At 32.3% G+C, this 144179-nt stretch overlaps 3 protein-coding genes and 1 long non-coding RNA gene across 15 annotated transcripts; 2 read left to right on the top strand and 2 right to left on the bottom strand.

Annotated features, from left to right (window-relative positions):
• The first annotated feature begins 14523 nt into the window (after positions 1-14523).
• LOC143079141 (uncharacterized) lies at positions 14524-17164 on the top strand. Its single transcript, XR_012979342.1, has 2 exons — positions 14524-14779; positions 15877-17164. It is a non-coding gene; the product is annotated as an uncharacterized LOC143079141 (long non-coding RNA).
• Positions 17165-53664: 36500 nt separating this feature from the next.
• On the top strand, positions 53665-82348 carry LOC143079145 (uncharacterized). 5 transcript variants are annotated; one of them, XM_076254362.1, is made up of 10 exons: positions 53667-53826; positions 56658-56872; positions 57592-57653; positions 64320-64446; positions 74309-74443; positions 75022-75140; positions 77574-77622; positions 78091-78127; positions 79584-79612; positions 80902-82348. In XM_076254362.1, exons 1-10 carry the CDS (start codon positions 53805-53807, stop codon positions 81280-81282), a joined length of 1176 nt encoding a protein of 391 aa, XP_076110477.1. In that variant the 5' UTR covers positions 53667-53804; the 3' UTR covers positions 81283-82348. The 5 variants fall into 5 exon arrangements, with proteins under 5 accessions (XP_076110474.1, XP_076110477.1, XP_076110475.1 ...); XM_076254364.1 differs by lacking the exons at positions 53667-53826; positions 56658-56872; positions 57592-57653 and adding an exon at positions 59678-59819; XM_076254359.1 differs by lacking the exons at positions 77574-77622; positions 78091-78127; positions 79584-79612; positions 80902-82348 and adding an exon at positions 75459-76791 and having other exon boundaries at positions 53665-53826.
• A 3615-nt stretch (positions 82349-85963) lies between these two features.
• Positions 85964-94806, bottom strand: LOC143079140 (ubiquitin-conjugating enzyme E2 C-like). Its single transcript, XM_076254354.1, has 5 exons — positions 94632-94806; positions 90180-90207; positions 88804-88890; positions 87899-88103; positions 85964-87546 (listed from the first exon to the last, which is right to left on the bottom strand). Exons 1-5 carry the CDS (start codon positions 94736-94738, stop codon positions 87428-87430), a joined length of 546 nt encoding a protein of 181 aa, XP_076110469.1. The 5' UTR covers positions 94739-94806; the 3' UTR covers positions 85964-87427.
• Positions 94807-97301: 2495 nt separating this feature from the next.
• LOC143079139 (protein fantom-like) lies at positions 97302-134770 on the bottom strand. Of its 8 annotated transcripts, XM_076254345.1 has the most exons (39): positions 134630-134770; positions 132716-132789; positions 132291-132420; positions 131053-131120; positions 130383-130483; positions 129953-130033; positions 128161-128252; positions 127647-127724; positions 126471-126543; positions 125870-125940; positions 125489-125594; positions 123399-123545; positions 122390-122463; positions 121964-122103; positions 121118-121224; positions 120073-120190; positions 119543-119661; positions 118886-118987; positions 118007-118078; positions 117265-117345; positions 116775-116890; positions 115434-115503; positions 115017-115146; positions 113977-114071; positions 111069-111231; positions 110704-110858; positions 109920-110135; positions 109246-109458; positions 108533-108656; positions 107641-107703; positions 107058-107198; positions 106404-106445; positions 105149-105196; positions 102245-102273; positions 101346-101591; positions 100725-100914; positions 100074-100158; positions 99394-99527; positions 97302-98565 (listed from the first exon to the last, which is right to left on the bottom strand). In XM_076254345.1, the coding sequence occupies exons 2-39, from the start codon at positions 132771-132773 to the stop codon at positions 98453-98455; spliced, it is 4191 nt and encodes a 1396-aa protein (XP_076110460.1). In that variant the 5' UTR covers positions 132774-132789; positions 134630-134770; the 3' UTR covers positions 97302-98452. The 8 variants fall into 8 exon arrangements, with proteins under 8 accessions (XP_076110460.1, XP_076110462.1, XP_076110461.1 ...); XM_076254347.1 differs by lacking the exon at positions 105149-105196; XM_076254346.1 differs by lacking the exon at positions 106404-106445.
• Positions 134771-144179: the final 9409 nt, after the last annotated feature.

Here is a 144179-nt window from a genome sequence, read left to right as displayed (position 1 = left end):
AGAAAGGTGGTAAAGCTGTCATATATTTCCCTAAAATTGACCAGAAGAAGACTTGTAATCCCCTGGAGTGAAACCTTTTCTGAAACTGTTTACGTATAACTATCAAGAGATCAAATCAAAATCAGTTGTCTTTCGTCTTATTTTCTGTAAAATTGCGTCATAAAGTTCGTTTGTACGGTAACAGATAGTTGTTCATTTCTGTATTATTTGGTGTCCTGTGGAGAGTTACCTCATTGGCAATCATACCTGATCTTATTTTTATACTACACAACAGTCAAACAGAAAATAGTTCATAAAACAGATAAACCCCACGTTGGAGGCTATATTAATTAGTCATTAGCATTCTAATAATGATTTTTTATTGCACAATTACTTTCATATCTGAAAAAACCCAAGGGACCAAAATGCAGAATCTATTTCCCTTCCGGAACACCTGCACGAGATAGTCCCAGGTTTTGTAAGGTTTCGTGTTGCTAATTAGTTTTAAGCTTTCTATTTTGTGTTATGTGGACTGCTGCATGTTTTTCTTCTCGTCGTTTTTCGTTTTTCTTAATGGCTGTGTAGGTATTTTCGAAATTTCAGTTTGATTGTTCCTTTGGTATCTTTTGACTCTCTGTTAAAATTTTACCCCTCCTTGCAAATGTACAGACCAGTACTGTACATGGAGGATTTTTGGTACAATTAAAAATAAATAGTGACAATATACTTTTGCGAAAGCAAAGTTATGACAGTTATTCAGATTTGCAAACATTTTTACTGAATCGTGTAGCAATCATGTGTACTTGTATATGGCCGAGTAAAGATCGAAGAGATGTCGAATATGGTCGCGTAGAGATCGGGTATTGGTCGATTTGGTCTGGGGTCAAAATAATATAGAGGTCGCGGTGATCTAAGCGATCGGGCATCGGTCGAGTTCATCTGGACCATTGATCAAACAGGTTGGCGTTGATCGGGAAATGATCTGATACTAATCAAGCAAAGGTCGAGATGATCGAGTAAAGATCGGTAAAATATTTGTATTCCACCCAAACTCGATCTTTACACGATCATTTCCCGATCAATTCGACCGTTACTCGACGAATAGTCGATCTCTTCTTGTGTATAATTATCATTTTATTCTGGTATCACCTAAGTTGAACAAAGGTATACAGAAAAACATATTAAATAACATTACATTGCATTGTACATTTGGAAAGGAAGCATTAAATATGAGTGACTGGCTTCTCGATCCTTACTCGAATGTTTTTAACATGTCAAAAATTATCGGGTAGAATTTCAGATTGATGACGACCAAGATAGACAACCTGGAGCATTCTTGTCGATTGAGTCAGACCAGTATCCCGATTATTTAATTTGTCATGATCGGGATTGATCGAGTTGATCTGATCGGTAGTGTGAACCTAGCTTTAGTTACCCGCACAAGATCAGCCAGATTCACACAGCCGATTAGATCAACTCTATGAACCCGATTGCTCAAATTCCCACGATCAAGCGGGACCACATTCTTGACCAGGCTTGTTTACGACTTTTACCCGACCGCAATCCTACTGTACAAGGTTTTAACTCGACAATTCACGACTTCTTAATGACTACATCATGACTCCAACCCAACCACCACTAGAATAAACATTCGACTATAAGACGACTTCACAATCTCTACAAGATCTCTACAAGATCTTTACTCGACTAGCTAGAACAAGTCAACAAAGCTCGAACTCAGCCCGATCTCGACCAGAATTAATAGACTTGATCGTAAAGGGGTCGTAGGGATAGCCGGGAATTGGTCGAGTAAGTGCAATTTCATTAGAAAAAAGTCGGATTGTCTTATGCCCCGCCGAAACAAATGAGACATTTAGTGTTACACTTGTCAATCCATTCGTCCGTACGTCTGTTCATTCCACATATTAGTTTCCGTTCTCTAACTTTGGTTTGCCTCTATTAACCTAATGTTATGAAACTCATACACACTGCTTATTACTAGTATCCTAATCAAATATCACAGATTAAATATCGTTATATGCGAACGGGGGCTAAAGCGTCCGGATAAAGTGCACCAAGGACTCTGGTACACTGTACTGCAACTACAAAGGATTATTCTCAGTCACACTATTAGCCCTCGTTGACGCATATTACAAGTTTATATGGTACAGAGATGGAAGTGCGTCTGACTCTTCAAGCATTCTGAATAGAGGACTTTGATTGAGGAACTAGAAACACCCACTGCCCGGCGATATGGAGAACACTCATACCGGTACCTCATGATTGAATATGATGCATTACCATTGAGATCTGGATGAAGCCGTACTCCAGAGATATCAAAACCGAGACTATCTTATGCACTATTTCAAAATGCCAGCAGGTTCAGTTGAGTGGCAAGAGAGTATGATTTTGTTCATCAGTGCTATTGTAAATTAAGCTACTTGTAGTTTTATCGTTAAACCACTGATGTAGTTATTTTAATATGGCACCTTGTTTTCATGTGTTATAAAATTGTCAAGATTGATTTTAAAATAAAGGTAATTATGCCTTGTTTTGTTTAAAACTGTATTAAAGCTTTGGTAGATGTTTTGCCTTTTTTTACGTTTCAAAAATGATTCGAAACGTTTGTATTTACTTATTTATTAGATTTACTGCTCTTTTCTTGAAAATGACATGCACCACTAAATGAGACTCGTCACCAGATTGGTACTTATGCAATATGACAGGTGCAATGTGTATTTGGTGGGTTTCGTGTTGCTAAGATTTTAGTTATAATGAGTTGTGGACTGCTGTTTGTCTTGTCGTCGTTTTTAGCTTTTTTCCATGGCTGGGTCGGTTTGTTCTTGACCTCTGGGTGTGATTGTTTGTTTGGTATATTTGCCTCTGTTAAAGTACAGCTAAGTACGGTACACGGGGAAATATTTGCGGATTTCATTTTCGTACATTTCAAAATAACAAGGACAATATATTCTTGCGGGAAAAGTTATGAGAGTTGATTAGATCTACACATCGAAAAGTGGTTGCGTTTGGTCGAATAGAGATTGGGTATTGGTCGAGTTGGTCTGGGATAAAAAAAAAATAATAGTAGTCGCAGTGATCGATGACGTTGGTTGAGAAACGATCGCATTTTAGTCGAACAAAGGTCGTGATGATCGAGTACTGATTGTTCAAATATTTGTATTCAGACCAAACTCGATCCCCTTACGATCCTTTTTCGATCAAATCGATCGCTACTCGGCGAAACTCCGATCTTTTCTCGAGTGACTGGCTTCTCGATGCTTACTCGAATGTTTTTGAAACGTCAAAAACTCTCTGAAAGAAAGTCAGATCGATGACGAGTAAGGTAGATCACCCCGAACATTCTTATGGCACGCCGTTTTTATATTTATTCAAATTTGAAGATATCTTATTTATTTAACAAGATATCTTATTAAGTATTAAGATATCTTTAATTTTTATAAGATATCTTATTTAATTTGAAAGTAAATAAGATATCTCTATTAGTTTATTATAAGATATCTCTATAAGTTAATAAGATATCTCTATTAGTTTATAAGATATCTCTATAAGTTAATAAGATATCTCTATTAATTAATAAGATATCTTATAAAGTATAAAAGATATCTTACTTCTTTATAAAGATATCTTTTAAATACATACTTATAAGATATCTTATTAATTAATAGAGATATCTTATAAACTAATAGAGATATCTTATAAACTTTTAGAGATATCTTATTAACTTATAGAGATATCTTATTTAATTGGTTATAAAGATATCTTATTTAATATATAAGATATCTCCATAAGTTAATAAGATATCTCTATTAGTTTATAAGATATCTCTATTAATTAATAAGATATCTTATAAAGTATGTATTTAAAAGATATCTTTATAAAGAAGTAAGATATCTTATATACTTTGTAAAATATCTTATTAATAAATAGAGATATCTTATTAACTTATAGAGATATCTTATAAACTAATAGAGATATCTTATTTACTTTCAAATTAAATAAGATATCTTATAAAAAATAAAGATATCTTAATACTTAATAAGATATCTTGTTAAATAATAGAGATATCTTATAAACTAATAGAGATATCTTATAAACTTTTAGAGATATCTTATTAACTTATAGAGATATCTTATAAATTAATAGAGATATCTTATATATTAATTAAGATATCTGATTTATTAAATAAGATATCTTATATATTAAATAAGATATCTTATTAAATATATAAGATATCTTATTAAATATATAAGATATCTTATTTAAAATATAAGATATCTCTATAAATTTATAAGATATCTTATTAAGTAAATAAGATATCTCTATTATTAACTATATAAAATATATCTTATATAGTTAATAAGATATCTTATAAATTAATAGAGATATCTTATATTTTAAATAAGATATCTTATATATTTAATAAGATATCTTTATAAACATTTTAATAAGATATCTTATTCAATATATAAGATATCTTATCTAATAAATCAGATATCTCAATTAATATATAAGATATCTCATTTTGTTATTAAGATATCTCAATTAGTTTATAAGATATCTTACTTAACTAAATAAGATATCTCGAAATTGAATAAATATAATAACGGCGTGCCATACATTCTTGTCGAACTAGCCAGACCAGTCTCCCGATCACTTAATCTGTCTTGATTTGGAATTGATATAGTTGGTCTGATGGGCAGTGTCAACCTAGCTTTAGCTTAAAAAATACTAGACTTCTTTGTTACTTAATTAAATTCTCATCAATAAAATGACCTTTAGCTGTCATATATCACCATTTCAAAACCAAATTCAACTAAATTGTTGAATTAAACAGCTTTGCATAAAGTTTAACCTATAGAAACCATATATATCCCGAATTTTTCGTGTATAATTTGTTATGCCAATTCATAGACAATGTTTAAATCTTTAAGAGACAGATGCCGAATCACTATAACGACCGAAAAAAAATTCCCTAGGACAGTGTGAAAACCTCAACACATTAGCACATTTACCCTAAAGTTTTAATGCAAATTAATTGACTAAATTTGTGGCTAAATTATATCATCTTATAATTATTTTGCATTAATTTTTTATCCCTCATTTTTTTGCCAAGCAACATCAAAAGAGCTCAACATATATATAAATGTTCGTGAGTGATGTTAAAATTGGCTTTGAGAGTACTTTCATAGATTGAAATGATTTCCGTGTACATATTTTATTATCATGCATAAAACGATGCATCCAATGTCGTCTAATAGGACCCGACACTGTTTTAGTATGTCGTCAGCTATAGCTTGGGTTTGTCCTCTAGCTTAGACTTGATTATAATTAAATATAAAAAAAAATCATTTACCAGTACATGTTAAATCAGTCATAAATCTATAAATGATTCATCAATATCATGACAGATATGCCATCATTAGGGGTACAACTATCAATTGTTTGTTTTAAAAGTCTTGATCTATAGTTCGCATTTCCCCTAGACTTTTGTGATTGCTCTACATAACTAATGGTTTAACATTTAACACTTGTCCTCGTCAGACTGCAATAAATTTATGCGAATATTTCATGATACTTTATATTTTGCTATTAAAAAATAATGAATATATTCTTTCTTGTTTAAGTTTCTGTGCTGCAATATTTCAGTAGAATCAATAAATAATAATAATACATATATATATGTTTTGTAATTATACTAGTTTCGTCGTTTTTGACGTTATCATAACCACTTATACTAATCTAAAATTTGTTAGATTTGTATTAATTTTATGGTCACCTGTTGTTTCTGTATCAGTCGCTTCATCTTTAATAAACCCTTGGAATACATGCTGTGATGGACAGCTATTGTGATTCAGATTGATAACATTTGTTTCTTTTAAATGTATTTCAAGGTCAAGAATGCCATATGTTGTAAATCTTAAACCTTTAGTTACAATAACACCTATGAATAGTTTGACCAGATGATGCTGATCTGATGCTCCATTATATATTATAAATCCATAACCCTGAATTTTCCGTGACGTTTCGTTTTCAGCAGAAACTATCTTATTCATTATTTCAAACATATAAAAATTTGCCACAGATTTCAGGTTAAAAGACTGCCGTCAATTATCGGACCTAGTACATTTATTGTGGTTTTTTATTTTCATTTTTTAATATATATTTTTTCCAATAAATTCAAACAAAAAGTAATCTATAATGAGTTTCAGTCAACAGATGTATTTTATTACATTGACCGTTTGAACATCGACTTTGAATAAGTCAGTTTGGATTTTATAATTTTATATGGAGCCCAGGGCCGTAACTACATGGTCTGATGTTGGAAATAAATTTTAAAAAGTTGAAACAAAAGCTTTTCTTCAGATCATATTGTTTTCACGGCGAGTGTCTTGCTAAAATCAGCTGATTTCTCTTCACTTTTTGATGTTGCCCCTGTATATTTTTCGTGATCCATCTTTATAATCAGTGTTAAAGGTCTATTATTGTAGTTATGTGTCTTATCTGTACCCGGGTTTGATTTTTGTTCATTTATTGTCCTACTTTTTGACTAAATTCTAAGTGTTGATTTTCTTTTGCAAATCTAGTAATTTTTTTTAACTTGGGAGTTTTCTTATACCGAAGGACCTTTTGTCTAATTAAAAAAACTACATGAAATTGTAGAATATTATCGAAATTAGAGCTACGATGAAGGTGAACGGTTGTGTGGTTTGACAATGCTGCATGTCCACCGATGTCCAGATATTGTGCGAGAAAATATTTTAAGAAAATACGATGCTACTGAACACAGAAAAATTTATCCTTTCTTCATGGGAGAATTGACTCAATATTAAAGAATAAAAACTGGCCCTTTTTTTTTTTTTTTTAGATAAAACTAGATAGCTGACATGCGTTAAATTAACACGAGGCCACCAATCTCCCGGTATTAAGTCAATTAAAAAAACAACATCAATGTATTGCCATATGACCTTTAACATTGAAGGACTAAACTTGCATTAACACTGGGGTAAAGCTGATGACCGTAACTGCATTCACGGTCATCCCAAGATGTCGGATGAAAAATTAGGTCAGTATTTGTATTGTCTGTTTAAGTGTTTCTAAAGTATTTTCTTTACAATGGATACATTGGTACGATGTAAATTTGTAAAAGATTCACACGGAATTAACAAATTTCTTCCAAGAAATTTGTATGAAACAGTAAATTGGATTTGAAAAAATCGCTAAGATGACCGTAAATCATAATCGAGATGACCGTAACAGGATCAGCGATTCATAACAAGGCTGACCGTAATTGGCTAAAAGATGACCGTAATTTGTGAAGGATGACCGTAATTTGTGAAGGATGACCGTAAATTTTAAAGGATGACCGTCAATTCTAAGAAATATTAATATTTGTATTCATAACTGTTTGTTGAGTTTGTCTCAATATAGGGGCTCATTTAGCGGTTATAAATATGTTTTATCAATTTCTTTTCAACTATTTGCTGTATTTAGAGTTTATGACAATGATAGTAAATTGCATATTTCTCGTAAATACTTAAATATTTATTGATAACAACGTTAAAATTTGAATACAAATCAAATATTTTATTTTTCCAACCAGGGTCCCAAAGCGGGCATTTACAATTACCAATAATAATAGTATATGCAACAAACATTGTACATTATTAACGTGACAGATATTATTATAGACAAATGAAAACAGCATTAATAACAAAAATACGTAAAAAGTACCGTTTCCCCTTTCTTCCTTATAATCATTATTATTTCTATGTCCAGCAATGCACCAATTAAAAACACATTAAAAGGAAAGTTTGAACAGACTGAAATTATTATTTATAAAGATGGAAATTTGTTCATCTGTAGGAGACACCAAAGGACGGTTCTGTAGGATATACTGTTTATTGCGATAGGCAATAATAGCAATCCTCCCCGTGTCAGAAGCAGATGAACAAAATAAATAGAGAAACTGAATCCTGTCACTTAAAAAATATATTTTTTAATAACAGCAATAGCTCATTTTACGAAACATGGAATATAAATCTGCTATTTGCAGTTTTTAACCAGGAATATACACAACTCTTTCATACAGTTGAGTTCTCACAAGACAGCAGCCATAGCAATTTCTCTTGTGAATTTAAGTAAATGAATATAGAACATGATTCAGATGTGATATAAATGGTGTCTGTCTTCGTTATATTTTGTGCAATAAAAGAGAAAATGAACTCCTTTTTCAATATTACCAGAATTACATTGCTGACATAGTCTAAGGTTTGGAGGAGTTCCCTGGTATTGTCCAATTTTAATCTGCAAATGGTGAGATGACACCCTCAGTTTTGTTAACAATCTCCTAAGCTTAAATTTTGTTATGATATTTATATAGATACTTTTCGAAACCATAATTATCCCTAAATTTTACATAAGTGCGGAGCTTCCCTTTTCAATTCTTGGTCAGTTGATCATTCTAAAATTTTTATGCACGTCTCTTTCAATATTTTCCTGATGGTATTATTTGAAATATTTTTACCACAACAGTGGTTGATCCAGAAGGGGGGTTCCGGGGGTTAGACCCCCCCCCCCCATTTTGGCCGATCTATGCATTTGAATGGGGACATATAGTTGGAACCCTCCTTTTTAAAATGGCAGGATCCACCCCTGCATCATTTAGGTTTGCAAAACTAGGAAGAGTTTTTAAAATGTGTTAGAGAAAGCCATACCATGACGATTCATACTGAGAACATAGAGATTTGAATGCTGGTATATGCATATTGTAATAAAGGAAATTAGTCTAAATTTTCTAGTCTAAGCCAATAATTCAAAGTAGACCTCACTAATTAAAAGTACAGTGGAAACCGACCAAGTTCAGATAAGGCTGCACGATTTGTGTTTTTATTTGTGCACACCCAGAATGAATTTACAAAATTTACTGTGTAGCTTTTCACAAGTTAATTTAAAATTTGGATAAATTTTATCCATGCAAATTAGTTGGTTTCCATATCTAAATTTTGCTATCAAGGAATTGAATGAGCTTCAAATTTCACTTCTATAGGGAGGATTAGCTTAATAGTATGAGCAAAAACATGCATAAAGTACTAGTTTTTAAGGATTTAGAGATAATATGCCTATTCATATTTACATGGTCTAGAGATTTTTCCAAATAGTTGGAAAGGTCATTGATGAAAATCTTACACAGGTTAGGACTTAGGTTATCTCTTTGTATAACTCCAAACTGTATAGGGAAGAATATACGAATTAACAACAATAAAACGAAAAGTTAAAGAAAAAACCCATTGATTAAACATATGATTATTCAGCGGAATCAGATTAAAATCTTAATATCTGCCATTAAATATATAAACAGTCTCTTGACAACACCGGATCCGTAGTGTAGTGGTGTAGTGGTTAGTGCATCGGACTACTAACACAAAGGTACCTGGTTCGATTCCCATCTGGGATGAAAATTTCAGGGACTCAGTTTTCGGCTCTCCCTTGACACCATTTGCGAGTATGGTCTTGAGGAAACAATGATAGTCCGTCGGAAGGGGACGATAAATGGCTGTTAAGAGAGAGCCATATCTCTTGCACGTTAAAGACACCCTTGTAGATTTCGAAAAAGAGTAGGCTATTGCCGCTACAAGGCAGCACTCGCACCCGCAAAGTGGAAAGGGATTAATATAAGTTGCAAAACTTGTTTCCCAATCCACTATAAATAAATATGTTTAAACTAAACCGGATCCGATTGAACTGCAAAATTTATTCTGCATTCAGTTGGCTGACTGAGATTAAACATACCGCGACATTTAGTCACAAATGAAAAGCAACATGTTCAGTAAATATTCCATTAGATAAGGATTTCAATACGGAAATGAAGTCTTCGTATCGCCCTATCTCTTTTAGTTTTGCAATAGTTCATAAATATAAGAAAAAGAGATGTGGTATAATTGCTGATTAGACAACTCTCTAAAAGACAACTCTCCACTGGAGACCAAAATGAAACAGAACTATAGGTCACCGGACGGTCTTCAACAATGAGCAAACGGTACATACCGCATAGTCAGCTACACAAGGCCCCTAAATAACAATATAAAACAATTCGAACGAGAAAACTAACGACCTAATAAAGTTCATTTTTAATTCCGTTGGACACTCTTCTTGGACATAATCGCCACTGACTTTAAAATTTGAGGAACATCTTTTGACTGCTATAGTTTGTTGTTTTAAATTTATGGTTTTCTTGTATAATTTAGATTTTTTTTTACAGTTCTATGTACATTGAACATCGGATAGATTTAGAAATGTAAATTTGTTGAACACTCCAACCCCCTTGTACAATATAAACGGTGCCCTTCAAAAAAAAAATATAACACTATCGCGCAAAGCAGGTCCAACATGTATACACCTGTTTTCTTGGGTTATACTACAGGCAGGTTAAAACGTTTACATAGTAAGCACATTGTCTACAAGATAGCTCATGTTCAAAGCTAGCAAGATCCCTCTTTCATTCGGGTACGATTTAATACAGTTGGTGAACTATGTATTTGAAGCCAGTCTTATTTTCTTCTACCTATAGGATAATGCTGTCTTATAAATACATTTTATACCAACACGATTAATTATTTGATACAAAAAAGGTAATAAAAATACGGATATTTGTTAGAATCGATGGTCATTCTTTATGAATTACGGTCATCCTTTACACATTACGGTCATCTTTTTACCAATCACGGTCATCCTTTATTTATGTTACGGTCATCTTGAAAATATTTTACTGACGATTTACGGTCATCTTAGCGATTTTTTCAATTCCAATTTCCTGTTCAATACACATTTCTCGGTAGTAATATGTGATTTCCCTGTGATTCTTTTATACATTTACATCGTACCAATGTATGCTTTGTAAAGAAAATGATATAGAAACACTTAAACAGACAATACAAATATTGACCTAGTTTTTCATCCGACATCTTGGGATGACCGTGAATGCAGTTACGGTCATCAGCTGTACCCCAGTGATTAAGTCGTGCGAATATCAATCTTTTTATGCCATATGTAGATCTTATTTGAGTTGTTGGGTTACTGCGTGTTGATGTTTAAATCCAAAATCATTATTATTTACTTTAAGAAAAGTCAAACAAACTTTAGTTAATCGCATGAATTCACCGTTACAACGTACGGCCATGGTTACAAGTAGAATATAAAATGAATGAAGTGGTTATCGCGCATTAAATTACATACAATCAATATTTCAAAAATATAGTCTCATCATTTTATGCCATTTATATCAATACAATATGCATTAAAATCTTTTATCTTGAATAATGCAGATAGGTGAAATTAAACAAATATCTGGAATTAAAAATTGATACTAGTACTCTAAATCCGAACAGTATTAGTACAGAAGCGTATTAGCGCCACACATTTTATTTTTTGGTTTTCTTCCTATCTTATCGTTATAACACAAACCTTTGCGAAATAACACAAACATGTGTGTTCTAACACAAAGTGATCTTTGCGATATAACGCAAATCTTTGCGAAATAACGCAAACCTTTGCAATACAACGCCAACCTTTGCGTTATAACGCAAATATCTTGATTGCAATCATTCATTAAGTTTTGTATAAATGTCCGTCTGCCATTCATTTCGGTTGTAATTTACTAGTTACTGTAGATAAAAAAAAAAGATACATACAAGGCCAAATCATTATAAAAAATATGCATAGGAATAATGGAATACTTGAAGTACAATTATACATAAATTAAGACTGATTTGTGCATCAGAAAAATATATAATTTAACAAGAAAATAGATATAGTATAGTATATAGGAAAGATCAAGAATAATGTCATACAATTGTGAAACTTCATAGTCAAATACACAAAATGATATTTTTGCTTTAATTGCCTCAATTTTCTTGGTATACTAGTAGTAACGTGGATATCGTTTTGGGGGACCTTTATATAGTTTGCTGTTCGGTGTGAGCCATTGCTCCGTGTTGAAGACCGTACTTTGTCCTATAATGGTTTACTGTAACGAATAGTGACTTAGATGGAGAGTTTTCTTATTGGCACTCATACCACATCTTCTTATATTTTCTGCTCATTATTATTCAATGATATGTTCTAATTATTCAAGCATTTTACCTTGCAATGACTACAAAGGTGATAAATTTTAATATATTCAGGCTCCTGCATTAATAACTGCTGTTTCTTTTAAATCTTTAATAAGATTATATTAAAAACAAATGTTTGCGTTATTTCGCAAAGGTTTGCGTTAAACGCAAAGATATGAAAAATAATTAAAAAAAAATGTGTGGCGCTAACACGCTTCCGTATATTAGTTTAAGTATAAGTTAAAATAATTGATAGGTAATGGATTTCCTTTTTGAGATATTTTTTTTCGCGGGAATTGGCTGACTTGGACTTTTACCTTATTTAGCATAGGCAATATTTGGCTCTAAATCGTGAGAGAAGAAATCTAGAATCAGCTTGAATTTGGTTAATGACCTTTTATGAGATATTGATTGATTGATTGTTGGTTGCTAGGCGTTCAATGGCAAATATTTCATGCATATTCAGGACGAGAAAAAATTAAAAATAAATGCATAGGTAGGTTCTGTAATAGAGCATCCGGGATTAAGGTCAGATAAATTAAGACAACCAAGGAAATGAGGGTATATTGGATAGGGACAGACATTTAGCCATGCGGACTCAGCATGGAGTTGTTGCAAGGAATCTTAATTTTCAAAGAGCGTGGCACTCTCTATACACATGACATCGGATTGGATGTCTCCATTCTGACCAGATGTTGCTGCACATTTGTACATCCCGCACAGCCAAACGGATGACCCTATTTGACGAGGGTTTTAATACCGGCCCCCAGTTACCCTTGTGGATATGATAAATTGAAGTCTTATATGCAATGAAAAGAGGGTAATACATGTATGGGGGAAACATGTTACCCTGTATTGTTAAAAAAACAAACCACAAGGAGTCCGAAAAGTTGACACAAATTCCTAAACCTGAGATGAATACATGCTTACATGTATTCCTCTGTTTCTAATTTCCGTCCCATATTCCTTTTTTGTTTTAAAAAAACACCCATTTTTAAGTTGGTTACTTACTAGTAATCATCCTCATTCCTTATTCGTTACATTACACGCTTATATTGTAATTTCACCTCTAAGAATCCATAGCTAACACCTGGAGTTTAAGTCATAAAACTTTGCTCAGTGTTCGGAGCACACAAATTATGCTCGAAACATGAAATCTAGCATTTTGATTGGTTGATTTTGGAGTATGAGTACAACAAATTTATTTGAAAGTTTTATGACTTCAAGGCCAGAGAGAGAGTATACCACACTCATTACAAGCGAATAAGGAATGAAAGGTAACAGTGTATCAGTCGAGCGCCGAAACCAGTGTGTACACACTAATAGGGTTACTTCACATAAAAGAACCCATAGCTAACACCAGAGACAAGAATAAAATCGGAATTAAATGGAACGTAAAACACACGTATTACAAACGAATAAGGAACGAATAAGTAACTGAGTATCAGTCGAGCGCTCAAATCATAGCTACATGTAACACCAGAGACAAGAAAACAATTGTAAAGATTTGTTTAAAAGGTACAACGTATTACACACGCATTACAAGCGAATAAGAAACTAATAGGTAAAAGGGTATCAGTTGAGCGCTGACACGGGTACATACGCGCTAATAATGTTATTTTACTTCTAAGTACCCATAAGTTACACTAAAGACAAGAAATTTGTTTACAACAATTTATTTGAAGAGTGCAAAGTATAACACACGTAGTACAAGTGAATAGTAGACGACGAAAAAGTAACCGGGTATCAGTCGAGCGCTGAAACGTGTATATATACACGCTAATAGGGTTATTTCACCTTTTAGAACTCATAGCTCACACCAGAGACATGAACAAAAATGAAAAGATAAAATTGAGAATGGATGAGAATGCATATGTCAGGCAAAAAGACAACAACCCGACCAAAGGGCAGATAACATCCGAAGGCCACCAATGGGTTTTCAACGCAGCGAGAAAATCCCGCACCCGGATGTGGTCATCAGCTGGCCCCTAAATAAAATTGTGTACTAGTTCAGTGAAAATGGACGGTCACACATAACTCTAAAAGTAAACATATACAAGTACTAAAATAAAACTAGATACCCTGAGGACCATTTAGTTGAAGTTTGAAGGTATTTGGCCCTTTAGTTTCAGAGGAGAAGATTTTTTAAATAGTTAACCACGACAGACGACGGACGACGACGGACGCAAAGTAAAGGCATAATCTAAGATGGGGGCCCTTCGGGCCCCGTTGAGCTTAAAATACACAGACTGACAAAATCAAGCTCATGACTTGAGACAGGCGCAAAAATACGGAGTTGTCAAACCAAGAATTTATTTAAAAGGTGCAACGTATAACAAGCGAATAAGGAATGAATAAGAAACAGGGCAAAGTCGAGCGCTGAAGCGGGTACATACGCGCTTATACACTGAAAAAAATACCTAGTAAATACTACTAGTTTGGCTAGTACTTCATTTAGAGTCCCTAGTAGATTATCAAACAACTAATTAGACTAGTATGTTTACTATCGTGGATGCATCGTATTACCAGGAACCAGCTGTGCAACTGATAACAGGATTTCCCGCCGGACGATATCATATTCGCGTGGCCAAGTTCTGTTGTACTTGAAGTGATGGCCGCAATCAAACGAATAAAGATCCTGAGTGATTTTTGGCCTAATTCATTGAAAAGCTGTAAGTATTTTAACTAATTTGTGTTTTATTTTATCGTTTTAACTTGTTTACACAAAAAAAGAACCACATCATCTCGCCTTTCACGTAAAATAAAATGTACAACAGAAGATGGTCAAGATAACCTTGTGACACGTGGAACAAACTTTATCTATTTATCTATTTAAGTTAAGATCTACAAGATGCAGATTTCGTTTTTCCAATATTAACACCTTTTCTTCTTTTTTAATACGAAAACTAATTAATAATCCTTCTATTTCACCACAGAAAACCGTAACTTAAATCCGAAACGTTTTATGATTATATAATTAAAGTGCGCCTCGTTATGAAATTAATATGGCTGCGCCCATGTAGTGAAAAAATATGAACCTGCCAAAACTAACAAAGTCAATACATGGTATATCTTTAATATTTTCACATCAAATTTGAAATTGAGAAACATTTGAAAGCACCATAGAATGTACTTGATGACATGCATGCACCATGTAGGTGTACACTTGTATCTTGACTGTGAGTGCACAAATGCATTCTAATTTCAAATAAGTAATAGCTTTTCTAAAAAGCTAGCCGTCTCTTAGCTTCAGGATGAAAGTAGAAAGTGTTAAAATTCATAAAGGCTAATACAATTTTTCCTAATTTACTAATGTTTTTTGGGGATAATTTACCAACACTGGATTAGAAAGGGTGGTGCCTTAACTGTTTTTTTTAATTAAATATGAAAATATTTATAAAAGTATATTTTAAACATGGCTCTGGGATAATTATTGTTTTTGTCAGTATTTTAACTCTCTGTATAGCAGTATAATTGTAGATATAATATTAATGCATACATATTACACTCTTTAATGTCTTACTTGAAATAATTGTATGCAATTGCATTAAAAAGCTATAAAAAAAAGCACATAAATGTTCAGTGTGTATCTATATATGTCTGACATGATGACTCACCTACATTGTATCACACATAGAAACAAAGTGAAATATAGTTTTTTAAATACTATGTATTAGTAGAAATTGACAGTAGAGTTCTAGTTAATCTATATTAATTAATATTGACAACACTACATGTAGTTTTATTATGGATTTTTGTATAATTTCAGGTTCTGAAAAAATCACAGGGAATGATAAATTTAGACAAGAAGGATCGACCACCAACATGCTACACTTACTGGAACTTAAAAAACCTGCAATTCACAATAACAAGCCAAAGACTAGTATTACCGTACAAAGTGGTTTAGGGTATGGTCCCAGCTATCCAAACCTGACAAATTATTGGTAACAAGCAATCTTTACCAAAAAGGAACATCAAGCCGACACGCTTTGCAGACTTTGAAAGTGATAGTTTATAAATTTTGTTAAGGCTATTGAACAACAAACTGTGAAAACAAGCAATTTAAAAACACATTCTTCGTCAAAACTGTGTCAGATTCATTGAAAGAAGATGTAGTGCATGCGCCAAGTCAGTTGAGAGCTTCAAAACAGCTCACCAAGGCCGTCAATAGGAGTCCGCTCTCCCGTCAAGTTCAAGCCAGAATTGGGACCTTCAATGTAACAATGCAGATACATTTAGCATGAAAAGTTTTATATAATGAACATTTATATTTATATCTATTGATGTTTCAGTACAAGTATGATTATTTGTTTTTGTTGTGATCTATGACATACATTTATACATGTAGTATAAACAATTTTGAGAAAGTGTTATCTGTATACATGACAGTTCCGTGAAAATGTTAACCAACTTTTGCGTCAATTTATTCATTCATTTAAAAATAGATACAAGCCAATATTAGAATTCAATAGATTAAGACTATAAAATCAGTTTTGACCTAGGCCTGTTCAAGTTTATTAAGGTCAAAATAAGATAAAACAAAGTTTCATAATATAAAATATCAATGTAGGAGCAAACGGTGAAAATGATTTAGATCCTAGTGCAATATGAGATGGGTGACATGTATTTAGATCCTGGTGCTCTAGAGGGGTGACATTGAGTTGGATCTGTTTGTTCAAACTAAAATTTACAGTGCTTTAAAAAATGATAAGTGATCATGCTTTATAAAGTTAAAAACTGTTAGGTACAATCTGTATACTTACTTTCTGACAATTTATTAAACTGACGTTTTAAATGTTTTTCATCGAAATGACTTTAGAATTGTAAACTGAATATTCCAAATACATGTATGAAATATTGTTAATATTGATTAAGGTACAGCTTATTAACGGTTTTGAAACATGAATTTAAATGGTTACTTTGAAGTAAATTGAGAACATGTTACCTATTTGTTTGTTGTTGGTTGGACACCTTTTTCTATACTTGAAATTAACTACTTTGTATTGTTTACAGTTCTGATGTTATGCATCTTATGTAAATAAAATATGTAGGATTTATCTTTAAAATTATTTTGCTGAACCTCACACACTGACAAATTTAGTAAGGTAACTGTAAAGCTTTCAGGCCTAACATGGCGAAATTTAAGTGAGAATGTGTGAAAGAGAAAACAACAAGAACAAGGAGTGAAAAGAAATAGTTTTGTCTTTATTGACATTGAAGGTCAATCATCACTACAGATGCAACAAATTTTTATCTGCATTCATTGGCAACCAAAGTATACATTGTAAGTCAATTCATATTGAGGATGTTTTTGCTAGTCTTTTCAGGTCATTGTTGTATATTTATCTTTCACAATTATTGCTATTGTCATTGTGTTTCCTGAATTGAATTGAAACACATATAACTACCTAGAAGCTTCCTGTTGATTTTACTGACTGAGTGATGGATTTAGGGGCCCTTAGGCCCCTTTCATGGGAAAAATTTAATTGATTATACAGTGAAAAATTTAACTATTACTTGAGCGAGCCCCCTTTTATGGCAGTCCCCTTTATTAAAAAAAAAATGGATTTATCATTTTGAACTTTGTACCAGTACAATAGAGAAATAGCTATAAGAAATTGCACTGCTATGAAACTATGCATACAAACCAAAATAAAAAAGAATCCGTAATCCAGTAACATTGCTACATGTAGGTACGAAAAAGTACCACACGAGGGTGACCTGGTACAAGTACTTATACCTAGTAAAGTTACTAGCTGAAGGAGGTATTCCTACCAGGAAATGTTTGTAGAGTTACTTGAAGCTAGTAGAATCACTAATCTTACCATGTATTTGCCACTAGGAGGACCTAGTTATGTTACTAAAAGGTAGTAAAATTACTTATTCAGACTAGTAAAGTCACCAAGCAGTCTAGCAAAATTACTAGGGGTTCCTAGTGTAATTACTAAGTAGCCTAGTAAATTTACCTTGATGGCCTAGTATAGTTACTAAGTAGGCTAGTAAATATACTTCTGGCCTAGTAATCTCATGGACAGTAAGTTTACTATTTTACCTAGTAGAGATTACTAGGTATTTTTTTCAGTGTAGGGTTATTTCACCTATAAGAACCCATATAGCTAGCACCAGAGACCATAACAATCAGAATGATTCTTTTTAAAGGTGCAACATATAACACACGTATTTTAAGCAAAAAAGGAAATAATAAGTAACAGGGTATCAGTCGAGCGCTGAAACGATTACGGGATCCCGCTTACATGTTTAACCCCGCCACATTCTGTATGTATGTGTCTGTCCGAAAACAGGAGCCTGTAATTCAGTAGTTGTCGTTTTTTGATGTGTTACATATTTGGTTTTCTTTCATTTTTGTACATAAATTAGGCAGTTAAGGTAGCACTCCACAGTTAGAAAATAAAATTAAAAATGAGCCACAAAATGTTTTATCATCTCCTATTCCTGGATTTCTAATACATTAACCTCGGGGGGGCCACTTGCTATATAACTAGTGGTAGGGATGAGCCGCTGGAATAGGTCACTTTTTCATGCTCTATGATATATGAAAAGGGTGAGAAATTCAGATGAAATATATCAATAGGTTGATATTATCACTTGCTTGATTATATCATAAGTATCTGAAACTAATCAGATGTCCGTATTTATTCTTGATGCGGTTAAACCACAGTCGTAAATGCATCAGTTATTTGTCAAACCAATTAAACTCTATTTATTCTGATGTGGTATTTCCACTGATGCCAGTGATAGATGCAATAAATCCAACTATTTTGACATTTGCACCTAATTATCATTCAAGGGTTTGTATACATAAAACATGATAACAATTATTTAAAGAAATTCCATTGTGACAGCGTCCTTTACGAGGGAACGGCAATGAAACTGTTTCTCAGTTTTTAATTAATATTTAAACATGTTAAAATCAGTGGTGTTACGCTCTGGGGTGATATTACATTTATCTGACAATAGATGTAATACCATCTATGATCTAACCAAATGTATTTTATATGTATTGTATTTTGGAATTGAAATATCTTTATAATGAAAGATGTAAAATGGGCAATAAGAAAAAAGTGTTTAAGATTAAGACGAATTTATTGGAAAAGAAGGTGATTTTATTGCGACTATTTTGCTTCTTAACAAGAACGTAATGATGAGCGGTGAAAATATTGAAATATATCTATAGGTCTATTTTTTGTTAATTAATATATGACAAGGTATATATTTTTGATTAACAAAATATATGAAAAGGGTGGGGTACTTGATGTCTCAGCTGCTCACCCCTACCAAGAAAAGTTTGAAGTGGCCCCCCCGAGACATTAACCTTACTGTTTGTGTTGTACATGTGCATATGTATGTAATCAGTATCTTCCATAGAATTAATTTTTCAAAGTTAAAAGGGTGAAAAATAATTCCTTTTATGTGTATCCATGGCAACATTCTGCATTTATTTACAATAAAATATTGCAAAAAGGGGGGGTAAACATGTCACATATCCCCCCAAAATTTGGATCAAACTAGAATTTCAATGCCTTTGAGTGATACCTTTTTAGAAACTGTTTGCATAGATCTTCCTAATGATCAAATAAAAAATGGGTGTCTTTCGCCTCATTTTTTCGTAAAATCTAATCACAAACTTCGTGCCACAAAAAGTTGGAAAAAAACGGTAAGCGGAAGAAGGGATCCCGTAGACCGCCCTACGTCACGATTCATGAATTATGCATATTCTATTTATAGGCTATTTATAAACGATTCTGAAAATACTTATTCTAAAAATAGAATATTCTCAACATGTACAACTATTTAAAAAAAACCGATTCAAAATCATTAACTTTCATGTAACACGGTGAATTTGCTTTATTTATTTTGTTTATCACATGAAAAAAAGGAAAATGTACCGCATTACAGTAGCATATATCATAGTACAAATATATATTCCTTTTTAAAATACACATGATACATTTCATATAGGTATGATAAACAGTAGGACTTTGTGCCTTAATTATGTTGTAAAGACCTGCAAATGTCACATGCACGTGGTCCCATGGCTTTGGATATACTATGGAGTTAATAATATTTTTATTATCCGTTTAAAAGAGTATTTTTATGTAGGCAAATTGAAAAAAGATGTAGCTTAATACACATGTTAAACATGTTACACGTACTAAGCTTTACAGGAGTGTGAGAGGGTGTTTAAACTGGTCTGCGTTTAAAGAAACGAATCTGTAATCTGACCCCCTGTTGTCTGACCATTCTACTATAGCTGGACGTTCTATAGGAACCATTGTTACTTGTTTACAATAAAGCTACTATTAGGGCGTTCTACAGGATCCCCTGGTCGTTCTACATGATCCCCTGTTGTCTGAACCTTATATATCTACTACAAAACGTTCTATAGGATCCCTTATATTGTTTGTTTATCATGTATACACTAAAAGGCGTTCTACAGGATCCCCCTGGGCAGTCTACAGGATCCCTTGTTGTCTGAATATTATATATATATATCTACTATAGTATAGAACGTTCTATAGGAACAAGCTTTTGGTCAGGATTCTTCTGAAAAAGCTCAAACCAAATTTATGAAATATATTCTTGGTGTAAACAGAAAGTCAAGTAATATAGCTGTAATGTCAGAGATTGGTAGATTTCCTATGTATTTTACTATAATTTTATCAATGTTAAAATATTGTCATAGACTGGAACGTTTGAAAGAAGGATTATTATTTGATGCATTTATATGTTGTAAACATACAGTTACATAGTTCTAATGTAAATACATGGTATTCTAGTATAGATTATATTCAGAGAGAGATTGAATTACCAAATTTTGACCAATCAATTGGTTCTTTATGTCAGTATGTTAAAAATAAACTATGTAAAAGTAATTTCACATTTTGGAATAAACTGAAGTATAAAACAATTAACTCCCAAAAAGGGAAAAAATTGTTTTAAAAAAGAAAAATATTTAGAATTACGGGACTCAAATAAAAAGACAGTCAATTTGTAAATTAAGAATAAGCGCTCACTCTTTAAAAATTGAGACAAACAGAAATTCAAAAAAACATGTAGAAAGATCTGAGCGTCTTTGTTCTAATTGCTCACTCGGTAAAGTTGAAGATGAGCTTCATTTTTTATTAGAATGCCCTCTTTATGATATTCAAAGGGACGATTTTTTCCAAGACATTTCTAACAATTGTTATAATTTTATAACTTTAAATAAATCTTCTAAATTTTATGGCTCTTGACCCAAGAAAATGTTACTCTTATGGAAGAACTGGGCTGTTATATTGGTGACTTTTTTTAATTAAGGATATCAGATATGAACACTGACACTAAGTCAAGTAAACAATTTGAGAATAAATACATATATAATGTAATTTTATTATTCTTTTATTCACACTATATTTGTGGTTTTTGGCTTGATTCTGACCAATGATTATATTCCAAAAATATATATGTGTATGCCTTTATTATTGTTGTTGTTACCAATTATGTAAATCAATTGTATCTGATTCTATGCCCTTTATGGGCCCTGTAAATTTTGGAAAAAATATATATAGGATCCCATATTGTTTGTTTATCATGAATATACTAAAGGGCGTGTTCTCCAGATCCCCTGTTGTCTGAAAATAATATATTAACTATAGAACGTTCTATAGGATACCCTATTGTTTGTTTTTGATGTATCTACTAGGCTAAGAGAACGTTCTATAGAATCCCCTGTTGTTTGTTTATCATGTTTATACTAGAGGACTCTCTACTGGATCCCTTGGTTGGTCTGTGGGATCCCCTGTTTTCTCAAAATTATATATAAACTATAGAACGTTCTATAGGATACCATATTGTTTGTTATTGATGTATCTACTAGGCTAAGAGAACGTTCTACAGGATCCCCTGTTGTTTGTTTTTCAAGTGTATACTATAGGGCGTTCTACAGGATCCCCTTGGCGGTCTACAGGATCCCGTTTTCTCAACATTATATATCTACTATAAGACGTTCTACAGGATCCCCTGTTGTTTGTTTTTCAAGTGTATACTATAGGGCGTTCTACATGACCCCCTAGGCGGTCTACAGGATCCCCTGTTTTCTCAACATTATATATCTACTATAAGACGTTCTATAGGTTCCCCTGTTGTTTGTTTATCAAGTATATACTATAAGACTTTCTACGGGATTCCTTGGTCGGTCTGTGGGATCCCCTGCTTTCTCAACATTATTGTTTACTATAAGACGTTCTACAGGATCCCCTGTTGTTTGTTTTTCAAGTGTATACTATAGGGCGGTCTACATGACCCCCTAGGCGGTCTACAGGATCCCCTGTTTTCTCAACATTATAAATCTACTAAAAGACGTTCTATAGGTTCCCCTGTTGTTTGTTTATCAAGTATGTACTAGACTTTCTACGGGATCCCTTGGTCGGTCTGTGGGATCCCTTGGTCGGTCTGTGGGATCCCCTGCTTTCTCAACATTATTGTTTACTATAAGACGTTCTACAGGATCTCCTGTTGTTTGTTTTTCAAGTGTATACTATAGGGCGTTCTACATGACCCCCTAGGCGGTCTACAGGATCCTCTGGGCGGTCTACAGGATCCCCTGTTTTTTCAACATTATAAATCTACTAAAAGACGTTCTATAGGTTCCCCTGTTGTCTGTTTATCAAGTATGTACTATAAGACTTTCTACGGGATCCCTTGGTCGGTCTGTGGGTTCCCCTGCTTTCTCAACATTATTGTTTACTATAAGACGTTCTACAGGATCCCATGTTGTTTGTTTTTCAAGTATATACTATAGGGCGTTCTACAGAATACCTGAGCGATCTACAGGATACCCTGTTTATAAAAATTATGCATTTAAGATAATACTTTCAATAGGTTCCCCTGTTGTTTGTTTGTCATGTATATACTATAAGACTTTCTATAGGATCCCTTGGTTGGTCTACAGGATCTTCTCTTTTTTCAACATTATTTATCTACTATAAGACGTTCTCTAGGGTCCCTTGTTGTTTGTTGTTCATGTTTATACTATAGAGCGTTCTACAGTATCCCATGGGCGGTCAGCAGGATCCCCTGTTTTCTCAACATTATATAGCTACTATATGACGTTCTATAGGATCCCCTGTTTGTTTTTCAAGTGTATACTATAGGGCGTTCTACAGGATCCCCTAGGCGGTCTATAGGATCCCCTGTTTTCTCAACATTATATATCTACTATATGACGTTCTATAGGGCCCCCTGTTGTTTGTTTTTCAAGTGTATACTATATGGCGTTCTACAGGATCCCCTAGGCGGTCTACAGGATCCCCCATTTTTCTCAACATTATTTATCTTCTATAAGACGTTCTATAGGATCCCCTGTTGTTTGTTTTTCAAGTGTATACTATAGGGCGGTCTACATGACCCCCTAGGCGGTCTACAGGATCCCCTGTTTTCTCAACATTATAAATCTACTAAAAGACGTTCTATAGGTTCCCCTGTTGTTTGTTTATCAAGTATGTACTAGACTTTCTACGGGATCCCTTGGTCGGTCTGTGGGATCCCCTGCTTTCTCAACATTATTGTTTACTATAAGACGTTCTACAGGATCTCCTGTTGTTTGTTTTTCAAGTGTATACTATAGGGCGTTCTACATGACCCCCTAGGCGGTCTACAGGATCCTCTGGGCGGTCTACAGGATCCCCTGTTTTTTCAACATTATAAATCTACTAAAAGACGTTCTATAGGTTCCCCTGTTGTCTGTTTATCAAGTATGTACTATAAGACTTTCTACGGGATCCCTTGGTCGGTCTGTGGGTTCCCCTGCTTTCTCAACATTATTGTTTACTATAAGACGTTCTACAGGATCCCATGTTGTTTGTTTTTCAAGTATATACTATAGGGCGTTCTACAGAATACCTGAGCGATCTACAGGATACCCTGTTTATAAAAATTATGCATTTAAGATAATACTTTCAATAGGTTCCCCTGTTGTTTGTTTGTCATGTATATACTATAAGACTTTCTATAGGATCCCTTGGTTGGTCTACAGGATCTTCTCTTTTTTCAACATTATTTATCTACTATAAGACGTTCTCTAGGGTCCCTTGTTGTTTGTTGTTCATGTTTATACTATAGAGCGTTCTACAGTATCCCATGGGCGGTCAGCAGGATCCCCTGTTTTCTCAACATTATATAGCTACTATATGACGTTCTATAGGATCCCCTGTTTGTTTTTCAAGTGTATACTATAGGGCGTTCTACAGGATCCCCTAGGCGGTCTATAGGATCCCCTGTTTTCTCAACATTATATATCTACTATATGACGTTCTATAGGGCCCCCTGTTGTTTGTTTTTCAAGTGTATACTATATGGCGTTCTACAGGATCCCCTAGGCGGTCTACAGGATCCCCCATTTTTCTCAACATTATTTATCTTCTATAAGACGTTCTATAGGATCCCCTGTTGTTTGTTTTTCAAGTGTATACTATATGGCGTTCTACAGGATCCCCTAGGCGGTCTACAGGATCCCCTGTTTTTTCAACATGATATATATACTATAGGACGTTCTATAGGGTCCCCTGTTGTTTGTTGTTCATGTTTATATTATAGGGCGTTCTACAGTATCCCCTGGGCAGTCTGCAGGATCCCCTGTTTTCTAAACATTATTTATCTACTATAAGACGTTCTATAGGATCCCCTGTTGTTTATTTTTCAAGTATATAGTATAGGGCGTTCTACAGGATCCCCTGTTGTCTTAAAATTATATATCTACTATAAGACGTTAATAGGACCCCCCTGTTGATTGTTTTTCAAGTGTATATTATAGGGCGTTCTACAGGATCCCCTACTTTCTCAAAATTATATATCTACTATAAGACGTTCTATAGGATCCCCTGTTGTTTGTTGTTTATTCACTGGGCGGTCTACACGATCCCCTGTTGTCTGAAAATTATATATATATACTATAAGGACGTACTATAAGACCCCAATTGATTGTTTTTTATGTTTATACTATAGGTCGTTCTACAGGATCCCCAGGGCGGTCTACAGGATCCTTTTTTGTTAAACGGGATCCCCAGGGCGGTCTACAGGATCCTTTTTTGTTAAAAATTAGGCATCTGAGAAAGGATGTTTGTTTTTCATGTGTATACTATAAGGCTTTTATGATCCCTTGGGCGGTCTGCGGGATCTCCTGTTTTCTCAACGTTATATATCTAAAATAGGATGTTCTATAGGGTCCCCTGTTGGTGTTGTTAGTGTTTATTTTAAAGGGCGTTCTACAGTATCCTCATTTGTCTAAACATTATATATCTACTATAGAACGTTTTATAGGATTCCATATAGTGTTTGTTTATTATGTATCTACTAAAGGGCGTTCTACAGGATCCACTGTTGTCTGAACATTATATATCTACTATAGAAAATTCTTTATGATCCCCTATTGTTTGTTTATCGTGTATATACTAAGGGGCGTTCTACAGGATCCCCTGGGCGGTCTACAGGATACCCTGTTGTCTGACCATTATATATCTGCTAAAGGACGCTGTACAGTTTCGACTGTTGTTTTTTTTTTTCATGTATATATTAGAGGGCGTTAATATATGCTCCCATGGGCGGTCGATATGATCCCCTGTGATTAAATAGTTGTGTATCTGAACAGGGCGTTCTATAGGATCGCCAGGGCGGTCTATATGATCCTATTGTTTGGTTATCATGTATTCACTAGATTTATCTACTAGAGAGCGTTCTATGGGATCTCCTGTTGGGTCTATATGATCACCTGTTGTGTTGTAATAGTGCATCTGCTATAGGGCGTTCTATAGGTTCCCCGGGGCGGTCTATATGATCCCCTGTTGGTTGTTAATCATGAATCTATAACATGTTGTTTTATAAGATCCCCTGGGCGGTCTATAGGACCCCGTATTGTTTCATAATCGCGCATCTGTTAAATGGAATTCTTTGGGATCCCCGGGTCGGTCCATAGGATCCTCTGCATGTTGTTTGTTCAACATGTTTCTTCTAGAGGGTGTTCCATAAAATCCAAGGGTCGGTCTATAGGAGCTCTTTAGTTTTTTCATCATGTATCTATTAGAGGGCGTTATATATATGCTCCCATGGGCGGTCGATATGATCCCCTGTTGTTTAATATTTGTTTATCTGTATAGGGCGTTCTATAGGATCCCCGGGGCGTTCTATAGGATCCCATTGTTTGGTTATCATGTATTCACTAGATTTATCTACTAAAGAGCGTTCTATGGGATCCCCTGTTGGGTCTATAGGATCACCTGTTGTGTTATAATCGTGTCTGCTATAGGGCGTTCTATAGGTTCTCCGGGGCGGTGAATATGATCCCTGTTGTTTGTTCAACATGTTTCTTCTAGAGGTGTTCCATAAAACCCCAGGGTCGGTCTATAGTAGCACTGTAGTTTCATCATGTATCTATTAGAGGGCGTTATATTTATGCTCCCATATGCGTTCTTTATGATCCCTTGTGGTTTAATAATTGCTATACGGCGTTCTAAATGATCCCCGGGGCGGTCTATAGGATCCCCTGTTGTTTGTTTATAATGTATCTATAACAGGTTGTTCTATACGATCCCCTGGGCTGTCTATAGGATCCCCTGTTGGTTGTTCATCATGTATCTATAACAGGTTGTTCTATACGATCCCCTGGGCGGTCTATAGGAGTCCATTTTGTTTAATAATCGCGCATATTCCAGTGGCGGATCCAGAAATTTTCATAAGTGGGGGCCCACTGACTGACCTAAGAGGGGGCCCGCTCCAGTCACGCTTCAGTGATTCCCTATATAAGCAACCAAAGCCCCCTGCCCCCCCCCTAAATCCGCCTCTGCATTCTAAAGTGCGTTCTATAGGATCCCCGGGTCTGTCTATAGGATACCCTATTGTTTATACCTTGGCGGTCATGATATTCAATATACAAAGTAGGTGTCAACAATTTGTATGATCCTCAGAACTACATATACCTAGTAGTAGGTAGTTGTGTTTTTTTAGTATAAATTTTATTTCAAAATTGCTGACGGTAACCTAGCAATGGCAAGGTCGTCTGGAAACTTGACAACAGTATGACATCCGCCTTTGCTCGCAATGCCAATTCTATTTGTTTTCGTATTCTTATATATTTGTACAGACAGGAGAAAAGAAATTGACCCGTCTTTTAATATCCCTTTCCGATATATTGATGATGTACTGTCTATTAATGATAATAGATTCAATGAGTATAATGGCAAGCCGTTTTACTATTTATTCTAACTTCAAGATAGCTCATATAATATATCAGATATTTCAAATGATATATAAAATCTCTCTCTCATATATAATATATGAGATATCTAATATACTATACAAGATATCTCATATAATATATAATATATAAGATATTTTATATAATTTACTCTTTATAAAATATCTTATCAACTTTAAAAGATAGCTTATATACTTTATAAGATATCTTATTAATTCAATAAGATATATTATACACTTAAGAAGATGTATTATAAACGAAATGAAAAAAAAAAGAAACGAACAATAACAATATGCCCCCTTTGAAAGGGATAACAAAGAACGTCCTATAGCAGATGCACGATTATTAAACAAGAGGGGATCCTAAGACCGACCCGGGGATCCTATAGACCTCCCTGGGAATCATATAGAACGCCCTATAGCAGATACACGAATATTGCACAACAGGCGATCCTATAGACCCAACAGGGGATCCCATAGAACGCTCCCTAGAAGATACGTGATTACCAAACAACGGGATCCTATAGAACACCCTATAGCAGATACACAATTATTAAACCACAGGGAATCCTACAGACCGCACAGGGGACCCTGTAGAATGCCCTCCAATAGATACATTATGAACAAACAACAGGGCTCCTATAGACCGACCTAGAGATTCTATAGACCGACCCGGGGATCTTAAAGAACGCCCTAAAGCAGATGCACGATTATTAAACAATACGGGATCATATAGAACACCCAGGGAATCATATAGAACGCCCTGTTATAGATACATGATGAACAACCAACAGGGGATCCTATAGACCGCCCCGGGGATCCTATAGAACGCCCTATAGCAGATACACGATTATTCAACAATAGGGGATCCTAAATAGGACACCTTCAAGTGGATATATCTAGCAGATACACAAATATTAAACAATAGGATATAAAACGCCCTGTTATGGATACATGATGCACAACGAACAGGGGAACTTATTAACGGTCAAGAGAATCTTATAGAACGCATTATACTGGAAACATAATGAAAAAAATAACCAGGGGATCCTATAGACCGCCCCGGGATCCCATATAACACCGTATAGCAGCTACACGATTATTAAACAAGAAGTGATCATATAGACCCAACATGGGATCATATAGAACGTTCTCTAGTAGATACATGATAAACAAACAACAGGATCCTATAGACAGTCCCGGGGGTCCTATAGAATGCCCTCTAATAGATACATGACGAACAAACAACTTAGATCGACCTTTGTATTATATCGAACACCCTCTAGAAAATACATGGTGAACAAACAACAGGGGGTCCTTTAGAACGACCCAAGGATTCTATAGAACGCCCTATAGCAGATTCACGATTATAAAACAATAGGGGATCTTATAGGCTGACCGGAGATCCTATAGAAAGCCCTATAGCAGATGCACAATTATTAAACAACAAGGGATCCTATAGAACGCCCTGTTATTGATGCATGATGAACAACCAACAGGGGAACATATAGACGGCCCAGAGGATCTTAAAGAACGTCTTATACTAGAAACATAATGAACAAACAGCAGGTTATTCTATAGACCGCCCCGGAGATCCTATAGAACGCCCTATAGCATGCAGATACACCACTATTAAACAACAGGGGATCCTATAAAACGCCCTCTAGTATATACGTAAAGTAGATACATGTTTAGAAAAACAGAGGAACCTATAGAAGGTCCTATCCTAGATGCATATAAATCAAACAGGGGATCCTGAATAATATATAATGCTCAGACAACAGGAGATCCTGTAGAACGCCCTATAGTATAAACATGAAAAACAATCAACAGGGGATCCTATAGAACGTCCTATGATAGATATATAATGTTGAGAAAAAAGGGGATCCTGCAGACCGCCCAAGGGATCATAAACGCCCTATAATATATACATAATAAAAAAAGAACCAGGGAACCTATTGAATTTCCTATCTCAGATGCATATTTTTTTTAACAAAAGGGGATTCTGTAGACCGCCCAGGGGTTCCCGTAGAACGCCCTTATAGCATAAATATGAAAAACAAAGAACAGGGGAACCTATAGAATTTCCTATCTCATATGCATATTTTTTTAACAAAAGGGGATTCCGTAGACCGCCCAAGGTATCCTGTAGAACGCCCGATAGTATAAACATAAAAACAAACAATCAACAGGGCATCCTGTAGACCGCCTAGGAGATCCGGTAGAACGCCCTTTAGTATATAAATAATAAACAAACAATATAGGGAATCCAATAGTAGATATATAATGTTCAGACAAAAGGCGATCCTGTAGACTGCCTAGGGGATCCTATTGAACGCCCTTTAGTATATAAATGATAAACAAACAACATGGGATCCTACAGGATCCCTTGGGCGGTCTACAGAATACCCTGTTGTCTTTACATTATATATGTACTATAGAACGTTCTATAAGACCCCCTGTTGATTGTTTTTCATGTTTATACTATAGGGCGTTCTAAAGGATCACCTGTTTTCTCAACATTATTTATCTACTATAAGACGTTCTGTAGAACGCCCTTTAGTATATACATGATTATCAAACAATAGGGGATACTTTAGAACGTCTTATAGTAGATATTTATTTTTAAACAAATGGGGATCCTGTAGACCGCCCAGTGGATCATGTAGAACGCCCTATAGTATAAACATAAAAAAACAATCAACAGGGCATCCTATAGACCGCCCATAGTATCCTGTAGAAGGCCCTTTAGTATAAACATGAAAAACAATCAACAGAACGTCCTATAGTACATATATTATGTTGAAAAACAAAGATTCCTGCAGACCGCCCAAGGGATCATATAGAAAGCCCTATAGTATAAACATGAAAAACAATCAACAGGGAATCTTAAAGGGAAACTTCGCAAAAAAATCAAAAATTGATATTATGTTCATTCTGTATAAAAATGCTCAAATTCATAGATATTAAAGTTTTATTCCGCTAGATAAGCGATCACCATCGATTTTAAATTTAAAGTATTAATTCTCTGAGTTCCGCCATTTTGTCCTTCTTTCCCGATTAATGAAACGATATGTCTATAAACCACAAAGAAACAAAACTACAGTAACCGATGTAGTCGTAATTGCGTGTCGATATCTTGTCAATCGTACGGTTGTTTTATCCGACTAACTAACCATGGTCTGTTGTTTTTAAACTTGATATTGGAATTAGGTGAAAAGTCAAAGTTGAAATCATAAATAAGTGTTCCGTGAAAATTGTTTTCGAAAATCTAATTTGTTCATAATTCTTTAAAGTAATAAACCGTTTTCAAATAAATTTTTATCTTCCCTCTTCTGATTACCAGCATGGCTAAAGGTATTACTTCCAAAGGTATTGTGAGGGGTGTGAGGTGACACGTCCATGTATTCAAGCGATTTCCTGTCGGGCTTGCAAGTTCACGCATCGTTTCACTTCTGCAGGTATTGATCAGTGTACACGGCTGATAACATTTAACTTTCCATTTTGAACTATCAGATGTATAATATACAACTCTGTCTTACTTGTCATTACCAAACTCATACGCTTGTTTATAAATAACATTTCTGGCGTAAAGAATATTATTCATAAAAATATAAATAATACCCAAAAAATAAGATTTGATGAAATTAAAATCTATTTAAATATTTTTTCCCAGGGTGAATTTGGGAAAATGTAATATATACTCATTGTCAAAAGTGAAGGACAGATTGGAACATACCAGAAATATTGATTTAAAAATATGTACGCACTTGCCGACGATTCGTTTATACGACTGGATAGAAAGTTACGGAACTATAGCGCAATTTAAAATATATACATGTATACATTGAACATAAGAAAAAAACATATATTTTGAATAAATAGGGGTAAAAGTGTTGTAAATAGACTAGTCCACGTATGCCAACAGTATGTAATCATCGAATGTCGATAGACTATTGTATACCAGAAGAACAAGAAGAGAACCAATTTGATTTAAATACAGGTCGATGTATAACTTTTGCTTTGGTACATTGAAGTTGTGGACATAGTAAAATCACAGATTTATATTTCAATAAGATTGTTCTCGAACAAAGGAAGGAATTCGTCATCACAATTGTTATATATGCCACTGGACGAACACTAATTATCCCGAAGGGATGTGAATATTTTGCTGGGAAACTTTTGAGTATCAAAGTTTCAAATTAATTTCGGGATTTATTTTTTTTCTTGGTATTCAATAACAGAAAAAAGAAAAAAATACTTGTCCGCTAAATAGGGGTATTCTTGTCAGATGAAAGACTTTTAGTTATATTTAAAAAAAATAGGGAAATATGACATTAAATTGGTTCTGTCTTTTTTTAAACATCGTTAAAAAGATGTGTGTCTAAGGTGAACGCTACAAGAACCCTGTAATACTAGTACGAGAGTATAGCATGTAAACATTCCTTCTCAATAATATGGTTGTATTGGAAATCTTTTCATACAGATTGACAACTCATTGTCCGATATGCATGTAATATTTGCCACATGACGCCCATAGTTCTTTCTACCATCATCATCTTATTCTTTGATATTGCTGTCAACATCGATGGTTCACACCCAAACAAAATGGGAGTAATGGACCTTCAGAGCTTCTCCGTGTTATACACTTGTGAAATATATCGACGAAATTTCTGTATTGAAATGAATATACATCTCACAAACAGGATTTTCAAATAACGATTTTGAGTAATCACCTTACAAACCAATATAAACGTATGGCAAGATATAACCATGAAGGAATTTAGTTTTTGTCAGACACAAGAACTCATCACTATCATAAACGTATACGTATATATGCATACAATTTCAACTATCAAGAACAAGCGGTCGGTGTCGATAGTCCGTTTTCTAACTGTTCGAGTTAGACATGTCACTTGTTCATTCTTGAAAGCCTTCATATTCCCCGTCTAACGATGGGAACTGTTTCTGATTGTGTTGACTATAAATGCTTGTATGGTAATTCTGTTGTTTATCTGTACAAGCGGTTGCATTTCCTCTCCTTTCCCAACAAACAAACGAACGAAACGCTACTAGTCTGCTTTCTCTGGAGCTCATCCTCAATGGCTCTTATACGTCAGGAAACTTACATGTATACTAATAATGATTGTTTTAAGAACAACGATGTCTGGATGAACTATTCTAAATTCGTCAATATCAGTTATGCATGACTAAAATATAACTTTTATTACAACTACTGTATTACTTATTTGGATTAATGACGGCTATCATGTTCAACATTGCACAACTATTATCATAGAATTAAAAAAAAAATCCTCAAAAATCCTTAAAAAAAAATAATGCCTTAGCTTAGATAATTGGTATTTTTTCACAAAAAGTTCGTGTAAATGATTGTCAAATGAATTTAATTATGTAAGAATAAAATGTTAAAAAGAAACTAAAAAAAAACCCATGTATGTTGTATTTTTTTGTCAATTAAAAACTTTAAAATTGATAGTTTCATTAGCATTTAAACACAGCCAGATTTGAATACAAGTTAAGAAATTCCGGTAAAGTCAATGATATCAAACAGATGTACAATGGTATATCAAATTGGGTAATATTGCATTTAGTTTTTATTAAAGATTAAAACTACTATTTTTTACTTCATATTTGAATCTTTACGCCAATTGCCGCTAAGAAAGTAATCAAAAATTGTTTCCTTTTATTTTTATACATTTTCGGATTTACGAATCTGAATTTTATTTTCAATTAATTTACACAATTTAATTATTGAATCTTTATTCTCATCGTGTATTAAATCTTAGTGTATTAACATCGTGACATCATACTCTTTCTAATCCTTTCTGTATATCCTTTCCAAATAACAACATTTATACCTGTGTACGCTTGAACTCACACCTGCGGCTAAATAGCTACAAGGTAAACGAATTGACCTCAAGCCGAGAAATATACAGTGACCTTTACAAAATAATATACACACTCTGCTCACACATTAGTTGCATTGAAATGATTATCAAAACAATAACGGTAAATAGACAAGTAAATAGTAAAAATGTTCAATAAATATTTTATGAATAAAATCTCAACAATAATTAATTAAATTTATTCAAAAACATTTACTAGAGACAGAGACATATAATTTTATAGGAGTTTAATTCAATGAATACAAAACGGTATATGCATATTCATTTTCGTTCATTATTATATTGTGGTTAATAACTACGACCATTCGTCAGCTGTGCGCTTTTAATTACGTATATTGTCGATAAGCTATAAGAGTTAAACAGATTTTATTTTTTCCCAGAATTCAATAAATCGGGCTAATACGTCACGACCCACTCGAGAATTCAACCAAAAAAGTTACAAATACTTGATTTTCTCCGTTATTAGAAGGAATATAAATTTAAAACTTTGCAGATGTGTTTTTTATGTTAAGATGAACATAATTAGATGATAAGTAAAAAATCGCGGAATTTCCCTTTAAAGAACGCCATTTAGTACATATATATAACGTAAAGACAACTGGTGATCCTTTAAAACGCCCTATAGTATAAACATGAAAAACAATCAACAGGGGGTCTTATAGAACGTCCTATAGTACATATATTATGTTGAAAAACAGAGATCCCTGCAGACAACCCAAAGTTTCCCGCAGACCGCCCAAGGGATCATATAGAAAGCCCTACAGTATAAACATGAAAGACAATCAACAGGGGATCTTATAGAACGCCATTTAGTACATATATAATGTAAAGACAACAGGGTATCATGTAGACCGCCCAAGGGATCCTGTAGAACGCCCTTCAGTATATACATGATTAACAAACAATAGGGGATCCTATAGAACGTCTTATAGTAGATATATTATGTTGAGAAAACAGGGGATCCTGTAGAACGCCCAGGGTATCCTATAGAACGCCCTATAGTATATAAATGAAAAACAAACAACAGGGGATACTTTAGAACGTCTTATAGTAGATATATATTTTTAAACAAATGGGGATCCTGTAGACCGCCTAGTGGATCCTGTAGAACGCCCTATAGTATATACATGATTAACAAACTATCGGGGATCCTAAAGAACGTCTTATTATAGATATATTATGTTGAGAAAACAGGGGATCCTGTAGAACGCCCTATAGTATATAAATGAAAAACAAACAACAGGAGATACTTTAGAACGTCTTACAGTAGATATATATTTTTAAACAAATGGGGATCCTGTAGACCGCCTAGTGGATCCTGTAGAACGCCCTATAGTATAAACATAAAAAACAATCAACAGTATAGACCGCCCAGGGGATCCGGTAGAACGCCCTTTAGTATATAAGTAATAAACAAACAATATAGGGATCCTATAGAACGTCCTATAGTAGATATATAATGTAAATACAACAGGGGATCCTGTAAACCGCCCATGGTATCCTGTAGAACGCCCTTTAGTATAAACATGAAAAACAATCAACAGAACGTCCTATAGTACATATATTATGTTGAAAAACAAAGATTCCTGCAGACCACCCAAGGGATCATATTGAAATCCCTATTGTATAAACATGAAAAACAATCAACAAGGGGTCTTATATATAAAACGCCTTTTAGTAAATATATAATGTAAAGACAACACGGGATCCTGAAGACCGCCCAGGGATCCTGTAGAACGCCCTTTAGTATATACTTGATTAACAAACAATAGGGGATCCTATAGAACGTCTTATAGTAGATATGTTATGTTGCGAAAACAGGGGATCCTGTAGACCGCCCAGGGGATCCTGTAGAACGCCCTATAGTATATAAATTAAAAACAAACAACAGGGGATACTTTAGAACGTCTTATAGTAGATATATATTTTTAAACAAATGGGGATCCTGTAGACCGCCTAGTGGATCCTTAGAACGCCCTATAGTATAAACATAAAAAAAAACAACCAATAGGGCATTCTGTAGACCGCCCAGAGGATCCGGTAGAACGCCTTTCAGTATATAAATAATAAACAAACAATATAGGGATCCTATAGAACGTCCTATAGTAGATATATAATTTAAAAACAACAGGGGATTCTGTAGACCGCCCATGGTATCCTGTAGAACGCCCTTTAGTATAAACATGAAAAACAATCAACAGAACGTCCTATAGTACATATATTATGTTGAAAAACAAAGATTCCTGCAGACCGCCCAATGTTTCCTACAGACCGCCCAAGGGATCATATAGAAAGCCCTATTGTATAAACATGAAAAACAATCAACAGGGGGTCTTATACATACAACGCCATTTAGTACATATATAATGTAAAGACAACAGGGGATCATAAAGACCGTCCAGGGGATCCTGTATAACGCCCTTTAATATATACTTGATTAACAAACAATAGGGGATCCTATAGAACGTCTTATAGTAGATATATTATGTTGAGAAAACAGGGGATTCCGTAGACCGACCAGGGGATCCTGTAGAACGCCCTATAGTATATACTTGAAAAACAAACAACAGGGGATCCTGTAGAACGTCTTGTAGTAGATACATAATGTTTAGAAAGCAGGGGATTACACAGACCGACCAAGGGATCCGCTAAAAAGTCCTCTAGTAGATACATCAAAAACAAACAATAGGGTAACCTATAGAACGTTCTGTAGTTTATATATAATGTTCAGACAAAAGGGGTTTCTGTAGACTGCCTAGGGATCCTATTGAACGTCCTTTAGAATATACACGATAAACAAACAACATGGAATCATATAGAACGTCTTATAGTAGATAAATAATGTAAAGACAACAGGGGATCCTGTAGACCGCCCAGGGGATCCTATAGAACGTCCTATAGTAGATAAATAATGTAAAGACAACAGGGGATCCTGTAGACCGCCCATGGTATCCTGTAGAACGCCCTTTAGTATAAACATGAAAACAATCAACAGAACGTCCTATAGTACATATATTATGTTGAAAAACAAAGATTCCTGCAGACCGCCCAATGTTTCCTACAGACCGCCCAAGGGATCATATAGAAAGCCCTATTGTATAAACATGAAAAACAATCAACAGGGGGTCTTATACATACAACGCCATTTAGTACATTTATAATGTAAAGACAACAGGAGATCATAAAGACCGTCCAGGGGATCCTGTATAACGCCCTTTAATATATACTTGATTAACAAACAATAGGGGATCCTATAGAACGTCTTATAGTAGATATATTATGTTGAGAAAACAGGGGATTCCGTAGACCGACCAGGGGATCCTGTAGAACGCCCTATAGTATATACTTGAAAAACAAACAACAGGGGATCCTGTAGAACGTCTTGTAGTAGATACATAATGTTTAGAAAGCAGGGGATTACACAGACCGACCAAGGGATCCGCTAAAAGTCCTCTAGTAGATACATCAAAAACAAACAATAGGGTAACCTATAGAACGTTCTGTAGTTTATATATAATGTTCAGACAAAAGGGGATTCTGTAGACTGCCTAGGGATCCTATTGAACGTCCTTTAGAATATACATGATAAACAAACAACATGGAATCATATAGAACGTCTTATAGTAGATAAATAATGTAAAGACAACAGGGGATCCTGTAGACCGCCCAGGGGATCCTGTAGAACGTCATATAGTAGATATATAATGTAAAGACAACAGGGGATTCTGTAGACCGCCCAGGGGATCCTGTAGAACGTCCTATAGTAGATATATAATGTAAAGACAACAGGGGATCCTGTAGACCGCCCAGGGGATCCTGTAGAACGCCCTATAGTATAAACATGAAAAACAATCAACAGGGGGTCTTATACAACGCCATTTAGTACATATATAATGTAAAGACTACAGGTATCCCGTAGACCGCCCAAGGGATCCTGTAGATCGCCCTTTAGTATATACATGATTAACAAACAATAGGGGATCCTATAATAGAACGTCTTATAGTATATAAATGAAAAACAAACAACAGGGGATACTTTAGAACGTCTTATAGTAGATATATATTTTTAAACAAACGGGGATCCTGTAGACCGCCCTTTAGTATATAAATAATAAACAAACAATATAGGGGATCCTATAGAACGTCCTATAGTAGATCCGGTATAACACCCTTTATTATATAAATAATAAACAAACAATATAGGGGATCCTATAGAACGTCCTATAGTAGATAAATAATGTAAAGACAACAGGGGATCCTGTAGACCGCCCAAGGGATCCTGTAGAACGCCCTATAGTATAAACATGAAAAACAATCAACAGGGGGTCTTGTACAACGCCATTTAGTACATATATAATGTAAAGACAACAGGTATCCCGTAGACCGCCCAAGGGATCCTGTAGATCGCCCTTTAGTATATACATGATTAACAAACAATAGGGGATCCTATAGAACGTCTTATAGTATATAAATGAAAAACAAACAACAAGGGATACTTTAGAACGTCTTATAGTAGATATATATTTTTAAACAAACGGGGATCCTGTAGACCGCCCTGGGGATCCGGTAGAACGCCCTTTCGTATAAAAAAATAATAAATAAACAATATAGGGGATCCTATAGAACGTCCTATAGTAGATCCGGTATAACACCCTTTAGTATGTAAATAATAAACAAACAATATAGGGGATCCTATAGAACGTCCTATAGTAGACATATAATGTAAAGACATCAGGGGATCCTGTAGACCGCCCAGGGGATCCTGTAGAACGTCATATAGTAGATATATAATGTAAAGACAACAGGGGATCCTGTAGACCGCCCAGGGGATCCTGTAGAACGTCCTATAGTAGATATATAATGTAAAGACAACAGGGGATCCTGTAGACCGCCCAGGGGATCCTGTAGAACGCCCTATAGTATAAACATGAAAAACAATCAACAGGTGGTCTTATACAACGCCATTTCGTACATATATAATGTAAAGACAACAGGTATCCCGTAGACCGCCCAAGGGATCCTGTAGATCGCCCTTTAGTATATACATGATTAACAAACAATAGGGGATCCTATAGAACGTCTTATAGTATATAAATGAAAAACAAACAACAGGGGATACTTTAGAACGTCTTATAGTAGATATATATTTTTAAACAAACGGGGATCCTGTAGACCGCCCAGGGGATCCGGTAGAACGCCCTTTAGTATATAAATAATAAACAAACAATAAAGGGGATCCTATAGAACGTCCTATAGTAGATCCGGTATAACACCCTTTATTATATAAATAATAAACAAACAATATAGGGGATCCTATAGAACGTCCTATAGTAGATCCGGTATAACACCCTTTATTATATAAATAATAAACAAACAATATAGGGGATCCTATAGAACGTCCTATAGTAGATAAATAATGTAAAGACAACAGGGGATCCTGTAGAACGTCCTATAGCAGATATATAATGTAAAGACAACAGGGGATCCTGTAGACCGCCCAGGGGATCCTGTAGAACGTCCTATAGTAGATATATAATGTAAAGACAACAGGGGATTCTGTAGACCGCCCAGGGGATCCTGTAGAACGCCCTATAGTATAAACATGAAAAACAATCAACAGGGGGTCTTATACAACGCCATTTAGTACATATATAATGTAAAGACTACAGGTATCCCGTAGACCGCCCAAGGGATCCTGTAGATCGCCCTTTAGTATATACATGATTAACAAACAATAGGGGATCCTATAGAACGTCTTATAGTATATAAATGAAAAACAAACAACAGGGGATACTTTAGAACGTCTTATAGTAGATATATATTTTTAAACAAACGGGGATCCTGTAGACCGCCCAGAGGATCCGGTAGAACGCCCTTTAGTATATAAATAATAAACAAACAATATAGGGGATCCTATAGAACGTCCTATAGTAGATCCGGTATAACACCCTTTAGTATATAAATAATAAATAAACAATATAGGGGATCCTATAGAACGTCCTATAGTAGATAAATAATGTAAAGACAACAGGGGATCCTGTAGACCGCCCAGGGGATCCTGTAGAACGCCCTATAGTATAAACATGAAAAACAATCAACAGGTGGTCTTATACAACGCCATTTAGTACATATATAATGTAAAGACAACAGGTATCCCGTAGACCGCCCAAGGGATCCTGTAAATCGCCCTTTAGTATATACATGATTAACAAACAATAGGGGATCCTATAGAACGTCTTATAGTATATAAATGAAAAACAAACAACAGGGGATACTTTAGAACGTCTTATAGTAGATATATATTTTTAAACAAACGGGGATCCTGTAGACCGCCCAGGGGATCCGGTAGAACGCCCTTTAGTATATAAATAATAAACAAACAATATAGGGGATCCTATAGAACGTCCTATAGTAGATCCGGTATAACACCCTTTATTATATAAATAATAAACAAACAATATAGGGGATCCTATAGAACGTACTATAGTAGATAAATAATGTAAAGACAACAGGGGATCCTGTAGAACGTCCTATAGCAGATATATAATGTAAAGACAACAGGGGATCCTGTAGACCGCCCAGGGGATCCTGTATAACGTCCTATAGTAGATATATAATGTAAAGACAACAGGGGATCCTGTAGACCGCTCAGGGGATCCTGTAGAACGCCCTATAGTGTAAACATGAAAAACAATCAATAGGGGATCCTATAGAACGTCTTATAGTATATAAATGAAAAACAAACAACAGGGGATCTTATACAACGCCATTTAGTACATATATAATGTAAAGACAACAGGTATCCCGTAGACCGCCCAAGGGATCCTGTAGATCGCCCTTTAGTATATACATGATTAACAAACAATAGGGGATCCTATAGAACGTCTTATAGTATATAAATGAAAAACAAACAACAGGGGATACTTTAGAACGTCTTATAGTAGATATATATTTTTAAACAAACGGGGATCCTGTAGACCGCCCAGGGGATCCGGTAGAACGCCCTTTAGTATATAAATAATAAATAAACAATATAGGGGATCCTATAGAACGTCCTATAGTAGATCCGTTATAACACCCTTTAGTATATAAATAATAAACAAACAATATAGGGGACCGGGGATCCTATAGAACGTCCTATAGTAGACATATAATGTAAAGACATCAGGGGATCCTGTAGACCGCCCAGGGGATCCTGTAGAACGTCCTATAGTAGACATATAATGTAAAGACAACAGGGGATCCTGTAGAACGCCCTATAGTATAAACATGAAAAACAATCAACAGGGGGTCTTATAGAACGTCCTTTAGTAGATATATAATGTTCAGACAACAAGGGATCCTGAAGACCGCCCAGGGGATCCCGTAGAACGCCCTTTAGTATATACTTGATTTACAAACAATAGGGGATCCTATAGAACTTCTTATAGTAGATATATTATATTAAGAAAACAGGACGTAGACCGACCAGAGGATCCTGTAGAACGCCCTATAGTATATACTTGAAAAACAAACAACAGGGGATCCTGTAGAACGTCTTGTAGTAGATATATAATGTTGAGAAAGCAGGGGATCACACAGACCGACCAAGGGATCACGTAAAAAGTCCTCTAGTAGATACATCAAAAACAAACAATAGGGTGTCGTATAGAACGTTCTATAGTTTATAAATAATGTTCAGACAAAAGGGGATCCTATAGACTGCCCAGGTGATCCTGTAGAACGTCCTTTAGTATATACATGATAAACAAACAATATAGGAGATCCTAAAGAACGTTCTATAGTAGAAATATAAGGTTCAGACAACAGGGGATCATGTAGACCGCCCAGAAGATCCTGTAGAACGCCCTAATAGAACATGTAGCTTCATTATAAACAATAACAGGGGAAACGAAGACTAGCACCCCCACCCCACTACCCCCTCACACCCAGTAAAGGAAATGTCTCGTGCCTCAGAACGTGTAAGTTACATGTTTTTTTCAATTTGCCTACATCAAAGTACTCTATTAAGCAGATAATAAAAATATCAACTCCATAGTATATTCAAAGCCATGGGATCACGTGCATGGGACATTTGCAAGTCTTTACAACATAATTAAGGCACCACTACTGTGTGTCATATATATGTGAAATATCATATATATCTTAAAAAGGAATATGTATTTGCTTAATGAGGGCACAATGATATATGCTACTGTAATGCGGAACATTTTCCTATTTAAGACACCATTTCACGTTGAGCGTGAAATAATTTCGGTCATGAACGTTGCACGAAAAATAAAGACTTTAAGGTGAACCTTTTGTGACTGTGTCACTGTCCTCTTGTATATATGAACTCTCTGTTTTACTTAATATTCCCTATTTAGTGTGTACACATTTATGATATAAATAATTTACAGCTTTTAAAAAAGTATATAAAGATATTCTGAACTTTATGCAAATAAAGGAACAACATCATTGGCCTTACCGCCTTATCATTTCTTATCACGGAATCAAAATTAAATCAATTTGTAGAGAGCCGTGGTGTTTTGGTTAGTGCATCGGACTACTAACACTAAGGTTCCTGGTTCGATTCCCGTTTGAGATGAAAATTTCAGGAACTCATGCAATTTTCGGCTCTCCCTCGACACCATTTGCGAGTATGGTCTTGAGGAAACGATGATAGTCCGTCGGAAGGGGACGATAAATGGCTGACCCGTGTTAAGAGAGAGCCATATCTCTTGCACGTTAAAGACACCCTTGTAGATTTCGAAAAAGAGTAGGCTTATGCCGCTACAAGGCAGAACTCGCACCCGCAACGTGGAAAGGGATTAATATAAGTTGCAAAACTTTTTTCCCAATCCACTATAAATAAATATGTTTAAACATAAATCAATTTCGTTCTTGACCATGTTGACGATCCCTGTCTGGTGTTTGATTTTTTTTTTGAAAAACACTGAGCACGCAAAATAAGCATTTGAATCACGAAGCACGTACAAAAATTACATAAGCAGAACATTTTGAACACCTAGCTGTTTTGCACGACTGAACGTGTAATAAAAAAGTAAAAACACGTTGAACGTGAAATAAAAAAACGCGATCACGTTCCACGAAAATAACGCTTTACCACTCTCCATGAAAGTTAATGATTTTGCATCGTTTTTTTAAAGATAGTTTTACAGTTTTACATGTTAAGAAAATTCTATTTTTAGCATTAGTATTTTCCGAATCGTTTAAAAATAGCCTATAAATAGAATATGCATAATTCATGAATCGTGACGTAGGGCGGTCTACGGGATCCCTTCTTCCGCTTACCGAAAAAAACATTACAATAGTTGCCGGACCAATGTATGGTATGGGCATGCAAATACGGACTGTCATACAGAAAACAGCCTATATTACATGCATTACATAATCTTGATGTTCATATAAACCCAATACGAAGGCTATTTTAGTACTCAGCTATCCAAAAATGAATTTTATTTCACACTAGCTCTCATATTTTAAAAATCCACAGGGGCCAAAATGCGAAACTACACACCTAACTGTGGAGTGCTACCTAAGCCTCGGTTACACCTTACCGGATGGCACTAACGGACGACTAACGGATGAAAATAAAAGTTGTCCGTTGACAAAATTGTTATCCGTTGGGAGTCCGTTGATGTACTGACCGAATAAAACGGACGCTTAACGAATGCATAACGGACATGCAACGAATATGCAACGTACGAGAAACGGAAACGTACCGGACAGAACGGATGTCGAACGTACACCCAACGGACGAGTGCCGCATAAAATGGACACCTAACGGAAGCGTACCGGATAAAGCAGATGAACAAGATATACGGAAAAATCAAAGACGACAATAATAATACATGTAAATCGCATAAATATTCAAAATGTTTCTTTGTAACTGGTTTTGGTTTGTTCTTCAAAATGCCACCAGAGGGCAGTGTCTGGCCTGAATAAGAGCTGCTTGATTGTGAAGACGTGCCTTTACTCTAAGATCGATTATGAATAATAAGAATTCACGAACCTTAAGAAATCTGACATACCAATAATTGGCATTTCTGACGCGAAATTTTCAATTGGCATTTATCCGTTTCAGATCCGTTCACCATCCGTTTTATCCGTTATATACGTCCGGTAGGAGTCCGTTTCTCATTCGTTTTACATCCGTTTTATCCGTTTAACGCCCGGTAGAAGTCCGTTGGTGAATTTATCTTCCAGACCTCCAACGGACGTATAACGGACACGTAACGGATACAAAAATGAAACGAAACGGACAAGTACCGTACAAAACGGACGGCTAACGGACGTTCAACGGACATTTTATCCGTTGGACGTCCGTTCAAAGTTTTGAACATGCTCAAAATTTTCCACCGGACAGAACGGACGTCGACGGATAAAACGTACGCTTAACGGACATGCAACGGATATGGACGGACGTCTAACGGATAAGAACGGACGTCTAACGGACATGAACGGATTGAAAAAAAGTTATCCGTTAGGCGTCCGTTCGAGCTATCCGGTAAGATGTGACCGAGGCTTTAGTTTTTCTCGTTTAAACTTTTTTACATATGTCATTTCGGGGGCTTTTATAGCTGACTATGCGGTATGGCTTTGCTCATTGTTCAAGACCGTACAGTGACCTATAGTTGTTAATTTCTGTGTCATTTGGGCTCTTGTGGAGAGTTGTCTCATTGGCAATTATACCACATCTTCTTTTTTATACATATGCGCTAATAGGGTTATTTCACCTCCAAGAACCTATTGCTACATGTAACACAAGTGACAAGAAAAAAAGTAACCGTTTTTTAAAAGGTGCAACGTTTAAAACATGTTACAAGCGAATAAGTAACAGGGAATCAGTCAAGCGCTGAAACGGGTACCTTCGCGCTTAAAGTAATTTCACCTATTATATACAAACCAAGAAATTTTACCAGTGATATTAAGAAAGTAAAGCACGTAAATTGTAGACATATAAGGAGTAACAAATAAGGACTAATGAATAGGTAATGAATAAGGAATAAGTAACGAATAGGTAACAAATAAGGAATAAAGAATAAGTGACGAATAGGTATCGAATAAAGAATAAGTTACGAATAAGGAATAAGGAATAGTAACCAACTTGACGACCCTCATTTTGAGTACTATTTTACTTCAAATTCAGCATTTAACATTACATATGTAATTTTTGGAGAGCAATATTAAAAACGTCTAGTGTTTCTTTGTTTAGATTGTAATGGAGCTGATTTGAATCAATATTTTTTTTAGTTTTTTGTCGAGCCTGCTACTTTTGTCGCAGAAAGCTCGACATAGGGATAGTGATCCGGCGGCGGCGGCGGCGGCGGTGTTAGCTCACTTCTTAAAAGCTTTATATTTTAGAAGGTGGGAGACCTGGATGCTTCATACTTTGTATATGGATGCCTCATGTTACGAAGTTTCCGTCAGTCACATGTCCAATGTCCTTGACCTCATTTTCATGGTTCAGTGACTACTTGAAAAAAAAGTTAAGATTTTTTGTAATGTTAAATTCTCTCTTATTATAAGTAATAGGATAACTATATTTGGTATGTGCGTACCTTGCAAGGTTTTCTTGTCCGTCAGACAGTTTTCACTTGACCTCGACCTCATTTCATGGATCAGTGAACAAGGTTAAGTTTTGGTGGTCAAGTCCATATCTGAGATACTATAAGCAATAGGTCTAGTATATTCGGTGTATGGAAGCACTGTAAGGTGTACATGTCCAACTGGCAGGTGTCACCTGACCTTGACCTCATTTTCATGGTTCGGTGGTTATAGTTAAGTTTTTGTGTTTTGGTCTGTTTTTCTTATACTGTATGCAATAGGTCTTCTATATTTTGTGTATGGAATGGTTGTAAGGTGTACAGGTCTACCTGGCAGGTGTCATATGACCTTGACCTCATTTTCATGGTTCAGTGGTCAAAGTTAAGTTTTTGAGTTTTGGCCTTTTTTTCTAATACTATATGCAATAGGTCAACTATATTTGGTGTATGGAAATATTTCATGATCTACATGTCAGCCGCGCAGGTTTTATTTGACCTTGACCTCATTTTTACGGTTCATTGCTCAGTGTTAAGCTTTTGTGTTTTGGTCTGTTTTTCTTAAACTATAAGCAATAAGTCAATTTTATTTGTTGTATGGAAGAATTGTTAGCTGTACATGCCTACCTGGCATAGTTCATCTGACCTTGACCTCATTTTCATGGTTCAAAGGTCAATGTTTAGTTTTCTTGGTTTATGTTAAGTTTATGTGACAGTTGTAATAAAGCTTTATTATTAGGACTATCAACATAATATCAATGATTAGTAAAGAAGGCGAGACATTTCAGTGTGTGCACTCTTGTTTTTTATATCAATTATACATAAATTACGTTACTTGAAATCTAATATCCTATTGCATACGCCGGCATATAGAGAGAAAATACACACAATAATCTGGGTCCAAAGCAACTTTGCCGTCAAAAAAAGGAAAATTAACAACAAAGAACAAAAAATCGTCTCTTTTTTTAATAGTAAGAGTTTTTCGTGTGAAACTGGAATATAATAATTCAAATCTAGCAAAATACAATCATTTCTGTATATTAAAGATTTATTTTCAGAAAGTTCCTATGCGTAACTTTCCGCAGAAAATGCGATTTTTTTTTAGTTAAAGCAAAAATATCATCAAGATAACGGTAAGTGTTTTTTAAATTTACTCCAGACGGATCTTTTCTGAGATTGGCAATTAACACTCTTATCACAGTTTCAGAAAAAGGCTTTTGTATGAGTTACAGAAAAATAAATCTACAATCGTGAATTTAACATAACATCAAAATAAAACCTTATAACATGACCGATTAATTACCGAACCACACTGTGATATGATTGGTCTTCCAGGTGAAATAACATTCAAGTTCATTTGATCCAGCCTGTGGTCACTGTTGTATTTGTTTTAACTTCTGCGTTTTGAGAGGGAGCTTTTTGGAGGAATATAAACTCTACCTTTATTTTTATAGCTGGAAATGATCAATTTGACAAAGATAATTGATTGTGTCATTAGTAAGTAATATTCCAAGATAGGATTGCCTTGAAGTTACACCATGACCTTCCCTTTCTGTATTTTGATTCTAATGCAGATGATTTAAGTCCAAAGTGTTCAGTTTCAATAAGAAAACCCTGCAATGAGTATATTAGATATTGTTTTTATTTCATGATTTTTTTTTCGAATATAAAAATTGACAAATTCATGTTGACATTGCACAAAATAAAATGATAAATTATAAAAATATCTTGCAATTTAACTTAATCCTTTAAATAATGTACAAATAGTCCCCGAACATCCTATTTCCATTACTGATTTCCCCGGTTGTAAGTACTGATGCTCCCAAATTTTGAAGCAGTATGCAGTATATCCTTAAAAAATAAAGATATAACCAGGAATATTTGCAGTACATATAATATATATATATAATAGTACGAATGAGGGTTTGGTGAAGAGGGGAAGAGAAAGAAGATGTTGGGTCAATTAAGAATTCAATATATACGAGTGTCCCATTTCAGTGTCAAATGTTACAACCGAATGTTTATATGTCTTAGCAATTGGAATGTCCTGGCTTTATAAAATAAAGTTTAGATCTGGAAAGTAAAATTAGTAACTATACTTTGTTTTCCGTCTTATCTAAATTGTAAAATAAATTGCCATTCCCTTAACCATTCGTCCAACTTATTATTTCGTGGTCAATACCTGGTTCGATTGGCAGTGTATTAAGACCGAGATGCTGGTCCAAACATCATCAGAAAAAATATCTACTAATAAAACGAGTTAATCAAATATATCATTAGTTTATATGAAATATTCTAGTCTTAGTTTTTACTGATTCTTGAAGGACTTCAGCGGGAAAATGACCAAATACAGATTGTTTATTATCCAACGTTATCAAATAACTTAGAAAAGTCAGACAAAAAACAAAAAATAGAAGTAGCTAATTTTTTTTAGACTGAGTAGTTATAATTAAACTGCTTAAAAAAACACCAGGTATATACATTTCTATGAGTTGATGAACAGTTTGCCATTTTAGGCGGAATTTTGACAATATTTATAACACGTTTGTTTCTCGTTATTAAATACAGTTAAACTTTCTTATTAAAACACTCTCTCCATTGCTCTATACCATCACGACTTGTTACATATATCGGACATAAATCGGAACGTGGATGCTATATCCACCTTTTTTTTAAGATTTCAATAACAATTGCAATAAAACAATTATAGAGAAGATACATTCTTCAAGTGATTTATTAAAAACTATTGAATTAAAGCATTGATAGAGTTTTTGAATATCATCAACAACGTAATTCAATAATATAGAAAACGTATGATAGATACTGTTTCATGTCTGTGGGCGAAATATGGTAGAGGACACTTTTTCCTTTTCTTTTTTAAAAATAAGACAAAATTAATATATGTGCATGTTAGAAGATTACGTTTCCCGTCTTCATTACACATGGTATCATCAATCGAATTATCATTTATACAGATTTGTACATTTATATTGTAGGAGTGGAGTATATACAAGTACCTCTATTTAAATTTAAAACATCGTCATAATTACTTAATATTGGTCCATGAAATCCAATACATTTTGTCGTATTAAAAGTGTAAAATAAAATAAATAAAACAAAAATTGTTGCATACAATAAAGTGTAATGTGCTACATAGAATTGCTACGTGTTCAACACTAAAATTTTGTGTGTTCGTTTGCCGATTAACAATTCTATAACTTGGGTGGGAGTGATTGGCCAACAATAGATATATGGGAGGCGTAAACAATCCACACTACTGTTTTAACAGGTTGAGCGATACAATTTGTCCATCAATCACTTACTCATTTAAAATAATAAGTTATTATGTGTATACACTATAAATTAGTATTGATTATGCTATAAAAATAGCGGTTAACCGATAAAAATAGCGATTAACCGATAAAATTAGCGGTTAATCGATATAAAAGTAGCGGTTAACCGATAAAATTAGCGGTTAACCGACATAATAGTAGCGGTTAACCGATAAAAATAGCGATTAACCGATAATAGTACCGGTTAATCGATAAAAATACCTTTTGAACCAAATGGTACACCATAAGGAAATATAACAAACGAACAAATCTCAACATTGTCCGAGACATACGAAACTGACCTGGCATGTAATTTTGACGAATTCAATTGGGAGGTCGCTCAATGCCGAACATGTACGCTGGTTTATAACATCTTGCGAGTGCTACCATGGAGATCTATCAGTGTACTACGTATGTTGAAAACAAATGTACGATTAACAATGAACAACAACAGGTACTAGCATTACTGCCTATTCATTGTGATTCCAGTTTGAATATTGACAAAGTAATAGAGAAGTTTGTTTCTGCCTAGACCCGAAGAGTAGATTTTGGACGATTTTGAGTAAATTTTGTATCACAAATATGTGTTGTTTATGTATATTTCTATTCAGAAGATTTATTAATTGTTTTACATTCATAAATTTTTTTAAAGTCCTATCTACATATAGCTCCTCTTTTAACCGTCCTATGACCGAAAACCGAAAAAAAAACAATTTTTCTGCATAAAAGGGTCCCAAAAAATTTTCGCCTCGCTATGCTCGACAGTAGTTGCTTGCACATTGTTTCATTCTAGCTACGCCCCTGTCTTTTCTAAATAAATATGAATCAGTTAGAAACTGGTACAGATTTCTTCTAACTAGATAGAATCATAATTAACCAGCAATCTATTTTAACTAGGCTGAGTTAAGACGAATGGATTATCCACATGTAACGTGTGTTCATTATTCTTTCTAGACATAATCAAAATGAATCAGCATGTAACTTGTATTTGGTTAATATTCCTTTGCCAGACTTATTTCAAAACGAATCTAACTGACATATATAGGTTTTCAACTAGACATTTGATTGAACTGGAATAATTTCCAACTTATAGAGATCAGTGGCGGATCCAGAAATTTTCATAAGTGGGGGCCCACTGACTGACCTAAGAGGGGGCCCGCTCCAGTCACACTTCAATGATTTCCTATATAAGCAACCATTTTTTTCCAAAAAGGGGGGGCCCGGGCCCCCTGCCCCCCCCCCTAAATCCGCCTCTGGAGATTCATTACATACTTGGATTAAAAAGTAATGATCAAAACAAATGACTCAGAAGTATTTTTCTGCTCTTTGGTAGGTTTGTTGTTTCCTTGACACATTTCCCATTTCAATTTGATTACTAGATCGAAGATAAATAGCACCTGCACTCTCAGTGCTATTTTCGTTGCAGGGTTTACACTAAAACATCTTATTTTTGATAACTTATTTTAACAAAATAATAACATTCTTGTTCATTTTAGTTTTGAAATTTCTGTTCAGATGGTTATCTCACTGCAATTTATATATCATAATTATTTGATTATATTATGTTTATTACAGGTTCCAAAATATACTGAAAAAAAATGAAAATTATTTAATGTTTTCCTGTTTTTAATCAAATAATATCGAACAGACAGCTACGGTCCGTGTAACACTTATCAATTCAAAGTTTTAAAAAGTTTTGAAATTTTAGATTTTTGGAATTTTGATCAAAGTTTTAAAATATCAAAATTTCAAAATGTGTAAAAGTTTTGAAAAGTTGAAATTTTAATCAAATTTTAAAATATTAAAATTCTAAATATCGTTTATAAATTTGATAGTTTAGGAATTTGATCAAAATTCTAAAATATTAAACCTTACGTGCAATTTTGATTATTTCACTTTTTGAAAGTTTGATTTTTTAAATTTTTGATTAAAATATCAAAAATTGAAAAGGGGCGAAAAGAGGGGTAAACACTGATGTAAACACGGCTCTGATAACAATCATTCTTAGTTATAAATAAATAGCACGAAACATATCAAATCATTTTTAATTACAAAATAAATAATGAAAAAAGAAGTCGTTTTTTTCTTCTTAAAACATATTAGACATCACATGGGATAACAGTATCCTGAAATTTTTAGGTTGTGCATCTATCAAAAAAAATAGTTAACCACCTATTCAAACCGGAATCAAATAAGTCGATTTAAATCTCTTATATAAGGTTAGCGTTTGAGATAAATAATTCAAAGCTATTTGGTGTTCCCAGTGCCCAACATTTAGAAGTAACAGTGAAAACTGACCAACTCGCAGTAAACCAAATAGTATTATTTGCCTTTTTTTTTTTGGGCGTTCCTGATGAAGGTAGATCCAGAAAAAGCGCTTCGGTCGCATGCAACTTTAAACATTTTGTTTTCTTTTTTATCAACTGCATGACGATAATATATTGCCTTTTATGACTTATTTCAGTTCCAAGAAATGATACGGAAGGAATACTTAATGTATAGCGTCGCAATGAACGTTCTGCTAGGCGTCTTTCAGCTGGTTCCTAGACAAAAAAGTGTACTGGTTCAGTAATTATAGACGTCATACTAAACTCCGAAATATAACAATAAACTAAAATTAAAATCATACAAGACTTAAAAGGACAGAGGCTCCTGAATTGGGACAGGTGCACAATTGCGGCGGGGTTCAACATGTTTTGTGATATCACAACTCTCCCCTATACCTCTAGCCAATAAGAATGAAAAACACACAGTAATACGAACAGTAAAACGCACTTGAAAAGGAAATACAAGTCATATGTCAGAACAGGAAACAAAAGAAACTAATCAAAATGACAATGATAATGAATTAACAAAGGACTACTATGTATAAAGCTAGCAGTTACTGTCATACGCCAGCTCCAGACCTCAATTAAACTAATTGAAAGGTTATGTCTTCATTATGCACAATCTCTCCCTGTTGTATTTATTGCTAATTTGTTCCGGAGCATTTATGAAATATTTGTCACTGGCAACAAAATTCGATAATTAAAAATACGTACAAATTACGGAGAAGCTTAAGATTCAACTCCCTCTGACAAAGTAGCCCTTGTAGATGGATTTTGATATGTTTTAACTTCACTTTGGTCGAACACCTCTTCAATTGTTTCGGTTCTTATTTTTCTTGACTTTCAAATTTCAGTTTTGATCGTTCCGTAGGTGAATTCTTTACTTGAAATTCTGCATTTACATTGTACTGGTTTTTCGAGAGCAACATTGGTGTATGGCCAAAAATGGAAAAATCCATCATTCGGCTGACAGTGTGGCTTCTTTCTGACTGGATGTACCTGTGTTCTTTTAGTTTGCCGAATGTCGATTGTCGTACGATAACTTAAAAATGCTAAAAAAAATAAACTGCAAATACGGAACAATAAAACCCCTTAATACAAAAAAAACAATCCTCCTTTCCTTTTATCTATTATTTAAAAACAGTGGTTGATTTAGGACCCATGATGGAACTACGTATATGAAAACCAGTCCAAACGTTGTATGTCTATACAGGAGCAACCATATAACTTTAAAAGTGGGTTGTGGTTGTTTTGTCGAAGCGCTAACAATTTTATTAAGTTTTTCTTCGCTACAATCAAATTATCTGGTTCAAAATTTAACACTATATGGCATGGAGAAAATTTAGATTCAGAATGTTTCTTTTGTCCTCTGCTTGCACAGAATATTATTTTTTTCATCAAATTGGGGATCAAAATATTTTAATGTACCATTATCGAAGCCCCTCGTTGAAGTATCAAAGTAAAAAAGGTGACTATCTATATATTGGATTCCCCAAAAGATGACCATTTATCGCTGAAATAAACTTCTGAAAAGAATTTTCAATTTTCAAAATGCCGACACCTACAAATGGATAGATGGGCGCTCAATGTAGTACAGCAGCAACTATTACATGAATATGAATGCTGAAACTAATTTTTATGTTATACGTTTATACTAGTATATGATATGAATGGTTTCAACTTTTACAAAACCAGAGCTATAAGTTGGATATACATGTAAACGTTTAATTTATTTGGCATATTTATTTTTATTTGACTTTGTTTGCCTTTTTACATTAATTTGATTCGAGCGTCACTGATAAGTCTTTTGTAGACGAAACGCGCGTCTGGCGCAAAAACCGACAAAATGTATATCCTGGTATCCATGTATGATGAGTTTATGTAGCTACCTTGTAACAGTATCTTGGCTCCAATCTACTAATATTTGATCTTAGTACTCTAAATTTCAGCGTAAATAAGATATATATTAAAAACCTCCCACATTGTTGACTAGTACAACCTTAATTGGGACAACCTTAATTGGGACACCATGCATTCAGTTTTCCTACTGTACCAAAAAAATATTAACTAAAATTAGTGATACAAGGCAATATAATTATGATCGTCATACAACCGATAAAAAGGAAAACATAACGTTAAAAGTTACGACCAAAGCGCTTTTCTGGATCGACCTTCTTAGAGAACGCTCAAAGCTGAATATTTGATCATATTTAGGGCCAACAACTTACAAAGAACAGATTTAAACGTTAAAAATGATCGTTCATAATGTCATGGAATGATATATTCTTTAGCCCACATGATTGCAGAAACTCAGAAGTCGCAGAGCAAAACAGAAAAATTTAAATCAAAAGAGAAAATACACCGTATATTGAGCCTTCTTATTGCTTAGAGTTGAAAATATATATATACATGCTCAACCTAACCATACTATTTGACCTACTGCGAGTTGTTCAATTTTTACTGTTACTCATGTTTCTCCTAAAATATGGGTGCTAAAAAAAACCAGCAAGTAAAATGGCCAATATCAGAGCCGTACGTCTTGTTTTGAAATGAATTCTCTTCTTTTGAGGAATATTTATTTTATCATCCAATTTTTCACCGCTTACAACAGTTCTGTCTGTCTGTGTTTTATTTCGTACATTAACTTTTAAAAATCAATATGTTTTCAATTCATATTGTTTCGTTTTGTTTCGCTTTTATTTCGTTTCGCTTTTTACAGTTACCCCTCTTTTTGTCCCTGTTCTCTCTGTTTTTGATATTTTAATCAAAAATTTAAAAAATCAAACTTTCAAAAAGTGAAATAATCAAAATTGCACGTAAGGTTTAGTATTTTAAAATTTTGATTAAATTCCTAAACTATCAAATTTAAAAACGATAGTTAGAATTTTAATATTTTAATAATTTGGTTAAAATTTGAAAATTTCAAAACTTTTACACAATTTGAAATTTTGATATTTTAAAATTTTGATCAAAATTCCAAAAATCCAAACTTTCAAAACTTTTTAAAACTTTGAATTGATAAGTGTTACACGGACCAGCTACCGGCATGTTAAATTATACAATTATTATTATTAGTTGCTCTGATAACTGTTTATTTATCTTTACGAAACATACACGTGTTAGGTCAAAGTGAAAGTGAAAGTTACCGGATATTCACTTTCAACTTAGTTACAGTGACGTCACTTATAAACACATGGCTTTCCGCGGCATTGTTCAGATTTGTTAGCCTTTCATTTAATCCATTATAGTAAAAATGTGAATGCTTTTGTAACAAGGCTGTTTTATTTTGTACCTTTTTCAGATAAATTCACGAGATGTTATGGAAACACAACGGAACAGTGGTAAGACCATAATTTGGCATAAATTCATAAAAGTGGGATTTTTTTTTTTGATCATTGATAGGTAACTTGCAGACGAATTTTAGACTTTAATCATTGAATTAGAGGATTTAAAAAGGTTTTTGACTTGTGATCACTTGTACAAGTTACAGTACACCAAATCGATTTAAAATTATTTGAAATTTAAATATATGTGTAAATTGGATGTATTATTCAATAATTTTGACAAATCAAGTATCTGAAAATTCAAATAAAGGTTTATTAGATTTTTATCTCGAACAAAATGAAATGTCACAAATCTTGGTTTTTAAATTAAATATTTAACGCACTTGGAGCGATAAATAAATATATTTATTTCAACATGGATACATATGAACAATTCCTTTCAAGCAAAATAATAGAAGGTGGTATTCTATGTGATAGTTTTCATTTTGTTTTTATATCTGCTTCATTTCACTAGAGTGATTTATACAATACTATCGCTTAAAACTTGTTTATTTATATTGAGTTAGGTAGATGTAAATGTCAAAAAACTTATCTTAAAGTTAATTTTAAAATAAACTGTTTAAATGTTGTCTGACATTACATGACTCACATAAATTTGAAAAGCGTAAACTTGTATTTCAATGCATTTTTTATTTTTGTTTCTACATGTACATGTATGCTAGTCTTTAATGCTTTTTTGATTCAGCATAAATAGTCATAAAGCATAATCTTTTGTTTGGTGTCACCAGAAATCTGACATCCTTTTATACCTAATTCATAGTTCATTTGTAATTTAAATTATGAAATCAGTTTTAAAATACTAAGGTTCTGTTTGTTTTTTATGCCTCACCTAAGAGCATTATGTTTTTTCGCTGCTCTGTTAGTCAGTTTCTTCATCCGTCCTTCTTTAGGATAAAGTTTTTTGGTGAAGTAGTTTTTGCTGAAGTTGAATTTTTAGTCCATCAACTTGAAACTTAGTACGCATGTTCTCTATGATATGATCTTTATAACTTTAATACCAAATTAGTGTTTTTTGTCCCCAATTTGAAGGTTCACTGAACATGGAAAATGATGGTGCAAGTGGGGCATTGATATGCTGTAGACACATTCTTGTTTCAAAAAACCAAATGGCAGGATATCTTATTACTATTTCTTCAAAACCAGAAGTTAGTACATGCATGCACATATAATAATAATGTGGTTTTCTACAGTAAGTGGTTTAAAATTTCTGACCAGATGAACAATTTGATTTAATAAAACAATTAAATTGATATTTGGTCAGAATTTTGAATGAACTACGGTATAAGGTGAAGAGCAACACTCAGTCATTTGAATTCACAGTAAAGTCGAACAAATTGAGTTAAAAAAATTGTTTTGACTGCCATATACCCTTATAAAAACCTATCTCCCTTCTCAACAACATGTATAAAAAAAAAGATTCTCAGGTCAATGTCTTCAAAAGTAGACAAGAGTCTGTAAAATACTAGATACAATATGCCAAATTAAAAATCTCCAGAAAAATGTTCAAAAAATTAAAAAAAATCTTTTAAAGATCTGCTCTAATAGGAATTTTTCCTGATTGTCATTAGACTTTACCTTACCTACACACATGTACTGTAAATTCAGAAATTAATGCGAGGTTTTTGTTATTGCGAAAAATGCAACAGTGTTGTAAACGCAATAATTAAACTCGCATTTTGAAATATTTTGTATGAATTAACCAGGATTTTTCTCAAAATAGTAAAAATTAAAATCGTTTTTAAGTCAAAAATGACATAATCACAATTATTAATAAATGCACACAATAATTTCTGAATTTACAGTACATATATACAATATATTTCACTACTTTGGGATTTCATGTTGTTAACTTGTACTTTTTTAAAAATAAGTAGTTATAATTTGTCAAAGATTATTTACTAACTAAAATCATGACAATGTATGTGCAGCAATTCTTGCTACTTTCCTCTAAACTTTAAGGCTCTTCAACAAATATTTTGGAGTTTAACTGTTTTGGTGTACAGTAGTGTACATTAAAAACAAACTGTAAAAGTTAAAATTAAAATTGAAATCTTCATTCCTTTATATGTATATTATCTTATGATTTTTTATCAGTCCATTCCAACATTAGGATGAACAAAAACTGATAAGACACGTACACAATCTTAGTCTTAACAATATCTTTCTGCATAACATTAGTATCATACATATATATATTAAAAATTTAACAAGTTTTGAAACATTTTTACTTTTTTATGAATTTTCAAATTTTCTTTGAATTCAGCCTTAACCAATTTCAAATGGTAAGCTCTAGCTTATTCCTTGCATGATATAAAAAGAAGATGTGGTATGATTGCCAATGAGACAACTATCCTCAAGAGACCAAAATGACACAGAAATTAACAACTATAGATCATGATGTGTGTATTTCTTTTCGATTTATTTCATGTCATCTTAGAAAGACTCCGCTTTGTCTTCTCTACCTGAAATACTTATCTATTTCTGTAAACATAGCCTTCAACCTTCATAAACTAAATGAGAATTGAAAATTCCTAAACATTTATTTGTCCATGCATAAATGCATGAATATTTTATTCATCATTTTTGTGTTCATGTTATTAGATTGATTTTAAATCCACATTGAAAAGATTTTGATACAATATGTAGAATTGAAAAAAGATTGTGTATGGAGGAAGGAATGCTCATAAAAATGAAATTCAACATTTTATAAGAAATTTGCTTCAAGAATTGGATTATTCCTAATCTTTGAGAATTCAACTTTTTATGTAAGATACAGTATATAAACAGTTAGATAATTTTGTGGATTCATAGCAAATTTTTAATGGTAGATGTTCGGGCTACAGAGAGAGTTTTCAAGAAAGTAGTGTATCCAGGTCTAGAAACCCTGCGAGTAGTAGACAGAAATGGAATCCCTCTTACTTACCCCGCATACAATTCTGTCCATTCTAAATCATTTGTACTGAGTCCAAGAGGAGTGCCAATGAGAAAATCCAATCATGTCTACAGTGGAAGTCATTCACATCCAGCAAAACTTACAGACTTGGTAAGTATGAAATAAGGGGATGACCATTTAACTTCTAAAAGGGGTCTTGGTTTCCAATTTGATGTTAGAAATAATGGGTCAAGCAGATTACCAAAAAAATTTCTGACACCTGATTTTTCCCCATACCTTATAGTGTTAGATTTAAAAAATGATTGATAGCATTCACAAACTAAAAAAGAAATGAAGTTAAATGTTGGGCCATAAACTTTTCTTTCTTTCCCCCCTTCTACATCATTGATTGATTGATTGATTGTTGGTTGCTTAATGTCCAGTGGCAAATATTTCATGCATGTTCAGGATGATCTTCTGTATCATTCTTTGCTGTTGAGAAAAACTGCACCATATCAAATTTGATTCTCTTGATAATGTTTTAAGTGGAACTTTTAAATTGAATGAAGTTAAAACTGGCATTTCTCAAGGTACACAATCTTAAAATCAAATACTAAAATTAAAATCAATCACAGATAATGTCAGAAGAGAATACCTTATTTGTGTCAACTCTTTTGTATTATTTAAAGAATTTAATAAAAAAAATAAAGAAAAAAACATGATTCTGACACTCAGCAGTAATAGTGTTTACATTTGAATGTGATCTTTAATGTCCTTGTATATTTTCTTTGAAAGGTTGATAATACATCATCACCTGACAACTATTATGGACCAGAGAAGACCTTCTTAACACAAGGGTAAGTCCAACTGTTTATATCTGGCTTTGATAGGTTGATAATACATCATCACCTGACAACTATTATGGACCAGAGAAGACCTTCTTAACACAAGGGTAAGTCCAACTGTTTATATCTGGCTTTGAAGTATGTCCTTGATTCAAAGACCATGTTTAAATGTCAAGTTCGGGTTTGTTTGGTAAGATTGTAAGTTAAGTGTTAAAAATTTACCAAGATTTTATAGGTCGTTACATTTGCCGTCTGATTGGAGGAAAGACAGGATATTTTGAAAATTTAAAGTAATTGTAATAATGTTACATGGCAAAAGCTAATCTGCTGAAAGTTTTAACATCCTTGTTATATAATTAAACCATTTTGAGATGTTTCAGCCACTGGCCTTTTTCACTTTCCTTGTTATCCTTCTAAACTGGGGTGAACATGTCACTTTCACAATCATTAAGAATTTTTAGTTCAATGCATAAGCTTTTTATACAGGCATATGAAAGCTTGAAGAAAGGCACTGATAATTTATTCTTTGCGTAATTGTCTCCCCTTTAATTTTGACCTAAAACTGAAAGTTCATTGTAGTCTCAATGCCCTGATAGTGGAGTAAACAAATTTGGTGACCTGTGTATGTGAATGTTTTCCAATAACAAATCATCTCAACATTTAGAAGGGTTTTTCATGGAACTTTACCAACTTAAAGTTTGTGAGACTTACAGTAATTTAATTTATTCATCTTCTCTCTCAGTGAATGCTTATTGTGTTTTAGCTTCACAATAATTGTTCATTATTATGTATTAACTGATTTTAATTGGGCATATTTCAGTTCTATAATTGATTTTACCTAGTTTGTTTTAAAAAAAAATCATTACCGCTATTCATTATCATTATATTGTTCTTAAATATGTATGGAATATTTGCCACTTGACCTCCAGCAAAGGACAATCAATTAACATAGTAATTGAACCTCCAATTAAACCCCAGTGGTGGATCCAGGGGGGAGGGTTCCGGGGTTGGAACCCCCCTTTTTTTGTACCATCAATGCATTTGAATGGGGACATATAGTTGGAACCCCCCCCCCCCTTTTTGTCCTGGGTTAAGAACCCCCCCTTTTTTAAAATGGCTGGATCTGCCCCTGAACCCTATGTTATGATGCTATTGTACAAATATTGGTTCAACTAGACCCTTTTACAGTTAGTGCAGCCATATTGAATAAGGGGCAGATTTTCATAATGGAGGTGAAAATGATTTGAAAAATATGGAAAAACTTTGAAACAGAACAGTTATCTAAAAACATGCATAGGATTTATGGTACTTTAATTCTTTTCTTACCTCTATCCCTAAATTCTGCCCCTATTCAATATGGCTGCAATAACTGAGAAGTGACCTGTTGACATGAGAATAATATGATGAACAAGTTTGCAAATTGAGCAATTGATATTCTATGTCAGATAGATATCATTCACCATTTTTTTTAGGAAATAACCCTTTGTTGTGCATTTTTCTGGTGCTCTGAAACATATAAAACCCTACCAGCCATTTATACTTTTCAACAGGTTAATAAGGACTTTAATACAAAAGTGTATTAACTCCACAGCATTTGAATCTCAGTGGATTATAAGTTGGCTCATTGGGAAATATACCACATCTTTTTTTCTTATTCATACAGTATGGAAATTTATAGATTATTATGGAAGCAAATTTTGTAGTGTCATTTTTTGCATTTAAACCATTACCTGCAATTATTTTACAAATTATTTGTAATTCAAGTTTGTAATTTAGTTATTTTAAGTTAATTTATTTATTTATTCAACATTTTTATATAAAAAAAATTTGGGGGGGGAAATGAATTATCATTTCTTTATGTCTTTCTCATGTTGGTGTTCAAATATTCAGCAATGGTGCAAGATATCTTGTTACCTTTATTGTGCAAGACACTTTTTCATGAGTGCTTTTTCGTGTATCAACGATCAATGTCAATAAGTTTGAAAAAAAATTAAATGGAGTTATTTTATCTGTGACTTTTTTTCCCTTCACGATTAATGACTTAAGTCATTGCAATATATATTGAAAAATTGATCAACATTTATATCTGCTTTACATCTGTTAAAAAGCCATTTAAATTTCTTATTGGTATTTTAAATTCAAACATTTACCATTGTCTGGCCGAGGCTTATTGGCAGCAGTCGTATTAAACCGACTTCTAATATCCCCCATGCTTGTGACTATGAGGCTTGTTTACATACGCTGTAAATAGATAGGATTAACATTTACATAATGTAAGTTATAATTTTTATCATTTAAAACATGAGAATATTTTACAGATATTTATGAAAAAAGAAATCTAACACCATTCTTAATTGTTAAATAGTTCTTTTTAATGTATGAAGCATGTAAGGGAAGAATAATTATAAATGGTTTAACTGATTATAACATGGGGTATTGAAAAACAGAATTAATATAATTGTTAAAGTCATGCTATTTGGAGAATAGGTTGTAATCTTATTTTCTTTTGGTGTTTTTTTGGCAATGTTAACTTAACATAGAAATAAAAGGTTAAAAAGAAATTTAATGCTCTTGTTGAAAGAGGCAGTCTGTACTTTAAAATAAGAATTTTAAAATATTAGTCAAGTACAATTCCTTTTGTATATTATTTTAATCACTTTATATTGCAAGGATTTGTAATGTCCCTATAGTATAGGCTTCATATACAAATCCTGGTATATTGTAACATTTTATGAATCAAATATCAATAGCATGGTGAAAAGAGGGCCACAAGTATACATTGAAAGAAAATTTACCAGTAGCCACTGAACAATATATGGAGCGAAGTATTTGAAAATCATGGATTTTTGATGTAAAAAGACAATTTTGTGACATTCAGATTTACTTTCATATAGTTTTCTTGCAATAAAAAGATTCATAATAAAACTACAAACTGAAAGTTGTCTTTGTTGTATTACAAAGAACTATAATTTCCATGTAATTGAATGAAATATAATCTCTAAAGCAAAATAATTTTTTTAAAGTTTGATATGAAACCAAAGCAAACCATGTGACTTAATATATACCAATTGACATATATGTATAACCCATTCAGTTTTTTTTTTGTTTTTTTTTTAATCATCAAGACCTTTTATATAAATAATCGGAGTCAGATAACAGTGATTTTATCGATAGTAATCTGTAAACATTGGGAATAAACCAATTAGTTTGAATACACTAAAAAATTATTTAATTAACTTCCTTTGTCCATGATAAACACTGAATACTTTTTTTAAATTTAGATTGTCTGGGAATTACCTTTAAACTCCTGTCAAACTTTGATGTTTTGTACTTTGTCTATTTACCAGCCATATGGCTTTACAATTTTTATATTACTGGTATTTTCTATGTCAATGTCATGGCTTATAAGATCTTATAATACCAAGACTGAAGTGATTGCTAGATTGTCAACTTTCAAATTACTGTTATAATTTTAACCTAGCTTGTGGTGAGGTGTGTTTGATTCTGATCTACTTGACAAGGATTGCTTGTTTTCCTGTTGAAGGTTGTTGGTTCTCTCCATGTGAGCTTTCTCCAAAAATAAAACAAGCTGCCATGATATACTGTCAAGAGTGATGAAACTGGCATTAAACACAAACAAATCAAAACAAACAAAACAAAAGACTGAACTTCTTTCTGTAGAATAAAAAGTGATAAATGTGTTGAATTTTAAAGTCCTTGCACCATGAAGGGATTTTGAAGTGTCCTGGAAGCTTTCATTACAAATTGTTTCATAAATATAACATGTTCTGGTGGGATTCTAGAGTATTCCAAACTGTCTGACCAACAAAATGTCAGACAAAAAAAAATCATTTGGTCAGACAGAAATTTAAGAATTTTTTGGTTGAATATATATACATTTAGTAGAAAAATTCAAATTTCTTTTGGTCAGACAAACCCTAAAACAGCTGTGCAGTAGTGCAGGTTGGTACAGACTGGGATTCTTGATCAATTTCTTGAAAGTTTATAATGGTTATGATTGTGACAGAGTGAGTGTCCGTTAACATGAAATACTATTTTTATTATACCCCACGCAACGCAGTTGCAGAGGGTATAATGTTTTTGACCCGTCTGTCACAGTTCGACAGTTCGTCAGTCTTGTTTTTGTCATCACAACTCCTCTAAAACCTAACAACAAAATTTCATGAAACCATTTTAGATAATAAGGACACACTATGTAGATGTGCATATCGACAGGAAATTTTGATACAATTTTTTTTCCTTACAGTTATTTTATTTGTCCAGTGACAATGTGGGGGAGTGGGGTTTGTGAGCGTGCTCACTTAGGTTCTTTAATTATGCCAGCATCAAGGATTAAGTTTGAGTAGGACTGGTATACAATTTTGGCTGCCATTTTTGAATTGTAATATTCAAAAAGCTTGCAATTGGATTGAATGAATAATTAATTAATATCTATGCAGAACATGATATCCATAACTAATTACTGTGTCAAAATTAATTATTTGTCAGCCAATCTTTGACAAACTACATAATCATTCAAAGTTCTCAGATTTCACCAAAATTTGATATCTAGGTAGAAAATATGATATGAATTTTTACTGGTGTCAAAATAAACTGTCTGATCAAATTTTGTAAATACGCTTCACCATGTATGTGTAAATGTTGCTCCCAATTTGAATAACCTTGGCACAGAGCATTATCGTGCCTTTATGTTATTTTGATAGAATAAATGTGCATGTAATAATAAAATTACTATGGTAATACTTTTTAAACATGTAAAGTATGCAAGACATTAAAGTCACTGAATTGTATCTTTTAAAAAAGAACAGGCCAAATATTTGTCATTGAAATAAGAAATGCCTTTGCTTATGCAACTGCATACATAATACATAATGCCATTGACCTATTATAAGTGTTTCCCCTTAAACTGACCTCATCACAAACTTAGACATGTAACGTGAGCAAAATATACCAGGACATGGTGTAGGGCGGCTACTAGGCCTATTCTCCATTGAAATAAGATTTGAGAATGCTGATATACAACAGCATTGGAATTGATTGAAAAATAGAAATTTTATAAGAACAACATTTCATGTTTTGCTAGGAACACAAAATTCACCAAAATGAACAGACCCCTGGGTACGGTACATAGAAATAAGAAGATGAGGTATGAGTGCCATTGAGACAATTCTCCATTATTGCTTGTTTTGTTTTGTTTGCATAAGTATTTATTAATGTTTCTGTGCCTCAGACAAAAATGTGTAAACATGGTCCTTGCTGACATGTCAGTTTTGTTTAGTCCTTATACTGACATGATCTCATAAGACGACTTTTGACCTTTAACTCCTGACATTAAGGGTGGATACCTGAACAGGTTAACTGTTAACACCTGATTATACATAACATACTTAGTTTACCTATATTGGTTTGGTATTTTAAATGACTTATATAAACAACTTAGTTGGTATCTAAATCAGGGCATTATTTACTCTGATCTTATCTATCTTGTCATTAAAATCTTATTTTTGTTTTCTTTGAGTATATATTTAAAAGATTTGTTCTTCAAGGACAAGGTTATCCCCTTTTTAACCGGATTTTTGTGACAAAAATGTCGGTTATTGATTTGGGGATGTACGGCGGGCGGGCGGGCGGGCGGTCGGGCAGTCGGGCGGGCGGGCGGGCGGGCGGGCGGCAATCAAATGTTGTCCGTTCATTAACTCATGAACCGTTCAACCAAAGCTTTTAAAATTTTAATATGTTGTTACTGACAACTAAATGAAGGTCAAGTTCAATAATGGCGATTTTGACTTTTACCGTTCAGGAGTTATGGTTCTTGAAAGATTGAAAAATGGAGTTGTCCGTGCATTTACGCATGAACTGTTCTACCAAAGCTTCCCAAATTTTAATATGTTGTTACTAATGAAAGAATGGAGGTCAAGTTCAATAATGACGAATTTGACTTTTACCGTTCAGGAGTTATGGTTCTTGAAAGATTGAAAAATGGAGTTTCCAGTCGTGTCCGTGCATTTATGCATAAACTGTTCTACCAAAGCTTCTGAAATTTTAATATGCTGTTACTGATGACAAAATGGAGGTCAAGTTCAATAATGACAATTTTGACTTTTACCGTTCAGGAGTTATGGTTCTTGAAAGATTGAAAAATGGTTTTTCCCGTCGTGTCCGTGCATTTTCTCATGAACCATTCAACCAAAGCTTTTGAAATTTTAATATGTTGTTACTGATGACAAAATAGAGGTCAAGTTCAATAATGACGATTTTGATCTTGAAAGATCGTAAAATGGCGTTTCCATTCAGGTTGTTGCATTTACTCATGAACCATTCAATCTAAGCTTTTCAAATTTTAATATGTTGATACTGATGACAAAATGGAGGTCAAATTTGATATTGACGATTTTCACTTTCACCATTCATCAGTAATGGTTCTTGTGATATTGCCAGGACACAAATAAATGTTAATAAATCCGGTTTGCTGTCGTTGTGACAGCCTCTTGTTGCTAATGATTTACACTTTATCTTGATTTGTAATGAAATGTATATATTCAAGGACTGTCATTAACATGTTTATTTTAGTGATTTTTTTTACCTAAACATGTTACTGGGACAGTCAAAGGAGTTTTTATGCTGTTGGGTTTATTATTTTTTTCTATATTATATAACAGAAATGTCGTTATAAAAAAAAAAAGCAGAGTCTTCTGTGATATCACTGGTTGTTTCATGAAATGTAATTAACTCTTGTAAGTTTTTCATTACAGGAGCTATTCTGCAAAATTACCTAGAAATAGAAATGAAAGTCCACTGCAGCAAAAGCAAAGAGCTATCACAAGCCAGTCAATGGCGCCAAAACACACGTCAAAAAGTATTTCATCAGACCATTATTTAGTAAGTAATCCTAGTTGCTGGACACAAAAAGTGCCAACATAATAAGAAAGTTGATACTATCAGAAATTTTTTAGCATCCATTCGTGTTTATCATACTGTGGATTCATTTATTTTCATTGGTACCAATTTTTTGTGGATTGAGAAAAACTTGTTCCTGAATATTTGATTTCGTAGTTTTGCCAGTGTCTGCATACAACCCTTTGAAATTTGTCATTCGTTGAACATTTAATTTCCTGGTTCACCCATAGCCACAAAATCTATGAAAATTGGTATCCAACGAATAATAATGAATCCAAAGTAAATCTCACTGCATGTCATACAGGACAGTTCATAGGTCAGTATTAGTATTGATTATATATATAATATATAGACCTAATGTTTGACTTAATGGAACCTAATACATACATGTACAATAAGTAATAGAAATAACATTAATTTTGTTTTGTTGGTAATACTATGAACAATTTACTCTAGAATCCAATACTTGGCCAGTTTTTAATGCATTGTTATCCGATATTATCATTAAAATAGGTAGTTCCTAAATAAATACCTATCGAGGGCTTTCCAGCCAGTCAAGGTTACACCAGTTAGTTCCAAAAAATAAGCATATATACCTTACACACAGAGTATCCTTACTATGGGCAATTGCAATGACTAAATGTAAAGATAAAAATAAGTATCAATTTTTTCCTGCAGTTACTTGGCTGAATTAATAAAATGTGTTACTGTAAATATTTATTAAACAATGCTTTGGTAGCACAGGCACTTGTAAATGTTTGATCTGATTCCTAGTAATTGGAATGGAAAATACTTTTTTTTTTAAGTGAAAAAGGTCAATTTGATTTTAATAAGAAACGCTTAATCAGAAGCAAATGTATCTTGTGACCATGATCTATTTAATTTGTCTTTTGTGGATTAGTCTTTCATTATGAGGAACTTAGTTGTACTTAAGACCTGAGCTTAAGGAAAAAATTCTCTAAAAACTAAATCAAAAGAAAATGTTTCCCGTTTGAAGGGTTTTACACATGTCAATTTTGGTGGCCTTTATAGCATGTTGTTCAGTGTGAGGCAAGGCTCTGTGTTGAAGGCAGTACTTTGAGCTATAATGATTCATTTTTACAAATTGTGACTTGGATGAGAGAGTTGTCTCATTAGCACTTATACCACACCTTCTTATATCTATGTTATAATGAAATAATGTGTAAGGTGTTCATGGTATTGACTAAGAGGTTGTACCAATAAGCCAATCATTAAATCCAATACTAAGTAGTTCAACTTCAATGCAGAAAGGTCTTGTCTGTAGCAAATATCTACCCCTTTTTCCCCCCAACCAAAAAATTCCAGCATTATTAGAATTAATGAACCATATGCAGTCTTTCAGGTTTTGTAGTACATTTGTACCAAAGCTTTTATACATTGAAAATCAAAATCGAAATAAACAGACCAGATGTGGGATAAATCTGAGTATTGTCATTGTCAACATTTTGAGATGTTTAAAGTTTTTAATTTAAGCAAGTGCTGAGATGGTTTTTTTTTTTAAGTGGGAGGTTTAGACCTAGACAAGTTTTATACCAATTGATCTCTGTATTTATCAGCTCAAGACAAATTCCCATTCTGATTCACTATGTCGATTGTTTATATCTTGGATTTCCCATTTTATTTACATATTTATTTAATTGATAAGTATTTTATATTAACTCTTTCTCAGCAAGTACTTATTGATATTCAAACATGATAAAAAAAAATCAGTACCACAGTTCAATGGTTTATAAAATTAAAATTTTAAATCTTATTTAATAGGCACCATTAACGTTTAATAGAAACGCTTCAAAGAGAATATTGAACTATATATTAAAATTTTTATTTGTTAGGACTGCTGTTAAAGGAATTTGATATTCCATTTTCCAAGGTTGTCTTTATAATGAGATTTAGCCTGGATATTTTAACCATTTATATGAAGTGTGTAGTATTATTTTTGTACTGTTTTTAATGGATACAATTTTGCTCTTAAGTTTATGGAATACCTTTGTCACATTATTGCTTTAATTTTATATTATTTAATATTATTTTAACCATTTATATGAAGTGTGTAGTATTATTTTTGTACTGTTTTTAATGGATACAATTTTGCTCTTAAGTTTATGGAATACCTTTGTCACATTATTGCTTAAATGTGATTTCTGAAATGTAGAATTTGATCTCTAACTTAACAAGAATTCTCAATAGGATCATTATATACTGATACCCCTCACTAGTAGGTATTTATTTCTATATCTATTAACTCTCTATTTTCACAACCCCTCCAGACTGAATTTTGAAGAAACTTGAAGAAATATGAGATATGCAATGGCATTCTTTGTGAACCACCAGTTGTGTTTTTTAAGGAGAAAGTTTTTATGAGTTTCTCATAGCAAAACAACTATCATATACTGTGGATTAAATTATTTTCGTTGGTACCAATTTTTGTTGATTTAGGAAAACTTACAAGTTCATGAATTTATAATTTCATGGTTTTGCTGAAATCTGCACACAAGCCTATAGAAAATTTGTAATTTCTTGAACATTTTTAATTTCACCTGTAACCACAAAATCCATGAAAAATTGTATCCAACAACAATAATAATGATTCAACAGTATATCCATTTCATTATCTAAATATGAATGTACTGAAAAGTTTTTTTCTGATTTTGTTTTGTGTTTAATGTTTGCTGATTTATGACAGAAATACCACAGATCTCATATGAGAATTAGTTAAAAACTTAAAATAAGGAAATAAGATTGCAAGTGAAGTATACTTAGTCACACACAAAAGCTGAACCCCGCCTCTGGATGTGTGATTTTCGCGCTGCATTGAAGGCCCATTGGTGGCCTTCAGCTGTTATCTGCTCGTTGATCAGGTTGTTGTCTCTTTGACACATTCCGCATTACCATTCTCAATTTTACTCTATAGTCTATAGATCTATGGTCCCAAAATTATCAAAAAATATCATAAGAAGCTAATATTCTGCAGCTAACTACCATACATCATAGATACAGCACCCTATCCTTATATGCCTTTTTTTTTTTTATAAATTTAAGAATCGATCCATTTAAATAGCTTCTAAATGTAAGCATAAACTGTTTGACCTATGTTAGTTGACAAATGTTTGTTTGGTTAATTTTCACATTAAATCTCAAGTGTTAGCATTACAATATAATTTTTCTCCACCCATTTACTTTTATATAAAATCTATATTTTCTTTTTATTTGGTATCCACTTGTTAATAGACAGCCCATTTACAGCAATAATGACGTTACGTCTAGATCTCCCAGACGCATTCTCAAAGCTCTCAGATAACTACACCTTCAGTTATTACAGTGCATTTAGAATTATAATTGAATTACATATTTGATATTTAATAGATCTTCAAACTCCAAATACTCTTAGCATACAATAGCTTCATTTATGATTCATTTTCAAGTATTTCATAGCAGTATTGTTAAGTCTCCAAATGTTTTGTTATCGTTTAAAAAATTGAAAGTTGGTAAGATTTGAATTACATAATTCAAAGCTGTTATATAAGGTGATATGATTTAAATCAATTGTAAAGTATTGCCATATTGTTCTGTTATCATTAAAGATCAATTTTAAGAACAGCAATACATCAGAGAGTTACCATAATTGTGATGGGATTTTCCAATAATCTTGTTTCATGATGTATACTTGTATATTTTAGTAGATAATAACAGAGTCGTATCACTTGAAAAAAAAATCCTATTAATTTGAGGCTTTGAAGTAAGCTGATAGATATATAGTCTTTAATATTGGGTATCATGATAAACATGTAGACTCAATGTTAGATTTATATGATACTTATGTGGTCTCATTATTAGGTTTGAACAAAGTATTCCCTAGAATTTACCATTGGAAAGTGTACAATTAATTTTGATTTCCCACAATGGAAAATTTTTTAAGTAAAAATACTTCTAAGTCATACACATTTCAGTATAACTTAAAATCAATTTTAATCATAAGTTTTTTTTGTGAAAAAGAGTGGCTAGTTTGACAAATTCTCATCCTTTTCATTTTGTATTCTAATTACAACAATAATCAGCACTGAGGATTTGAAGAAAAAAAATTACGTCAGAAAATTTTCATCTAGATATCTTATGTTTGATTGTGTTGTTGGGTTACTGATATTGATGTATTACCCACATGGCATGTAATTTATTATTTATGTAGTGTATTTATCAAATCTGAAAACTAGTTATTCATTGAAAAAGAAGGAACTAACACCAGGCATGAAGGAATAATAGGTAATGTGGGGAATACTTCAACTATACAGCTACCATCAATAACATTATCAAAAGACTAGAGAACTAGAAGACCTGATTATTATGGAAGCCTGTCTGGCCTCGGAGTATGAAAGCATCATACAAGATATACAAATATTCATTTTCATATAGCTAAGAGATCCTTTTACTGAACAAAGAACTAACAAAACAATGTTAATAGAAATGCAGACAATAAGTCCTAATAAACAGCAGCTTTTAGTTCATATGATTCAAAGAGTTGTTGGGTAAAGTATCAATGAAACAGCAACCAAATGATACAAAAACCATATAAAGACACCTACAGTCTGACATCTAAGCCCAAGAATTTGCATCAAAATTATTTTCAATAAAAAGTGAACTTATCTCCTGCACACAAAAAAAACACCATATTTTCAAATTAACCCGACGTATGCCTGTGCATTTTCCTAAAACTTTTAAAGTTTAAGAATGTTGTGTTTTAAACATTTGTTTGTTGAGGAATATTATCGGTCACCTTATCAGTATGAAATGACAGATTTATAGCCCTTCTTAACCATTTTATAATTTTATAAATGAGAGAAGATATGAAATTTTCACTTTCTTGGGCATGGATGTAGGACTGTATGTATAGTGGACAACATACATTCTTCAAAAAAATAGACACATATCTTGATCAGCATATATTGAAAGATAATGAGTAGATTTAACTGGCACTTTCAAAGATTTGGCATCAAAACGGAATTAACTAAATTAGTTGTCAGTTTTTCTGTTAAAGTAACACAGCCAGAAATTAGTAGTGCTTTTGCTGATTAATATTCATAATATGTAAATGAGAATTGTACCACGGGATTATAGTTTGAACTAGACTGGCTTGATATCGTTAAAATCTTTAAAACACGGATATTATAAGTTGCCCGTCACAGAGTCCTTGTTTATAATCACTCTGATATTTCCGTAAAGTTGTCAGTCGGTCAAAATAAAAACAATGAACATGAATTAAGTGAATTTTTCGTGTTCTCGTGACTTTATACTTCTTAAAATATTGGCATTTTAACTTTATGTGGGAACCTAGAGTTCAACGACTACACATACAAGGTTTGGACTTGCTTATTCTTTGGACATCAAGTTTCAAGTTTCAAGTTTCACCCCGGCAACTTGTTTTTCTAAAGACCTTGTTAGCTACTTTTTCAACACGAAGTTTGCAAATTTGACGTTTCAGCCATTTTAGCCTGTATTTTATACTGCAATGATAAAAGCCTCTCGCTTCGATTTTCAAAATAGCTCAGGAACCTGTATTTTTGCAACGACAGTCATTATGTTTCTTTAAATGGTGTATATTGTTGTGTATATTTATTTTCTGCCCCGGCAACTTGTCTATCACTTAAAGTAAAGTTAAAATAGACCATTTTTCAAAAATCCCTATCATTTCAATATAATTTCCGTGACCGGTATCCGATTTCATTAGCATAATATTAAAATGAGCAAAGTGGCGTTGATTTCTGGATATGATTAAGTAACATTTAAGAACACATTTAAAAAGAAATTTTATAATGGGAAAGGCAGATTTTATTTGAAATGAGTCACCATAGACCCCTAAAATAAGTGTTTCAACAGTGAGACTTTCTTTAATATGCTAAGTGTGGAGCACTCTCTAAATATTTGAGTATCAGAGCAGCCATCCAATTCAAACCAGATACAGTACATTGAAAAAATAAAATGTCATGTTAGAATCATGGAAGGTTTTTAGCATTTGCAAATATTCTAGTACCCTAAATTTCAAGATACTATTCAAGTTGTAAGGCTTCTACTTAAATACCAACAGGTGGCAATGTAATCTTTACTTTTCTTTCTTATTAACTTCAGTATTTTATATTTGAAAGTCCAACGTGCCAAACTTATTTGTTCATGTTTTTTAATGCCAATCAGAATGTTTTTGTTGTTAAAAAGTCTTGAGAAATTAAACAAACACGGTTTCATACTTCAATAAGATGTGTCACTTTAAAGAAAAATGACTAGTTAAGTTTAATCCTAGTGATTAAAACATTCAATACATAGTAGATTATTTTGAGACTTGTACCTATTTGATTTATAAACATTTTAACACTACATTAGTAAAATCAATTCTAAAAACTCATTTCTTGTAGGTAAGTCTATTTTTTTTTCTTTTTCAAACATATTTTTGAATCTACAGTAGTTGAAATAATTACATATTGATTTTGCTTTTAAATGATATTTTGACAATGTAAAAACTTTTAATAAAGGACTTTCATTTTGATATTAAAAAAGGGTATACTTGTACCTGTCTCGTAGTATGCAAGATACCAAGTTCCTTAACTTGGACTGTTCATGTTCAAAGTTATTTTTCATTTTTTATTTTATGTTAATTTAAAAGTGTGTAATCCTTACAACCTAAAAAAATCATCTGACATTTGCAAGATCCTTACTCAATTAGGCTTTCCGTACAAAAAAGTTCAGTGACACGTGTTATAATGTTCTTACGAAAAAAATATACTGTTCTCGCAAAAAATTAGCCAAGATTTAATTTTAGAAACAGTTCTATAAAGTATATATAAACATTTGGTTTGCTTTTTATCGGTTTTATTGATTGTTTGGTAACATTTTCTCAGCGATTAGGGTGTCAGTGTATTTTGTCAAATATAGGTCTTATGTTAGATTTGTTAGTATCATCGTGTAATGTGTTTTCGTACTAATAACAATTTTCACTGCTTACGGTTTTTACTGTTGAGTTTTTATTTAGGTGTTTACTCAGATTTAAAAAGCATGTCCTGTAGATTGATTTTAGGTATCTAGTTTTTTTGTCAATGATTTCTACGATTTTTTACTGTTTCCGATTACTTTGCGATTTTTGTATGTCAAAAAAACGGCGTCATATGTTTTCGTATGAAATAAAAATTGGATCAGTACACGGACAGGAAATGACTACAAAATCCGGAAATAAAATTTTTCTAAAGTCGTGGTTCTGGTGATCGCTTGAATCATAAAAAAAGTTATTAAATACTTTTCACTACTAAAAATTACTAGTAAATAGTGTAAGGTTGGTGTTTCGTGTGATGAAATTTTTAGATTTTGATTAATTTTCAGATTGGCACCTGGTTTGTACAAAATACATTATTTTTTCTAAAATAAAATGCAGTTTTCAAAATTTATGATTAAATATAAAAAGTTAAGACTGTTTTCATCTTCACGTATCAAGGATGTATAAAAAAAAATTGTCAACGAAATATTGAATAGTTTGATTTTGAACAACCATTTTATATAAGAACCCTGCTAATTTTAACTCGATGGTTTGTAATTAAAACGGCCAAAAAAACACATGACAGTCATATGTCTTGAAGATCCGGTGTCTGACTTGCAAAAAACATATCTGGACTTTATTTTAACCCTTCAGAATTTTTTTCCACAACTATTCTAGTGATGCGTATTTTTGACATTAAATAAAAATGGCTAAATAGGTCAGTTTTATTTAATTTGTTCTAACGTCTTTAAAAAGCGACGTTGAATATGTTTTAAATATATCAAGTTGTAGTGATGTTGTTGTTCTAAATATAGAAACAGAAAAACATGCCACAATGTACGCGTATGCAGTCGAAACCGACGAAATGTGGTTGATACGAAAACATATGACATACGAAAACATATGACACGACGATAATAGATATAAATCTTCCATATACATGATATATAAAGCTCAATTAAGTTATCTTGGAATTTTTCATGCTGTAACATTTGTTGAAAATTCAAACATGCAAACCTAAAGCAAATAAACCATAAATCTTGATTTCCTTGTAGGACAACTTGACACTTTTAATCCAACAACCTTATGTATGGTAAAAATACATAGATTTCCTTCATTATCTAACTAATAGATAATTCTGTTATAAATTACATTTTAATTCAAGCATAAATTATAAGATATCTTTAAGTATTTGGATATCGAATGTGTGATTGGACTCTCAAAGATAAATAAATCATTAGCCGTTACATTGCATTCCTTTCTTGTTCTTGTTCTGTCAGCATTAGATATGGAATTTTGGCATGTTCGGTGTGAGCCAAGGCTGTTTTTTGACTTGTGATGGTTTCCTTTTACAAATTGTGACTTGGAGGGATAGTGTTCCTGTTGTTGTTGTCTAAGGTTAATGTTAACAAAGATTTATGCCTCTGAAACTATTAGCCAAATTAAATAAAACTAATTTAAAAGATGTGTCAATCCCTGTCTGTCTACCAACATGGTTGATATAACTAAAATAGAACATAGGGGTAAAATGCAAATTAACAGGAGTAAGATTTCATCATTTTGAACATTCATGAACATCTGATTTTCTGTATCTATAGTGGATTTTAAGATAATTATAGATTATCGTTGATCATCTCAAGAAGATTGATTTTCTTGCTTGAGACGGTACGGCTACAGCAAGAAAAACAATAGAGTTGAGAGGACCAATGATAGTCTGTTTATCGCTATTTTACCTATGACGAGGTTGTCAATTTCATTAGCAACGCCACGTGCCTCCTTAGTTTCTAGCGATAATTTTCCATCTCAAGCGAGTAACATGATATGAACAATTATCACAAAAAAAGATCAAAGGAAAAATGCACAAAATAGCGATAATAGACAAATCTCCACTCTTAAGTTTCCTCTTACAGTAAATAATTTCATAACTGAAAATTTACCATATATTGAGCAGACTTTTAGTAAAAAAAATTTAATAGAACCTTTTAATAACTTTGTTTATGTATAAATTATATTTGACAAACACTTCTAAAAATCAACAAAAGTTTGGTTTCTAATATTGAAGATTGAAACTTTAAAAAAGTTCAAGTACAAGATAAACAAAATAAGGAAATAAAATAAATATATGCCAGTTTTCTTGTTTGATTTAAGGGTGACATAGCCTGTCAAGTGTCTGTTAAAGTGATAGTTTCGCAGTAAATGTTTTTACATAAGAGACACCTCAGCATAAAACATTAGAGTATATTGTTTAAATTATATTTCACTATCAGTGGTTGCCTAGAATGGTTTTTAGTGTTTCGTTTATAGTTAGAAAACAAAATATTACAACAAAAGATAATTTTTTTGCAGTAATTTTAATATTACCAATTTTATCTGTATCATGACATTGGTGTTTGTAAAAATCTTTTGATGCAGAATGATACAATGAAATATAGCTTGAAGGTATTATGGAATATAAATTATACCAAATCTTCAATAAATCTGTTACATGTACAATGCTTAAGTAATGAATAAGCTATTCTAAATAGTACTACGTAGTATAGAGAATGCTGTAGTTGGCCTCAGTGAATATTATATATCTCTGGGGTTGATAAATCATTGTATATACCTCATCAAAAGTCAATAATTGTATAATATCACTTTTTTTAACATGTAAGTTACAACTGATCTTGACACCTACACAAATGACAATTACTACTATATATATATGTTTATTACGGGGTATTTATGATATATTATGCATTATTCTCTCAATTGTATGCTGCCATATACATACGGTACTAAATATATATTATTATATATCTATGTTATTTTCAGACAGGAGAGCCAAATGAGAGAAGAATTCTACAAGCAGCCAACAACAATTACTTTAACCTGAGTAACCAAGGTCTAAGATTACAAAGAGAATGGACTAGTTTATCAAATACACGGTCCATGAGGAGGGCTTCAGAGGTAAGTTTAAATCTGAGCAAAAAATGGGTAATTATGAGTAAGAGTCAGCATTTCAACTGAAATTAATTCAAATATGGTTTATAATAGCATCAATGGATCAAATACTTGTTGAAAAACGCTATATAGTTTTAACAGATTTTCTTTGTCTTTTGTTAAGCCTGTGACTTTAGTCACAAAATCGAAACACAGCCCTCCTACATTCCATTGGCACCATCCACATATTATCTAAAGGAAAACTTTTAATAATTTGTTCCCCATTTTTGTTGAGCCTGTGACTAACAGCAAAAGTAGGCAATACACTGGGTGCTGTGGAACCCTTACAAATTTATCCTTTACTATCTGGTCATCAATGGTTGTCTCTGATTGTCAAAAGTCATAAACTAGTCTGATAGTTGTCTAACCTTGGTTCATATGTAGGTCTATATCCCGAGAACCAAGTGGAGTAAATTGTCATGGGTTATGATCGTAAAAAATAAATCATAACAGTTTTCCATTTACAAAAGCGCACAGAAATAAAAAATAGTGAATTGTCTCCCTTTTGCACAACAGAAATTATTTTGAGCTGCCTTACTTTACAGATTGTGAACCACAGAGTGGACAGAATGTATTTTATGAATGGTAATTCCATCAAGTTAAAACCAAAGTATGATGTTGACGAGGAAGAACTAAATAGAATGAAAGAAGAGGCACACAAACGGTAAGATTTCTTATTATATTTTTATACTTGAAACTAGATAAATATTTTGCACAATTTTAAAAATCATAATTTTACATCGCACAAAAAATTGCATTATCATTAAAATTAAAGAGCCTCAGAATATTTGTTATACTATGGATTCTGAAGGGGCTGTTAACAGTGATTATTGAACGAGTTCATGTGTACTTTGTATGCACAGACATTCTATATCCTGTGTTTTTTTATCTTTCTATTTAACATACATTGAAATATCTGCTCTCATAATCTTCATTTCTAACATCTTTCATTATTTTTTCTGTTTCTATCTTGTTCATTAAGTATTAACAGCATAGAGGATACCTTCAAAAGTCACACAACAATGCAACCAAAGGGAGATAATCCAGATTCTAATTGTATACTGGAAGAAACTTTCAGCAGTCATAAGTTGGAGGATATTTGTGATAGAAGTCATGTGGATTATGAAAGTTATGTGACAGAAGATGATGAAATTAAACATGAAGAGGAAAGACCCAAATCTCAATGCAGAATAAATGAGAATGAAGAGGAAAGACCAAAATCTCAGTGCAGAATAGATGAAAACAAAGAGGAAAGACCAAAATCTCAAAGTATAGTAGATGAACTTGAAGAGGAAAGACCCCAATCTCAGTGTAGAGTAGAGGAAAATGAAGAGGAAAACCCCATATCTCAGTGCATTATAGAGGAAAATGAAGAGGAAAGACCTGAATCTCAGTGCAGGGTAGATGAAAATGAAGAGGAAATACACATATCTCAGTGCAAAATAGATGAAAATGAAGAGGAAAGACCTAAATCGCAATGCCAAATATGTGACCATGTAGTAGAAGTCCGCCTTACTGTCAGTATAGAGACAGGGATTCCTGACACAGATTTTAAAGCTGGTGAAATAAATTATGGGGTAGATGACATTGAAATCGATCATGACCATTGTGTTGATGGATCACTTGACGTTGTAGATATACTTTCACATGAAGACCAACATGCTATTGGGAAATGCATGATTGAGTTGATGACAAATTACTCTAATGACAAACGGGAGACAAAGTTTCAGAAAAAGAAACCTAAATTTGTGTCTTCTGGTCTCAAGAAAAGCAGGAAACGACCAAAGAAGACGTCACAAAAGTTTCAGATTAATTATGATGCATTTAATGCCAAATATCCTCATGTGAAGAGTTTTCCCTTGACAAAACAAGCAAAAACAAAGCCAATACAAAAACCAGTTGACTGTGTTTGTAGAAAATTTGGGGAACCTCCATGTCCTTGTTTAACCATTACTGGACAACAGGTTCCTGCTTATAATTATAGTGTTTGGATGAAAGATGCATCTGTTACTGAAGATGGGTGATAAAACTCAACAGTCCAGGGAGGTAGCTCTGTATTTAACAACTACAAGATCGAGTTGGAATTAAGAAAGGAACAAGGCCTCATTGACAGAGCTTCAAAACTGCTTGACTTTGTCTCTCCTGTCTTTGAGATGAAAGTTTTATACAATGTTTTGCAGAAACTTTTTTGAAATTAAGGACAGAACAACATTACAAAAAGCTCTTGACAGTGAATCTATTTCAAGTGGCTTGCCCTTTGTTAAAGTCTGCTATAGATCTTTTCTAAATTCATACTATTCTCTGTAGCACAAAACTTTTTAAAAATTTTTGCAATGTTATATTATATCTTAAAATCTTATGGTTAATAAGTGTAGCATATATAAATGCTAGCATTGTAAATTTTGATTGCATTTTGAATCTATTCATGAATAAATGTAATATCAAAATTTATTGTACTTTAATTTCTGGTTAAACTATCATGGCACTTTGTTGGCACCTAATTAAGTATTTATGAAATATGTATATATACTATTGTTGAAGTTATATTTCTTAAACTTAACTATCTATGAAGGGAGATAATTTGTGAATGAAAGTACTTCCTGCATGGAGGTGATCATCACCAAAGATTGTTTATTTCAGCAACAACAAAAAACAAAAAAAGAAGAAAAATGGGGATTGGAAAACCTATTTGATTTATTAACTACAATATTATCAATTGCTCTCTGTTGATACACGTAATAGTGAGAAAAAAGAATTGCTTATTAGCTCATCTAGTAAAGTTTCGATATTAAAAAAAAATGATTGATTGTTGGTTGCAGACTTGCTTAACATCCAGCAAATGTTTCTTGCATGTTCAGGATGATATTAGAACAAAATCATAACAGATATTAGTAATAAGTGCAATTAATTCATTGTGTGTTTACTATTTAATGATGTTTTAAACAAGACAGTCAAATTAAATTTATTTTTTTATTTTCCTTCTCTCTTTTCTTCACATTGTACATTTCATTTTATGTTGCAATTCTGAATTGAAATATAAAATGGAATCTGTTTCCCTTTTGTCTTTCCTACTCTTCTGTCACTCTAAACTACACAGGGGCAGCAGGACTTCCAGTAGAAATTCAATGAAATCTGGACCAAAGAAGGTAAGTTATACATGTATTATTAGTTTAGGAATGAGTACAATTACTTGTTACATGATAATGAACATTTGAAAAAGCAAGTTGTAAAAGCAAATTTGAAGACAACTTATGACAAAGTTAATTTTTTTGAGAAAAAAAAACATGTTTATTCTCCATGCTTGCATTATTGTAGTGATGGCAAATATTCATTGACAATGTACGAACACACTTTATTGGTCATAAATGCACATTGGAGGAAAACTAATGTTTTTGACAAATTGGTTATTCTGATAAGGGATTTTATAGCATATACAATATTTATGGTTGCTTAAAAAAGTTCTTTAATATAGAGTTTGAATAAATTAATTAAGAAAATAAAGCAAATGCTATTTATGAAATCTGTAGTGAATCTTTACACAGTTCTAGGTTTAAGGATCAATTGAAGTGTGCTTTATTGCAGGTTTTGTAATGCACCTTATTTGTAATTTTCAGAAGGACCCAATAGATTTGAAAAAGACCATTGGAACTGGTGAGTTTATGTATCATATTACATTTGCCTTGAATGTGTTGTAGGATTTTCATTGTGGGCTAAATACCAAAGAGATAACATCAATCAGTGATCAATGATGTAAAAAAACCAAGGAGACAACTTAGAGGTCGTTTGAAGTGTGAATACATAAATATGTTCATCCCTTACATTCCTTTTCCCCAAAATGTTGTAAATAGATAAGAAATAGATATAAAAAGAAGATGTGGTATGTCATTGCTAATGAGACAACTCTCTACAAGAGACCAAATGACGTTTAAGTCAACATCTAAAGGTCACTGTATGACCTTCAACAATGAGAAAAACCCATACCATATAATCAGCTATATGAAGAATTTCCAAGATCTGCCATCAATACAAAATAAATATTCATTCATTTTTTGTTTCTACCCATTTACAATAAAATTGAGAATGGAAATGGGGAATGTGTCAAAGAGACAACAACCCGACCAAATAAAAAACAACAGCAGAGGGTCACCAACAGGTCTTCAATGTAGCGAGAAATTCCCGCACCCGGAGGCGTCCTTAAGCTGGCCCCTAAACAAATATATACTAGTCCAGTGATAATGAACGCCATACTAATTTCCAAATTGTACACAAGAAACTAAAATTAAAATAATACAAGACTAACAAATGCCAGAGGCTCCTGACTTGGGACAGGTGCAAAAATGCGGTGGATGTATTTAATTTCACTGTTTATAATTTTTGGTTTAGAAATAATTCTGGTTAACAGCATTACATTATATATTGTTTGGAAAAAAAGGAGTATTATAACTCTTTTTAAAAAAAGTCCATCGCCTCATACTAATCTTTTGAGTTAAGTCGATTGCAACTGATTTTTACAGTTCGTTGTCATGTTGATGTTCTAACACCACTGTCATATGTTAGAGGATGTTCACCATTATTCATAGTGTCCGGGATAATGCTGATATTAACCTACAGTATTAGTTTTATAAAAATGTGGCAAGAATTGTCCCGTGAGAGCACTTACTAGACCATTTTCTATAAATTTAGTATTTCAAAGGGTCATAACTTTAAAAAAAAAAAATTGATAATCCACCTTTATAGAACAGAATATTGCTGATTAAGCTATTAACCCCATAGTATTAGTTTTATAAAAAGAAAGGCAATAATTGTACCAGTGAGAGAGCTTACAAGACCAGACAGACTGACGACCACACAGTATTTCCATGTCCCCTACATCACTTTATGTGCAGGCACAATAAGAAGATGTGGTATGATTGCCAATGAGACAACTCTTCACTAGAAACCAAAAGAAGAAGAAGTTAACATACCGCTTTCAACAATGAGCAAAACCCATACTACTCTTTATTGAATTGATAGAATTAAAAAAAAAGTTGTGGACAATAAATTTTACCGAAAAAATATTGGTCATTTGGACATTTCAGTATATGTCATCTCCAACTTTTTTTTTTAGAATCGGAAGGAGGAACCGGGGATGTGACGGTAAGTTTTATTTATTTCATTTCTTTATTCATGCAAACATCATGATAACTAGTTTTAAAAAACGAATCTTTAAAAACAAAAATAGTCCAGTCAAACTAAGATTTATCCTCAAACTAATTGCAACAGAAAATATGTTAGTTCTAATCTATAACTCTAAGCCCTTAATATACACAGAAAAAAGTCCCATAAAATCTAACTTGAGGAAAACTCAAAATCATTTTTAATTTCCTATAGAAATAACTTTGGAAGGGGAGATAACTCCACAAAAATTAGTCTTTTTTTTGGTACGTTTTTTGTTGATTTTCTCAAAATTTATGTAAAGTATGATACTTTGATGGGGTTATCAGTTTTTATTTGACTAAATTATATAATCTTCCCCTCATGAAATGTACAAAACGGAAGTGTTACGGGTAGTTTTATTTTTTTTATGCATTTTTCATTAGAGAAATTGCAAATTTGTGGCTTTGTGACCATTTTTAATGTGAAAATTTCGTAATGTTTATATCTGTATTCTATATTTTTTCAGCATCTTACTTGTCTAAAGAAACTTTAGACCACAAAAAGAAGAATACATGCTTAATTATTTTTATTAAATTTGAGATTTTTTACCTTGACATGTTGAAAAATTCAATAAATGGTCAACTAATGAATTACGAAATCTAGGTTATAGCTTGATAAAAGATATGAAACACCTTAAGAGTTGTTTGTTATACTCTTAAGACGGCTTAAAAATCAAGAATCAATACATTCTGATGAATAGAAGGCGTAAAGTTATAATTTTGTATCAATTTTTATTGATATTTCTGCCTTTTTTGCAGAGTTATCTCCCTTTTCAATGCAAATCTCCATAGGTATTTTGAATGGTGATTTTTTTTTAGTCTTCCTCAAGTAAGATTTTATGTGACTTTTTTCTGTGTATATTTGGGATGTAATGCTAAAGATTAAAACTTAAAAATCTTCTGTTGCAATCAGTTCAAGGTTAGGATCAAATTTATGCTAGATTGACTGGACTAAAAGCAAGGTTAATAGATTGCAATTGAAAAGAATTGAAGAATTGCAAGGTAAAGTGATAGAGGAAAATTATTATTGGGAAATAAGTAAAACTTTTCCTGAAAGTCATTTGGTGTTTATTCAATGGCTAAATTTGCATAAGTTTAAATGGACAGGTAAACTCTAAATAATTCTTAGGTAAAAGTCTCATTTCTAAAATTGTCAATGTCAAAAAGAGCTGTGAAATGATATCAAATCAAGGTTAGATCCATGATATTTTCAATGTTTTTCTTATGCAGACAAGTAGTGAAGTAAATTTAAAGAAACCAAATGGAAGACTTAGTCCAATAAATGGATGGGAAGGCAAGGAAAAAGTTGTAGAAGAAGAAAATGACTTATTACGACAAAACACATTACATGAGGGCAATGATGCTGAAAAAACGGAAGAAGTCGTAGAAAATGGTGATACATCTGAAAACAAAGAAGAGGAAAGTGATGGGTTACAAGGAATGAGAGCTGATGGAAGAATTGACAGTAGTGCCTTAAATAATGATACTGAAAAAGAGGAGGAAGTAAAGGAAAATGATGTGACTGTTAATGGCAAAGAGGAGATAACTCCAGACACTGATGAACAACAAGGGGAGACAATGGATGAAAATATTGCTCAAGAAAACACATAATGAATTGGAATTTTATGAAATATATAGAACCCTGTGATAAATCTGTAATCATTATTACCTATCTGTGATATACATGGTGCCATAGCATCTGTGATCCATTCTTTTGAACTGTGATAAAATAAATCAATTTAAAAAATTTAATATTTATACATGTATAAGATTTTTCAGTTAGAAACACAATTGGGTTATGAATCCTCATTTTTATCAACACTTTAATTTAAAGAAACAATAACTTTTTTTAATGGCACCTTAGTTTTATGAAGTTGGTCTATGATGATCGTTAAGCTGTTTTGTATGTTAGTAGATAGTGATAATCCCTAAAGTGTATTTTAACATATGCTAATTTATGGCAGTATTTGCCATTAGTTTAGAATTATCCTTAACATCTATATGCTTTCTAAGAATATCCTATACATTGTATTCCTTTTAGACAATATTGCGAAAAGTTGGTTTTAATCTTTACACATTTGAACTAATTGTGTATTTTCTTCTATTGCCATGAATTTTATTTGACAATATGTTTATTTTATCAAATGCATGCACAGTTGTACTGTGAAAAAGTAGACATGAAACTATTTAATTTATTTTGTCTCACATTGGAAATGAATAAAACATTTATATATGATTTGCCAAAGCTTAATCATCCATGACATTGCCTTTTAAGATATCATTAATTTAGACATTCAGACATTATAAGGATAGGATGGTTATTCATAAGTATTCTTAATCAATGTAGAAAGCATAATTAATTTGTTTTCAGATTTTTAAAATCATGAAGTTCAATATTTCAAGACGATTGGTTAATTTTTTCAGTCCAATTAAAGGTTTTATCCAAATATTTCTGAAAATTTCAAATTATTTATTAGTCAAGACTAAAGAATTGAAATTTAAAGACTATACATGTAATATTCATAGATTTGCAATATATTCAAGTTAAACTTTAAGTGATGTCACTTTAACTGTTCATTTAAATACAGAAAAATTGCTGATTTTTTTGGTTTCTAATATCCAAGTTAAACTTGTCTCTGCCAAATGTTATGAAACTTATACACAATGCTTATTACCACAGACCAAGTACATATTTGGGTAGTGACACTTTTACCATTTACTAGTTATGTCCCTTTATATCTCTAATGGCAAGCAGGGCATCATCATCACATTCCGGACACATTCCCCATTTATTTTTAAATAAGGATTAAGTATAGAAAATACACAAGTTTTGTAGTGTCATTATTTTATTAGTTTGTAATACATAAATATTGTCATTGTCTGTATGATATGGTAGTTAAATGTTCACACAGTGATGATTATGGTAAAAATCATCAAATTTTCGTGTTTTTGGTATGGATATTAAATGTGCATGTCTGCTTATATTGGCATTTTAGAAGCTATATCTTTTCCTGAAGCATTTTTGTACTCTACTTAGTCTAACAGAAAGGATACTTATAATTCTGTATACTTTTGCAATTCGAAGAATTAAGTACACAATTACATTTGGGAGTTTGAGTACCTAAAAAGACTACGGGTACACTGCATTGAAATACAAAAATGAGGCATAATCTTAGATCATATACAGACCTACCCAGCAGTCTCATGCGATAGATGCTTTAAAAAAATATTACATGAATACTGTCAAAATCTATTAACGAAATTTTGTAATGCAAGTATTTTTTTTTTGTATGGATAGCTTTAAATTTATTTATTTAAATATTCATTGTGTCTAAAACCATTATGACAGGAGACAAGTTGTTCTGAAGAAAGTTCTGACTTTTGTTGTGTCAACCATGGGTCAGTTGTTTAGTGTGAAGATTATCACAAGAATGGACCTGAATTTTTTTTCAAACATTAGACAGAATCGAGAAGGTTAATCTTATGCTTTGGAAAAGTTTGACCAATTACAAAAAAATAAGCAAAAATAGACACATGGAGAGAAAAACAAATATCTTTACATCATACTTTTATATCAATTAAATGAAGCATAAAAAAGGCAACACATATTTAATAATGTCTTGATCACCAATCAGAATAATTCAAAGTTTTATTTATTTTTTTCATATATATAATATATGTTAGAAAAAGCCAATGCAGTATACTGCAATATTTATGAAAAATATTTTTGGGCACATGTGTCAAGCGTTCAGTTTTCCTATTCCCTAGCACACAAGTTTTGATGGATATGTAGCACATTAGAAAGATAGTTTTGATAGTAGATATGCATTCCATTTATTTATTATATTATCATGTTATTCATTTTAATGTGAATTAAATCATTATAAAAATTTATTTAACAATGTTTTCATTTGAATTTTTATATACAAGTTGCTCTGTTCACAGCAAAGTGTGTTACATATTTTATCAAACAGATTCCTATATGTGTTGATAGTTTACCCAAAGAAATCGCCTTACTATAAAATGGGAGTCTGATCATTAAAGGACAGAGATTTTTTATTTATTTTTTTAATTTTAATGTAGTTATTTTAATGAATATAACAAAAAGGTATAGGTGACCATTTATATAAAGGAGATGTGGTCAGATTTACAATGAGACAACTATTCACCACTGTGTGACCAGAGACCAAATAACATAGATGTTACCAACTATAGGTCACTGTAGCAATGAGCAAAATCCATACCACATATTAGACAAACATGATTTATGTACCAAAAAATAACACACTTTTAAAATAATTACAGGCTTTCAACTTGGAACTGACACATCCAGAATATTACAGATTGAAACATATTTGTGGGGGCAAAAAAAAGAGGTCAAGGGCAGATGAACCATGACAGACAACATGTACACTATACAGTGGAATTATTGCTTATAGTATCTTAAAATTAGACAAATCCAGAGAATTTAAGATTGTCAAGTGAACCATGAAAAAAAGTCAAATAAAACCTACCAGACAAACAGATAAAGCTTACAAACATTCAAAGTGACTGCATTGCTTTTGGTACCTGTAAAACAGACCAATCCACATAAATATAACATAAACCAATGATTTACGAAAAATGAGGCCAGTGACTGTCAAATCATGGGAACCTTGCAGGTGTATAATTCCATACACCGAATATTGTTGACCCTTTGCTTAAGTTATGTAAGTTGACAAAAGCATGAAAACTTGATCAATTAACAATGAAAATGAGGTCCAAGTCATGTAAATGCAGTTTCCAGACACATTTACACATTAGTCATTCCATACACCAAATATAGTGGCCATATTGCGAATAGTATCAGAAAAATAAGACCGAACCACAAAACTTGTTTCATAAACCATGAAAATAAGGTAACGGTAAGATGAAACCTTACCATCATTTCATACACCAAATATAGTTGACCCCATGCAATGATCCTCACGTTTACCAAATACAGTTTTCCTATTACTCATGATAATTGAGTATTCCACAAGAAAAAACAAATCAAGTTGTCACCTCCTTAACCATCAAAATTCAGGTAAAAAACAATGGACATATGGCAGATTGAAGTTTGTAACATAAGGTTTCTCTGCATCAAGCATTCAAGGTCTTCAACTTTATGAAGTATAAATAGTCTTCAACCTTCTGAAATATGCTTTAAACAAACAGTTTGTTCTGTTGCTGCTGGGTGTTATTCTCGTCTTGCATCCTAGGACTAGTCACATTAAACAAGGGAACTGCATCAGTAAACTTGTGGTAGAATACTTGCCTAAAGAGCAGACTCGATCCCAATAATAGTCATTTCAGACTTTTAATGGGTTTTTGCTGCTTCTCCACCAAGCATCTGACATTTATTAGAAGCAAAATCTTGAAGGCTCCAAGTCAGAATATGTGTCTAGGCATGATATTGTCTTGCTGTGTTACCTTGTTATCTAAGTCATTTGAATTAAATGTATGTTTGTCTATATAGAACAAAAGTATTTTAACATTACTTTTTTAAGTAATTTATTAGCCAATAGACACAACTTTAACAGGTCTCTTGTAAGGCTTTCATATCATAACGCAGCACCTTTTTCTTCTAAAACTTTCCTTTAAAGTATTTGCACTAAACAGAACTTTCTAATCTAGTGAATACCACTTGGTTGTAAATGATCAAATTAACACAATATTTTTCTGGTAAGATCATCAAGTCTACTTTACTGTTCTTTACCAGGATTGATTGATTGGTGTTCAATGCTACTTTCAGTACCATGGCTATTTTGTGTCAATCAGTTTTTATAGTTGGACAAAATTGATGTGCCTGGAGAGAACCATCAACTTTAAGCATAAAACTAACAAGCTTGGTCAATTCAGATTAGATTCCAGCACAACTTCTGGGTGGGGTACTTGGAACTCCCAACCTCAGTGTTGACAGGCTAGTTTTACAAAAGTTGGACAACTTGACCAAGAAGATTAACCAGAAACTATACTGTAAACCAATTTTTTTCGCTTTAGACCCTTTCTAATCCTCTTCATGGCTATTTAATTTTGCGATTTTCGAATTTACTTGAATTTAAATAGGGAAAAATTTGAGTTTTACAAATTAGCCATGATTTTCTTTTCGTGTCATTTTTCTACTAGCGAAAAATTAATGGCTCACGAAAATAAGTTGGTTTACAGTGTGTAAGCAGTGTATTCACCACAGATTTTTGTTCAATTTGAATGGTTGTGATTAGCATTTCAAATGACATTGACATAAAATAAAGATATTTTAAGTTCTAACAAAAACACAGAAATAATTTATTTATATACAAAAGAGATACAAATATTATACAGTACAAACAGACACACACATAAAGAATAATGATCAACTCTGACAATTACATTACCATTCAATTGGAAATTTAAATGTTATAAAATAAAACTTGCTAAGAAATGTTTTTTTTAGGACAAAGACATTCTTGTTGGCCTGAAATAGCGTTCTCTCCTTTACCTAAAACATTCAAGAAACCAATTTCCCAATATTAAAGTTTGCTTCTTTTTTAGTTTCTAAGACAATTGTTTCAATAACAGGTGTTTGCTTTGGAAAATCAAGGAATGAAATAAAGTTTTAATAGGCAATGTAATTTTTTTGAAATTGAGCAAGCTTTCAGTCGATTAAACTGACTTAGCTATCCATGTACTACTTTCTATGAACAAGAATGTCCCATCAATATATACATATATTTTTTTGTATTTAAAACTCATAAAAATTGCTGCAGTTTCTGTTCATAGCATTAGAAATAAAAACATAAATTAAGTTAAAACATAAAATATAAATGAACAAAGAATTTCATTGCTCAAATGTTTTAATTTTTTTTTATTAAGTTAATCAATATTTCTCCTGCAGATTGTTTTGTGAAACTATGTAGTTTGAAATTATTTTAAACATCAAGAAGATTCATAAATAAAGTGGCCATTTCTTTTTAATAAAGCAGTCATAAATGTTATGCTTCTCTTAATCGGAATGACAAATGTGTGAAATTCTTATTTTATTCCTGATTTCCTAAAAAAAAAAAAAATCTTGTACACTTTTCCAAAATTTAAAAAAAGAATCGGTTTTAAAAACTACAACCATAAAAAAGAATGTCCATTGAGATTTTGATGACTTATTTTAGAGTTCATCCTATAAATGTGTATTACATTTGATTCCAAGTATAAAATAATGTTACCAAAATAATTCATAATAGAAATACATTTGAAAAGACAAACTACAAAATAACATCTTAAATTTGCATTATTTTCTTTTTTTTTATTCATAAAAAGCTTGTTTATTTAAAAAAAAAAAAAAATCCCACGGACTGACCATGCCAATTACAAGTATTAAATGGTAACACAATATATTTCACCGGTCTAAACAATCAAAATCATAATTGATAGTTTTCAGAGAACAAGTTGAGTAGCATATTTTACATTAAAGTACAGAAGTGGTTCTAGTAAAAAGATAAGATAGCAAAAATTTAATCTCAAAAAGAGACCAGAATTAGGAAAAAGAAAAATATGAAAACAAGAAATTGTGAATTAAAACTTGGTGAAATTAACTTCTTCACAGTATTTTCAATGACCTTTTGGAAATATTCTCAAGAAAAAATAAACTAATTCATTACATCATTAGTTCACCTTAGAAAACAGTGTACAAATTATCTATTAGTAATTCACAATCATCGTCTAACATATTGCACATTAAGACATAATATATCGACATATATGTCTACAACTCTTTTTTCGTCACTTCCTGTTCATATTTCTCCAGTAACACTTTCTTGTAGCCTTCCTGATTTTTCCATAGGTCTGCTGCTTGTACATTCAAGGGACTGTCTATATTTGGTTCTGTAAATACAAACCAGATTATGATTTTAGTGGGATATAAAATCAAAAATCAAAAATCAACAATATCACCATTTTCACATATAAAGGAAAAGTCTTATTTTCTCTTGGGACATAAACAGGCATTATAAAAAATAGCAGATCATATGAGAAAGCCTTAATATTCTACCTGCTTCTTAGCTTTTATGATTTTTAACAGATGAACAGACAATGTCATATACATGATAAAGAATAGTAATTCATAAGTGCACGTTTGAAAGCTGATGGATTGCAAATATATCTGAAAAGTCCCAGACCAATAGTGACCATCCAGATTTTTTGGCCACCAAAATACCTTTAGTATATATATTATTACCTCCTAGTAAACTCTGTAATGACAACAATATTGTCCTGACATCATACAGAGCTGACCATTTCTCCTTTAGGATGTCCAGACAAATATTTCCATGTTTGTCTACATTAGGATGGTAGCATGGTGTATCAAATCTGACTGTAGGAGCTTGGTAAGGATATCCACTTGGGAAGTCAAAGGTCAACTTGTATTGCAGTCCTTCATATACCTGAAAGTACAAAACAACTTCAAGATGAGGCAAGTGTGTAATTTTATGACATATTAAAATTTTCAATTCCATTCCATTCCAAAATTGATAATAGAACCTACCAGTAGTTCCAATCTCTTCTGCGTTTCACATATACTATTTGTCCACAGCAATGACTAAATAAATAAATGGTGAGTACATTCCTAGTTCTATTAACAGCAATAAGTTTAAACTTTGTCAATATCATTGAAACAGACTTGGGGTAATTGTAATTGTAATCATTAATCAGCTGTAATTGATTACAATTTTTCAAGTAATCAGTGTAATCATTAATCAATGATTGAAAAGGAGATAATACCTTTGCACTGAATTAGTTGGGTGTTTATCAGGCTATTTAATTTTTTGCAAGTTGAACCATCAAATATTGAACTGATACAATTAAATTAACAAGTGTTCCTTCTTTTATTAGTTCCAGCTACAAATTTGCATAAGATTGATTTTGAGTTGATACACATTCACTGGAGGGATTAAATTGCATGATAAATCTTTGCTCATCATTTGCTCATCACTTTCAGCCTTCTGAATAAGTATGAGGTCCAACTGTTCAATTGTATAATGTACCAAATTATTTGCAAATTTGTGTAAACCATGACAGACTAAATTTATAGTACAATGTACTAAAATTACTGTAAGATAGAGTACATCAATTTTATAGACTTACTGTTCCTTTGGCACCATTCACTGTCGCTATCCATTTAAACAAATTATCATTATCTGGGAAAGCTGAGATACCGGGATCACCAGATGTCTAAAATTATAAAACAAGTTATAATTTATCATTATCTTGGAAAGCTGAGATACCGGGATCACCAGATGTCCAAAATTATAAAACAAGTTATAATTATCTGGGAAAGCTGAGATACCGGGATCACCAGATGTCTAAAATTATAAAACAAATTATCATTATCTGGGAAAGCTGAGATACCGGGATCACCAGATGTCTAAAATTATAAAACAAATTATCATTATATGGGAAAGCTGAGATACCTGGATCACCAGATGTCTAAAATTATAAAACAAATTATCATTATCTGGGAAAGCTGAGATACCTGGATCACCAGTTGTCTAAAATCATAAAACAAATTATCAACAACTGCTGAACTGTAAAAACTGATATAACTAGATACATCAGATGTCACAGATTAGAAAAGTTATGATAAAAATTCACTCAGTAGATATGATAACATTCAGCATAAATAATATTCATAGATTAATTTATCATTGATCATCTCACTGAGATTGATTTTTTCACTTGAGCCAGTATGGAGAAAGTGAGATAAGCAATCGAGTTGAGATTTCCAATGATAATTTGTTTATGGCTAATTTACCTATGTCTATGACGACTTTGTCAATTTCATTGACACCACATGCCCCCTTAGTTTCTAGCAATAATTTTTCATATCACTTGAAATTATCAGTCAGCAAGATCATTTAGGATTTTTTTTTTTAAATAGCGATAAAAGGTTACTGTATGTGAAACCAGCTACAGAAAAAATTATAGTTATTTCTACCATGTCTACTAATGAACCTAAAATACAGTTTATCAATACACGTATAGTAAAAAATCATATATATTTTTGTACCAGAACACTTAAACATCTTTTGTATAATATTTGTTGCTTTTCAAAAAAAAATTATTTTCTTTTTTTATTAATTAATTAATTTCATATATATACATGTAGTGCTACTGTTAAAGACTTCTTTGATCCATTATCTGAATTCTAAAGGAAATCTAGCAAGACAAATTATTTGAAGAAATCTGAACTAATTCTTAATATTTTTACATATATTCAAAAGGCCTGCAAGGTAAACTGAAAGTTCAACATTCAAAGTTGATTGATTTCAAACTGACCATTATTATGAAGCCTGCTAGTTACCTAAATTCAGTTCTCTCAGAAAATACTTTGCAAATCTGATTCATTTAAACATGGGAAAACAATTATAAACATATGTATACAGAATTATGTATATTGCAGTCAAGTTGCAATCTTTATTTTTACTTTCAAAAAGAAATTTTAACATGGGAAAATTACTTACAAGTAAAGTCATTAATTCTTGCTGCAACCTAGAATAGAAAATAAAATATTTGATAACTTCAACTGATAAATAAATATCTATTATCATGATTATCATATGATTGGATTACATTTTTTGTACAACCAGAAGAAAATTTATTTTCATTTTGGCTGCTCTAAACATACTTTAAAAAAATTATATATTCACTGACAGTGATGGAAAAGCAATTTACTTTCTTATTTATACCAGTGTATCTTGTTTTGAGCAATACCTAATGTTGTAATAAATCATGTATCTGAAAGATCATTTAACACTCTTGCTGCTAGAGGGACACATATGTCCACACAAACTGTGCCTTGGGACACACACATGTATGTCCATCTTTTAATCTATGAAAGCTTCACATCATTGCTTCTCTTTCAAATAAAAGACTAAAGATAATCATTGTTATATTTTTCTTCAATGGCTCCCAAATGTAACAGTAATTATGGCATGACGTCATTGTTGGGCATTTGATGTCACAAACATTGAGCAGTCATATTTTCTGACACAGTGACACTAATTTACAACCTTGAAAACCGATGCAGAGCAAAAATTATTTAAATCTGTTAACATTTGACTTAAAATTATAATAATAAATGAAAACAAACTTCATCTGATGATGTAATTTTTTAATAGTAATTGGCTAAATATCCCTAATGGTTAATCATCCAGTGGCGGATCCAGGGGGGGTTCCGGGGGTGCGCACCCCCCCTTTATTTTTGCCGATCAATGCATTTGTATCGGGACATATGTTTTGCACCCCCCCTTTGCCCTGGGTTAGCACCCCCCCTTTCGAAAATTCCTGCATCCGCCCCTGTCATCGGGTATAAATTTACTCTTGAACTTATTAATTTTAATCTTTTCTGTCACTTTGGAATACTAAAACAATAACATGAACGATTATATTTGTGTATCTTTACCCATTTGAAGAAATCAGGTTATGTGAGATTTCACTGGCTGCAAGACACCAGGGACCCCACTGTAAATACAGCCATATTTTTCAATTCTTTGAGACCTTTTAAAAATTATTTACAATAATTTTCGACAATTGAGGACCATATGGTCAGCATATTGTCAACATATCTCACAAGGACCTTTGAGCTTCTGTTTAACAGCTAGCCTTAAAAAAACATGTATGGTGCAGTCCGGTGTATGCACACCCAAAACTTTTGACTTCATTTTATTAAACTGATAAAATAATTGATTGTATAATATTGTGTGATCAAATTCATTTATATAACATACTTTTATTTCATAAAATCTTCTGTAGTGTATACATAGTAACATATGGTTTCTCCCGATTTTGTGTAATTGGTGCTCAAAATTTATATGAAATTCAGTGCTCTAGCTAGAAATCAAAAGGGGCAGGGTGCCAGTGGAGGGCAGGGCACTTTTTATGATAAGAAAAGGCACTGCTCATTTTTTTGTCTACGTTTCTGTGTGTATCACGAGTTAACGAATCTCTCTTTTTTTTTTTACTGTATATGTTGGTTTTTTTTTAAATAAAGATGCTTTTCAACTATTATAGTCTTTATTTCATTGTTTGTGTAGTTATGATTGATATAGTACATCTTCATCAACATATTATGTTTTTACAGTTCAACTTCACTCTACCCATTATCAAAGAATATGTGTTTTTTTTTTTTTTTTTTTTTTTATCTATATAGGAATTATGGCTTTGAATACATCATTTCATCTGAAACAGAGAGCATTACTAATTTAACAATGTTTAGAACATGGATTGCAGTGTTCCAGCTAGGATTTCAAAAGGGCAGGGTGCCAATCCTGAAAAAGGGCATTTAAGGCGTGATATGATAATATGAAAAGGGCATGTTTTAATAAAAGATATTAATCAAACATTGTGTTTATTCGTTGAATCACAGGTTATACAAGAACAACATCATTAGCCCATATATAGAACTCTATCTTTCTACTTTTTAGGCTGAAAAACTTGTCAAGCAGCTTGTCACACAAGTTTTTAGATCATTGCTTGGCACAGTTGAGCTTTATATGCAGTATGCAGCTTTGAAAGGTGACCTGTTTCATTCTGTTTCTATGGTCTGGCACATTTTACCAGTTTCACCTTTCTACCCCTGCTGTGCTTAATGGCAATACAACACAAAACAGATGTGCTAAGTAAATGCACAATGTTAGGATATATAGCAACAGTGAAAAATTGTATCAAAAATAAAGAATACAGAAAAAGATGACCAAGGCACCCTACCAACACTGCTACTAAGACCCTCTTTAACTTTTCCCATAACTCAAAATACCTAAACATATATTTTCTTAAAAAGAAGTATGTAGACATATTTTAGAATATGTAAATGGGTTACTCAATGCTAGGAAAAAATCAGATTGAGTTATCTTTCTTTATTCGGGTGTGCTCCTTCTTTGAAGAATTATAAACAGTACGTAAATATAATGTAAATAGGATCACAATATGGTGGTCGATTTTGTTATTTTCGTATCAAAAATGAGGGCAGTTAATGACAAATACGTCTGATTATTTTCTGTTTATTTCACGGAAAACAAGTAAAACAATGTCTTCAACGAGTTTATTATGGTTTTCAACTTTCTGTCATTAGTAGATTACTTTTCCTCCATGAAACTGCGGTAAACATTGCAAATTGTGCCCAAGTTGTTGTATGCACATTTCTTCAAAGATACATTGCCGACTGACCGATTCTATTTGAATGAATTAATGTTGATGATCATTAATGACCCATCCGATAAACGGATTACCTATAACAACAGATTATGACACCAGTTGTAACCGTTGATTAGCTTGGGGTCGTAAACAAAGTTATAAACTTTTCCCCAGGTAAAATTTAGTAATTAGCGTATCATATCAATACGAACAAATTAATATACAATCGATCTTCAAAAGAGGCAGGGCGCCCTGGAAACTGTAAAAAGGGCACAGGGCGGCACTCGGGAAAGGGCGGGCGCCGCGCCCTCTGAAAACAGCCTAGCTGGAACACTGGATTGCTAAAAGTATAATTATCGAGTAGAAATTGCAATATATATTTTTTAATATGTTCAAAGACAGTTAATATCTTTAAGGTAACATTATTATGTTATTATATATTCAATTGGTGATTTATTCCTTTTTTTGGTACTAGATAATATTTTTAGAGCACAAATTTGTAATTTAAGCTAAAACAGGGGAAGTAACTTCAAAATCAATTTCCAACACGTTTGGGTTAATTAAAAACTGTGCTTGTCGCTAACAAGTTGAGATGGAAGGCATTTCTGTAAAGGCATAGTTTTATTTTGATGACTTAAATTCAATTCTAAAGTCATGAAAGTCTTCATTTATATACGCTCTTCCATTGTGACTTGGAGATAAAAAATGCCGACCCAAGCTTAACACACTCGCTGACACATTCATCAAAAGTATGACAAAAAGATACATTGTCCTAATTAAATTACCCTTTGAAGTCTTTATCATTGTAATTGATTGTAATGACATGATTAACCTGGGGGCAATCACACAGGTGTCATATATGTAATTAACTTGGAGATCAGAAATCGATGAAACAAAATTTTACCAAAACGGCACAAGATAATTTTGGAAAAAGACGTCAGGGCAGAAGGGCGCGGATGAAGGCACCCAGGGCGCAGCTGAGGGCACCCAGGGCTCGGTGCCTTCTATTTTGGGCTAGCGAGACCACTGAAATTAGTGAACACCTGTTTTGAGTGGCTGGTGATATTGTGCATGCCTTCCAAAATTAGCTTATTTTGAATAAAGGAAAGATTTAATACTAAGAAGTATAGTTGAATTTGAACCAAACACACTGCCAAGATTTCAGAGCTAAAATTATTTCAATCTGATCTAATTTTTTTAATGGAATTAAGCTCAATATGGTAAGTCACAGGATTGTTGTATTAATCAACTCTTGAACGCAATATCACCGGCAGCGCAGACCACTGTTCACCTGAGACTCCACTAGTACTGTACTCTTGAACTTATCAATTCTGATCATTTCTGGCCTTTCGGAAGACTAAAATAATGACAAAATAGTACAATAAGTGTGTGACATGGCAGTTATGACGAAATAAGGTAATGCACATTATCACCTGCAGCATGGACACTGCAGACTTCACTGTATATCCAAACTTGTTGAAGTGAACCAAACAAAGGAAAAAGAAGTTGATGCGGATAGACAGACAGGCTGAACTCTTCATATCTGTATTATCTCCCCCTTTGACGTCAAACGAAGTTAACCAGGGCGTAATGAATATGAAATCATTTGATACAAGTAACATCTACCCAATATAATTAATTTGGTTATGGAACCTAAATAATTCATGTCAATTCTGTATTCTGTACAGATTGTCAATAATGATTTAACGAAATCTGGGTCCGAGTAGGACGGAAGACTCCTCGACAAACAGGAGGACACACTTTTCATCATAACTAAGTACCTTTTGCTGACTGAATGGTTATCTTTAGAGGATGAACCGTGTTTCTTGACATCTTTACTTCTAGGGGAGGCAACGACCGGGTTTGTGTTTTGTGAATGAGATGCCATCCTTGTTATTTCTTCCAGGTTTTGAATATTGTGCGACTTGCTTCTATTGACCAATGGGAAGATAGCTTTCTAACAATCATGTCATTTGAGCGCTTTCTTGTTGCAGTTAAGCGCCTCAAAGAAAAATAATAAAACTGTGCACAAAAACGGTTATAACAATAATATCCGGAATTATATTTTACTGCAACCTAGTAGTCCTAGCTGCAACCAAGAATCTGTATATAACTATTTCACTATTAAAACCTTGATACAACTTTAAAAATTTCAATTTGTATTTCATGTTGTTTTGTTTTAAAGAACTGTTGTAGTACAGAAACATATATATTGTTCAATATACAGGGGCGGACCCAGCCATTTTAAAAAGGGGGGGGTTCCCAACCAAGAGTAAAGGGGGGGGGGGGGGTTCCAGCTATATGCTCCCATTCAAATGCATTGATCGGCCAAAAAAGGGGGGGTTCCAACCCCGGAACCCCCCCCCCCTCTGGATCCGCGCCTGATATATTTCCCCAGTGTAGTATTAATTTAAATGCTTATTTTTACAAATAGCTAAAATGTGTGTCTCTTATTATTGAGAAAATGTGTCTCTGTATATTTGTCTTGGTTTATTTTTGTATTTGTATTTGTAAATGTCAGCTGGTATCTTAATAGACAATAGACAATATTTTATTGGCACAAACGCATTTACAATAAATGGTAATGACCGAATGGATACACAATTTGCTATACATGGTAGTAAAATACAAACAATTAAATTGCTATTATTTTGAATTTACACCAATTAAATTATTTAATATGATTTGAATTGATTTATACCCAATTTTCAGTAATTATTTTTTGTTTTATTTTTTTACTTTTCAGATACTGTCATATGTCTTTTTTCATGATTTCAAATGCAATTGTATTTTTTTTCTGGTTTAAATTTTATATACCAAAGTTGGATAATAGCGCTTCATATATGATAAATTGATGTTTTTACAAGTATTGCTCAAAATATTGGCTTGTATGGGGACCCCATTTTCAAAATCCTTGTTCTGCACCTGTATCATATACCTTGGGGGATATCTGAAAATAGTGAGGCACCTCATGGGAGTGTCCCAGTAATCAAATATTCTTACCAGAATAAAATAAAAGGTAAAGCTCATTCATATTCAGGATGACAACCTTTACAAAAATAATCAGTGGTTATAAAAATAATGTTCTCCCTGTGACTAAGTTAAATTCATCTGGGATGTTCAGACCTTTGAATGAGCTTTACCTTTTATTTTATTCTGGTAAGAATATTTGACACTCCAGTGGACATTTATTCACTTGGTGCTCCTTCTTTTTGTTGTACATCGTGTGTTTTTATAAAATGTTTATCATGACATTTATTTCAACATCATGAAATTAAATCTCACTGTGGTTCAAAGACAAGTAAACCATAAAACAGATCATTCCTAAATTGCTTAAATCCTTTGCTCTACAATTTTTTGGTGTCATTAAAACTCTGACGGAGAATTGTCTCTTTGGCAATTAATCATATCACATCTCTTTATGTTATTGTCTAATGCATGAGGATTTGGTATGACTAGATGGAGATTATTGGGTGATTTGGTTTGTATCATCATGAAGTGACTTGTGCAATTAATGTTTGATCTTGAATATAGAGATCATCTTCTCATGATTATTATTATCTGTATCAATATTGATGAGGTTGCTTATGTTGTTTGAAGTGAATTGTATTGATCGAGACCTTTGACCTCTACCTAAGAAAATTACTTCGGTTAAGTGTACCTTTTATGACAACTAATTGTGATAAGTTTGGTGATGTTTTCTGTATGAATATAGTTTTTTGGTGTAGACAACTTATATCTGCAGATACAGATGAACATGACACTCAGTGGCAGATCTAGGGGCCCTTTTTTTAACAATCAATGCATTTGAATATGACATATGGTTGGAGCCTTCCCTTATCCTGGGTCGAGAACCCTCCCTTTTAAAAATGGCTGGATCTGCCCCTGACACTCATAGATACACAGAACCATACTAAATCCCCTTCTGCAATTAAAATCAGAATAATATTTTGAAACATTTTATTTTTCTGGCATTTTTACTCTATGATTTTTCTTAACAAAACTTCTTTTTTTCCTAATTGTGTGCAAGTCAATGCATTCTAATAGTTTTGTAATTAAGTTTTGGTAGAACATTGCTTAATATATAAAACTATCATATGTACATTATTGTGATTCACTACAGAGTTTTAATCCCTTAACAGAACAAATCTTTCAATTAAGCAAAAAAACCACTTTAACACAATTTGACAGTCATTATAGCTAGCATTACACACAGAATTCTTGTCCTTGACAGTTTTGTAGAGATCCTTTTCCTCATTATGTAAGACCAGTCACCTATTTCTAGAAATCTCTCAATCGAATTCTTAGGATCTCCTTTCACAGTTACTGGTAACAGTTTTCATCCTTTTTGAAATTTGATTTTCTTGTATTTGCAAAATTATATCTACTTTGACTGGGAGCGTTAATATAAAGATAAGTTTTCACAACTGATAAAACAAGTTAAAACAATATTTTCCTTTTATCACTTTATTTATGCCTCACAAATCACATAGATCTTGTAATTAAAATATTCTTTTTCTTAACCAAATGACAATGTTGTACATGTATTTTTTTTTCACAACAGAAACATTTCTGGTTGATAAAATTTAGTTGAGCTGATAAATGATCTAGTTTCTCATAATCAAACACTACAAAAGTTTGATTTTACCTCACTACATATTTTTCACTAATATGTTCAATATTGAATATCACCTAATTTTTCCCTGATACATTCAATATTTAATTTTTAAAGTGGGCATAATGATAAAAACTTTTTTTAAATCATTTAAAAATAACATTTTGTATAAAATATGATTTCCTATCATTCAGTAAAATAAAATTCAAGAAAAAATATAAAACTAAAAATAATACAAAAATATTTTCTAGTCAGTTGTGGACGGAGTTCATGTCTTTAAAACACTGAGTTTAATATTCAAATTATAAATTGATTTTAAATCAAAATCTTTACATTATGAATTATTTAAAAATATGACTTTTTAAACTGAATTCAGTGTACACAAAATGTTTGAATAAATTGAAAATGTGTATGTAAACAGAATAACCTTGAGAAATTAAACTGGACATTTTCTATTTGTTTTCTTTTCAGTAAACTTATTTCTACTAAAGATACAAAAAGCCTTTCACTATAAACAATCTATACTTCTTACATACTGGGAAATTACCTATTACTAATTTGAATAAAAACTATTCATATTCATAATATTTCTAATACAACTAAAACATACAACAGTAAACAATGATATCACAGTTTGGCAAATTGCTGTAAATGCAATATGAATATTTTTTTCTATTTCACATAATAAATAATAGCTAATATATACATATTCATGAGATGTTCTTCAAAAGACAGTTGAAGCACAAGACTAACTTTGATTTGCAAAAATAAACTCTTTTTACTCTATATATAATCCATGCATTTCTCTTCACTAAAATATCATCAAGAGATAATTTAAACAATCAACATCAAAATTTCCTCTTGGAATAGCTGTTCAAAAGTACTAGTAAGGTATGCACACAGCCAAGTTGTCTTTTTGATACTCTGATTTTTCACATATCTTATAATAAATTTGTCTGTTTTCTATTTTTCCCAATTGTTCTATTTTTAGAATGTGCCGTCTATCTGCATCTCTTTCTCTACAGCTTCTAAAGCTGACAGACATTGGACTGTTACATTTAATGATCCTATTTCCTCCTTTTCATTGTTAGCATCAAATACTGAAAATATAAAGTAGGATATATCAAAATATAAAGTAGAATATATCAAAATATAAAGTAGGATATATCAAAATATAAAGTAGGATATATCAAAATATAAAGAAGAATATATCATTGATTGTTGTAAGCATTAATTCAAGTGACTTTTGTTGTACAATGTAGCTTCAATGCAGTACCAAAAAAAGTATAACCACAAATATGTGTTTCCATGACAATTTTATTGAACTTTATCTTGCAGATTGCAGGCAGGTTAAAAAATATGTCCCTCATTGATATTGTTTGGTGGTTTTTTTTTTAGAGTGGAAGGCATTTGGTTTGTCACTACAGCAAGTGTGCCTACTAGAAATATCACATTCTATCCCATTTTTTTAATCAATGACTACATATCAAGCAAATGTTGTCTTGAAAAATATTGTTCTATGAAATGCTTTTTACTTAAATTGTATGTCTCAAACAAATGTCTTGTTCTTAAAATATCCAATACTCAGCCATTCTTTTTCCTCATGACAATTTTATTGTACCTATACTTTGTCATCTTTCACATTACTGAGTACATAATTAGACAATTGTTTTGTTGCCTGAATATCCATATCTACTGTGGATTCATTTATTTTCGTGGGTACAAATTTAAGCGGATTGAGAAAAACTTGCATTTTCGTGGATATTATATTTCGTGGTTTTCCCATAGTCTGCATACATTGTAATTTGTTGAACATTTAAATTCATGGTTCCCCTGTTCCCACGAAATTGGTATCCAACGAATATTAATGAATCCACAGTATGTCAATTTTCATTCTTAGTTACCTCAGGCAAACAAAATGTACTTACTTGGAATATCATGGTCTATGACATCTTTATGGTTGATGAGTATATCTCTGACACTGACAAATGCAATACCAATATCTTCACATTCTCCCTCATCATCGTCATCTGGGGGCTCACTAACAACTGTGAAACGAATCCTGAAAAAAATATACTTTATCTATTATCTGGGGCTCACTAACAACTGTGAAACGAATTCTGAAAAATATACACTTTATCTATTATCTGGGGCTCATTAACAATCAAATATTTAAAATTGAATCTGTAAACTTCACAGATCAGAAAGAAAAACAATTCTACAGTAATTAAAAACATAATTTCTATTTCTATAGAAAATTTCTGTTCTCAGTATAATTAATTTGAGAAACTAGTAATCAGGATGCATCTCTGCATTTTTTTGGGCTTTTAACTAGAGATAGACTGAGCGCCAATTGGTAATTTTGACTCGCTGACAAAAAAAATTGAAAAACTGTTGACATACAGATAAGTTTGATATGATTTTAGTTTTAAGTATATAATGCAATTTATGGTGAATTTTAAATAAGAACATTAAACACGTGAATGCAGAAGAAAATTTTCAAAGTCAAGTGACCATGACTGAGGTGTTATGGACAAAAAATCTCCATGAAAATAAGATTGTTTGAATGCTTATATAACTGCATATCAAGTATATAAAGGGTACAAACCTGCCACCATCAGGGTCATCAGGTAACAACATTCCAGCCAGGTATTGTCTCTTAGGGTAATTCTTAGCCATGTCCACATGGAATGCTACAAAACAAACTCATTAATTAATACTTAGGTCATTAGATAGGAACCCTCTAGTTTGTTCTCGACCATAAGATAATTCTTCATCATTTTCAAGATGGAAAGCTATTCCATGATAATAAAATTCTTAAACACAACCTTATAATTTGAGATAAAATGCAATAGATTTCACAAAGTCATAAATAGATGTGGAGTTTCTATGATTTTATAGCATCTTATGTACAACTTTCATTGAAACTAATAACAACAAAAATTAGATTTCCAGTATAAAAAAAATTAAGCATGTACAGTTCATTATATACAAATTTTGTCAAATGAAAGTAAATTAAAACTTACTACTCGAGCAATGTATTTCGCCAGTCTGTCTATTGATCGTTTTAATAAAGATAAGAAGCAGTTTTATTGGCTCTATTACAAATAAACTAAGTTTTGCACTGTTTGCAAAATTTACAAAACAATCAATTTTTGTTTAGAAGGATCAAATGTGGTCAGCTATGATGGTAGAAAAAATCTTGGACAACTATTTACTTTATTCAATTGCAGACAATATAAAATTAATTTATACTTACTTTTGCTGAAGTTAAAATTGATCTGTTGTTCTGCCTTTGGTTTAGGTAGAGAAAATGGAGTTTCTAGTTCATCAGCCTTGATTCCAAGGAAGTTGTAGGAGACAAACAGCTGACGTATACTCTCATTATCAAGTACAGAGGCACCGGTAGATAGCACTAAGTGGGTTATGGTCACTGTTACAAGATTACTCTGAAATTGACAATTTGTATACATGTATTAAATAAAGTTAACATTTATTTTTTCTTAGGAAATAAAATTTCAATTTAAGGCCAAGAGGAATAATTAAATTAAGTTTGTCAATATTGTGAAAACCTGTTATTTGATGAAGTAGCAGGGTATATATGATAAAATATTTAACAAAAGGTTTGTGTTTAAAGATATGTGGAAGTTAGCACCATATCTTTAACCTTCTGATTCATAAGAGATATGTAATGAATCTTTGTTTATAAGTGTTTTTCATGTGTTTAAAATTGCAGAAAACATGTTCAAACTCATTTTCTGACCTAACTAAAAGTATGAATAACTTTAACGTCTTAAAAACCAGAGTAAAACAACTATAACATCATAAAAACTATAATAAACAGTGATTTTCTGGTTCTTGTGTATGATTTAATACTTACAGGTTTATTACTTTCTTTATATTTTTTCTTTGCAGTGGGAGAAGCTACGACCATAACTCCCTCACTATCAGACTCAACAGGGGGTCTGTCTGATTCAGATTCTTCTTCTATAGGTGGAGGTAGAGATCTAAGGGTTCCTCCATCAGAGGGTGTGGCTATTGGTGTAATATCTTCTGATATTTCCTCTGTGATCTCGTCTTCTTCATCTGGATCAGCAAACATGGTGTCAGACGACTTTGTTCCCTCCTAGCATTAGTGAAATCAGATGACATAGATCAAATCAAGACATTGGCAGTAGTATTCATGTTTAGATAACTTTTTGGTTCAATTATTTAATACTTTTAACTAATTTAGGAATCTACAGTTTTTTCACAATTTTCCTCAGTTTTTATAATTAGATAGATTGAACAGAACATACATTCATTTATTTTCAAGGGTATCAATTTTTTGTGGATTGAGGGAAACTTGCATTTTCATCAATATTTGATTTCGTGGTTTTGTAAACGTCTGCATATAACCTTGTAGAAAATTGTAATTCATTAAACACCTTATTTCGTAGTTCACCTGTACTTGCGAAATCCATGAAAATTAGTATCCACGAATAATAATGGATCCACAGTACAAATTTTCAAGTATAATATCAAGGTCTCGACAATTTCACCTTTTTTTATTCAAAAATTTCTAAATTTTGATTGAGGAATGGATCTTGTGGGTAAATAGTGTTTTTTTGTGTGACATTTTTTGTTATATTACTATTTCATACTTTTTTTTTATTGTACAAGTGTCGAATCCATTCTTGCAAATGGATAAAAAGACAATTATCTTTTGGTTCAATATAATTGTTCAATGCTCTCTAAAATTTATCTTTTAAAAAAAAAAAATATTTATTAAAATCTTACCATTGAAGTGAGTGTGCCCTTTCCCTCATCTAAAAAAAGAAGAAAGTACATAATTAATTTGAGCCAAAAAGTGATGTTTCAAAACTAAAAATAAATATCGTCTTTAATTTATAGCATACAAGACACAGATGTATCAATAATAATAGTAGTATGAAGTACTGTGATATAATGCTATTTGATGTTATCAATGAAAACATTTTGTTATAAAAAAAAGTTTAATCTTTTTCATATTTTCTAGATACCTATAAATGCATGGAAAAGGTTACCTTTGCTGAAAACTTAAAATAAGAAGAAAAAAAAAACCAACAACAATGCAATGAGAATTTAATAAAATGTATAAACAGTTAATGTTTATCTTAAACTGGTACACAAAATACAAATTATGATAATGATAACCATGATAATCAATATAGCTTTAATAAATAACAAAAAAAGCAATTCTTTCAATAAGTTCAATCCCTTTATCAATTTGAAAAAAACTAACACATGATCACTTCTAGCAAATCAATTTCATTAAAAAAAACCACAATGCATCTGTTCTGAATAAGAATAGGGGCAACAGGATTCTAATGACACTTTTCAAATAAAACAGGTCTGATGTTATTTAAAATCTTCTAAATGAAACACTGAAAAATTGAAAAAGGACATGGTCAAATAACTCCTCAGATTGACATTTAATCCTTAATTAACTTGATTTTCATGGAGGGTATAAGCTGAACTGAGCTATTGATCAGTTAGTATATCATTGCTACAAGTTTTTAGAAACAGGAAATTGATGAGTAATGAATGTGAAAACACAGCACACTCTTATAGCTTGCTAGCTTGAATGTTGATACCAAATTTAACAGTCCTCCGATTTGTAGTTCCTGAGAAATGTGTGAAGAAAATTTTAAACATGGCAAATATGTGTAATGATATACAAGTATTTGAAAACAGGAAGTATAAATAAGAAATAAATGAAAAAATATATCAGCTGTATAGCATGTTCACATGAAGCCTGATAACAGGAAAGTCTGAGGTTTAATTCTTATGAAAATGCTATGAAAAATTCATACATGGTCATTATGTGTAAAAATATATAAGTATTTGGAAAACAGAAAGTTGATGAATAATAAATGTCGAAATATATTACATATGTACAGTAGTTTGCCATAAAAAAAATAGTGACATCTTGTGTTTCAAGTATTTAAGAAAGAGGGACAAATCTGTAAATGAATCACAGAGTTAAGGTGGTACCTAACACTACAGGGAGATAACTCTGTAAAGTCAGCTTATGTTTTAATTACGTTGTGTTGTACAAGGAATATGAAGCTTCTCAATGATCAAAATTGGTGTTTGTCAAATTGCTATATAACCAGTGTATTTTTTCTGACAAAACGGTTAGTTCAAATTTTTTTAAATTTTTATATTTTTGTTTAAGTGTCAAAGTAAATACTCTGACCAAATTTTATGAAAATTAAACGAGCCAAATTTATTTTAGTGAAAGTGTTGGGTACCACCTTAAGCATGCATTTTGATTTACAGAGCAAAATGCTTCCATAACTGTATTGGACAATCAGGCATACATCAGTTTACTCTCCCTCCTTGTAATAATATTGTTAAAACTATTATGTACTCAAACTAACCTTATCCCAAAAACTAAAGGATATCTATAAATCAATAGTGAAAGAATTTGAGTTAGATGCCCCATGCCAGACAGACATGAGCACTACATAATTATTCTACAGGCGAAATGATGACTCATTACTTAGTGTGGCTGAGGAACTGACCTCATCACAGAATCATAAAAATTTTCAAAGAACCAGGAAACTACTTATTAAAGTGTTCAAAAGTTGAATTATTAATAATGAAGGAATATTTCACAAAACAGCAATGCCTTTCAGGATATTACTAATACAATAAATAAAATCTCAAATGAATAAACAACAATGCATCTTGAATATGTCTAGTTTATAATGGATTTTTTCACATGCATGATACTGGTGTTAAATAAATATGATGCTGATATGCTTATTATGATGCTGTTATTCCTAATAAAGACATAGCTCATGAGCAAGCAATTTATTAACATTTTCACTTGACATGCAAATTACAAATTCTAATTTCATCCATATAAAATGATTTTAACTTTTATAAATCAGTAAAGTTGATAAAATCATAGAGATTTAACCAATTGGCAGTAATTAAAGACGAACTGACTGATTACTTCACATTTAGTGCCAAAGGTCAATAAAACCATTTCATGGATCACAAAAATTTGATTAGAATTAACAAATTTTGACAATGTTCAAAATAGCATGCAGGAGACTACACAATATTCCATACCAGATAATAACTATACATTTTAAATAACTTATATCTATATACTATAATGCATAACAAAGGGACACAACTTTCCACGAAAAAGTGCAACCCTTACCTCTTGATGAAATTTATATAATTATACCACCAATTGATTTTAATTTTTTTCTCAGTTAATCAATCAATCTGTCAATTATTTTGGCCAAAAGAAAGAAAAATTGTGTTTCCAGTAACCTGTATATTTATTGTTTCAGATCTTCCAGCACAGAATCTGTTACATGAAATTACTATTGTATGGCATTAAAAATCCTAACTGGCTTATGACATTCTATCATCTTCACTAAAATTCAGTTCATGTAACAAACAAATTTACTAACTGACAATTTACATTTAGAGGTTTGAGACTGGAAATACAAAAAATCTTTTCTTGGCCTTATTTGTATTACTTTTTGATAAAAAGATTTACAAATTTCAAAACAAAAGTAATTTATTCAAATATTATGAGACACATAATACATGTATATAAAATAATTTATTCCAAATAATATTGTAAGAGTTGCAGACGACACCTAGCACCATTCTCATTCACACCAAGCCTTTTACCTAATCTCTTCCTGGATTTGGGAACTGGTTTAGTTCCCCTTTTTGTACCTGAATGATTAATGATAGTTAAAATCATCACACTGAATAAGAATTGGGTTAGTTTTCTGCCTTCCATTCCTACAGAATTCATGTTAGGGTTAAAGCTACACAACAAATCATTTGTTTGTTTTTCCCCAAATGCTTTTAATGATTAGGTTAATATTGAGGATGACCACATACTGATTTAGAAAAGTGTTAAAGTATGGGCTTCTTTCTCACTTAAATTCTAAAAAGTCATAATAATTAAAAAATTATGTTATTCTGTGGTAATCATTATCCACAAAAACACTCTTTAAATTCTGCAGTTATCAAAAAATGCATTATATCAGACAAAAATCCTCAGAAAAAATTGTCATTGTGTTTTTGTTTGGTTGTAATTGTTTTTTTAGCTATTTTTTCAGTAACTGCAAATCCATGAAAACAGTTTTTAAACCAAAAAACATGTTTTATAATAGAATATAACCCTGAAACTAAAACTTGATATTTGCAACAGACTAACACAAAACTGACAAAGATTATATTTTAACAGCATATCATAAAATAAAAGTTTGATACCAGTTTTATCTATAACTTATTGTTGGCAACAAAAGAGGACGAACAAATAACCTTTTGAAATTATACACAATGAAACCACACTTGTTAATGAAACCAAATAATGATTATTATGAGTAAATGATAACTAAACAAATATTGAAACCACACATGTTAATGAAATCATGATTTATATGAGTAAATGATGACAAAATGATACCAGATTTATCTCCCTTGTCAGTAACAGACTTATTTCCCTTTAGAGGACCTTTTGGAGGAAGAGATGATGTTTTAGATTTATCTGAAGCTAAAATATAAATATAATGATCAATATATATTGAGATAAAAAAAGTTCTGACAAATGTATATTTTTATGTTAAACATGTACTCAGTTCAGTTATTTTTTTCGATGAATAAATTCCATATTGTATTAAAATGACCAATGAAAAGATTACTTTCCTGAAAAAAATATTCCCACTTCCTTATCGCTGATAAATTGTATAATTGATATATGATCAATTAATAGATAACTGTATTGTATTTGAAGCTTTGCGGACGTCCATCCATAGTTTTACGGTTGCAAATTTAGTTAACCTGGCAACACATATCTCCCTCTTTGTTTCATGATAAAGGAAATGTGAAGGGAGTAAACTCTTTGAACAAGTTATCGTATGCACACTATTACCTTCCAAATTATCTCCCTTTGAAGTTGAAGTTGTTTTTTCACCTGTACATGATGAATGAAAATGATATCAAATGCAAAATGTATAACCAAATAAAAATTATGATAAAATAAAATATGTTCTGTTACCAAGTATTTACTTTTTGGTATTTTATGTAATAAACCACTTATGACTATTATATAATACAATGTATATTCTACTCTTGCTTTAATACTAAAATGATGAACATTTCCTTAAATCCATTAAATGGACTTGTAAATATAGGCACAGATTTGCCATATAATGATAAAACAACTATGTTAAGTCAAGACACAAAAAAAAAAGCTGAAAAGATGGTGAAATGTTGAACATAAAAAAGAACTTGCAAATAAATTAAGTGATAAGCTCTTTTTTACTTTTATCATTATCAGTGAATATTAAACATTAATTTTTTAGTTATAAAAAAGACAGAAATAGAGAAAGGACACTTAGTGAGTAATGTTGTACAGTTGTAATGGGTTTTTTCAAGTGACAAAGAGTGAATAGAATAGAGCATTCAGATATGAGAACTTGTAAGCAAAGAACAGCCAGATGTTGAGTGAACACGAAATAGAATTAGGTTCAGTGTGGGATCTTCTGTGCAGTGACAACAAATAGACATAGTGCAGGAAATCTACCTGGTTCAGGTGTACGCGACTCAGAATCTCGCTCAGGTGTATGTGGCTCAGAGACATGCACAGGTGTGTGTGGTGGACTTGCTGATTTTTTACTTCGTGGAGTTCCTGATTTAGAACTACGAGGGGTGTAAACTTCTTCAACTAATAAATGAAATGATAATGATTTTCATTTTATTTTGGCAATTAAGTTAGTTGTAGATGACTTTTTTTTTATGTGTTTACTGACATGTTTAATACTTTTCAATTTTATTTTTTGGGCGTGTAGGAGTAAATTGTATAGTTCTTTGATATAATTATACAATATTCATTCAGAAGTCCAGAAATGTTTTTTTTTCATGTGGTCTTCATGGGTACCTTCTATACATACACAATTCTTAAATGAGTTAAAACATTAAGCTGACTGTTTATAAGTGAAAAAAATAGCTTGAAGGTTAATATATATAAAGATCTTCTGAAAACTGTCTTGATCTGTTGTCCAATACGACAACCTTTGATCAAATGACTTATTCTCTGATTTTCTACATGACCCTGACATCGAAAGACAAATGCCAAGGTCATTAATTTACATCAATGTTGATCATACCTTGTTCTTCTGATGTTCTTCGTGACCCTGATCTTGTTGAAGGACGTGGACTATCATCTGGTGCTGTGAAATTAAGTGGCAACATTCTTAGTGCAAAGTTATTCATGGTGGGATGAAATTGTGAAATGATTTTATTTTTTGGTGTATCTGTACCTAGATGCTTTTTTTTCAATAGAGTTTTACCCCCCTGGTCAGAATCTTACATACTCATCACCCCATTACAGTACGTTTCCGTTTTTAGGACTTTAAAATTTGTATTTCTTGTATTTTTCTAATTCTGATAATGTAAACACAGTCATAACTTGTTTGTCAGCAAGTAATTTTCCTGTGTAAATTGTGTATTTTTTTTAAACCTCTGGTGATAAAGTGCAATTTAAAGTTATTCTGCAGAATAGTGATTGCTTAGTAAAAAAGACAATGTGTTTCTCACACACCTTCTGCATACTTATATGAATTAGAACATTAAAACAACCCAAACAATACTGCAAAATTCAGTCAGACCAAGTTTAGACATTGTGCATCAATTTACAATATGCAATAAAATGTTAAATCATTGGTCAATTTACTAAAAATATGATGCATTATAGAAATGTTTTTTCATTGGTGAAGAGATATCAGAAACCCAAAAAAAAAACTGATGTTTTTAGATATAATCATTTAATTTTTTTTATATATTTCCTAACTGATGAAACTAAATCTTATTCATGCACAGTCTTTATTGAAAAAACAATTCTAAATTAACTCTTATTAAAATATAAATACTAAACCTATTACCTAGCAATATGTTTTGTGTATAAGTAAAGCACATTCACACTATAACCTTCTTCCATTAAAAACACATTAAATCAGCACTAAACCATAATAAAGACATTAACATCAACACTATACCAACCTGGTAATGTTTCTGATTGGATAGTATCAGACATGCTTGGTAGCATACTTGAGACAGCGTCTGCTACAGCAGCATTAACTGTTGGTTGTTCTGCTGAGTCCTCCAAACGTCTAGAAACCTTTTTCTGTTTAAAATTCCAATTTTAACATCATGCAAGATATAATAAATTCATAATAAAAAGATGAAATTCAAGTTTAAAATATACATTAACAATTCATTTGGTTACAGATTAAATATCAATCTGTAAACATAAGTTTAGAGTGTAATGTTTATAATCAATGTTTCTGAATTTCACCTTCCTTTCGAAAAACACAAAAGTAATAATAAATTTTAACAAATAAACAAAACATCAATGCTGTTACCTTGTAAAAACTCATCCCATTTCATAGCTAATATAGGCCAATCTTTTCCTTTAATCTGAACAAAGTTGTAACAATTATCAAACAATTCTAAGTAAATGGTTTTAAACTAATTTCCTTACACTGGTAATTTTTCAAAGAATATGTCTGTTGTGCATGTAAAATCTTTCAAAAGTATTTGAATTATTTATATCTACACACTTATGTGCTCTCAAACTTTGCCTATCAGAATTTATTGTCATTTAGCAAGCTTTGTTGTATACTTATTACACATTGTCAGGGGATTTATAAACACACTTGAAATTAATGTATTAAAAGGAAAATGCATTTCTAAGCAGTTATGCTACAACTCACCCTGGGTTTAGCTGCTGGTGTAATGGGTGTGGCCATCATGTCAGACAGAGCTGCAACACCTTCATGCTGTTCGTCCTGTCCTGCCATAGGTGTGGAGGTATGAGATGGGGGAGGGAATCTTGCTGCTATCTTACTCCTTTCCTTTGGAGTAGATTGAGGTCTGAGCGTCTCATCTAATGGAGTGTCAACTACCTTTACTGTAGCAATTGGCTCCTGAAAATACAAAGAAATTATTTAAGGTGAAACATAAGCACTACATCAATATCAAAATAGAATTTGCAACTAAAATTCTATCTAAAATTGTTTATGATGATGATGGGGATGAATCAGAATAAAATGCCCAGTGGCAAATATCACATGCATATCAGAACATCTTACAGGATGATAAAATTATGAACTCTGCTTTGTTCATTATTATCAGACTTAGCTGTACCAGTCTTTGCTCTCTTTAATGCTGCTTGCTTGGAGTAGAAGCAGCAACTATGAATTTTTAAGTTTATGGATTGTCTAGGCTGGGGATCATGACCTTTGGCTTCATGCACATGAGGTAGGCATGCAACCAGGAAACTACTGAGGTTTTTTTTTTTTAATTTCTTGTTTAAATGAAAGGTTGTCAGATGCAGCATGTTTGGTGTAGACAACTTTAAAGGGCACTTCTATCATATGATACAAACCTCTTTCTGAGGAAGGCCACCTTTAGGAGGTAGATAAGCTTCTTGGAATCTGACATCAACCTCCATAGTTCCATTGACAGTACCTCTAGGACCTTTAAGTTCAAACACACCCTTTACACCCTTGTTATGACATAAGGGTAACAGAGGTATCTCAGCGAAGCCAAGATAGGATGCCTGTTCTGGGTCTGTATCATCAAACACAAATATCGTCAGTTGCTGAAATGTATAGAGAAGATATCTTAGCAAAGTCAAGGTATGTTACAAGCTGAAAATGGTGATATTAAACCAGTTGCTGGAATAAAGGAAAGGCTGCATGGCATCCTATTGTTGCTTACATGCATGCCATTAGGATTTGGTGGATATTGTCTCATAGGCAATCATACCGGTTCTCATTATTTTCATATGTCAATTTCTTTCAATTAAACTATGAAAGTTTTTAGCTTTTGTGAGCTGGTGTTGATAAAGATGAAGTTCAGTTTATTTTGTTAAGAATAAACTTATGTTTTGAGAAATAACATTTTATAATGTTGGTTGTTATAAAGTTATAAATAAATCAATGGCATATAAAATGAACATTTAAAAAAGGAAACCAAACTTAATTACAAAGCATATATACAAAATTTTACAAAGAAAGGAATAATAGTCAAAATGAATTTTCTCATTCAGCAATTATATTAAATTATATACATGATTATTTTCATTCACATAACAGTTACTAAATATTGCCAATCAAAAAACTAGCAATAACTATTGTGCTCCAAACTACTGTTACATAGACAAATACCTTTGTTTTCATGTACTGATCAAGGTCTGATGTCATGGCCACAGGATATGTCTTATGGTCATTGACTTCTGGGTTGTTACTAGCATGTATTATAGGTGTATCATGGTCATTGTTGTCATAAAACTGGTACACACAATATGGTGATGGCTGAACTCCTGAAAATAAAAAAAGGATTAAGTAATATGCATTTCTCCTCCATCAAATTATTTACATCAATATGGTTAGTTTAAATTTTTGATAGCATTGTTTTAATGCAGCATTTTCTGAAACAACAATAATTAATTTCTAATTGTTAAACAATCCAATTAACAAACACATGCACTCATCTTTTTTAAAAGTTTACAGTATGTTGTAATATTTTTTACCTTTCCTCCTAGACTGTAGTCCATTACAGCGTATGATTTTGATATGCACCTGGTTAATGTTATCTATCTGTTGACGTTTCATGGCCACCTCATCTGTAGCCTCAATAGCAATCTCAGCAGCTCTCTTGTTTGTTGTTATGTAACCAAGAGCTTTCGTTCTCTCCTGCAGATAAAGAACATGATTGTTTAGCCTCATGCATTTATTGTAATACACAGTAAGTTTAACAACAACAAGAACTGATTGAAAAATTTAATAAAAATATGTCTATTTCCAAATTTCCAATGTTGACAATGACTGCAGTATCCAGAGATAATTGTAATATTTTTTGTCATATTTGTTGTACCGGGTGCATAGATACATTTGTAACCAGGTGCTCCGCAGGGCGCAGCTTTATACGACCGCAGAGGTCAAACCCTGAACAGTTGGGGCAAGTATGGACAAAACATTCAAGCGTGATACAGCTCTGAATTTGGATTGTGATCAAATTTTTGACATTACATGGTTTTTTTTACACAAAACAAATGTCAAGATTTTACAAATCAATTAAAAGATTTCTTCTTATTTAAATCTAAAATTAAATAGTTGACACAGCATAGGTTTCTGACACATAATGAATGTGGTCTAATGAACTTAAAAGGTTTTTTTTGCCTTTGAGCAATTCACTATGCTGTTGAATATTAATCCTCTCAAAAAAATGTTTGAAGAAATTTTCTTTTTATTTATGAAATCTGAAATGAGAAAAATTTAAACCCCCCCCCTTTTTTCACATCCCCGTTTCCCTTTTTCCAAAACTGATATCAATTCAAATTTCTAATGGAGTTTGCAACAATAACTACTCTTTTAAATACATCATAAAATATTAAAATGTAAAATAAAGTGCTTGTTATCACTGAATGGTAAAGATTGGTTGGTAGTAAAAGTGAATATACATTGTTTATTGTATAAAACAATAAAAAAAACTTCATCAGCAACATTTTATATTGGCAAATAAAAATAGAAAATGACATCATAGTCATGTCTGGCAAATTTCCAACATACATTATCTAAAACATTTTAGATAAGATAAGGAAAAAAAGCTTCATCAGCAACATTTTATATTGGCAAATTTCCAATGAAGTTATTTACATAAAGTTATTGGCAAATAAAAATAGAAAATGACATCATAGTCATGTCTGGCAAATTTCCAACATACATTATCTAAAACATTTTAGATAAGATAAGGAAAAAAAGCTTCATCAGCAACATTTTATATTGGCAAATTTCCAATGAAGTTATTTACATAAAGTTATTGGCAAATAAAAATAGAAAATGACATCATAGTCATGTCTGGCAAATTTCCAACATATATTATCAACTACTATTCTATACAAAGAAAGATAACTCCAATTGAAAATTAATTGCTATTGCACAATATTGTGCAATTAGATATTTCTTGCTATTGTGCAATACTGTGCAATTGAAAATTTCTTGCTATTGCACAATACTTGATATGGAATCCTGATTTGGATCAACTTGAAAACTGGGCCCATAATCAAAAATCAAAGTACATATTTAGATAAAGCATATCAAATAAGCCCAAGAATTTAATTTTTGTTACAATCAAACTTAGTTTAATTTTGGACCCTTTGGACCTTAATGTAGACCAATTTGAAAACTGGACCAAAAATTAAGAATCTACATACACAGTTAGATTTGGCATATCAAAGAACCCATTTATTCAATTTTTGATGAAATCAAACAAAGTTTAATTTTGGACCCCCATTTGGACCAACTTGAAAACTAGGCCAATAATTAAAAATCTAAGTACATTTTTAAATTCAGCATATCAAAGAACCCCAAGGATTCAATTTTTGTTAAAATCAAACTAAGTTTAATTTTGGACCCTTTGGACCTTAATGTAGACCAATTTGAAAACGGGACCAAAAATTAAGAATCTACATACATAGTTAGATTCGGCATATCAAAGAACCCCAATTATTCAATTTTTGATGAAATCACACAAAGTTCAATTTTGGACCCTTTGGGCCCCTTATTCCTAAACTGTTAGGACCAAAACTCCCAAAATCAAACCCAACCTTTCTTTTATGGTCATAAACCTTGTGTTTAAATTTCATAGATTTCTATTTACTTATACTAAAGTTATGGTGCAAAAACCAAAAATAATGCTTATTTGGGCCCCTTTTTGGCCCCTAATTCATAAACTGTTGTGACCTCAACTCCAAAAATCAATCCCAACCTTCCTTTTGTGGTCATAAACCTTGTGCTAAAATTTCATTGATTTCTATTTACTTATACTAAAGTTATAGTGCGAAAACCAAGAAAATGCTTATTTGGGCCCTTTTTAGCCCCTAATTCCTAAAATGTTGGGACCAAAACTCACAAAATCAATACCAACCTTCCTTTTGTGGTCATAAACCTTGTGTTAAAATTTCATAGATTTCCATTCACTTTTACTAAAGTTAGAGTGCGAAAACTAAAAGTATTCGGACGCCGGACGACGACGACGACGCAGACGCCAACGTGATAGCAATATACGACGAAAAATTTTTCAAATTTTGCGGTCGTATAAAAATTCTAAAAAAAAACTCAACAGAAGCAAGTTTTTCCTGTATACAATGACTGTGGTCTCTAGAATAGTCTTGTCTAAATTTTTATGTGCATTATTTGTGATAAGTCTTTAATAAACGTTTAAAAAATTCATCTCTGCATGTTCTTTGTTGTAACATTGTTTTGGATTTGATGTTAGGTCAAAAGAAAGATTTTACATAAACAAGTTGGTTTGCTAAAATACCATGGTCTTCATCTTAAAACAATTTGTCCACTCAAATATTTCTTTTTTTGTTTGTTGTTATTATAATGGAAGAAATGAAAATTCAAAACAGACAGTAATATAAATTGAGTTTTTACCTTGTAGAGTCTGAGGGCCTGTTCCATTGGTACACGTAACCTGATCCAGTATTCTACCATACCCAAACTAATGCCTGATCCTGTAGAATCTACACCTGTTTATAAAATATTTTATAAAATATATCTGTTTGTAAATAAAGTTTTAAAATAGTTCCTCCATACATTTTATACCCCGAAAGACCTGTCAGAAAAAGTTAATGTTATCAAGTAAAGAATTTATAAAACTGTATATAAGAAGTCTGATATTTACAGATACCTGAAAAATGCCCTTAAAGGTACAGTGTATAAATAACGGATTAACTGGAGAGGGCTTTCTGAAAAATACTGTAATTCATAGCCAGTCATACACAATTTAAGTCATACCATAACAAAAATGTGGTCAAAAGGCACTTACAAGATAATAGACAACTTTCGAGTTTGATGCATTTCCGTCAAAAACTCTGGTTTTAGTGAACGTCATTAGTGGGTTTAGGGGCGTCGTCACTTCTTTTCTAATGTTGAGCGAGTGGTTGGAAAACTATAATTCTATATTGTACGAATTATTCGGCAAATTGAGTTCTCAAAATTGACAATCAGCACTGCTGTCATTAGGGAATTGTCATTAAGTACCTACAGAACAACCATTATTTCTAGTTTATCCTGCACAACGACGATCACTAAGACGCTTGATGAACGTTAATAGTGCAGGCATACAGGCGAGCCCCTCTATCTGGTAAATGACGTCATAAAGCGTGCATAATTGACGAGTTTTTTCTGGTGACGGATCAACTCGAAAGTGGTCTATTGCAAGAACCTTAACAATGGTTAATAAATATCTGTTAGTGTTGTTTTTCCTTAAGCTTTTATATACACAAAAAATTGTAAATGAGAAATTTGTCCGAACTTATAAATAGTCTTCAAAACATATGTGATGCTGCCTTAGACAGTTTAGTTTCATTTTACATCTGAAACAAGTGAAGTCAATTACATGTATCATTTAATATCAATGCATATTTTTTTACCAATTATTTATTTAATACAATTTTTGGAGAAAAACGTACCTATTAATGTAGCAGTACCATGTATTCTACCATGTGGTTTATCAAATATATCTTTAAACACCATCTGACAAGCAGCCACTGTTTTATAATCCTGTCCAAATGATTGATGGAGTTCCATGGTACAAGATTCCTAGAACAGAAAAATCAGGTTTAATTTTTGTGTTGCTTCATTAACCTTCTTCAAATGTCAACCATAATACCAGAATGTTTTTGACTGTTTCACTCCGTACTTGGATACTTTTGTTTGATGCATTATTTATCATATTTATCAATAATTAATTTTTTTTATTGTGCCAAAGGTAAGAACAAAAAATAAAGCATACTTAGGTAAATTAACAACTGAATACATTAGATATTTGAACTCTATAAAATACAAGTATTCTGAGATTTATTAAAATTTATATGAATTTTACCCACCTTTTGCAAGTAATGCAAGAAAAAGTCATCCACTTTAACAATGTACTGTGATGTGAAATCAAATTCTGGTCTAAAAATATAAAACAATAATATTGCTTTTATCAGCATAAAACTTTTGGAACTTGTGCATGTATATATCATTATGACTTTTTATAATATTATCTTCTTTAATAGCCATATTTTAGTTTATTACAATCATCAAATTACATATAAGATGACAAAATCCCCCCCCCCCTTTTTGGAGCAATAACCCCAAAACTCAATACCAGCCTTTCCTTTGTAGTATGGAACCTTGTAGTACATGTACAATTTCAGAGAGCTCCATACACTTAAACACAAATTTTTGTCTGAAAACTAGAAAAATGCTTGTTTATGGACCTTTTTTCAACACCTAATTCCTACAGGTTTTGCGCAATTAATCCCAAACTCAATCACAGCCTTCCCTTTGTGATATGGAACCTTGTGGTACAATATCAGAGAGATCCATACACTTACACACAAGTTATTGTCTGGAAACTAGAAAATGCCTGTTTTTGGCCCTTAATTCAGAAATTGTTGGCCCCATAACCACATAAATAAATCCCAACCTTCTTCTTGTGGAATTAAACATCGTGGTACAATTTCAGAGCAATTGAAATTCTTATACACAAGTTATTATCCTGAAACTAGAAAAATGCTTGTTTTTGGCCCCTTTTGGAACAAGAGGGCAACCTTCCTTTTGTGGTAATGAACCTTCTTGAAATATTTCATAGAGATTCATTGACTTAAACTAAAGTTATTGTCCGGAAACCAATGTGTCTTCAGGCAACGACACAGACGACGACATCATACCATTATACGATCCAAATTTTTTTTGGCGGTCGTATAAAAATCAAATTGCAACCCCTAACTTCTGATTTCTAATGCTTGTATCTGGTTAAATGATGATCAGCAGTCTCTAAAGATTATATTGATGGTAAATTTAATAGCATATAGACTAAAATACATATGAAATGCTGACACATATTATTGAGCCATGCATGCACTGTTAATTGTTTATTTTGGAGTGTTTTGTAATTAGGATATACATTTAAGTATGTTATAAGTCAAATACAATAATTTGAGTCAAACATGTATTTGACAGCTATTGCCCCTTTAAACAGCTCTTAATACATTCTAAATAAAACAGACAACTTGCTTAAGTTAAATGGTTCATGTTTACATATTTAGATGTGTTATAGGTGTGATGATATATTTTTTAGAAACAAGATGCTGTTTTTACCGGGATGCTATATAAAATATCTGGGGAGAACACTGACCTTGCTCCTCTAAATACAGGGGTGGACTGAATCATATATTTACCTCGCTCCTCTAAGTACAGGGGTGGACTGAATCTCATATTCAAAGAATTCCCATGTACAAAACAATAATGGTTCATCATCTCCCAGAATCTTCAATCCATCATCTGACAGGCTTATCTAGAAAACAAAAAGAAATAAAAATATATAGTTGGCAAAAACTGATAAACTGTAGATTCATTTATTTTCGTGGGTACCAATTTTTGTGAATTAAGGAAAAATTGCATTTTAGTGGATATTTGATTTCCTGGTTTTGCAAAAATCTGCATAAAACCTTACAGAAAATTTGTTATTTCTTCAACATTTTATTTTGCGGTTAACTTATACCCACGAATCCATGGAAATTGATATCCAACCAATAATAAAAATTCCACAGTAAATCATATTAAACTTTTATGTAAATGACTCATTTACTCAAGACTGCTTTTGTGTATCAAATTATTTCCAGAAAGTAAATTATTTTTTCTACAGCTCACAAATCTATATAAATATACCATCTGTATATGTATCTCAAAGAGATTCTGTCCTCTTTCAAGGTGAATAGTTTCATCAAAATCTAGAGTTGGTTCTTCCAACTGAAAATAAAAATAAAAATATAAATTATCGTTTTTCAATGAGGAAATCTTGTAGCATAACAGTCTTTTTTTTTTTAAATTCTTATATCATGAGTGTTTTACTTTGAACAGATATTGTTATCGAAGCAGTTTGGTTAATCTATGTTATGTAGCTATGGTAGAATTTGATTTTCACATGACACCTCAATAAATTTGAACATGATACTATTCTATAAAGTGCATCAACTAATCTCATGATTAGAAACAAGACTTCTTATTTTCAATGCTTTATACTCACAATCAACAAAAGAATTATTTCCGTGAATAAATTAATGTAATATCTTTACAGCTGACTTTCACATACAGTCCCTTTGTCACACAGCTTATGCTATTACATTACATGCTATTACATTACAATAATTTCCATTTGTTCAAAGAGCCATGTAACCAAATCATAATCAAGAGTCAGTAACTGGAAAGTTTTCTGTAATTTTTCAACTAAAAAAGTTTCATAACTCCACAATGTCATATGAAAAATTGATTTATGGCCATAAATATGAACAATTTACCAAAGTTTCATGAAAATTGGAAAAAAGTGTTCTTTAGTTATAGTCCGACATGTTGACAACAGACTGTAATGGGTGTATAAAAAAGGAATCACAGTTGGTCTATTGAGCCTTACCTCATCTGTAGGTGCTGTAATCTTAAACTGCTTTGTACCATAAGCCACATCTCTCATCTGACTTTCTAATTTCTACAAAACACAATGAACTGAATTTTTAATATACTGTTGGAGAAAAAAAATGACATTGTCAAATTCAGAATAAGGACAAACATAATTATTTAAGGCTAATCTATATAAAAAACCTCAAACTCTCATCTTGCTCTTTTTTCAAGTAATTAAGCAGATTTTTGTTTATTCATTTTTTATCATATCCTTTTTTAATCGATTCGATTTAAACCAAAAAACTCTTGTCACTACCTACAAGTTTCCATTTCAATTATGATGCTTGATCAAACCTTGAACTATGTTTGCAAGTAAACTTACTATTTATTTACTTATTAACATATTTATGTATAATAACTCTGATAAAAATTTATCCAATATTGCAATTACCACTAACTATAGTTGTATGCAAAGGAAACATTAATTCATGTTTGTCATATATATTTTTGTTTATTACTATCATAAATCAGGCATTTAGTTTTCTTGTTTGAATTATTTTACCACAGAAAACTGACCATATATCAGGGGTTCAAATTAGTATGAGTCCGTGGTTCAGGACCGGTCTTTTCCAGAAGAGGACTTTTAATTTTCAAATTACAATAGTCAAGGTCCTACAATTCTTAGGGAATTTCGCTTTCAATTTCAAATGTTCCAGGCCATTTCATTATTTAAAGAAAATTATGTGAGCCCCTGTTTATAAGAGAGTTTGAATTGTGGTTTAAAATGCATAGATATTACTACCATGGAACAAGAGGGAAACCTGACAAGATAGAAATTTGCATAATAAAGGTGATCTTTAGAGCAGGTTTGACATCATGCTCAAACCATGTTTACCTTAATTCTGGCAGCTCTTATGTCCAGCAGTCTGGCATATTCATCTAACTTAGTCTCATATTCTTTCTTTATTTCATCTATCTTGGTGCTACTTATTTCAACCTAAAACAAAACAAATCAATACTGAATATAAATACTAGCTATAAAATTTAAAACATACAAGTATGGATAAGTTTTATTCAGACTGGACAGGTTTATTCACCATAAAGGTCCTTCATGAAATAGATATAATACAACCACAAAAACAACATTAATTTCTAGTTTCTGAATCTAATGCATTCTGGGTAATATTTTCAAAAGTGTACACCAAAACATTATGATTGGTTGAAATTGTCCCATACAATTGAAATTCAATACATGATGAGACGTTATTATAAATTTAGGGTTCATACAATGAAATACCCATAAAATTGACAATGGAAATGGAAACTGTGTCAAAGAGACAATAACACGACCATAGAACAGACAACAGCAGAAGGTCACCAATAGGTCTTCAATGCAGTGATTAAGGTGGTACCTAACACTACAGGGAGATAACTCCGTAAAATCACCTTAATTAGTCCATTTGATTTAAAAACGGAAAAATTTTACAACATAAAAGAACGGAGATGTAAGATCATTCATGTTCAATGGTTACTATATCTTATACATTCATACCTCATGTTGGTAATCTTTGTTTATCTTATGTTGTATGACCAACAGATTCCTTGTCTTCTCTAACTCATGGACTGTCTCAGCATACTCTGCCTGTATTTCTAACAACTGTTTATGCTCATCTACAATTAATTAGTTTTCAGAGTTAAATGCTACTGTTTTCTTGATGAGAAATGATGTGACAAATAAAAAAAATTCAAACCCCCTGATTATTTTCACAAGATAAAGACTTTTGCTGCTCTAACTTTATACATGTAACAACTGAGAATTTAACAAAGTAAATAAAAATAAATAGATTTGGAATATTTTTTTTATTTTTTATAATGTACATCTTTTAAAAAGTTCTGATAAAACATTTCACAATATTTGTTATTTCTTTTATTTTTTCAGTTAATTTTACTCCCTATATTCCATTAGGAAAATCAGTCTTGAATAAAACATTCTTATTTAGAGGACCAAAAATATCTATTTGATCCGTATATTTACAGATAAGGATAAGGCTACATTTAAGGACAAATGTGTCTGAACCTAACCTTTGGATACTTCTACGTCCACTTTCTGTAGGAAGTCAGGATCTGGAATAGCTTTCTGTTTCTTCTGTTTCACTAGCACCAAAGCTTCTTCAATTTCACTAAAATCTATGGCACTCTCCTGTAATAATTAATATTCATATAAAAAATGATAATGTGGTTTTTTTTTTTTTAAATGTTTGGACTTAAAACGCTCATATTTATACCCTAATTTCATAAATTTATTCTCCAGAAGAAAGTCATAGACTTTACATGAAACTTAATTGTACAATTTGCACATTCTTTGATCAAAATTAAGTGTTATTTTGATTATAGCATTTTTTTTAAAATAAGATTATTGATCAAGCTCTCAGCTCTAATGGGACATTAATCAAATTGTATTTTTAAAAATTCATGTAGTATCTTTTAATTTTTGGAAGACACAAAATATAAATAAAGACTGGAACATAACACTCCTCTCCATTGATTATACCAGTGACAGCAATGCATTAGACTAAATTTTCAAATTTTCAAAATAGGTAAGCCATTTTCAGGATTACTAAAAAATAAATTCGCCCCCTTAAATTCATCTTTATGATTTTTCGTGTTGAAAAATGTTCTTTTATTTTTGCACATTTCTTAAATTTGAGGCCAAAGTTCAGTAGTTGAGTTTTTCATTAGGCCACACTTAAAAATACTTTGGTTTGCACAAACCCTACCCAAAGGTAGAGACAATGGGTAGGTAGGTAGGCAAATTCCTTCTTTTATTTCAACAAAGAGAAATTGAAGTGTCAGATGTTTTTTAGTCTAAGTGAATGACGCTGATGATTAAAAAAAATCAAATCAAGGCAAGATTTTGAGTAGGCAGCTATTTTCTGGGTAGGTAGGGTTAGGGCAAACATACATGTTCTATTTTATGACCTTAGTGTTAAATATTTTCACACACATCATAATCAAGGACAAGAAAACACTGAAAAAAGGCAAACCTATTTTGGCTTTGTATATACTGTCCAAATTTAGAACACTAAACTGTATTCAAACTTTTTCAATCAAATTTTTGAAATCTGACCTTAGTAAAGAATCGCATCTTCTCCTTGAGATCATCATACTCTTCCTTCAACTGGTAATGTTCTACCTGCATGGATCTGTAATCTTGTTGTAACTTCTCAAACTGATCTGTAAGTCAACAAATAATGGTTGTTAATACACCTTATCGCTAATCCCGGCTGACCCGGCTGCTTGAACTTTTGACGTCAACAACAATCACTTTTCCATTGTGGCGTCAGATATTTTGTTTTATGACATCAAAATTTCACGGGAACCTGTGTGATATCCAGTAATGGCGGACAAATAGCGATAAGGTGTATTGTAACAGGTCACATATAAACTCAGATATAATTGAGCCTTTTATAGCTGACTATGCAATATGGCCTTTGCTCATTGTTGAAGTTGAACAGTGACCTATAATTGCTAATTTCTGTGTCATTTTGTCTCCTGTGAAGAGTTGTCTCATTGGTAATCATATAACAACTATTGTTCTCAAGTCTTTGTTTGATAGATAGTTGTCTTATTGACAATACTACATTATTTTCATTTTAAACATTAAAATATGGATACATAAAACCATGCTTGACAGCCACTCCGTTTGTCCTACAGGGCTGTTCATTTAATGTTGAATCAAAGGAACGCTGACTTACTTGACAAATGTTTTTATTACACATGACTGTATGGGAAATACAATTTTTCAAATAATTTTGTCTATCACTACATTTTGTTTTCATTGAATAATACTTTCTCATGTCACCGTATTTAGACTTAAAGTTCTTCATGTTTTAATTTTTTTGGCAAGTATATTTTAAGATATCATTCTTTTACTGGTTTAATATTCACAATGTGGCCTTTATCATAAACTTACCTGATTCTCTGGCAAGTTTATCTAGAATGCCACCCTTTTCTCCCAGATCAGCCTTTAGTGTTGCCTCTAGTTGAGCTATCTGAACTTTCAATGCATTTTCTCTCTGTCTCCATTCTCTTTCTCTCTCCAAATCAAAAGCACTGTAAAATTAATATAATGATAATTTGCACATGACAAATAATATGAACACATTATTTTATAAATATTTTGTCCTAAAATCAACATTAATTTCTGAAGTCCACTAATTTGGATTTTTTTTCTGTGGCTCAGTGTTTCAGAGTAAATAAATAAGAAGTCAATGTAAAGCTTCCCTACTGTTTTCTTATGCATTTAAGTTTGTATGTTTTTATTTGTGCCTCTTAACATAAGTTTTATTTAAATTAACAAAATATCAATGTTTACAATAGTGTACAGTTACTACTTTACCTGTTCACAAATTTCTCATTAGCTTCCTTTAATATCTGGTTCTCCTTTTCTAAGCATGAAGTCTGTTCTTGAAGCTACAAGTGTAAAATTGTTATTATGAAAAGTCTCAGTTTAAGAAATGCTAAATAAATCCTTTGATTTTAAGCAATTGTATCGGGTAAATAGATAAATTTCATGATTTTATTCAGATGTTGAGATTAATCTCAACTTGATTTAAAACATCACCAAAACACTCAGTTCATGTTGTTAGGCTAAAGTGACCCTGGCACATGTACCTGTTTTCCTTTATTCCAAGCAAGTTTATTTTCAAAGACCAATACTTCACTTGATTGTCTCCCTTTATATTACAAAACTATTGCCACTTGGCATTAGGCAAACAACAACCGTCAATACTACCAATCATTGCATTCAAAAGTTTTGTTTTCTGAAGCTGTGTTTTGAGAGGAATTTTCCCTGGAAATTCCAACTGAAACTCATGACAAGCTTCAAAAGCAATGCTAGAAACACATTAAGCTACACTTTTCTATGAAATTTCGATTAGGTATGGTTTGAATGGTAATTTAAGATGATAAAGTAAAAAGAAGGTAGGTGAATATCTGATGGTAATATCTGTTAAAGCCAAACAGATAAAGGATAGAAATTTCAGACTCAAGATAACTCCAGGTCCATATCAATTAATCACCTTGTTAGGCTTTTGGATATAGCATGTATATAATTTAAGTTGCTAACATGCATGCCAGCTCAATACTCATCTCCTTTTAGTTTTTGGTTTTAAGCTGTGTCAAACTTTAGTTCATTCTGTAACATCAGTACTCACTCCTTTTAGTTTTTGGTTTTGAGCTGTACCAAACTTTCTTTCATTCTGTAACATCAGTACTCACCTCTATTAGTTTTCGGTTATTAGCTGTACCAAACTTCAGTTCATTCTGTAAGGTCAATACTGACCTCTATTAGTTTTCGGTTATCAGCTGTACCAAACTTTAGTTCAATCTATAACATCAGTACTCACCTCTATTAGTTTTCGGTTATTAGCTGTACCAAACTTCAGTTCATTCTGTAAGGTCAATACTCTATTTTGTTCTTCCTTTAGCTGCATGTTTAATCTTTCCATCTCCATTAACATGCTGTCATGGCCATGTTTTACTGTCGACAAGTTCTGTTGAAAAAATATTAAATTCATCAAATTGTGAACAAATATTATTTAAAGATTATCAAACTTAAGAGAGTATGAATTTTGAAATCGCCAGCTTTAAACATTTACAAAAGTACAAAATTATAAATGAGATATATGTACATGGGACACATATAATGCCTCCAATTGCATATCTATACTATTAAACGAGAAGACCTCATTTTGTGTGTCGCTTCTCTTCCTTCCACAATAAATTAATCACCATGCCTCTGTGTTCTTTAGGTAACATGCATAGTCGCATTTGTCATCCATTCTTATGATTATTCAGATTGAGTTATTTTGGGAGAAAAACGACAAAATATGTGTCCGGATATTGTTTCCATTATCAGACTGACTTTTAGTCATAGATAAGACTTCCGGTTTTAAACATGCACAAGAACAACCAATCGTATGATAAATTACAAAAATGAAAAATAAATTAGCCAATCAGAGCGTTCTCCATATCATGGTTTTTAGATCGCAACAACCACAACTATTATACCTCCTTAGAGACAATTATGTTTTCCCGTTTATCCACCTGTAAACTACGATTATACTACTATAATATACAGAGACTCTCTGTATTCTGTCTACTTTTTTCTGAAATGACTATGTAAGGGGTCATACCAGTTGCATATATATTGAAATAATCAAAAACATGTGGAAACAAGAATGTGTCCATAGTATACGGATGCCACATCGGCACTATCATTTACTATGTTTAGTGGACAGTGAAATGGGGTAAAATCTCTAATTTGGCATTAAAATTAGAAAGATCATATCATAGGGAACATATTTACTAAGTTTCGAGTTGGTTGGACTTCAACTTCACCAAAAACTACCTCGACAAAAACTTTAACCTGAAGCCGGACAGACAGACGGATGAACGAACGGACGAACAGACTAGAAAACATTATTCCCATAAATGGGGCATAAACATTTATTGTTGAAAGTGAAAACTTAAACCTGAAGCCAGACAGAAGGACAGACGAACGTACGAACAGACTAGAAAACATAATTCCCATAAATGGGGCATACAAATTTATTGTTGAAAGTGAAATTAGTGATATGGCCAAAATGAAAGTAGGGTAGAGATTAGAGGGAGGCAGGACTTATTCGGGACGTTGGGATCGGGTGTTATCAAGCTCGGGATTTTGGGATTGATCTTTACGGGATGCAGGAATATTTTTTTTTATTTATTTCAGGATGTCGGGATATGAATTTCGTTAAAATACGCACCTCGGGATTTCATGTTTTTAAGCCCGGGATTTCGGGATCAGGGCCCCTCAAACCACCCCTCAAATTAGCCGTAGTCATTTTTACGAGATTTAAATCCTACCTTTGGCATGTTAAAAGGGCTCTCAAAAGGAAAAGCACTGATAGATTGTCCTAGAAGCACATTTCATTAGAATAATAATGGTCTATAAGCAGTTTCATTTATTTCATGTTTAAAGCGGTGCAAATTTTTTAATTTAATTTGACTTTTACCTAAAAATGCATTGTAGCAAAGGGGAAGAATAATTGTGGTATAATGCCAGAAACACGAAAAATAATTGAATTTAACAGAAAGGAAACACATAACGGACTTTGGAAAAAAGGGAGGGGGCTTTTGATACCTTACATGAAATTCTCCAGTCATAATATCTTTTACAAAAATTCATCCTACAACAGTTTACAACCTGTATATGCCTGCGATTTCGCGGGTGTGTTCTAGTACTTAATAAAGGTTGGAAACTAAAGAAAATTGAAAGTGACACCACCAAAATTTGATCTGTGTTTTGTGGTAATATGCATAATGTATAAGTGTAGTAACATTTGGTTGAGGTAAGCTTAAGTTAGAGAATGGAAACCATTTTTTTGGGACATACACAGACAAGGGTAAAACTTAATGCACCCTACGCTACAGCAGGGCATACAAATATACTTACAGATTCCAGGAGAGCATATTTTTCATTCAGTTCCATCAACCTAGTAGACTTTTCTTTGACTTCTCTTTGCACCTTTATCATATCTATATTCTCCTGAACTGTGGACCTGGAATTCAATTATTCTAAATTTTTGAAATACTGTTGCAATAATTGATGCAGCTACTAAAATCACATTAATAATATATCAGACTTGAAAAAATATTGGCACCTTGATCAAACAAATCATGGACTGCATTAATAAACTTTATACAATTTTTTGCATGTACATACCAAAGAATATTTTTATATGCTGTGATACAAGTCTTAATTATCTCCCCTTTCTATCCATAGTCAGTGTATTCATAATAAAATTAATGTTGAAACTTTTTATATAATTAATACCTATGCTCTGCTGTTATTTGATGTTTTATCTTGACAAGATCCTCTTCATAGCCTGCCTCTTGTAACTTCATCTTAAAAGAAAGACATAACATGATTATAAAAGAATTCTGGGTTTTTAATATATGTATATAAACCCTCTCAAGGCATGCAAATGTCTATACATTTTCATTTATAGGAATTGAATTGATTTCTGTAATAATAAAGAAGAGACTTAAAATTGAATATCCACACCTTATCGACTCATTTAGCCTTTCTAAAACATTTTTTTCAGTGAATATTTACAAAATATCTTAATCACTGTTTCCAACAGACATTGTAGCTCAGTGATTGGCGTTTGTTCATGTCTGCCATATTTGTCTTTCGTAAATTGTTTTGTTATAAATATACCAGTGGTTTTCTCAATTGAAATGTTTTAAATTATGTCCGGGCCTTTTATAGCCAACAATACCGTATGAATTTTTCTCATTGTTGGAGGCCATACAGTCGCCTTTAACTGCTTTCCTCCACATCATTTGAACTTTGGTGAATAGTTGTCTTATTGGCAATCCTTCCAGATCTTTTTATTTTTATATAATCAATGATGTAATTTAATTAAACCAACCCGCTGTTTGAATTCTTCAAGTTCTTGTTCACATATTTCATTCTGTTCTTGTAATTGAGCAATAATATCATCCCTGTAATAGAAGAATGGATAATTAGTTTCTTTATGAATTCTGAAATGATACCCTCTTCTCCAGTTTGCATACTCTAACAAATGTTGGTATAACAATCAGTCATATTCCTTGTATGAAGCAATTTACCAGTTTTTGTTATCTATAAGAAAACTTCAAAGTCTAACTTTTTGTGCCAGATTGTAAATTACACAAAGCAACCACCAAAATATTAATTGATAACCACAAAACTTGGATATGAACACTGCATATGGTATGAAGCTTTCTGCCCTGTTTTCATTCACATCTTTAATTCTAATACAATAAATAACATGTATTTTTTTTATATATACTTTTTTGTGTGATTAAGAATAAAGATATTTTGTGCTAAATTCAAATTCTCTAAAACCAGATGATATTGAAATTAATAATATTGATGGACATGGTTCTATAATAAATTACTATAATAGAATGTGGTGGAAGTGAGGACCACTCTTGATTAGCTTATTTATGTCCATTTGAATCTTGTTCAAATAAATTGATTTTTGATTTTTGGTGTTTTAACACCACTTTTAAGCACAGCATTTAGACTTCGTGGTGGCGACCGTTTTTTTTGGAGGAGAAAGCCTGAGATTTGTTCATTTATGTTCATTTGAATCTTGCTCAAATAAATTGATTTTTGATTTTTGGTGTTTTAACACCACTTTTAAGCACCGCATTTAGACTACTTGGTGGCGACTGGTTTTTTTTTGGAGGAGAAAGCCTGAGATTTGTTCATTTATGTTCATTTGAATCTTGCTCAAATAAATTGATTTTTGATTTTTTGTGTTTCAACACCACTTTTAAGCACCCCATTTAGACTACTTGGTGGCGACCGTTTTTTTTGGAGGAGAAAGCCTGAGATTTGTTCATTTATGTCCATTTAAATCTTGCTGAAACAGATAATTGGAAAACTACTGAATAATGTTGAGAGGTCATAAATGTAATGTGAAGTGAGATTTTAATTTTGAATCAAAATTTTGTATTTGGTATTACAATTACAATCAAGTTACTCAATAGCAAGTACATTTGAATATGATAGCAATTATATGATAGCAATTATAATTGCCATTTTGATAAGTTCTTACTTCTGACGGTTATCTAGTCTGAGGTTATCCAACTGATTATGTCCATATTTCTGGAATGTAGGACTAGAAACAGTCTTCCTGCAAAACAATATAATCAATGGTGATTATTTGATATTATCATTGTAATTATTTATCAATTGAAATGTTATCTTTTTAAACAAGTGAGCTGCAACTAATAGAAATCGAAATATTGCAAATGAGTATCAATACATCTGTTAACTTATTTGAGGTTGATAAATCTTTATTCAAAGTCTAAAGTTACTGCTTATCAAATGATTTTATATATGACCCTACAAACCAAATTCATCTTATACTTTCTAGTTGAATGTTCCAAAATATTGTACATGGACATAAGCTTGATTTCCATCTTATGCAGCTGAAAAACCAAATATTGAAAAGTTTTGAGGCAGAAATGAGTCAGCATGGTCTTCACTTAAAAAATTCTCAAGATACCTGTGATCTTATTTAAATTACAGGTATGTTATGGTTCCAACCAACTTTAAAGAATACATACCTGTGAGGGGCAGTTTCATAAGGACCGATAACTCTTCTGTTCTTAGCAATTCTTGTGTCTTCTGGTGGTGCATGCTGTGTCTTAGCTATTCCCTTAAATAAGATAAAATACAATTTCTTGGTTGAATTATAAACCTTTTTTTAGATCTATAAGAAATGTGTAAAAGTGTGCTTTAAGTTTGAAAATATGCTCAATTAATAATATTGAATAGTTATGCTTGTAAATATTTAAACAACAGGCAATTACAATCACATTTCAATATGGCTATGAGTCATCACCGGCCCTATTAAGTTATTAACTATGTGTTTTTGCATTTGTTTTAAAACAAAAAATCTGTTGATATGCATAAATAATATGGCTTCAACTGGTTGAAGCTGCTACGTTAAAGCTATTTTATTCAGAAATTGAGATTTTTTTTAACTGTTTCAGTTCTATTTTCTATGTTTAATATTAACTGTATGAATTCTGGGTTGTTATTTGCTAAGTTAATCTTGACTGAACATTTCAAAATTATGTGCCACTGGTGATAGAGTAACAAAAGTATGAGTTTACAGGGCTTTCCATTGAAGCCGGTAGCCGGCGGAAATCCGCCGTTTGCAGTGGCTTCAAGTGCCGGCTACTTCACTGACAAAAATTTAATTTCAAAAAGAAAATAATATCTTTTTCAAATGTTTACAGGCAGCCGAGAGACGTATTTTCGCAAGGTCGCGGTCACGATAAACAAGGATGAAAAGTCAGTGTTTACCTTGGGCTAAATATAGTTCACATGAATTCAGGTCACTGATTGGTTGTCTGTTTAAAGTCAGAATGCATCGTTTCTTTTCAAAGATAACAAGAGAGACGTTCCGGTGGTCATTGAATGATAACAATAGAGACGTTCCGAGGGTCATTAACTCGTTGGCTTTTTTACTTTTAAAACGTGAAGACAATCAGATAGGATGACAATCTTATGTTATGGAATAATATCAGTCAAATTAAAGAAAGTGTAGTAGATCATAATGTTCAGAATCTGGAAAACAGTATCTTTTGAAGTTCATTTTTCAAGGCCCACGTGGTGTTCAGAGAATCAAGGTCAAAAACGAAAGTAGAATATTGTCGACTCGACCTCAAATAAATAACATTTCCAAATAATTTATGTATCCGACTTATTGAACAGTTTAAAAGAGAAAATCAGAGGATATATCAATTTTCTGTCAATGCTTGAAAAATAATTGTATGATTTTAGTTACGCGTACCAGTCTTTAGAGAGAAAAGGGGGGTCATTTGTTTACAAATGCACGTAGTTCTGCAAAATAAATCGATCAAGATTTTTAACAAACCGGATTATTATATAAATAAATCTCTTTTAAAAGTAAATGAATTTTAAGCATAAATAAATGAAAATAAAAAACTATAACATAAAAAAAAAAAGTCTTTGAGATTTTTTTTTTCTTTAATTTCATACATAAAAAATGGTCATTTGAAAGATGAAATTAGGTGCCAGGAGATTGCGAGAATGCAGGATTTTGCTCTATTTATGGCAGAGCGTCTGGGGGCCTTGAGCGGCCCCCAGACCCCCTGCCGTAAGGCACCAAGCTTACAGCTTGGTGGACGTCCGGCTTCGCCGAACGCATGTTACAGCCGCCTATAATTTTGATTCAGCCTTCTACTTCAATTTCAATGGAAAGCCCTGAGTTTACAATATGAACACAAGATGTAGACCTTTTCAAAAGAGTGCACACTGTGGTCTTTATGATAACTAGGTTTAGGTCACAAGTAAAGAATATAGAAGAATTATAAGTTTAAGACTTACTGTATTGATTCTAGATCCAACATGTGTATAATGTGAAGGTCTCTTACTGGCTGCTGATAACTGTTGTTTTGCCAACATTAACTGTAAAGGAAAAAATGTCATAATCAGTTGCATTTAACTTTTCAGAGATAAAAATGACGATGAAAAATCTCATCAGTGCCGGAAATATGATTTGCACAGTTAACAAAAAATAACAGTTTCAACAAACTTAAACATCTACATAACTTAGAAGATAGCTATAAAGAAATTAATTAAGTTTTTTTATCGTTTAATGTCCAATTATGTTTCTACAAAACACATCATTTAAATCATTACAGATTCAATTGTTAAATTTTGCGAGATCAATAATTCGAATTGGAGTAAAAATTACTGCTACCATAGTCTCCATAGAGTATATACTATTTTTTTTATTATATTACTAAATTCTTACTTTTTCATTCAGCTGATGATTCTGTTTTTCTAATTTCATGATTCTTTCTTTAAATTCTTCCATCTTTTCTGCTACTTCTATGTTCATTCCTGATGTTTTTCCTAAGGTGAAAACAATGAGATAACATAATATATTTCAAACATACATGACAAAAGATAATTATATCAATATCATCTGGATTAATATGCTACAAAACCTGATATTAAAGGTATGTTTCTTTCAATATATTGAGTGTGAGGCTTTGATGGGGTCTTTATTTTTCCTATTAAAAATATTTGCCAATTAAAAAAGTTTTATTCTTTTCTTTTATTTCTTTTGCCTCTTTTCTCTATTCTTTTATTTCTTTTGTCTCCTTTTGTCTAATCTTTTATTTGGCTCATTTTTCTCTATTCTGTAAACTCCATCCAGACCCTCATGTATACAGAAGGAATTTTGGTATCAGTAGAAAAGCAACTGTTCCTAATTTATTTCTTAAAAAAAATACTTAAATACTATCAGAAATATTGCATTCTTATTTTCCCATTTCCCAAGGAAAATAACAACCACTTTTGAAAGTGTAAATCAGCAATTTGAATCTCATATCTGTAAATTGCAAATGATAATATATGTCAAGGACAAGGAAAGACAAGCAACAAGAAACTTCAAGACTTAAATAAACATGAATGTGTACCTCCAACATGCTCTTTGTCTATGTCCTTCTTCTTGTCATTTACCAATCGTAGCAATTTTGTGGCCATTCTGAAAGAGACAAATGGATGAATTATATTTTCATAATTGTATTGAGAGCAGCCCCAGAGCAAGGTGGCATGTGAAACCAAACATAACAAGTGAAACTGCGAGCTACTGCTCACTGATGATACCCCCGCCGCAAGTGGATAATATTAATAGTGTAAAAATATGCAAGTGTTCGGTAAACAGGAAGTTGTCGAGTGATGAATCTGAAAACGCATCACACGGCATAGCTGACTTATATAAATCCTGAAACCAAATTTCAGAAATCCTTGTATTGTAGTTCCTGAGAAAAATGTGACGAAAATTTTCAACTTGGCTATCATGTGTAAAATCATACAAGTGTTCGGTAAACAGGAAGTTGTCGAGTGATGAATCTGAAAACGCATCACACGGTATAGCTGACTTATATAAATCCTGAAACCAAATTTCAGAAATCCTTGTATTGTAGTTCCTGAGAAAAATGTGACGAAAATTTTCAACTTGGCTATAATGTGTAAAATCAGACAAGTGTTCGGTAAACAGGAAGTTGTCAAGTGATGAATCTGAAAACGCATCACACGGTATGGCTGACATATATAAATGTTGATACCAAATTACAGAAAGGGTGGATGTGTAGTTCCTGAGAAAAATGTGACGAAAGTTTCATGGGACGGACTGACTGACGGACGGACGGACTGATGGACGGACTGACGGACGGACTGACGGACAGACAGAGGTAAAACAGTATACCCCCCCTTTTTTAAAGCGGGGGTATAATTAAGATGAAGACAAAAAGGTGCACAATGGTAATGATCCTGTAATTTTTTTCTTCTTAAATTTGATGTGTGAATTAGAAGATGTAGTGTCTTGACTGTAGTTAGTGTGCAGATGTCAAAATCCATATCATGCCTATGTTAACCCCCAAAAAATCATTCCAATAAAGAAATGTTATACATATTTAGGAGGTGCAAAAGTACATCATGTCAGTCAGATAGTTTTCTCCCTAGATGTTTCCTTCACAACAAAGAATTCTACATATAGCATCTAACTTCTTGAAATTATAGCATCACATTTAAAAAGGATGATAAAAGGACCTTGGGATAACACTTAGATCCTGTTTAAAATTATGTTCAGCCATTCTGAAACAGTTGAACTAATTATTTCTTGCTTAAAACTAAATTGAACAGTGTATCTTACTTTTTAATTTTGTCTTCTTGTTTACGTGCATGTTTCTTCAATATCAAGTTTTCTTCATAAATACGTAGATATTTGTCTTCCAGGGTATCCCGGTCCCATTTGGCAACCATTCTTCTTTGCTGTTCTGCTCCTTTAATTAATTAAGTGTAACTTGTAATTCTGACAATAACAATATATTTTACATGACCTTATTATTTTGAAACTATGAAATATATGGAATCTAAACTTGAGTCGATAAACATAATTGTTGTCAAATTTCTCAAAAACCAAACTTTTCCAAATTGGGTTTATATACTTACAAATATATATATTTTCTCTCCAAAGTAGACATCGTATCATCTATATGCATGTGAGGTATGTCCTAATACACAAAAAGATGAGAAAAAGAAAAATTGCTGTTTTTAACAAATTACATTGAATATTACCTGCATCATGCCTTCCTCCACCTGGATCTCTCACGGGAATCATATCTACATCTCCCATGATGCTCTACCAGGGACTGAAAATGACATAGAACATATTAAATAATGTAAGACACTCAAAGAAATGATAAAATTAGAAAATAAATCATTTTAGGTTTGCAAAGTTTTACTTATATTTCAAAAATTCCCTCTCACAGTCAAGACGAAAAAATAGCTTAAAGTAAGTCAATGAGTTCAGTGTTATGATACATGTATATATATGTTGTGGAAAGGCGTCACAGAAAAAAAATAAAATAGCCTGCCAAAACGTGTAAATATTTGGACTTGGTATATTCTGAATTGCCTGTACAAAGATGTATTGAAGAAATTAAACAAAAGCTCTGTTATTCGACTTTTGACAATGCGAATTTAAGAATAGATGCAATTTGGGTACTCCTCATTACAGAATCATTGATGGTTTGGAGGTCAGTTCAGACCAATTTCTCTATGATTCCATATGGATTCAAAATTAAATTGTTAAAACCATAACGTGACGGTACCCAAATTGCACCTATTTTGACAGTTTTTTCACCTACATTTTTTTATGATAAAGACAATAATGTCCATTCTGTGTTTATTTTGTAGCCGTATCCTTCTTTATTATTAAGGTATACCAATTTGATTTTTAATCCATATGGAATCATAGAAAAATTGGTCTAAACTGACCTCCAAACCATAAATGATTCTGAAATGAGGAGTACCCAAATTGCATCTATGCTTAAATTTGCATCGTCAAAAGTCGAATAACAGAGCTTTTGTTTAATTTCTTCAAATATTTTGAACAATTGAATATAAGTCCATGCTTACTCTTCATTTTTTTTAAAATGGGTACTTGTAACATATTGTATTTGATCATTTTAAAAAGATGACGTTTTGATGACGTCGCATGGCGAAGTTTCAGTACATTTTGCTTTTTCAGTAAACACTTCATCTACATGTATTGATAAATACTGTGAACGTTTTGTGCATATCTAAATATTTTCACCTATGTTGAAAGATGTGCATAGTATCAAATCATAAAAATACGAATTGTGTAGTCTCTAGGAAATCTTGTAAGATGTCCGCTGCTATTTTTGCTAAATAGGTGCAATTTGGGTACCGTTACGTTATAGTAAATTTTAAAGAATGATACATCTACAAAATAAATTTTAACACATAATGAAAACTTTTGATTGAAGCATAAAAAAACGTGGGTTAAAAAACTGTCAAAATAGGTGCAATTTGGGTACCCTCACCTTACCAGTATAGTAATCAAAATATAGGAAATTCACTTTTTATAGTTCTTCCATATGAAAAAAATGCTACCTGATGATAGTGTTTCTTTGTTTAAAAATTGAAAAAACTAAAATGATCATAACTAAAACCATTTTCCACAGGATCAAAATCGAAAACTATGGTATTTTTCGTTTCTTTTTTAACAGATTTTGAAGTTGAAATATATTTGAATTAAAAAATATAATTCAAACAGACTGTGTACCTTTTCACAGGTAATGCCTGCCTCATGTTATGATAAAATTTCATAACTTGGCAGATGATAAAGAAAAAAAAAGGAATAAAAGTGTATACTCTATGGTACCAGCCTAACTTGCCATCAGTTCATTGTCAGTTACATGTTGTAACATGTTATCTGCATAGCAATATTATTTAAATGAATATTAAATATATTAAACACAATTCACTTTATTCAACATTAGAATTTCTTTTCATCTAAATCCTCATTTAAAGCAGAGAACTGCTCATGTCATCTATATCTTTATTTTCAATCTGTATAAAACGTGATAAAAAAGAGAGAGAAAGATGGTGTCCAATGTAAACAACTGGTTTCTAATGTGATTGTGGAATATTCAAGAAAGGTTTCAATGCTAAAGTTTGACCTACTTTTAGGTTAAATATTCAAAGATAAATCCTCGGCATTTAAGCCTCAAGAATTATTTGCAGAATAAGAAAATCAACTTCTAGTGCTTTGCTTTTTTTCTCAAAACCCAAACATTCCACGGACATGCGCACCAGACCGGAAGAGTTATGTACCTAAAGTAAAGTGTTCATTCAATACTTTTTTCGTATCATATAGTGTTCATTCACTTCATATGGACAACCTTTTCAAAGAAAAACAAAAAAAAGGATATTGAAAAAGGTTATATGGTTGAAATAAAACCCCACTTACTTCGTACCTATCTGACATGATTTTTTATATGTTTTGTGTACAATCAAATTGAGAATTGAAATGGGGAATGCGTCAAAGAGACAACAACCCGACGAAGAGCAGACAACACCAGAAGGCCACCAATGATCACCAATGGGTCTTTAATCTCAACCTACCCTTATACCTCTAGCCAATGTAGAAAAAACACACAACAATACACACAGTAAAACTCATGGTTCAAAAGAAGTCCGAGTCCGATGTCAGAATAGGTAACAAAAGAAACTAAACAAATTGACAATGATACATCATTAACAAAGGACTAATAGTAGTTAATGACATGCCAGCTCCAGACCTCAATCAAACTGATTAAAAAATTATGTCTTCATTATATGAATATCAAGTACAATCCCTCCGGTTAGGGGTTTAGTATTATACAATATTCAAATATACGAGAAGAACATAACCCGTATCATGCCAACAACCGGTTGTAGAATAAATGTGTTTATTTCCGATGCAAATGCCCTATAAGTGAAACAATATTAAAGCCAAAATATGCAATCTGTAATGACAACAGTATCGTTACTATATTCTTTCTAAATAAGTCTGTTTAAAGGTTTTGTTAGCTTTTCAGGTGAATGTCGACATTTTTGTGCTTTGTAAAGAATATTACCATACAAAATTGGATGTGAAATACCTGAACGTAAAAGGTGTCTGCATGTTGAAATATATTTATGAATGATGTCATTGTACCGATGATAAAATTTAGTAAACATCACCACCCACTGAATAGTCTTCATATACCGAGTAAGAACTGGTAAGGATAAATAAATATTTTTAGAAACTAATATTTTTTTTACATATGTCTTTAGAGATAATTATTGTATTCGTAGTTGTTCATTCCTGTCAAATATATTGAACTGCAGAATTGAAGACCATTCACGATTCTTATAGTTTCCTCAGATCACCTTGTCAACTGAAGTACCACAGGCACTTGTCTCAGAAAAAAATTTCCTATATATTAAGGTATATAGGAGGGGGGAATCGGAGACAAGTGCCTGTGTGAAGTACACATTTTTTTATAGTTATAAATTGGATCTTTTTCAATAACAGAATATATGCAATCTTCGAAAATGGCCATCAGCATTTTTGTGTATTATAAAATGTTTATTCAAATCTTTATATAAGGTTGCTGCTCTCTAACCATTTAGGGACGACATCAAAAGTTCAATGTAGGATTAATTCTACTAATAGTCCTAAAATGTTAATTTATGTATCATTGTCATTTTGCTTGGTTTCTTTTGTTACCTATTCTGACATCGGACTCGGACTTCTTTTAAAATGAGTTTTACTGTGTGTATTGCTATGTGTTTCTTTATTCTACATTGGCTAGAGGTATAGGGGAGGATTCAGATCTCACAAAACATGCTTAACCCCGCCGCATTTTTGCGCCTGTCACAAGTCAGGAGCCTCTGGCTGGCTTTTGTTAGTCTTGTATGTTTTCCAATTTTAGTTCATTTATATGCTTTGGAGTTTGGTGTGACGTCTATTTTGACTGACCTAATACACGGCCGACACTCAGCTAACCGAGAGATTGGTCGGTTAATCTATATTAAGTATGCGGCTATATGGGCGATTGGTCTGTTAATCGGGTTGTTTATACGTCTGCTAAGAGTAAAACGCTTAATTTAATGTTAAACTTTATTTAATATACAGATTTTTGGCATGTTATAAGATCCAAATCAAAAAAAGAAAAGCGTCTGACAAAATGATATCTATCATAGAACATTTTGCACTTGTAAATACATTTCTTAGTCTGCGCAGTTTTCAGTAAAACTAAAAGGCGTCGCGCAAGTATGTAGTATTTATGCTTATACGCATAGCAATTTTTTTTAATAAAAGGCGAAACAAACATTTAGATATCATTTAAAGGACGCAAAATAGTAGTTTGGTTCTAAAAAATAAATTGACATAAGTAAATATTTCATAATTGTAAAATAACGTGAATAATACCACGTTTTAGTGAAAATTATGGGAATAAAGTCTGTTAATGGGTTGGACAATTGAAATAGTGTCAGTTAAGAGTTATTTAGCCACGACAATAATTTTGCTAGCTTTATATTTTCCCCTTGAAAAATTTAAGAATGAGATATTCCTGAGTAAACAAAAATGACAGTACGGTGCCACAGTATCCTAGAAAGAGCATTTTTATTTTGACTTTCTTTGCATTTTATTGAAGGGTGCGTCACTTCAATATAGCGTGATATGGATTGGCCTCTGGAATATGCATGATTTTTTATTGACGTTTGCAAACAGCCTTAGTTTTTGTGTCTGTTCGAAGTAGCACGTTCTCAATTCCGACTGAAATTGTCTGTCTAATACAACACAGGGTACATATAACGTGTTCTCGTTCACATATGAACATGATATTTGTCACTGGACGTTAAACCCTAATTCGTGAGCATCATCCAATTGGTTCTTTTCTTCTATTACTTAATCATATGTTGTTTACAAATCACTCTAAAGAAGTAAACGGAAAGGAGCGAATGCAGCTACATTTGGTTATTTTAAGTTTCAATTAATTTTATTCCGTTTAGTTACTTTCTACATAAATGCAGAGGAGAACTACAGTTGTCTATGGTGGCCGGTGAAGTCCATTTCGCGTTTCCGCGATTTCGCCTTTTCATATTCTATAGGGCGAAATCGCAAAAAGGCGAAATCGCGAAGTCGAAAACGCGAAGTCGAAAACGAGAAATCGGTTTCGCGTTTTCGCGTTTTCGACTTCGCAATTTCGCGTTTTCGCCATATAGAATATGTAAGGCGAAAACGCTAAAGCGCTAAAACGCAAAATGGCATTAACCTGCCACCATAGTTTTCCGCATGTAAACTTCTAGAATTTGTCACCAATATAAGTACATCGCAATCCGTTACTGTTTCAACAGCCATCGGTGTTTCATGTGTGTATTCTTAAACAAGTATTATTTTTCTCTCGTTTTTAGCAATGTATCACTCTCTACTGTCCTTATATATTATTCTATATTTTGCGTTTCCATCCAGATTATCGTGTATACCATGAGCGTCCGGATTGGAGGTATTGTTTATTTCTGTATTCTTTAAATTGTCATTTTTTTCTACATTTTATTTATCTTACTCATTATTTTTTCTTCATTTTTCATATTTTGTCATCCCAATATATTTTAATTACTGATGTCAGTTACATTACGACGTTTATCTCTGATTTATATACTGGTTACCAATGTAGATGACAAATTTGTGTCATTCATGACAATTAAACAGAATCAACATGATATATGCGATCATTCTTGGATGAAATCAATATTACTTTAATATTACACTTTTTGAAACTATTTTTATTAATTTTTATTTCCGTATATTTTATGTTTCGTTGCTCATGTGTTGTTTTCGTATATTTTAGCCGCTCGTCTTGAGCCTACTCATTTGATTCGATAATAAATTATACTTTTATTGCCATTTATAACTCTTAACTCTTAACAGACCAATTAACAGACCGGGTTTTATACATCCGACCCATTAACAGACCAGGTTTTAAATAAAGATTGATTTATGTCACCAAAATACAGATTTTCGTGTAGATTTTTCACACAATGATATCAATATGGGTAACAAACATAATGCCTTTCTTTTTTCGATGTTCAAAATTTTGAATGCAAGTAAATTTAACCAATGTGTCATTTTGTGTACATTTTATGTGTGTAAAATGTGTATAAATTTATTGATGAGTAACCCGCCTTTTCATTTTATAGATCGTACATCGAAGCTAGAAAAATAATAATTTCACCACTGAATTCATAACCATGAATTGTTTTGTTAGACATGAATACTTTTTATGATGAAAATATATTTAGAAAGTTATACAATGAAACATGCTGAACTTTCAATGATTTTCTCGATAACACCTGATTAACAGACTTTAGCCAACCCGATTAACAGACCAACCGCCGATATAGCCGCATAATCGATATAGATTAACCGACCAATCTCTCGGTTAGCCGAGTGTCGGCCGTGTAATACACAACTGTATTTAGGGGCCAGCTGAGGACCACCTTCCGGGTGCGAGGTTTTATCGCTGCGTTGAAGACCCATTGGTGCATAGCCGTCGGCTGTTGTCTGCTCTTTGGTCGGGTTGTTTTCTCTTTGACATATTTTCCATTTCCATTCTCAATTTTATTTTATTGTAGAAAAAGTTTGATCACACCGTGAAACTGCATGGTATGATGATAAACAAATGTCTTGCATCTTTTCGCAGACGATTATAAGTGGTTTTATTTAGTGTTGAAAGGAGAAGGTACGTTTTTCCCCAATGATTTGTATGTTGTGAGGTGGATTCCAGTGATGTTTAGCCTGGAAGCTTACTATCAGTTTTGTTGTCAATTATTTTTTTTCTGATTTTGGTAACTGCTGTGTTTGTGTGTACATGCTTGGTTTAGCACAGTAGAGCTATGATTTTTGCCTTTTGCAACGATGAACTGGATATACTAGAGTTTCCACCAATCTTCAAATTGTTTTATCAAGATTTATAAAAGCCTAGTTACTTCGTTTTTCATTAACAAGCAAAAACGGAAAAAATATTGTATTATCAAAATTAAAATAGCAAACCAACCAAAGAACTGCTTCATTTTTCCAACGGTTGAGTAGCAATCTTTTTATATTTGATTTTTGCAGGCTTTTTCAGATTTTCCATGGACCATTTTGAAACTCAAAAATGATGGCGACCGTTTACAACAGTTGGATCTCCATTCATAGTTCATATAGAAAGGCATAAATGTAGCATTGTTGTATTAGCGTTTACTTTTTAGAATTCCATGATAGGAGTTGTTGCTCACTCGACAATAAGCTTCATATTGTAACTCGCAGCTGATATTTTACAATATCAATATGCAGACAACCTGATAATCCGTACGTATAGAAATCAACGTTTTTCATTTATTTGTCGTATTTTCCATTAATAATCACAACCATGTTTTCATACACAGATATCTTGAATCTTTAATTCGAATTAAAAAAAATCAGATTCAATCAAACACTAAATAAGCAGTAAATATCAAAACGCTATTCATATTATTGGGAACTGTGATAGTAAAATAAAAATAAAATAAAAATAAAAATCCCTCAAATTCTTCCAGTGCGGGATGTACACATCAACGTCTAGTGGGAATGGGGACTTTAAATCCGAGGCACCATGATGAATTAGTACCACGCTCTATGAACGTTAAAGAAGTCTTGTAATAACTCTCATAGCCTATTAGGGGTCCATAGTTGGCCTCTAAAGGCAAAATGTCTTTCCCTATCAAAAACACCACAATTTTCTGGAAGCAAGGTGTTAATTTCCAGACCTGGCTTCATATGCATGCGGGTCGACCTTCCTGGTGGACTACCTATTGAATAAACTGTTATTTATTCTCGTCCAGAATATCAATGTAACAGTTGCCACTTGATGACTGGTAAGCATGTGACAATCACACAATACACCAAAACAGCATTTAAGAATTGAATGCTGCTTTTTGTAAATTTATTGGGGTATAAAAGCGTTGACCGAAGTACATTTTGTATGAAGCGCGGAAGCGCTTCATACTAAAAATGTGCGCACGGTCAACGCTTTTACAACCCTATAAAGTTACAAAAAGACGCATTCAATACTTATAATTACATTTTTTTTAACTAGAATCATGAAAACACGATTTTTATCAAGTTTTCATTTAATTTACCTGTGCACTTTATTGTGGGACCTCATGTCATCATGAATGATAAATGTTATTGTCTAATACAATTGTTTCAGGAATAGCACGAGATGTGCAGTTGGCCAATCAGAATAACGTATTATAATGAAACATACATCTAATGTAATTATTAGATCTTAACGATTGAATACGATCTATACAAAAAATACCACCAAACAACAACAAAAAAACCCGATAAAATACTAACTATAAGAATAATTCTTTGTCTAATATTCAAGAAATTTTCGAAAAGTTACAATAATTCTATGTTTATTGTTCAAATCTAAATACAGATATTAATTTTGTCATACACCATATAATGTAGCTTATAAACATACTATCGTCCATCAAAGTAAGTACTGTAAATATTATAATGAATAAGTCAATAATAGTAAATATGAAACACTTTCATAATCATGTACAAACGACACGCATAACAAATTAATTTTATATACATATAAAACAATCTCATAAGGTTTTAGATATATCAATTAAAAAAGCAGACGATACAGAAGGAATATTTAGAACTCACAAATCGAAAGGAAACAGTCAAACCAGTACACAAAACACCACAAACAAAACTATGAACAGTCAGACTGAACAACACGAACCCCGCTAAAACCTGAGAGAGATCACCGTTTTTTGTTTGAAGGCTAAGTAGATTCTGCGCCAATTCTGACACCCGTCATGTTATTTAGGTAGAAATTCGAGGATGTTTTATTCGGTAATTAACTTTAATAGATATCTACTTTTCCCTTTGAATATTTCATGCAGTGTGGAAATCGACCAGCTAAAATTGCGAAGAATAAGGCTAAACTTTTGACAAAATATGTAAAACTTGGTCGGAAATTAGTAAGTGCCTTGTGAACTGGTTCACGAATGCGTAGGCGCTTACAGTACTGGACACAGTTTCAAAATGAGACTTAAATTACGACTTAACTTGATCGTAAGTATACCGAATTGTTCCTGACTTACAATCAATCTTAAGGTTTTTTTTGTTAAAATGAATCATGATTCCTGAGTGATACGGTTTTGGGTCGGTAAGGTAACAAGGTAGGTGCCTGGAGTACTAGGTGGTGAGTAAGTAGGTACTTGGAGTTCTGGGCCGCGAGTAAGAATGTGCCCAAAGTACTTGGTTGGAAGTGAGTAGGTGACTGGAGTACTGCGTAAGGGAGATCACCCACAGTTTTGGTGGGGTTCTTGTTTAAGTTACTGAGTCTTTAGTTTTGTGTGTTGTGTTATGTAGACTGTTTTCTGTCAATTCAGCATGTTTCAGCACAACCATTGAATTACTAGTAATTGGTTTTGAATCTTTATATTTTTTGTCATCTGAACATGTATTGAATAGAATAGAATAGAATAGAATATTTTATTTCCCAAATTACAGGGCCCATAAAGGGCATAAAATTAGATACAATTGATTTACATAATTGGTAACAACAACAATAATAGAGACATATACATATATATTTGGAATATAAGCATTGGTCAGAATCAAGCTAAAAACCACATATATTGTGAATGAAAAAATAATAAAATCACATTATACATGTATATGTATTTATTCTCAAATTATTTACTTGACTTAGTGTCAGTGTTCATACCTGATCAGCTTAATTCAAAACAGTCACACATATAATATGTGTCCGTTTGCTTACAAGGATCAACAGTAAAACCCTTACAAGGGACACTAGCTACGAGATATATAAATAATCTAAAATAAGATTTTTGTGTTCAATCATTAATGAAAGTGAAATAGTGAAATAATAATTCGCTATTAGCAGCCAGTATGGATCAATTTTGTCAAAATAGGCAAAGAAACATTGATAATGCATTATTAGCTTGCAAGTGAATAATTCGACCTCATTAAATCCGTATTAATGTTAACTTCAATTTAACCCCTTAGCTTGAGATGGATAACTTATGCATTGTGTCTGTATAGTTATTTAAAGGAAAATAATGCCAACATTGAAAGTGAAACAAAGGTAAATCATTTTCTCTACATAAATAATGAAAATGATCAATTTTATATGTTTTAAACTAAAATATGAATTAAATGATTGCCCATCAACTGCAATATTTAAGTTCAAGTTTCACTGTACAATCCTATGGAAAAATGGCTGAAATGGCATGAAGAAATCTCATGTAATAAAGTAGATGTTGTGAATTTTTATTGCAGTAAAAATTATAAAATATTATTTTTTATATTTCTTCTTAAAAAAAATGTATACTTAGAATAAAATTACAGATCATCTTGTATCATATTTTTTTTAATTTGCATGGTCATTAGGAAGAACTGTATACGGTGGCAGAATGCGGCCATGAAAGAAAAAAAAATTATGTTGTTCCCTCAAGATACTATGTCGTTCCCTCAAGATGCTATGTCGTTCCCACAAGCTAGTTATCTCGTTCCCTCAAGATACTATGTCGTTCCCTCAAGATAGTTATCTCGTTCCCTCAAGATAGTTATCTCGTTCCCTCAAGATACTATGTCGTTCCCTCGAGATAGTTATCTCGTTCCCTCAAGATAATTATCTCGTTCCCTCAAGATACTATGTCGTTCCCTCAAGATGTTATGTTGTTCCCTGAAGATACTATGTCGTTCCCGCAAGATGATATGTCGTTCCCACAAGATAGTTATCTCGTTCCCTCAAGATACTATGTCGTTCCCTCAAGATAGTTATCTCTTTCCCTCAAGATACTATGTCGTTCCCTCAAGATAGTTATATCGTTCCCTCAACATAGCAATACAATTATATTGATTTATTCTTTATTTCCAACTTCGAAACGGTGGAGTAAAGACGTGGAGTTACTTCCAATTCACTTTTTAATCAAATGCGGAACAATGCAAGAACGAGAAATTAAGAGCACCGACACGAAACACGGAAAATAAATAAGGGGAAATACGAAGCACACACATCGAACCAAACACGAGAAAACGAGAAATAAAACACCAAATCACGAAAACACGTAAAATGAAAAGGCCGAAAACGTTGCACGAAAATAACCCTTTACCACCCTCTTAGAAAATAAAATTAAAAATGAGCCACAAAATGTTTTATCATCTCCTATTCCTGGATTTTTAATACATTAACCTAACTGTTTGTGTTGTACATGTGCATATGTATGTAATCAGTATCTTCCTTAGATTTAATTTTCAAATGTTAAAAGGGTGAAAAATAATTCCTTTTCTGTGTATCCATGGCATATTCTGCATTTATTTACCATAAAATATTGCAAAAAGGGGTAAACATGCATGTCACATATCCCCCCAAAATTTGGATCAAACTAGAAGTTCAATGCTTTTGAGTGATACCTTTTTAGACACTGTTTTCATAAATCTTCCTAATGATTAAATAAAAAATGGGTGTCTTTCGCCTAATTTTTTCGTAAAATCTAATCACAAAGTTCATGCGACAAAAAGTTGGAAAAAAACATTACAAAAATTGCCGGACCAATGTATGATATGGACATACAAATACGGACTGTCATACAGAAAACAGCCTATATTACATACATTATATGATCT

The sequence above is a fragment of the Mytilus galloprovincialis genome, chromosome 6 (assembly GCF_965363235.1).
Source record: "Mytilus galloprovincialis chromosome 6, xbMytGall1.hap1.1, whole genome shotgun sequence".
NCBI lineage: Eukaryota > Metazoa > Mollusca > Bivalvia > Mytilida > Mytilidae > Mytilus > Mytilus galloprovincialis.
This window is presented reverse-complemented; position numbering and strand designations above follow the sequence as displayed.

Excerpts from the sequence above, each read along its gene's own strand:
- LOC143079145 (XM_076254359.1), top strand. The coding sequence starts at position 53,805 with ATGGAAACACAACGGAACAGTG. Across the intron at positions 56,873-57,591 it reads CAGCAAAACTTACAGACTTG|GTTGATAATACATCATCACC; the intron begins GTAAGTATGAAA and ends TGGCTTTGATAG. Across the intron at positions 75,141-75,458 it reads AAAGAAGAGGCACACAAACG|TATTAACAGCATAGAGGATA; the intron begins GTAAGATTTCTT and ends TTGTTCATTAAG.
- LOC143079140 (XM_076254354.1), bottom strand. The coding sequence starts at position 94,738 with ATGGCATCTCATTCACAAAACACAAACCCGGTCGTTGCCTCCCCTAGA. Across the intron at positions 88,891-90,179 it reads AAGAATTAATGACTTTACTT|ACATCTGGTGATCCCGGTAT; the intron begins GTAAGTAATTTT and ends TTATAATTTTAG. Across the intron at positions 87,547-87,898 it reads ATTACAGAGTTTACTAGGAG|AACCAAATATAGACAGTCCC; the intron begins GTAATAATATAT and ends TTGTATTTACAG.
- LOC143079139 (XM_076254345.1), bottom strand. The coding sequence starts at position 132,773 with ATGGGAGATGTAGATATGATTCCCGTGAGAGATCCAGGTGGAGGAAGG. Across the intron at positions 125,941-126,470 it reads TTGAAGAATTCAAACAGCGG|ATGAAGTTACAAGAGGCAGG; the intron begins GTTGGTTTAATT and ends CTTTCTTTTAAG. Across the intron at positions 123,546-125,488 it reads AATATGCTCTCCTGGAATCT|AACTTGTCGACAGTAAAACA; the intron begins GTAAGTATATTT and ends TTTTTTCAACAG.